General features: G+C 32.3%; 1 pseudogene; it reads right to left on the reverse strand.

The window, feature by feature from the left end:
• Positions 1-3373: 3373 nt before the first annotated feature.
• Positions 3374-118047, reverse strand: LOC149544145 (pentatricopeptide repeat-containing protein At5g25630-like; annotated as a pseudogene).
• Between the last annotated feature and the right edge of the window lie 26132 nt (positions 118048-144179).

Below are 144179 nucleotides of genomic sequence, written 5' to 3' on the forward strand. Positions count from 1 at the left end.
AGCAACCTATCTCAACAATTTTCTTAAATTTTACATCTAACTTCTTCTAATAGCACAGATGCATTTATTCCAAGTTGGGAAATATAATGTATTTGGGAGGTGAAATGTGGGGGAGAGGCCGAAGAAATTTTGGAAAAAAATAGAGTGCACACACTAAAATTGGAGCAACGGGAAATCAAAGAATTGGGAACAACAATTCAGAAATTGCATTATCCAATATTTAGTCCCTAAACTAATTTTCTCGGTAGATCCAAAACAATTAATTTTTATAATCAAAACTAGTACAATTTTAAAGTTTAAATATGATTTTATTTTTTTATTAATTTTCAATCACAAATTCGGCTAATACTAATTTTACTAGGGGATAAATTTTTTTTTTTAACACAAAAATCAAGAAAATGAATTTCTGGAATGTTCTTAGTTCTATATTTCTCCACGCATGTGTTCAATCAATGATGCAAGACAAATCTTGCTGATAAGATTAACATTGTATTGTGATGGAATGACAACCATCATTTCAGATTCCAAATTTTATAAAATTTGGCAAATCAATCCATTAACAAGGTAAAGTACTTTGAAAAGATTTTTCTCATAGTTGTCATTCTCTAATGTGTCCATGTGAGAGAAGAGAAAAGTAGTGGGGATCATTGGCTTTGAGGAATGAACTCTTTAGAGCCATCTCTAGCTCTAGTTTCTTCATAGAGAAAGTCAGGATATGAATTTTCTGGTTGGGCTGAATAGTGCCTTCCTCTCTTCCACTAGGGAATCTATAAAGTCCTAGACAACAATCTCGTGGCCATTGTTATGGTCAATAAAATAAATTAATAGCTAGGTAATTCATGATGGGTGTAGAGGACATTGTTCTTATGAGCGCCTGTAGAAGTGGGAAAACCCGAATGAAACATAGAAGAAATTGAACACATCTTGACAAAATTGAGCACTGCTAGTGAAGAGCACTATTGTCAAGATGCCTTCACTTTTCACTCCCACTACTAGTCTGCTCCCTGTGCTAATGAGTAGGCAACTATAGTATTCAATAAAGAATAGGTAAAGTAATATTGTTGGAAGAAATGAATATTATGCGTTTAAAAGAAATTCAAATTTAATGTTAGAGTGGATAACTATCATCTGTAAACTAGGCAAAGGGCCACTACATTGAGTGCATTGAACTCATTAATGTTCTTTTATATGTAGTAAACTAGCAATTGCACCTTTGAAGGGTGCAAGGGTTATGTCGATAGTGTTATATATATGAAATGATTTCACTATATTGATGGTGTAGAAGGATTTCTCGTAATAAAATATTTGATGGGATAATTTCATCTTTTTTATCTATACATTCAAGATAATTACATTTTATTTCATTTCTCATTTGATTTTGTTAGTTTCTATATAATTGTATATGGATTAATTTTTAGTTTAGAGTACTTGTGAAAAATATAAGTAGTTTGAATATAGAGACCATCTAGAAATTTTATTCTAGACACAATTTAGATGTTAGTCCATATATATTTTCTTACTCACACATACACACTTCTTCTGTCTCCCTACCTACCTTTCTCTTATGTTTCCCCTCTCTCTCTACATCTCTGCATTTCTCCTCACTCCTATTTCTATTTCTTTTCCCCTACTTCTTCCTCTTTATCCATCCCTTCACAACTATCCCCCACTTTGATATTTGATTTTGATCCATATATCACCAATCTTTTCCTATTTTCCCCTCATTTCTTCTTCCATATATCCCTTTTATATCCATCTCATTATTCTTGTCTCACTCCACTCTTATATAATTTCTGTTGTCTACCCATCACTATAGTTATATTGTATTTTTTTTTGTTTAAACAACAATAAGTATTAATCCATGAACTCCTAATAAAATTCTTACTTACATTGCTAGACTATAAGAATTGAAGATGTAAAAAAACCTTACATAAAATTTAGAAACAACAATTGTTAGAATGTTTTTATTATGTAAAATAATTTATTTTTTTGAATATTTAATAAGTCTAATTTTATTTTTCTAAATTACTATATAAATATTATATTTAAACATAGATTAATATTTAATATTTTCTAATATTTTGAGAATATAATAACATTTCATCTTTTATTTTAACCCAAACCTTATTTCTCAATCTAATTTTAATTCAAATTATAGCTCTAATCCTAATCCCTATGTATTTATATGTGAAATAAAATATGGAAATTGTAGTTGCTAAAACACAAAAATGAATAAGAAAACAACATAAAATTGAAAGAATAGTAGAGGTATTGTGTTTGAAACCACTCTATTATTAAATAATTTTAATGGGAAAAAGAAACTTTATTTGAAAAAATTGATTAATTTTAAATAATATATCATACCAACGAGATAATTAATAATTTTACAATATATTTATTATGAAATTTATTAATCAAATTATTAAGTTTTTCATAGGTTTAAAAATATGTACTGCATGGAGAGAGCAGGAGATGAGATGATGATCTTTCAAGTAAAGTGCATTAATATTGTCATCTAATGATGATCAAAATAAATACCCAATTTCTTAATTTTAATATTAAAATTATTTTTTAACTCCAATTATTATTAAACCCTAACCCTAATTCTATAATCAATTCAACTCTACTTCAACTCTACCCTAAGTTTAACCATGACTCAAATTGTGAAATTTTTTTGATCTAAATGAAAAATATATTAATATATATTATAAAATTTCATTTTATATCTTTCAGTTTATCCACAAGATAAATAAATTTCATTATCCTAGTAATATATATCCCTACCTTCCTTCAACATACTTATCAATATGTATCTCTTCAGTTATACTCGACAACTTTGTTTTTTCTTGAATATATGGTATAGATCACCATCCATATTTTATATTAAATAATCGTTTCCATGCAAAACCCAACCTTCTATAATTCCCTTTGATTATAAAATAAATCTTTACACAAGCAATCTTCTTATTTTAGATACACAGTCTTTGCAATTTTCTTACCTTAGCTATCACAACACACACTCAAATAGTGAGAATTCCAATCTTTTAACTCTTTATCTAATATTTAGATAAGTTTATCTAACCACTCTTGATTCTAACAATTTAAATTATCACATTCTATTGATATAATAAATCCTAACACCCACTTCCAAAACTTAAGAAAGCAAAATATAGTAGAAAACATTTGCAGACAAATTTACAATACATACATAATGTTTGTGTTCATCAACCTATCAAGACTACAAGAAAATTCCTTACAAAGATATGGAACAAAGAAATAACACATTCAGCAAATATGTGGATCCACCAAAACAAAAATATGTTATTATTCTTACTAATTTTTTTAATATGATTTTTTTAAGAAAAATGATTAACTAAACTATTGATTTTAAGAAAAATATAGCTTCATCTACCCTCTCCACTCTGTAAAATCCATTAATTAGGGTAGTGAATCTAATTATATTAGGAGAACAATGAGCCTACAATATTTTAGCAACTAATCAAAGAGCCTCATCTACTCGGTTAACCTTACAGAGACTAGCAATCAGAGTAGTAAATGTAAGTTCATCTGGGGTACAATTAGCATCACCCATCTTAGCCACCAATCTAAGATCTTCATTTACTTTGCTTACTCTATAGAGGCCACCAATCAAGACAGCAAATTTAATTTTGTCCGGACAACAGTGACCATGCCTCATTCTATTTAACAATTCCAATGCTTCATCAATATAACCCCACTCACAATATGCTCCTAATAGAGTATTGCAAGTTACAATATTTGATTTGATTCCCATCTCTTCTATCTCAAAGAAAAGAAAATCAATTCTAGAGAAATTGCCACAATGGCCAAGACTATACAATATCACATTGAAGGGTACTACACTGAGGGACATCCCCTAAGTTTTTGGTAAATGGACAATCTCCCAGGCCTTGTCTGCCTTCCCTACTTTATACATTGCATTAGTGAACTGAGTAAATTTAAGGGTATCTAGGAAACACTTGCAACATTTCTCACTGATGTGAACTATAGTCATCTCTACCTCTTGTAATTTGTTTTCCTTTAACAATGTCAAAAATGCTTCTCTCAAAATGATCTTATTTGACACATAGTTGTCCAAGAAACATTGCATGCAATAGAGTGAGAGCCTCGTTTATCTTTCCTGATTTTACAAAAAACATCAAAAAGATGATTGTAAAGAAGATTATTCAACTTTGGATATGTTTTTATTACCTCAATGAAGACATGTAAAGATTTGTGCAGCATCTTAGCCCTTTCAAAGTGGTAAATGAGGCACTTAGCCAAGAAAAAATTAATTCAATGCCCCTATTTTTAAATCTCATTCAGTAGATCTTTAATTTGATGAATGTAAAAATTTTCTAGTCCTGCTATTGATCTTTCCCATGCCACCTTTACCTCGACAAAAATCCATTTTACCTCATCTTGTTTGTTTATATTACACATGCTTGGCTTTGGTGATTCTGATCTTCCATCAAGCTCACTGGCTATTAGGAGAATGCTCAATCAAAATGGGGGAGCTAGTGGTGATTTTCATCACAATTTGATTTCTGTAGTAAATGTGATCTCAACAAAACCCCAAACGTGTCATGCCCATTTTTTTCTACCAAAAACTTATTTAAACTTATCAAATAACTATCAAGATTTAGAGTCAATATTTAAATCCACAATAGATATTTTGATAAAATGATCTTGAGCATTAGCCACTTTTTTCTAATGAAATAACTCACAAATTTAACATCCAAAATAATTTCTCTTAACTAACAATACCATAAATAACAATAGCTTTTAGAACAAATTTACAATATCTCAAATAAAAATAGCATCATTTCTATAATCTTTATCACAACTTCTTCTCTCATACACAAGTTTAAATATATTATCAAAAACTTAAGATCTAAAATTTCATTCATATTCATTTGCAAGATTACAACAATAATTATCAAAACCATTCACACAAGTGCCCTTTTCCATCCTACCATAATGGCATCATGAGGCCGCATGTGACCTAGCCATACCCCCGGGCAAGAGAACTCATTTCAACTAAGAGATCATGGATGCAATCCTAAGAGTTCTCTCTAAAACATCATGGAATAATTTTTCTAACAATATTTCATCTCAATAAGTAAGAACTACTCTAAATGCATATAAGTTACTTATCTTTTCAAGAGCTCTCCCTTTAGATAGATCTTCATCTTCAACCCAGAATCCTTCCTCCTCTTCCTCCATCTCCTCCTCACTCCATCAAGCAAAATTTATCTTCAAAATGTAGAGTGGTTCCATCCTGTCAATGTTTTTCCCCCTACTCTTCTTAAAACCCTCTCCTTCTTCTACATCTCCCAAGCCTTCTTGGGAAGGGTGTGGGTGACATTGGTTCTCCTCCTTACCTATCTTATTCACATTAATTGTCCTTGGTTGGTGTTCCTCCTTTTACAATCTTCAAGAGAAGCTTTTGTCCTTCCAAGTCTTCACATTCTTCAAGAGTTGTCCTTCATTTTCGGCCACCTTGGTAAAAGCAACTTTTGGGTGGTCCCCCAAGTCCATAATAAGAGTATAAATGAGTAAAAATGCCCAAAACCCCTAGGTCTACCATGTGGGCATTCAAAACAAGTACTAAACTGACACTAGGAGTCATCCTAACCCTTTGAAAGCTCACTTAAAGTTTGCATACGAATTTTACTTATGTTTGACCCTATTCAAAGCTACATAACCAAGGTTTCACATAAGGACCTACATGACCCAACCTAAAACATAGTTTACAACCTATACATCTTCCATAGGACTTCTCACTCAAATGTCACATCTCCTAAAAAGGGGAGAAGGCATGGAGTGTCTCCTACTTTATGATTTTCGTCACTCTTGGGAAGTGGTACCTTTGAGGTGTCATCATGAAAGCTTTAACCATGATTTGACATAAAACTAGCCCCCAACCCCAGGTAGTATAAGTGGGTTAGGTTATTTTAACCCAAAATGTACTTTAGGGTCCATTTTAACCCCTCCAAAGTCCAACTTTAGTTTACATCCGATTTTACAACAATTTGCATTGTGGCAACTTTGACTATTATAAAGAGTTGGCATGGATTCCTCGAAGATCTTCATAATCATCCTCTCCACAATTCAATTTAAACATCAGTGAACCAAACATATATATAACTATATGACTGTAAACATTAATACATATCCTAATCAACCATAGATGAACACATTAGATTGATATCATATTCCAACATCATTTTTCTATGAATCATTTGCGTATGAAAATCGTTTACAAATATGTATCATTCATTTTATTATAACCACTTCTCTAAGTACAATATTTTCAAGAATAGTAGCCATATTAGTAATTCATAACGTATGTATGATAACACCTTATATCTTACATGTACATTAATCAAATTCTTACAATTGAGTCTAAGTCTATAATGAGATGGGGTATTACATTACTTGCTCTCACTAATTATAGGATTCAAATCATAACATCCCTTAAAATAACATAACGAGTACCACTAGTATTCATTGTGTTATCTATATTCTATTCATTTCCATACTTCTTTATTTAGAATTAAATGATACATAATTTACTTCAAAACAATAATCACATAACCCAAACTTGATTTCCATTTTCACAGTCACCTTATGTGAAATGTATTCACCACAACACAATATCTATTCAATTCAATTGGCCATAATTTTAATTACTAAAACTATCTAATTATCATGACGAGATAAGATGAACAATATAAGGTATTTATCCATAAGGTAACTCACATTAGCTAATGAAGTTGTTAACTTATATTAGATAATCCATCCTAGTGTGAATTAGGTCTAATGCTACTAGTCTCATAACTATCTAAACTATCGTGTCATATGTAACGAGGCCCAACCATTTCTATTTGTAATCATTGTCAAGTGTATGAGCAAAATCCATAGTTGATCATAAGTTGAGTCTAACTTGCACATTAATTAAATAAGCATAATTCTACTATATGAAGTATCACATACACATTTGCACCTAATAATCGGATGGTTACAATTGATAAGTCAATCTTATTTAAACAATACTAATCATTGCAAGTCACACAAGAATTTTCCCCAATCATGTTATTGAATAAGTCATATAATGTTCTTCTAATGACAAAATTAATATTTACTACTAATCAAATTATATTATAGACAAATTAACAATTGATCTAGTCCTTACTTGGACAGGACCTTACAAAATGTTTGAGGCTACTATAATCGATAATGCAGATCTGTCAGTGTTGGTTAGCTAAAGACGAGAGTTTATCTTGCAAATGGATTTTGTCACACGCTTAAGTTGGTGAGTGGTTGGTTTCCTCCATCCATTTAGATGTGGTCTCATGCTAACACTTGACGATGGAAATTTTTCCTGAATGTTTTAGCATAAGACCGTTGAAAAATCTGAACAAACCGGTCATTATTTTCCAAGGGGTGAAGCCTATCGTCTTAACAAGGAGGCTGAGAATTGTTAATTTTTGTAGGTAATCTTTAAGCCCATCAATCTTTTTTTTAATATAGATTTTGTTGAAACTCTCATAACCCTAGATCTATAGCAGGAGTTCGATTAGCTTTAACATATTTTCAAAAAGCACTCTGCGAACACATACTTTGCTTAGAATAGGAGAAAGAATTGACCACCAATAGATTAAATTCCTCTAGACATTGCAAATCCTTTGAGGAATTTGGATGGTGCATGGAACTATTGGTACAAACACAAGGGGGTTCCTTGAATGAGAGATTAAAACTCCCCCAACCCTCTCCTTCATCTTCCTACATGTTAAGGACCACTTTGGTAATCACAAGACTGGCATAAACATGCATTAATTTTCTAGACAACATGACCAGCCCTAACAGGGGGAGGAGAATCCCTATGGATAACACGAACCTAGGGTCCACCTCTCTTTTGACACTAGAATCGTTAGCATTTTGCAATGAACAAATCTTTGTGGCAATGTAAAATGACACAGTTACAAGCAGGGGAACTATATTTCTCCATCTCCCTTAGGTGCCCGTAAAACTCACCTTGCTATCTGAAAATAGATGTGGTCAAGCGGTGGGTGTGGAGCCTTCCTTGCCTCAGTCCTTGGCCTGGCCTTCTGCTCACACCTGTCTCCAAAGTCCCCACTGACTGTGCACTGTACCATTAGATAGACATCACTGATGATTTCTCACTTGTGAGGGGATTGGAAGTATCTATTACTCTCTAGTATCTTCCCCTTTGAAACATTTAATAAAGAAAACTCTATGTTTGGTTTCTTATCACTTTTTTTTTTAATTCAAATATTTTTGCACACATTACAAGAAGCCGTCATTCATCTTTATGTGATATTCAACACTATCATTCATCTTTTGGGGAGTATGCCTTATTCATTTTCAAAATTAATTGTATTTTATGGACTACTGATTAGCACTTCCACCAATAGAAGGTGCAAGGGATGTGGTCATATGTATTTAGTTGAAATTTTAAACAGACAAAGGTAGGGTAAGAAACATAGTTAGGAACATAAAGTATCAAATGTAGTTAGGAACACAAAGTAATGAAAGAAACTTTTTGTTTACAAGTCAAAATAGTAGATGATAAATAGTTTTTTTAATTCTCATTTTCAAAACATTTATAATGCTTGAAAGAGCATTCTATGCAATAAAAGTAAGTGTGAAATTTGATCGTACAATATTGTATGATATAACTTGTTGATTTCCCCAACAAATTTTAGCAATACAATTCTTTGGAGTTCTTAAGTAAATGTTGTATATGTGGAAATCAAAATGACTTCCCAAAGAGCCTCAAAGCAAAAGATTGGATTCTATGACTACTAGTGAATTACCAATATGCCCCCACCTGACAAATTAATTTTACAAACTTTTTGAGCTGACAAATGAGAAACCAAAAAAATCATTCTTTCAAAAAAAAATTAATTTTAAAAAAATAATTGATTTATTATTTTTCTCTATACTTCATTTCCTCCCTATTTCTAGGGTTTCAAGTGTCATTCTTGAATGCCACTCTGTTGGTGCATTAAGAGTAGATGATAGGTGACTTTTCTCGTAAACATTAAACCAGTTTCAGGAAAAAAAAACTATTTGAATATATAATTTACTTTTCCAAAAAATCTATTTGAATTTATAATTATCTTTTCCAATTCCAATCAGAGAATTAAAAGAAACACCCAAGTTGAAGGCACCGCAAAATAAATCAATGAAGAACGTACACCTTATCATGGGTATCCTACATTAGTTTTTTTATTTTAAAAAAAAATTAATTAAAAGCTTAAAAATTAATTAGAAAAAAATATTTTTAATTTGTTCAAAAATAAAAGTAAATGTGATATTCATTGCTAGTTCTTTGATTGTAAATCAAGACATTACTAAAAATCTAAATAATTTTTCTTGTAATAATAACTTTCTTTTTACCTATTTTCATTTTAATGTTAATTTGGATGACTAACATTTAATATATCAATCAATAATTATCCTTTCAGTAGAAAAACCTAAATTTGAATCATTTTAATTGATTCAAAGTTGTAGGTTATTTTTAGTCAATCTCCTATTCTTCTTATCATAGTAGGTAGGGACTCTTGCTCCCACACTTGTTTTGGTCTTGATTTAATACTTTAATGAAATGTTAAGTTGCATGGAGAAATTGTGTAATAGGGTTTCCATTCAATCTTTGATAGTGCTCTCAGAGATTCACTCGTTCTATGAAAACTATTTCCATGTTTTCGATTTTCTTAATGTGTTAGTTGCCTAACCAATCCCCGAGCCTTGACGTATGAGGTCTGCATTTAGTTTAATTTTATTTATATGTTTTTTCTAAGTTTGCTTTGTGGCTGCTAAACTACCCTTCTTCCATCTTGGCAGCAAGCACTATAGCCATGTGCCATTCTATTATATTTTCTTATCCCAATTTTCTAAGTTTGTATGGTGCCTATCACTGAGTTAAATCTGAACTTGCAGATTTATTTATTTTGTTTTCCAACTTTAAAATCTTTCTTCTGCTACTCATGGATGCTCAGGAAGTGTCGGTGTTAACTAATTTTAACTCCAATTTCACTGTTGTTTTTATGCAATAATTCCACTTAAATAGTGGATGTTCATGCATACATAATTCATGTTGTTATTTCACAGTTCTTCACTGTGATTTCTTAATTGGTATGATGGTGTAATTGTATAAATCATGCATATGAATGTAGATTATAAAAATTAATGAGAAATAGATTTCTTTTTCATTTTTAGTAGCTTTGTTTTCTCTGCTTTCTTATCTAAAATTTGTGCCTCTTTCTTTCAGCAACATTTTAATAAATTTCACATAATATTTGTGAAACTCTACATGGTATCAGAGCAACATTTTAATAAATTTCACATAATATTTGTGAAACTCTACATGGTATCAGAACATAGGGAGCTATGAGAAGAAGTACTATTTTTGTTGCAGGTATTATAGATTAGAGCTTATTTAGAATGAAAAAATTTCATTAGATTGGAGGTTGTTAATATTTTTCTTTTTGTAATCGCCAACTAAGATAAAGTCCCATTTTTGGGGGAGATCAATGATGCCTAGTATTTATTTTCATCCTTATGTTGTCAAGCTAACCTTGGAGAATTATCTGTCTTGGAAAAAGGGGATAGAAAATCACTATCTTAAGTGAGACAGATAATTCTCCAAGGTTAGCTTGATAACATAAGGATGAAAATAAATACTAGGCGTCATTGATCTCCTCCAAAAATGGAACTTCATCTATTTCTTTTTGTAATCACAAACTGAGATAAAGTTCTATTTTTGGGGGATATCAATGATGCCTAATATTTATTTTCATCCTTTCGTTCTCAAGCTAACCTCAAAGAATTATTTGTCTTGCTCAAGGTAGTGATTCTCTATCCCCTTTTTCCAAGATAGATAATTCTAATTCTTTGAGGTTAGCTTGATAGCAGAAGGATGAAAATTAATATTAAGTATCATTGATCTCCCCCAAAAATGGAACTTTATCTCAATTCATTTACAAAAAGAAAAACATTAACAACCCCCAATCTAATGAAAAAATTCCATTCTAAACAAGCTTTGGTTTGAAATACCTACAAATAACATCGGCACTTCTTCTAGCTCCCTATGCTCTGATACCATGTAAGATTTTGCAACCTAAAGTTGCAAAATAAATTAGGAATTTTCTTATTTTAATTTGCAATTTGGCTTCATTCTTTTAGAAAATTCTTAATTTATTTTACAACTTTAGGTTGCAAAATCTTACATGAAGGAGCATATTTAAAAAAAAAAAAAAAAAAAGACAGGTTGAAGTGATAGTCATTTCCTGCATCTTGGTAATCATGTAGTTGAATTAGGAATCCATTCCAATAAATGAAGCAATAGGGTTGCCTACTAGAGGCACCACCAATTGCTCTTTTTCCCTCCTATATATCCTCATTTTTCTTTTCTTCATCAAATTGCACAAGCTGGATTGGCTTGCTTTTTTCTACCCATGAAATTGAAACTATTTTTCCATATGAGATGATTTCTTTCATCTATCGCTGCTGGTAAGCAGGCAGTTGTTTGAATGCCCAAATTCAATTCTATTTTCTCCCTCTAATCCATGTTTTGGGAGTTGTTATTAGCCTATTGGGCAGACATGTATTTTCTTTCTAAATTGTCTTCTTATCTTGTTATTTTTCTTTTTCTTCATAATATATGTATATCTATTACATACTCTTATATCAAAAGCTTTTTTCTTTAATAAAAAACAAAACAAAACTTGAAATGCATATCTTGATGTACACTAAATCCTTAGTGGATGCCATTTATTAAATCTAGTACTATGAATAGGGAAATTGGTAAGGAAAGATTATTTAAAGATCTCCATGGGACCATAGCCTAAGAGAATTGAAATATATCTTCTCAATGTTAACTATCTTTTTATTAGAGCAATAAAAAATATTCTAGAAAAAGGTTTATTTTATAGCTCGAGTACCCCAAATGATATGTTTATTTTTTCAAAAATAATAGGACCACTTAGTGTGCTCCTTTGTGAGACCCTTAATCTCAACATGTTTTTTTTCTCAATAGTTGTTAAACTACATTTGGAGCACTAAACTTTGTTTTTTTCACATCTTCAAATTTTGAAGGTTTATCTTCATTTTCTTGTAAGGCTCATTATACCAACTTTTTGGTTCCCCATCTTTTTGTACTTGCCCCTTTTTTTCTATCTCTCCATCTCCTCCTGTCTCATTATCTTTCTTATTCTACCTTCATGTACCCACATCTCTCTTTCTCTCTCATCCATCTCTCCATCTCAATATACTTATTTTATAAAAATCCCCTGTATTTTCCTCAAGTTATATCTTTATCTCAATCTCTCCTTTCTACCCCTATCTCTTGCACCCCTTCCCTCTGTCTCTCCGTCCCTCCATCCCTCCTCTATGTGTGTGTGTGTGTATGTCTATATATATCTCTATATTTCTCTTCTCATCTATCTATATTTATCTCCCCCTCTTTATCTCTTCCTCTCTCTGTTTATATTTGTTTATGTCTTCTCTTCTCCATCTTCCTCTCTCTCTCTCTCTCTCTCTCTCTCTCTCTCTCTCTCTCTCTCTCTCTCTCTCACACACACACACACACACACACACACACACTCACACACACACACACACACACACACACACACACACACACACACACACACACACACACAAACACACACACACACACACACACACACACACACACACACACACACACACACACACACACACACACACACACACACACACACACACACACACACACACACACACACACACACACACTTTACATCTTGTTGCCCGGTTATAAAATTCTTTCAATTTTATAAGCCTTGGTTAATTTTTGAAAATTACCCGATTTTAAGCTTTCAATTGGCCATTTTATCTCTAAATCTTTGTGAATTTTTGAATCTTCATGTCTTCGGCTTGTTCCCAACTCCGTGCAGCACTTGAAATTTTTGAAAACAGACTTCTGAGTCTCAGGTTATTGCAGGTTAATAGAGAGACCCAAAATATGCATTTTCAAGTTTATCATTAATCATTAACCTCTCAAAAAGGTTAATGATAACTTTTCAATCACGCATTTTGGAGTAGGTTAATTAACCTCTCCAAAAATGCGTATTTGTTAACCTCTGAAATAGGTTAATGTTAATTTCCAAAATGCGCATTTTGGAGTAGGTTAATTAACCTCTCCAAAAACGTGCATTTCTTAACCTCTTTGAGACGGTTATTAACCTGTTTGAAAATTTCCAAATTGTATAAACCATGTGTAAATTCCTTTGGCTCGAATATAGTGGGATAATGTTATTGAAGCACCTATTAAAGTTGATATTTTACGTTTGCTGGAGTTTCAACCTATGGCTGTATGCATCCACAGAACTTGGTTTTTCAGAATATTGCTACATATACAAATCAATGCATATTATTGTCCACGTGAGCAAGGGAAAGTCTTGTGGTTTATTTAACATATACATCACCTTGCTCACCTTATTTCCAACTCAAACACATGGTCTTCCCAGGTGAATAGTGGGTGTGATACTGAGGTTTGAATACCTGCCGTCAATTATGGGAGTCCAGATTTATGAAGGAATTAAATTGGAACATAAAAGAATCTGATCGTGTGTAGACCACCCTCTTCACCAAGTGCAGGATAAGGACATTTTTAAAGAAGAAATTAAAGCATGCCACCTCATACCATACTTTCCAATTAATTTATCCTCAACTTGCAGCTTTCCTTTACAATAGAAACATTTCAAATTTCAAGAGTTGGGAGACATAAAGCCACCAACCTTTGTTGTGGGTAAAATGCGATATATTTATATCAACTTGCTAACATTAAAATAAATATTGCTGTATTCATGAGTAGAGCAGTGTCATTCCTATCCATGCAAGCAAATGAAGGATGCTTTAAAGAAGCAATTGCGCTCGTAGTTCATTCAATAGGCACGCCACCTTGAAGACCTCATTGCCGACCCTGATATCACCCTAGTCTTTAAACACTTTCTTGCAACCCGCAATTTTCCTGTTATCTTCAGGGCATGCTCAAAGGAATATTGATGATGCCATGAAAATCTTCGCTTAAATATTTGATCTTCGGGTTATGGTGCTGCACTATGGTTGGATGACACCACTACAATAACGAGAGAGAAGATTACAGATTTCCATAACAAAATTGTGCAGAGATTTTTAAATCGATATATCAACTTTGGAATCTTTCACCATCCATATCTTAATGACAAATGATTTTACTCAGAACTTGAGCATCTAAATTATACTAGCAAATGAAGGAATGTTAATTACATGGAGACGCTTGATATGCAAAGGATTAATGCCAAAGAACATCTGCTGAACAAATTCTTCATCTTTTCTCCATGTGAATTCGTTAGAAGTATCAAACAAATTCAGCTCCTGACTTGTTTGACATAATGCCAAAATAAAAAAAAGGGTAGTGAGCATGAACAGAACATATAGAATGCTAGGAAAGTGTTCGACAAAATGAAATATTCATTCCTGACCTGTAGCTCTGAAAACCTCAGATCAGCATCCCTATTTTCTTAGGCAATCGACACTCTGCAGATAAGTTGGAGCATCATTAACATCATGCAGATTTATGAGTGAATTATAAGTCTGGGCAAGATCCAATTCTTATGAATGTTTGTTACAAGACATGGCAATTCTCAGTCCGATGTATTGCTGATAGATCTTTTTGGTTGGGTGGTTGATTTGTTACTTTGAAGTTAGAAGTAAAGAGTGTAGCACAAGGTTGAAGGCATCTAACAAATTTGACAAAGAAAGATTGATAATCTATCATGAAGTACATGTATCAAAGGCCAGATTATGCTCCTATTTTAAGAAGTATGCTTCCAAATATCGGCGATACCATTTTAGGAAGTGTCTACCTTCAAGACTTCTGGTCATCTCTTGTGAATGAAGAAAAGACACCATTAGCTGGAAAGATATTAGAAAGTGGCTTGGCTCAAGCAAGTGGACACCCCATTTCAGCACAGTGCCCAGACTTGGTATTGGAATGCATGAAAGATTACCATCCGGATACTAGAAAAGTTATTTCATCGAACAATAAAGTAATTGTCTATCTAGATCCTGCCTCTATTGCTAGTTTTTTCCGATTGCCTACCCAGATGCAATATGCTAACATCAATCTGAGAACTGCCAAAGAGTATTTTACTGCAAAACAGACTCAATGTCTAAACACCATTGCCAGGTCATGGTTCTCGCAACCAAGAAAAGGGAAATCTCAATTAGGAAAATCTATTCACACGTCACTATTAAAAGAAGATGTGGCAAACATGGTGACCCTACTAAGAAGGATCGTTGCTCTTCGGGACTCACACGAGTTTGAAGGTTGGATGTTCCTATTTATCAACATGATCTGTGAAGGAAAACAACATATTGATTGGGCTGAAATTATTAGTGATTGACTACATAGACAGCTCATGGGACTTCAAGAAAATGACTACTTTTATATGACTTCATATCTTTTCTATGCTATCGCAAGCACCAAGAGTTGGTCAGGACTTAACCAGTAGGACGTTTATGATGACACCTCCATCATTTATAATCATCTTCCTCAAATTTAGTATAATAATAGCCTACACCATTTTAGAAGAGTGAATGGCACATTCACCATGCTAACTGTAAGGGAAATTCAAGGGAACATCAGACTCAAAATTTCACTAGAAGCAGCGATTAAAGTACAAAAATATGCAAGCATTTTCATACAATTCTCGAAGTTTACTTATATCAGGTTAGCTACCTATGATGGCTGTCCACCAATGCTACCTAGATTTGTTGATGATAAACTGGTCTTAATTGAAATGTGCAGGCAAATTAGCCAAATCAATAAACTTTGAAAGAACAGGAGGATAGATGAAATAGCTTTTCCTATTGGCATCGAATATTATAGTTGTGATAGTGCATCAGATGCCAGGAACATTGAAAGATCTATTGCCGCAATAAATTTGCATCCTTACACAATAAGTTTCCCTTATGACAGTAAGGGCTATGCAGTGAATGGATTAAAGTTAAATCCCAATCTTGGTCACTTATCGACTCTAGAAGACTTTTGGGAGGATTGTGAAATGACTTCGAAGTCAGGAAGAGAGATTGGATGCGGCTTACAGTACGACAGGTGATAGACTTCAAGTTGGACATTGATGTGACAGGTGTAGATGAAAATGAGGTTTCTTTGGTTGATCCTTACTATTATGAGAAAATTGAATTGCTAGATCTCCCTCCTATTGATTGGTCAATTCCAGAGTTAAAAAGCTTGAAGGAAAGGACTGCCTTTGTTCTTAAAAGGACAAGAGACTAGATCAGTAAAGTCAAAGCTGAAAAAGCAACTGGTGAATTTCAAGGTAAAGAGAGGAGAAATAATAAAGGAGAATCATCTCAGATGGCGATAGAGGCAACTTCTAGTGAGAAGATGCAACAACTGGATATCGGTGCTCAAGATCGGGATGAAGATCTGAATCAACTAGATAAGATTATAGTCAAAAGAAAAAGGACAAGAATGAAAGGTAAAATGAATCAGGAAGGGAATGAATCCAGTGAAAAAGATCAAAGAACTCCTAAAATTGCCTAATCACATGTCCCTGTTACATCCCCTCATGATGCAGTGATTCCTCATTTGAGTCTCTCTCCTCCTAATATGCCATTAATAGAAATCACACAATTAGATAACCCGTTATCTAATTCAGAAGACTTAATGATGATTGCTGAAAATGTGACAAGTGATGTACAATCTTCAAAAATTACACATTCATGGTTCCAGAACAGTCTTCAGAAGAGGAAGAAAGTTGTTCAAATGATCCCACCTCTGTTTGATGTGATCTCTAGTATTCTTCAGAAGTCTCCTAAGGTGAAAAAGACCAAGGTGATGTCCAGGTTAGCTATTGATGAAACTTTAGGCAACTTGTGTGTGGAATTGGCCAAACCTATAATTGAAAAGAATGTTGGTGAAGCATCTGAATCAGATTTCATTCTAGAAAAGGTTGACCTTGGTCCTTCTAATGCAGAAAGAGAGTTTCAAAATTTTGAAGTGATTGCTGCTCAGATGTTGCAAAGGGCTAAGGAAGAGAAAAGAGCCAAGGAGCAACTCAAAGAACAAGTTGAGATGATGGTAGCTTATATTAATTCAATTAGCAATCCTTCTAATGCCCAAGCCGTGGTCACTCCGTCGCAGGTCCTGATGGTATTTTGGATCATAATGTTGTTGAAAGAATCAACAAACACAAGTCGCATAGTATGATGATCGAAGCTTGGATAAACAAGATGATAGAGGATGCTTCAAAACTTATAACTGGGGTAAAAGAGATATATGGGAAAGCCATAGCACAGATACAAAAAATTTATAAGGAGTTGGAAAGTAGCAAGGAACATAAATCCAACTAGGAAAAAGTAGTTGATGAATTAAAAGAAATGGCCAAGTTAGATATGAGCACCCTACTTCTTGAGAAAATTATTGCTGATCCAAGTGACAACCAAACACATATCTGGAGTAAAAGTGTTGGTTGGAAGGTGATAAACATCAGCAAAGGGATCACTGAGTTCGAAAAGCTAATAGCCTCTTTGGAGCAACTGAAAACAAAAAGTATAGATGAATTAATCTCTACTATCATAGGTGGGGTGCCAGTAAGTGATCTTCAGCATGTTGATTGTCAGTTTCTCCTTGATTCCTTCAGTGTTCAGATTCATTTAGAAATAGAGAACCGTGTATCAGATGCTGAAACTATGATGAAGCTTAGCCTGGTTGCAGTCACGCTAGGAGATTGTAACATTTCAGCCTATCGACAAGAGTCAGAAGAAATTCAAGATAGATACTTCACAGCCAAACTCAAGATGGAAAATGTGTTCATTTCGAACTATGAATCAATGATGATTATCCTAGATGCTTACAGGGCTTCTTGGGATAGATCAATTGTGTTCGGGTAGATAGAGTTAGTAGCTAGGAGAATCCGTGATTGTATATGTAAATATCTTTAGGAACTCTAGCTAAAGTTTTGTTTTTGCAAGTTTCCTTGTATAGGTTAATTTTCTTGAGGTTAATTAACCTTCCAAAATTACGTATTTTGGAGGTGGTTATTAACCACCAAGAGGTAGTTATTAACCTCTATGTCTATATAAGGATGCCTTTTGGCTTTTTAAAAGGGACTTTTTGGTTGGAAAAATAAGGGAACACTATGCTGAAATTTTGATCTAGGGATAAATTCTAGAAAGTATGTACACTTTTTATCTCTGAATTGAAAAATCTCTACTGCTTTCTTGGTACAAGGGAATGAAATGAGATATGCTTTGGGTTTCTTATTTTAAAATCCAAATTGTTATACGCTGTAGTAGACATTCTCATGGTGCTATGCGAGTGTTTACGAATGATAATGAATGTGCTTAATAATACTGGTTGCTTTCAAGCGTAGCTCTTGAGCACCTCTGTTATTGATTTTGTTTACCGAAGAAGGTTGTGAGGGCGTGTGGTGCATTTGTCCTGAATGAATTTCTCCTGAACTTTGAAGTTTTAGATTCTTTAATCAAAAAAATCTTTAAAAAAATTATATCATACGAGGGAGCTGCCCCTCAAAATGCAGAGGAAGGCTGCATACTAAGGGCCTATCCAACTTTTGTGAACGGTTTGCCACACACTCTGTTGGGCAATTCTACTGTGACAAATCTGTTTACCAACACATCTCCATCTAGTATCTTTTTTCTATTTTCTTTACTCCTCTCTCCCTCCTAAAATCTCTCTGTCCTCCCTCCATATTGAAAACACAACATGGACATATTGGTAATTGAGCATGATTACCTTCGTATTTCTAAAGTTTTGTTTGAGCAATGCTTAGAACCCAAGAAGTTAATTTGAAGCTACCTCATCTCCAATATGATATTTTTTGTTAAAAATAAATATCATTTGCTAAATGACCTATCAATTCAATTAATGTATTACACAAATGTATAAAACGATACACAAATTTAGTTTGGTCAATTTTTCACAATACTTCGCCATAACTATTACATACCAATGCACACTTGGTAGTAAAAAAATAAGAAACAATTTTTAAAAAAATTAATAAATTAATTATCACTATATAATCATATTAAGAGAACGTAAATACATTGGCCCATATGCAACTTTCACTATGACATCTTGTAAATGAGTTGGAAGGCATTAAGAAGGGAAAAAAGCAACAAATTTGTGAATTATTGTCTTTATTTGATTAGACTAGACTAAGAATTATCTATAATATCAAGTTTTACAGTATTCCTTGCTTGTAGTGCATGCTTTACCTTTTTAAAATGGAAGTGTACTCTTTTTTTATCAAACTATGGACATTGGGATCCCCTTAAAAATGTATACGACAAATCTAAGTTCAACACACTATAATTTTCAATCTTCTATTCTCATACTTTTTGGTCTTTTGCTTCTTATTCCACAAAATTTTGTTGTAGTAAAAGTTGGCATGCGTGTTGTGCTAATCAAGTTAAAGTATATTGTTGTCTCTCCAACCAACTATGAAATTGATTATATGAATAGGAATATATTAGTTACAATTTTCTTGAGATTCCTTTTCTATGTCAGTTGAAAAGCTAGCACACCTGTCATGCTAGTTCAGTTATAACAATATGTTTGAAACTAGAAATTGACTATAATTGTTTGAGAATTTTATGATAGTTACAAATCTTTTCTCATGGTGCATGTTTTACCCTGATTTTTCTTAAATACTCTAAAAAAATTTTGTATGCCTCTACTCTTTGGATAATCAAATTTATAAATGGTTGTTTTATTAGGAAGATTGGTGATGAAATAGATCATTAGGATCACATCTTGTAGATTTACGACCAATGCTACTATTGCAATGAAAATCAAATATACGTTTCAAGTGAATGAATGAATTTAATAACATTTTTGAGGTCAAAGAAGTCTATGGTACCCATTAGAAAAAAGACAAGAATCCCTTTAAGATAAAGCATGCAAGAATATTAAGTCTTTCGAAGTTGCTTCTTTAAGACCGGCCTTTGATAATGAATGTTGACCACTAACTTTGTTGTCATGTCCAACTCTGTTTCCTCAAAAAGAGTACCTAAATTGCCAATTTCTAGCATATCCTAATAGTTGAAGTGGATGGTGTTGTATGATGGGCATTCCATGAGAAAGTGTTGCTTGGTTTCGACCACTCCTATATTGCAGAAAATACATACTCTCTCTTCACATTCTTCCTTAGGTATCCTCCATCTACCTGTTCCACATCTCAAATGATGAGAGCTTGTCCTAAGCTACGCTATGAGCATTTTAGCTCTACATTTGATATTTTCTCTTATATATGCTTTCTTCTCATGGGCTCACATTGGGTTAAATTCTTTATATAGTAGTCTCTTTTCCAAACATTTTGTTGTGATCATGTGACACCTATATTTTTCCTTCATGAATTTTTAATTCCAACATTGTTATTTTGGGTATTCATGCATACTAAGATTCCATTTTTATGTCCATTTAACTTTTTTCTTCATCCACATGTTATTTCTTCTATCCAACCTTTATTTTGTGATGAACTTATCCCAACAACAATTTTCCATTCTTTGGGCCTTCTTTAAATAGGATAGTAATCAAATCATTTGCGAGGCCTCTATAGGGAAAGTGCCCATTTTCGCAAATAGGATCTCATAAAGAACCATTGTTTTAATTTTGAGACTATTGAAGATTAAGGATTTTTGAATTCTTTTTGCTTGTCTCTATTTTTTATTAGACATGTTGCTGCCCCAAATCTCACAACCATAAAGGCTTGCCCAGGTAACTAACAAACCAAAGAACACCTTTTTAATTTTCAAATCACATAATTTCACATTGCTATACATTTATTTTATAAAGTACAATACTTTCAATCCTCCTTGAATTCTTTTTGCAAGCTACATGTTTCCCAACTTATTTTGTTGTTGAAGTCAATTCCAAGGTACTTGTACTCATCCACAATCTCTAATGGGTTGCCATTGAAAATGAAAGCATTTTCCCTACCTCTTGTTTCTTTTCAAAGAGAAAATCATCACCTTGGTTTTGCTATTGTTCACTTGCATCTTGACCACTTGATAGAAGGCCTCAAGTGCCTTCAAGTGTTTTCTTAGACCATCTATTGTTTTAGCAATTAAAATGAGGTCATCCACATATAAAAACAAGTTATTCACATAATTAGCTAGTTGAACCCCATCACCATTGTCCTTATCTAAACATTCTTCTAATTTATCAATATATAACACAAACAAGGTTGGTAAAAGGGGGCACCCCTGTTTGACCCCTACATCACTACCAAGGCTCTCTAACATTCCTGTCATAGTTCTGATTTTAGCAATGACCTAGTCATATAGTTTATGTGTCACAACTCTAAGCTCGGTAGGAATTTTCAACTATTCCATTGTAAGCCAAGTTTATGCTATAGGAATTCTCAATATAAAAACAGAGCACATGGGCTCATTAAAAAAACACACCAAACATGACTTGTGGCCAAATTAAAGGAAGTGACGAAACACATAAAGCTACCTTTAGAGAGTTGAAAAAGTTAAGATGGGCCCTTTTATTGCCCACCGACATTTAATTCATCCCATTTCTTTTTATATCCAAGTAAAAAGAGAAGAAAAAAATTGATTATTTTGCCATATGCCCACCTCCCAAGTGCTGTCACCACTGACATCTATAACTGCCCAATCCACCACTAAGTTTTATAAAATTCACTCATAAAATTATATTTCTCACCGACCATTCATCACATGCATGCTTTCTACACCATCAACTTTTCGCATTAATTATATCATTCCATAACTTTATGTCAGCCGTTGCCTTGGAATGCAAGCCATGCTTGCTTCAAACAAAACAAATAAAAATAAAAATAAAGAAGGGACTTTTGAAATGTCTATTCTGCTCCAAAGCTGTGTTTGTACATGCCTCCCAATAATAACTCACGCAGAGCCAAAGGAAAACCACAACAACATGCTATTCATTAATATGTGCTGATTAGTTTTAGTTTACATATGGTGTTTAAAAGTCAATGAGTTCTAGGCGAAGCTGAGTTCACAGCAAAAGCTACATCGTATAACATGTTGTATCCACTAATTTTCTATTTGATATAGTTTTAGCTAATATGATTGAATTAAAAAAAAAGGCTACGAAAGAGGTGAAGTGGAGGTAGTTATAGTTTGTGTCATCTTTTAACTATTAATAAATGTACATGCATTATTAGTTCCTGCTATGGCACATTCATATCATGTTAATATCATATTAACACTGACCAATCAAATCAAAGAATTTAAAAGATTATAGGAAACTTTAAATGTTTATATCTTTTTTTAATTTTCCATTATTTGATAAATCACATTTTCCATTCATTCTTTTGGTTCATACTATTTTCGGTGGGGGAGAAAATTAATTTTCTTGAACAAAAATATAAATATTTTCTAACAACTTCATCTTGCATTAATGAATGTATTAATTACAACTTTATTTTTATGACAAGTAGATATGATTTTTTTTTTTTCAATCATTTTATCTTCCACCTCACACAACATGTCTAATCAATATTAATTCTTTTTAATATGTTATATCTTTGTATTTGAATTTCTAATTTTTTTTAAATTTTAATTTTTTAATAAAAATAGTTAAATTATACTATTATTTTACTTTTGTAAAAATAAATTAAATAATATTAATTTTTTAATTATATTTTATAATAGTGTTTGTAATATGTATAATTGATAAGTGTTACAATTTGTAAATTATATCATTTATTATTATTAATATTTTATATTTAAACAAATTATCATTTAGTTTAAATATATTTAAAACTTAAATATATATTTTAATATTAAATTAATAATTATATTTTACATAAAAAAACATACTAAAGGAAATAACCACAAGAAAGAAATAATTCAATTCTAAAAGATATGTAAATTATTATTGAGTTTTTATAAACTATGTATTAAAATTAAATAGTTATATTTTATTTCTTATTTATTACATAATATTTATTCATCAACATCAAATTTATATGTATTACATCTATTTATTATTTACAAATGTACTTATTAAATTATATAGATATTATTTCATAATTAAAAATTACTTACTTTTATGAAAAAATTGGAAATACAAAACATTAAATAGTAAATCTTCTCTAACTATGTAAAATTAAACAATTAGTTTTACTTATAAAATATTTTTATATTTCAATACATTTCATTTTTGACAAATGTGAGTTTTAATATAAAAATTAAATTCTTAGTTTCATTAATTATAATATAATATATTTTAATTTTTCATTATAACCATGATTTTATTTTGACTATTTGTTTTATTAAGAAAAATAATTATATTTAATACTCTCTCTCTCTCTCTCTCTCTCTCTCTCTCTCTCTCTCTCTCTCTCTCTCTCTCTCTCTCAAACTCTCAAACACACACACACAGACACACACACACACAACTTATGTTTGTATCGCTCTATCTTACTATTTTATCTCTCTTCCTCTTCCTCCTATATATTCTCTATCGGTTTTTCCTTTACATATATGTTTATGTTGTTATTGTTCTATACTACTATTTATTTCTATCTAATGATTAAAAATAGTGTGACATCCTTTTGATAATTAAGATGAGAATAATACATAGTTGGGGACTTTGGCCTCTTATTATTAGGCTTAAATGCCCAAACATACAATAATATAACACGCGAACTTAACAACAAAATATGAGTCATCCTTTCAGATCACAACTGCACTTCTAAGACGAGAATTTAATAACAAAATATGAGCCATCCTATCAGATCACAAGTGCATTTCTAGGCAAAAATTAATGCATTCACAATGTTAATTTAGAACTATTTAACCTTATTCTCACTCATCTACACCTCTACAACCATTATGCGTTAGGTAGGAACTATGACGCATTGCGTCTCTTGTCTACATCTCTTTTTTTGAACTCTTTAAAAACAATAATTAAAAATTATCTATCACAAAACTAGTAATAGGAGGTCTCTTCTACCATGATGTCTATGTCATCATCAAAACATATTTTTTAGTTAAATTTAAATTTTAAATTTTATTGTTAAAAAATAAATTTGATGGAAGGTTCAGACTTGCGAGGCAACCTAGTGAGGCATGAGGCTTGCAAACTACCAACCAGCGAAGGCTACCACTTGAAGATTTAGGAACATGATACGGACCCACACGTGCCTGAAACATCTTTGGCTTAGAGGCAAGGACTGAGGGGCATCCACCCTTTCAAAATCACCAGGGCATAATCTCGGCCTCGTTCCTTATAGTGTTGGAGCCTTGCACTCAGCAAGATTTGATCCCTGGTGGACTTTTTGTGAGCCATTCAACATTCAACTTCACCAGTCGACTTAAAATTTGAAATTAAGATATAATTCTAAATTGATTTTTAATTAAATTAGTAAAAACAGGAAATTGCCGCCCTCATGCCAGCATAGACATTGGCCTATTGTCTTACTCAAGGTGCTCGCTTCGAGGTTGCTTAGGAAAAGGAAGGTTTGGGAATTACGCAATAGCAGAGGCTCTAAGAAGTCCTTCAGCTGTCCTCAACTAGTCACTCTAACTCTCTTAGTAAGACTCTGTGATGCTTCTTCGTTTCTTCCGCGGGGTTACCTCAGCAATACACGCAGTCTACGCGTTTAGTCCCACTTTTATTTCTCATTACTTATCCCTCTCCTGATCTTTTATATGCACCCACTCCTTTTCACCTCATCAACGAAAACTATTTTCCCGTAGGACAGCCCCTTTTTTCAACCTTAGTTGTGTCCGCTTGCATCTAATATCATGGCATCTGCTTCTAACCCACACAAGCCCCAACTGGATGAGAAATTTTGACCATCTTCATCTACTTCCAGTGGATCCAGAATACTTTATTGCCTTGTCGATCTTCTATCTTTCTTTTGTGGCGGTGTTCGGTTAAATTACCAACACTTTGAAGAATTTCCACCATCTACATCTGCTTCTTGTGCATCCACGATGCCTGTGAAAGATTTCCCGCGCTATGATGTATTTATCAATCATTTTAAACATCGTCTGGGCGGAGCAATTTATAAAGAGCTTGATGCGTTGGGACTGAAGGTATTTTTGAATTCGGAAGAGCTCGATTTGGGGGATGAACAAGTAGAAGCAGCTTTTAAGAGTGCGTGGCTTTATATTCCAATATTTTCAGAGGGCTATGCACAATCCGACCGGTGCTTAGAAGAGCTGTCGTCCATGCACAACAGGGGTAAATTAGGCACTAAAATTGTTCCCATTTTCTGTCGTGTTAAGACTGATGATGTACGGTATGTAAAAGGAGGCTATCCATTTGACCCAAACAAGGTTGGACGCAACTCTGAGAAACTGGAGGAGTGGAGAAAAGCTCTTTACAGCGTTTCACATTATGTAGGTCCGGTCATTGAGAGCAAGGAGTAAGTACTAAGTACGCATCTCTCCACCAGATGCACTAAGCGTTTACTAATCGATGCATTCTTTTATCTTGAGGCTCATAGACTTCAGTTATCCATATAACTTGTGACGTTTACTCTGTTTTATTCGTTGTCGAATGTGTCCAGGGATGAAGACATGCTGCTGAAGGCAATTACAGAGTGGGTAGCGAAAGAGAGAAACACGTGTCAAGAATTTGTAGGACCGGCTAAGACTAGTTCAAGCATCCAACAACAGGGTGAAGAATTTGCAGCCACTACATCTTCTTCGGGTGGATCTATAATGCTTGTGAAAAAGCTTGACTATGATGTATTTATTAACCATCGGGGTCCTGATGTCAAAAGTACACTCGCCACAGCTATCTATAAAATGCTCACAGGAATGGGACCGAAGGTTTTTCTGGATTCAGAAGAGCTTACGTGGGGGGGCCACTTTCCTAGTGTACTAGAACAAGTAATAAAGAGTACTTGGCTTAACATAGCTATATTCTCAGAGGACTATGCAACGTCCAAGTGGTGTTTGCGAGAGCTTTCGTTGATTAGCGGAAAAGAAGGCAGTAAGTTTGTTCCCATTTTTTACCATGTCTGGCCAGATGATATAAGAAATGGAAAGGGAAGCTACGGTGAGGCATTTGGCCGGCACCAAGACAAGGGTAGACATAACTCAGAGAAGCTGGAGGAGTGGAAGAAAGCACTTCTCCATGCTTCGTACTATGTGGGTCATATCGTCAATAGCAAGGAGTAAGTTAACACAAGTTCTTGTTGATACATTCTTTGCATGTTTCCTTCCTCATTTTCAGGCTCACAGACCTTTTTTTTCGATATCTTAAACTCTGAAGTTTATTATGTTTCCTTTGTTGTTGAATATGTTAGCGACGAGGACATGCTCATGAGGATGATGGCGGATTTGGTAACGAAAGAAGGTAAAGAGGCTCAAGAATTCAAATTAGGTAACACTCGTCCTACCATTCACCCACGGGGTAAATTGGCATTTCTTTCTGGTGGAATATACGCAAGGCCTACGAGAGATGTCCGTTATGATGTACACATTAATCATCGCGGACATGATGTTAAGCGTTCACTGGCCGTACCTATCTATAACAAGCTTAAGGACATGGGACTGAAGGTCTTTCTGGATACAAAGAGCTTAGATTGGGGGATCACATATCTAGTGTAATAGAAGAAGCACTAAGCAGTGCTAAGATTCATATAGCTATATTTTCCAAGAGATATGCACAATCCCCCTAGTGTTTGTCAGAGCTGACACTTATGCTCGAGACAGGCGCTAGAATTGTTCCTATTTTCTATTATATTGAGCCAGGGGATGTCCGGTATGCTAAAGGAGCCTGTGCTCATGCAATTGATCGACATATAAAGAATAAAAAATATGCCTCGAAAAAGATTTTGGAGTGGAAGGAGGCGCTTCACTGTGTTTCATTTAATGTTGGCCACATCGTTGAGAGCAAGGAGTGAGTACTACTTACTACCTTCAATTTATCAATGCATCCTCTGCAATTTTTTAAAAATATTTTATCAGAATAAGGTGAACTGTTACAGCCTAATTTTTATTCAATGTTATGTTTGCATGTGTAGAGACGTGGACAAGCAGCTCGAGCATATCGCTCATCGTGTGGGGACAGAGGTTAGAGAGGTACCGCCGGTGGCCGCAGAACATCCGGTGAGACTGAGCGTAGATGGAGTTGTATATGACTCTAAAATGAGCACACTTCAAATATGCTAGAAGCCTTCAAAATGTACCAAATGAAGCTAAAAAGTTATAAATAAGAGAAATGTAGCTTTCTTATTCGATGTTAGAGATGTTGCTGCCAGACATCTTGGCTTTCTCTATTACTCTATGTTATATTTGATTTGTAAAGTATTAATAATTATTATAGACTAACAAGACATCACTATTTAACTAACATAATATACATGATAAACTCTAATAGTTTAACTAGTTTTTAAAATAATTGAATTAAATGAAATTAACTCTTCTAAAATAAGATTACTAATAAAATAATAATATAACAATTAGACTAGTGTACGTCTTAACTAATCTAATTAAAATAGTTAATGAGTAATCTATGAAGTCACTTGTCATCACATGTAAGTATCAAACTATAATATTTTAAAAATATATATTAGAAATTGATATATCTCTAGACTTGATTTAGATGGGCATAGAGAATGACAAAGCATAAACACAATATGCCTTACATCTTAAACAAAATTCTAAATGTAAATAATTGTAAAATAAAAATTTAAGAAGGAAAAATACTAGAAAACTAAAAAAGAACTTTTCAATGATCAATAAAAAAGAAAAACAATAGAAAAGTAAAGAAATAACTTCCTTCCTAAACTTCGAATATTCTAGTGCGAATATGAATATCTCCAAACTTCATCAATTACATTTTTGATGAAAAGAAGGTTGTACAAAACCTATTTAAACATAATGAAGAATCTTGAGATTGTTGTGGAATGTACAGTTTGTTGACTTAATTCAAACATGATGATAGCTTGAATGCCTTCTTCCTTCATTTGATATTGTTGATGAAAATAAGTATTTACTATTTACACTTACTTAAGTTTACTAAGGTTAATACATTTATTTATTAGTCACCTAGGAGTATGTGCACTCTTGTGAGTTGTCATGTTGACAACACAGGAGTTTGCACCTCTTTTATGCACATGTTGTCTACAACACAAGAGTTAGCACCTAATTAAGTACATGGTGTCTACAACCTTCTCATTCTTATCCACTCATCTAGAATGTTGGATAAGGTGTGTGCTTAGTTGTCATGATGCTTATCTTATCTCTTGGTTGTTTCTAGAGAGATTCAGGTGCTTCCTGAGAGGCCTTTATATATAGGCACTCCTAGTGTGTTTGTACATAGCAAATAGAGAAATGTATTAGGACATATTTTCATTAACTGATCATATCCATTTTTGGTCTATAGTTGTGCTTGTGTTGAGTTCTACGATCTTGGGTGAATCTTGCTCTAAGGCAAATTCTTACAATGTATCAGAGCTCTTTGAGAATTCCTCTTCACAAAGTTGTTCAAGACCATCATCTTGCTTCAGGACCATAGCCCAACTCTAGAGTATTGCAGAAATTGGGGGTGTCTAGAGCCAGATCTGAGCTCGCCATTGTGTCCAGAATGCTGATTCAGTAAAAATTGGTTATAAACTCAGCTACCCTAGCCCAAAGTCAACTGTGAGGCAATTTTTTTTGCAAATTGGCACTCATAGGCCCCGATTTGCAGTTTGAGTATGGTCTTTTTTTGTAGATTTAACGAATTTATTTGAGTCTACAATTTTATTTCTTTGCAATTATTTTCATTTGTATTAGTTTGAATTTTTTTTTGCCCATCGGGCAGATAGTAGAAATTTTTTTTTAGCAGAACTGGGCTGTGAGCTCTTGGCCCTGCACATGGAATATTCCATTTGTTTACAAGGTATATTCCATTTTTTTGGCAGACAAATCTGACCACACATCACATTACCGACCAGCACCTAAGTCCATACTCCTATTGTGCCTCAAGTTTTGGCTAGCGAGTTCCACATCAACTGGCGAGATTTCTTTTGTATGCACGGGCTTTACAATATATATTGCCTTGGTCCATCCCCATGCTCAATGTGGGATCAATAATCCAAAATCCAGCCATCACACAAGTTCATAACTTCGGCAAGTTAAGGTTCCTCGTGCACTCTCTGACGTCGTAAACCCTGACCTTGGTTGCACTTAGGAATTTGGCAATGCACATTACAACTTGGTGTATCAAGGATTTCCAATGTATTTTTAGAATTCTGCTTAGTGGACTTTCGGTGATTGCACTTTTTAATTTTTGGCACGTGTACTAGTTCTCCAACCACCGCTCTTTACAACTTCTGATGAGTATCAATTTTGCAACCGCATCCTTGCTTTGCCATGCTTCACTTTTACATTGGACACACATCAGACAAGTCTCCATGTCACCAAGCACATGCTGTAAGTGCCACGTAGACCCAACATACAACCCTGTCGTACAACCACATGAGCTATCTATACCGCTACGTGTACAGTCCGTACCATACAGATGGCCTAGTCATCTGACACATCAGTAGGTGGCCCATTTTTTTGCTGATGTCAGCATTTACCTATGTTAAATTTGATGATCGTCTGACCATAAAATCCATGGAATTTTCAACTACGGTGATGGTCGTTTGACCGTTAAATTTAGACACAATTTTTCTTCCAGACTCCTTTTCAAATTGCTTTTCAATTTGGTAGCCTGACTTTGCGAGCCCATAACTCGGACATCCAAACTCTGATTCAGGTGTATTTTTTTTTAAATTGGGTAGAATTTCCTAAATTTTCTAGTGGTGGTGTTATTTTCTAGTTTTGGTACAAGGATTTGTCAAAAATTTCATCTTTTGGTGACTATACCTATTTAATCTTGCATTTTACAACTTGAAACGCTCTGTACAGGCTCATCTAGACTCCTTTTCAAGTTTTATTTTCTTTGAAAGTGCATTTTTTTTTGTCTACTTTCCAAATCTATAGTTAGATTCTAGGGTTGTGTGGACAATAATCTCACTTTAAGAACTAGGGCCTTTTTTGCATTGTATTGCTTTCATTTCTTTTCAAAATTGTTGTATCTTTGAGCTACAATGCTTAGTTCTAGATTTAGGCCTCAAAAGGTAGTTGCAACAGTCAAAATCAGAAGTCTACATTGTTCATTTTGACAAGTAGCCTATTGTAGATGCACTACTTCTAAAGTGCCAAAGCATCTTTTTCAGGGTGGGGGAGGGGGGGGGTGTTTCTTTGATTCTTTGGGGGTTCATTAATTGATCTCATAGAGGAGTAGTGTTTCACATTTCAGAATGGCATTAGACCTAGGTTGACAAAATGAAACTATCACACATAGAGTGATACACTTCTTGATCATCTTAGAAGAGAGCATAAGGAAGTATTTCCTTATTTATGTTCCAATTAACTAATCTCTAATGAAGAACAACCATCAGTTGGCTGAGTGATTGTTATCATTCTTACCAATCTCTCTTCTTCTGATTATTCTAAGCTAGTTTCCAAGATATGGCCTCCACATGATTATTGGATGTATCTTTGGGAGAAGTATGGAGATCCAAACATTCCTCCTTTCCTAGAAGATATCTTACCTCTAGTTGTAGCTGTATCCTCTTTAGATGAGATCACACCTCCAGCTCCTATTGCTCCTACTGATCCTATTCTAGCCATAGATGCTTCGAATTCAGTGCGGTAGGACCCTTTATGTCTTCCTACTCTACCTTCATGTGATGAATTCTTTCCAGTCCTTGTAGGCTTGTTCATGGAGTCTCAAATTGAAGATATGGGAGACATCTTAGATGATATTTGTCTTCTTTTTCAGGTGAATAATTCATTCATTGCCACAGTGACACATTCATGTACTTCAACACAACAGGGTACACATGGTCTTCCAGGTGATGATTTTTTACCAAAAATTTTAGCTTTGTTCTTGGAGTCACACACAATAGATTTGTAAGACTTCTTTGATGATCTATTGCTTCTCTTTGCTGAGGAAGATCCTTCTATAGTTGTTGCGAGGGCCCACTCTGACCCTTATGCCCATTCTGTGCATGATCAATCTTCATAGGTTGGTGTGATTGTTGATACTTATGTACATCAATTGTCGAAGGTCTCTTTATCAATTGAGAAGACTATTGGTTCCTTGAAAATGGTTCTACATCACTCCTTGTTCGATCTACACTTCTTCTCAATAGTTTTGGAGGAAGCCATCATCAACATCGACATAGGGACACTTGAAAAGGTTTCAAAGACATCGTTCATCATAGAGATTCCTTCTCCATACAGGGGACACATTTCCTTTGTACCCTTGCCTTTGTTTCTTCCAAAGGGGAGAAACATCATTCCATGGTCATGGATCAACTTCTACATTGGAGCATTTCTCACTGGTTGGCACACTACTTTTGGGGGGGGGACTACCTCGTCTCCTTCTTCTCCTTTTTGGGGGGACTTTTTCCTCTTAGGGGGTTTTGTCCTTCTCCATTTTCCTCTTGTGTATACTCCATTTTCATCTCTCTTTTTGGGGGAGCATTTTTCCCACAAGGTTTTCCCTCTTTCTTCACTTTATGAGAGATTGCATCTTCATTATGTACATGGGTACCTAACATGGCCTAGTAGCTGTTAGAGTAAATAATTAAGTATTAATTATTTATTCTATTTACTTAAGCTTACTTAGGTAAATGCAATTATTTAATACTTTTGTATTTAATGCATGTTGTGGTTAGTTGATGACAACATGGGAGTTTGTTCCCTTCTAGTTGTCATCCTTATCTTCTACCACCTTTCAGCTTGTTCTACAAGCTTCCATGAGGTATTTATAAGCGACCTCTCTCTCTTTGTATTTTCATAACATCACATATCATATTGCATTTTGTAAATACATTTCTTATTGTGTTTGCATAATTTTCTCTCATGTCCGTTTAGGGTTTTCCCTTGCTCCATGCTCTTCCCCTTCTTGGCTTCTCTTTGATAGGTCTTGCATGCAGGTGATCTTGGGCATCGTCGAAGTTGGCTTTTCTCAACTCCAACATGGTATCAGAGCCTTCCTACTGCTACTTGGTTGAAGAAATTTTGAAGCCGTGATTTGAAGTCACAAACCCTAGTTTGTTTGTGCAATTTTTCTTCAAATCAAGGGATCAGAAAATTTTTGGAGCACTTTCAGCCCAAACGGACATCACCATTGGATTCGAAAGGCCGTTTGCAGTTAGGATTCATATAAAGCTTGTCGTTTTTGGAGACAGAGCTCTGGGAGGCAAAAATATTTTTTTGTTGCAGGTCATTTCCATACGGATCGTACAGATTTCTGAGCGAATAAAATTTTAAAAATAGTTATAAGGGCCAGCCACCGAGCGGCCACCACCGTGCTGTCGCGGCCCAACCCTCGCACCGTCCACCGCCGCCATCTGCAGCCGTTGCAGTGCATCGCCGCGGGTTCTGCAACCTCGGCCTCAGTTCGGCCGCCCTTCAGCAATCTCCGCCGGTGCTATTTTTCGTCTCGCCGCCCTTGCAGCCACCTCCGTCGGCTCCTTTACTCGTGTCCCAGTCACCAGCCCACGTCAGCGCCCGCGGTAACAACACAGTCAGCAGTCAGCAACATTTTGCTGAGTCAGCGCCAACAGGGGTGACACGTGGCCTGGGCACCACGTGGCACACTGCCACGTGGACCAGCCACATCATCATCCGTACCTGCCATGTGGTGATGCCACCTAGCATCCTTTTTGTGGTGAAGGCCTCCAAGCTATCAAATTTAATCACGGGTTTTGCTGAAATCAGCATGATGTCATCGCTGTGTCATCATCCTTGCTTGCACTCTCCTTCAAATTCTCTTGTAGACCTACTTGTGATTTTTTGGCCATAACTTTTGCATACGAAGGTATTTTTCTGATCCGAAAGAAGCGCCAGAAAGATGGTTCCAAGACAGAGACTTTGGCGTAGGTATTTTTAGGTTTTGATGCTTTTTTATTGCTCATTTTTTCTATTGAAGTCTGAAGTCCTCTTTTTGACTCCGGCATGCATATCTTTTTCGTCCCATGTCAGTTTTTTGAAAACTTTATATTTTTGGAAAGCTAGTTCTGTCACCTTTTCAGAAATGCAATCCTTGTCCTTAGTTTTTGGCCTCTACTCTTTCTATCATAGTTTTGGCAGTTTTGCTCTATGGTTGATATTTTGAGTGTTTTAGGCCCGAGGATCGTTTTCTTGGCATGGTTTGTTTTTTTTCGGCTGTACTTTCCTTTGTTGCAGCTCTTTTTTAGTTTTGATCATTGTAGCTATCATTTTGAAGCACTTTTTTATTTCGCACTGAGATAAAGTGTCACTTTTGCATTCCGGGAATCATGAATGTTGTTTTGAGTCAGTTGTACTTGCACTATTTTCATAAAGCACCATGGGGGGATTATTGTTTGCTATTTTAGGCATTCTCCCTTTGTCAAGTGAGTGTCCCTTCCACGACATTAGCCCCATGCAGAGTCAGTTTGACCGTGTCTTTATCGGTGTCTGTACCTCTTTTCCTCTCTCCTCATTCTTGGTTCGTTTGCAGGAGACTTTGGCCCACCTTCTCAGTTGACTGTCATCACACCCCATCTACATTAAGGGGGGGTTATGCTATTTTTCTAATGCATTCGTGTTTCAATGGTTCGATAGTGTGAACTATGTATTCAGTGGTTGATTATATATACAAGGCGATTGCAGTGGCTGGCTACCTATGCATTTCGGTGAGATGTATCATCTACCATATAGACATGCTTGGTTCGTGCCTTCTTCTTCCATGGAGGTTCTTTTAATCAGCAGTTTGGCAGATTTGCGGCTTCTTCATGCTTCAGTGATGCTGCTTCTTCATGATCAATCCTTGTTCCTGTTTTAGGGGACAATTTCCCTAGTTGGAGACTTCTTCAGTTCTTCACTAGGTTCTTACCTCTTTTTGGGGGATGGTTTCTCTCACGAGGTTTTCTCTCTTTCCCTATTTACAGAGGTTGCATCTTCTTGCATTGTACTTGGGCACCTAACATGGCCTCGTTGCCGGGACTCATTATGCATTCATCTTAGTTTTGTGAGCTTAAGGCATTTCCCTAAGTTGCACTTAAGGGGGGGTGTTAGAGTAAATAATTAATTATTAATTATATATTCTATTTACTTAAGCTTACTTAGGTAAATGCAATTATTTAATACTTTTGTATTTAATGCATGTTGTGGTTAGTTGATGACAACATGGGAGTTTGTTCCCTTCTAGTTGTCATCCTTATCTTCTACCACCTTCCAGCTTGTTCTACAAGCTTCCATGAGGTCTTTATAATCAACCTCTCTCTCTTTGTATTTTCATAACATCACATATCATATTGCATATTGTAAATACATTTCTTATTGTGTTTGCATAATTTTCTCTCATGTCCATTAGGGTTTTCCCTTGCTCCATGCTCTTCCCCTTCTTGGCTTCTTTTTGACAGGTCTCGCATGCAGGTGATCTTGGGCGTCTTCGAAGTTGGCTTTTCTCAACTCCAATAGTAGCTGGGACCCATTATGCATTTCATCCTAGTTTTCATAAGCTTAAGGGAATTTCCCTAAGTTGCACTTAAGGGGGGGTGTTGGTGAAAATAAGTATTTACTATTTACACTTACTTAAGTTTACTTAGGTTAATGCATATTTTTTATTTATTTATTAATCACCTAGGAGTATGTGCACTCTTGTGAGTTGTCATGTTGACAACATAGGAGTTTGTACCTCTTTTATGCACATGTTATCTACCACATAGGAGTTAGCACCTAATTATGCACATGGTGTCTACAACCTTCTCATTATCATCCACTCATCTAGAATGTTGGATAAGGTGTGTGCTTAGTTGTCATGATGCTTATCTTATCTCCTGGTTGTTTCTAGAAACATTCTAGGTGCTTCCTAAGAGGCCTTTATATATAGGCACTCCTAGTGTGTTTGTACATACTAAACAGAACAATGTATTAGGACATACTCTGATTAATTGATCATATCCATTTTTGGTCTATAGTTGTTCTTGTGTTGAGTTCTATTATCTTGGGTGAATCTTGTCCTAAGGCAAATTCTTACAGATATCAATGTGGTAAGAGTTTTCAATGTTGCATGGGAAGTTGTCGACTATCTTTTCACATTAACTATTTGTAATTGGGGAATACAAACTTCATATACTCAAATTTATGTAAACCCATTATGTTTTCTCTTTTGGTAAGTTTTGGCCTTCTACTTGTTATCCTTCAATTTCCTTGGTGTGGGACTATATATATTAACATTGTGCTCTTTGGAAATTTCCTATTTCTTAAAAAACATTGTGTATTAAATGTTAGGCAGAAGTGTGAAACGTGGGTGTAAAAATTTGAGAAAATTAGGGAAGGAAGGGTGAGATAGACCACACATAGAGATATAAAATATGACAAGAAGATAATGGTTTAACACACAAACATATTTATTGATATTGCAAATCCATTAGATATTGCATGTTGTTTTTGAGGTTACATTGGGTAGTTTTTAGAGGTTACAACCTCTAAAATTATATATATAGTCTATAATTTTTTTGATCGGTAAAAGTATATTGCCAATTTTATTCATCATTTCAAAATAATACAAATTATTTATGCCTTGTTCAAAGTATGGGCATTGGGGAAAATATAACCGAGAAGAAAAATCCCTATATAACTTGGGATGTAATGTCTTGACTACTACAATGGCCTCTTTTCTATCTGAGGTCTTTAGGAAGACATACCTTCCTTTACATATTATATAAAATTAAAATTACAATGGATTTTGTTTATAATTTCCCCTAAATTCATTTGGGGTCTATAAGAAGGTATACCTTCCTTGTATAGATTGTTTGAATTATAAAATAGTGTGGAACTATGAGATACTTTCTTTAAAGTTCTGCATATCTTATTTTGCCAAGATGATTGCTAATTCATAAGAAAATAATTATTTTTGATTAAGGGTTAAAATGAGTTTTTTCCACAAGGCCCAAAATCCCAATAGTTCTAATAAAAGAATTAGCAATGAAGTGCCAAAATGAAATTATGTTGAAGAGAACATCACACCCATTACAACATCTAAAACAATAGACACTTGAACCAACTTTAACAATTACTTGAGCCCGTTTAGTTATTAGAATACAACTGGAATAGGAATAAGAAATTATAATATATTTTTTATTCATTGTTTGGTGCACCAAATTATAATTGGGAATAGGAATACATATTCCCATTTTGCCCCTAAAATGAGCATATGTCCATTCCAAAAACTACTTGTTATTGGAATAGCTATTCCTATTCCCATTTTTACATTTTCTTATTTGATAATATTTTTAGATCCACTTCAAACTTATGATACTAAAAAAATATTTTCAAGATCTATAAGCATAGATTAAATTACTTGGAAATCACCCATGAGACATTCTTCACAACATCCAACTGATAAATCCATAGCTCGTGGCATCGTAGTTTAGAATTCTGGAAATCTTGCTCAAAGTCCATGTTGAGCAAAATGTTGGAGGGTTTCAAATCGTAGTGGAAAATTGGCTACAAACATTCATGATGAGGGTACTTCATCCTTGCTGCCATGCCCCACAATCCTCAAGAAAATAAATTCTCAGTTTGTAGAAGAGAGACGAAGAAACCCTAATGCAGAAAAAATACAAATTATAATAAAAAATAAAATCAAAATTTGATTGCTATGACATTTGAAACTTATTGATCTGAAGTTAACTATTTCTTTTCTCGATGTGCTCAGTCAAGGTTTGATTCAACATAAACTCCATAACCAATGTCGTGATCCTTAATGATGGAGAGGGCCTAGGATTCTATCTAATAACCACTTCTAATTAAGGTGCTAATCTTGAATTATCCAATGATTCTTGTTTCTTGTATTTTCCACCAATCCAAGCCCCCATGACTCTTCCTCCAACTTGCCTCCTAGATGTAGTTGGTCTGGTGTAGACATAATCCCCCTTCTAAGGCACTAGTCCTACTAGCCCTTCTTTCCCTTAGAACCCTAACCCTCACTTAGGATCTTTTTCTTCCACTTCATTGGAGTCAATTGTTTTTGTAGATACCCTCCATAACCTTCCTAACCTCATTCAACACTTCCAGTCACAACAACAACCAAAGAAAACTCAATTTCTTCACATAGCCTAATTAGGCCTCTTATCTTCTAGGTCTAGTAACCCCGTTTTACACCGTTACTTCAGATTCTTCCAAACAATCCAAAAAAAAACCTTAGGAATCTAGAAGCCATCTCCTAGCACTCAAAGATTCCAAAATTTTAGAGCTTCAAAACAAAAACAACCCTATGCTTCCTTAAGCCGAAGTTTTTAGCTTAACTTTTAGGCCTCCAGATCAGTCAGCACTAAAAAGCTTCTAACTTCTTTCAAACTACTAATCAGTCTTCCATTCCATTAGCACATTCGAGGTAGCATACTAGGGCTTCTAGGAACACCATTTGTTAGAACAACCTTGATCATGGGTGTGCTCTACAACAACTTCCATAAACTCTCCAAGCTCACACACTCGTAGCAGTTAGCCTAGGGCATCAAACCATAGTTTGGAAACCAACCTTAAATATGCAAATTAAAAAAAAAAAATACTATGTACAATTTCTAACCTAACATCCCACCAGGTTTCATGTATTTTCCACTGTGGATGATTAGGTTAGAGCCATTGTTGTGAAAAAAACCTTGTGAAGGAAGTTCTTAGACTAGACGGCAAGAAAATGCTACAACTTGCGAACTTGATAACTTAAATCCAAACTTGAGTATATAATAGAACAAGGAAAAGCTAAAATACAAAAAACTTAAGCCTGATCTCTTGTGTCAATCTGTACATAGTAGTACTACAACATTAAACAATGTAAAACTTAAGAAATTGTCTGTACAATAGGTCCACACATGCATAATCTGATGGTAAACCTTCCAACCTTTGAAAATATGATCTTCCATTCTCATATACCTGAGTATGGATAGTTACAAGCTCCAAAACTGTTATTTGCAACTTTTTGCAAAAATTGTAAGAGTTTCTCAAGCAACTTTGCACCTTTTGAGCAATTTTGGCTCCTTAGAACCTTTGGTCAAATGGGTTCACCTAGGACCATTCTAGGACCCTAGATAAGATACATAGGACCTATTTAGATAATCAAAGACCTTAGTTACTAATCCCTAATCATATTTGACCTATTGAGCAACTTTTTGACTCAATGAGAAACTTTTGAGCAACCTAGGACCTAGTGAGCAACTTGACTCTTACATTTGGACTAGTTGCACTCCAAGTGCTCTTGGAGATTATTAAGAACACACACACACACACACACACACACACACACACACACACACACACACACACACACACAAAACTAACCTCTAAAAAACCCAAACACCAAAATTAGAGAGGTTCCCTACACCACTTAAGCCCAAATGTAACCCAACAGACAAACCAAGTTATCTTATCACTGCTAGTGCAAATCTCGAGCGACCAAATTCTTTGGAAACTGGAGCATGGGATTGATACGGCCTATGCAATTCTCATTTTTTTTTTTTCTAACCAAGAATAGAGAGAAAAATCCAATTCCAAAAAAGCAATTCCTATCCCCGCAACCAAACAAACTCTAAATTTAAAAATCAATATACTTAAATGTTGATCATGAGAAATTAGGAGCATTAGATTAGTACTAAATATTTAAAAGAGAAGTTGACCGCATCGTAGTGGAAATTATGTTGAATAGCAGGTCGAAAGAAGCCATAATGTAGCAAACAAAAATGGCAATGTTGAATTTCATAATAAGAAAGGATGTGTGCCACATACAGTCTTGCTGAATAGTGGACTTGATGAAGCCATGCATCACTTGCCATAATGTTGTTTATTGAAGTGACATGATGAAATGGCTTGTCAAGAAACTTCATAACATGGAGAAAACTTTGTAACATGGATAATTCTCACATTGATATATTCCCCACAGATATTAAAGTAGTGAGTGATGTGACACGAGGACTTCCGCATCACCCATCAGATGCTATTTTGAAAGGTGCATAAAAATTGACATTGTTATTTGACTTTATGTTAGTGAAAGTGTTCATATATCATGACATCCATTAGCCTTCATTATAACTACCATATATTCTAGTAGAAAGGAGAATGGTCTTGGTGGAAATATTACTTATTTTTATTAATGTTTAATAACCATCAATATTGAACTTGAGTGTTATGTATATTCTAAATAGGCTATGTTATATAGTTCAACTTATTCTTGGAAGATCATAATTTTACATGGACATGCACTAGAATTTTTTAGTATAATTAAATATTTTAAATACTTCAACTTCTAGAAAAAATAAACCTTCCAATAAAACAATTTTATTTCATTCAAATAATTTCTTTCTTAGATATTATCACTCTTTTAATTTTAAAGGGTCCAACACATTATGCAAACTCTTTTATGTAATTCACAAGAAGTTAAATTAGTAAATATCAATATATTTATGGAGTCAATTGTGTTTTTTTTTAGCATCTAGAAAACACACAATCAAATTTAAAAATATATTGATATTTACTAATAGCATGTGGAAATATGATATTGTTAAGTTAAATTAGAAGATCCGTATTATGATCCATGATTTTAAGTTATGCAAGTTTATCCCCCCATTTTCTCCAAACTCACTTGACCTTAGCAACAAAAAAAATTTGTAACACCCTTCATCCTCAATCATATGAAATCTACTTTTTCTTTATTCGTATCATACAAGCCGAGTTTCTCTATTTTCTAATTTCAACCTAGAAAATATGTATGACATATATGTCATATATTTACATGATGACAAATTGTAGGTTACATTAAATTTATACATGTACGCAATGATGATACCCTTTAATATTTAAAATCTTATGTTATGCATACAGTAAGTGTCAATGCTACATTTTTTAGACGTATAACCAATCTAGGATTCACACAAATCTCAAAGGTAGGATAATAAAATTATAAATTTTGTATACCAATCATAATTTCAATTTATTTTTATGTTTATTCTAAGGAAAATTTCTTGAAAAATAGATATATTGACAAATGAAATATTTATTCAAACATTACACATATTTCCTATTCAATTATCCCCTAACATTTTCTTTATGGACACACATCTCAATAAAGTAGCCCTAATTGTAAATTTACCAAATGATTATATGCATACATATAATTTAGATTAATCCATTTTTTATGTTGTGATTTGAGGGACTGGCCTTACATTTATAGACGTGACCTAAGAATATTGAAAATAAAACATGGAAAATTATGTCCACTCATGCTAATTGTTTTCCGTAGAGAGTGTGATGAACTAATTTAAAAAACAACATCATAAAGAGTAAGAACAGAGTTAAATAAAACAAAGTAGCAAAACAAGATTCAATATATCAAATATGCACACTTTATCATTAAAGCACTATAATTTTTCTTCATGCTTTTACAGATGAGAGGAATGCTCTATTTATAGAGCTTATACATATTTCTAGAGACTTTTTGAGAAGCTTCAAGAAAAGAAGCATTCTAGAGATTTCTATATATTTTTAAATTTACATATTGCTCAAAGAAGGAAGCTTCATGAGGTTGAAGTAGAAAGTTCTGGAATATGCATTAAATACATTCCTATGAATAAATAAAAATTATTCTAACACTCCCCCATAATGTTTATTTGGAGAGAATAGAAACATCTTTGAGTTGCAATAGATCTCTAAATTTCATAAATTTGGCTATGGATGATGCTTTTGTAAATACATTAGCAACTTGATCTTCTAAATTCCACAAAATTGTAGCTCCACCTCTTGACTTTCAATTAAATCTCAAACAAAATGATGATGCATTTCTATATGCTTGGACCTTGCATGATATATTAGATTTTTTGGTAGCTTGATAGCACTTTGATTATCACAAAATATTGTTGTTAGAGAGTCTTTTGGATGATGCAATTCTTCGAGTAACCTCCTAAGCCACAATGCTTCTTGAGATGCCTTTGATGAACCAATATATTTAGTTTTTGTAAATGATAGTGACACTATTGATTTCTTCTTGCTGCTCCATGAGATTGGTCCCAATCCAAGATGGAAGATATATCCTAAAGTTGACTTTCTATCATCAATGTCACCTGCACAATCAAAATCTATATATCCAACTAAGTAGGCTCTCCTTCATATATGTATTAGATGCCAAGCTGGTAAGTACCCTTAATATATCTTAATATTCTTTTAGCCACTTTCCAATGTTCAATGTGTGGATCTTCCATGTACCTGGATACAATACTGACAACATATGAAATATTTGGTCTAGTTATAGTAAGATACAAAAGATTTCCCACAACCTACCTATACAATTTTTCATCCACTTTCTTTTGAGTAGAGTTAGTACTCAACTTCAGTCCTACTTAACATGGTGTATTACATGGTTTACAATCACTCATATTGAATTTTTTAAGTACATCAAGAGCATACTTAGTTTGAGAAAGCATGATCCTTCCTTCTTCTTGCCATACTTGCATACCCAAAAAGTAGTGCATTAGTCCAAAATCAATTATTTCAAAAACTTGTTTGAGTTGATCTTTAGTTTTCTCAATGTCATGTGTGCGATCGCCTATAATAATCAAGTCATCCACATACAATACAATTATAACAACTTTATCATCACTATATTTTACATACACATCTGGATCAACTTTACTTCTTTTAAATCCAACATCTAGAAAGTACTTATTTATTTTTGAGTACCATGCCCTTGGTGCTTGCTTAAGACCATAGAGTGATTTTTTTAATCTAGGCACCAAATTTTCTTCACCATATTTAATAAATCCTGGTGGTTGTATGTAAATTTCCTTCCTTTAAATCGCCATGTAAAAATGCACTTTTTACATTAATTTGAAAGATTTTCCAACCAAACTTTGTAGCTAAAAAAACTATTCTACAAATGGCAGTCATCTTAGCTATTGGAGCAAAGGTTTTAGTATAGTCTATACCTTCTTCTTGTGAGAAACCTTTAGCCACTAACCTTGCTTTGCATTTTTCAATAGCTCTATCTGATGTGAACTTGGTTAGATATAGGTCCACTTTCAATTAACCACATTTTTGCCTTCTGGAAGTGTTGTTAGTTCCCATGTTCCATTCTTTATCAAAGAATTATATTCTTCTTGCATCGCTGCTTCACATTCATCATTTCCTTTTGCTTCTTCATACATGCTTGGAGTGTCAACCTGCATCACCTTAGTCATAACAACATAGTTAGCAAATGTATTTCTAGGACCTTCTGGATAAATCTCTTGGATGCATCTAAATTTCCTTGGATTTTCATTATCGCTTTCACTTGATTCTTCAACTGGAGTCTCTTCCCATGTATTAGTTTGCACACTTTGACTTTGACTATTGGTAGAAGTAGAATTTTCTTCATCAATCAAAATTAAAAAGAAGATAATGTTGGAGAGTTATCATTCTTAACATCTTCATCAAACCATACTTTTCTTTTAATATAGATTTCATTAGTTCTAGGATTGTATAACCTATATCCTTTTGATTCCTCACTATATCCAACCATTATGCACTTCTCACTCTTCCTTTCAAGTTTGCTCCTTCTTTCATCAGGAATGTGAGCATATTCTTTACAATAAAAAATTCTAAAATGAGATCTTGTAGGCTTTCTTCCACTCCATGCCTCTTCTGGTGTTATTTTCAAAACAGCCTTAGTAGGTGTTCTATTCAAGATATATACAATAGTATGAACTGCTTCAACCCAAAATTTAGCTTCTAGATTTCTAAAATGAATCATACACCTAGCCATTTCTATTATAGTTCTATTTTTCCTTTCACCAACCCCATTTTTTTGGGATGAATAATAGATAGTTGATTCCTTCTTTATGCCATGTTATTTAAAAAAATCTAAAAAGGTCTTATTCATGTATTTAGTCCCTTTATCAGTTCTTGTTATCTTTAAACACTTTCCACTTTGTTTTTCAGTCAAAGCTTTAAACTCCTTAAACTCTTAAAACACTTCATCTTTCTTTTGTAGAAAATACACCCAAATTCTTCTACTATAATCATCTATAAAGGTGAGAGCATACCTTGATCCTCCAATTGAAGGTGTTTTAAAAGGACCCGTTACATCACTATGGACTAAATGTAGAGGAGTTTTTACTCTCCATGATTTACCTTGAGGGAAACTTTCCACATATTGTTTTCCCATTGCACATTTTTCACATACCTTAGGACGAAATGATATCTTTGGAAGCCCATGCACCATTTGTAATCTCTCCATAAGCTTAAGACTTTGAAAATTGACATGTCCCAAGTGCTCATTCCATAACCTGCTTATATCATCATGTTGGGCAATAACACACATATGTTTTTCTCCACATTTAGAAGTAAATTATTGAAACTTATATAATCCATTCTCCATTTTACCAATTGCAATAACTCTATAATTATCATTGACATCCTTGATTAAGCACTTATCATTGTAGAACTCTATTTTATGCCCTTGACTTGCAATTTGAGATACTGAAAGTAGATTTGTTTTTAATTCAAGGACTAACTTCACATTTTTAAACAAATCATTATCAACTTTGACATCACCAGTCCCTTTAGCTTTTAAAGCACTAATATCCCCCAAATATATTTTCTCCATATTATTTTCACTTATTGATTCAAATTGATTCTTAGTATGAGACATGTGTTGTGTAGCACCATAATCAATAACCCACTCATCTTTGAAAGTATTATTTTCTTTAAGTGCAACACAAAATGCATTTCTTTTAGAATCACCAAAATTTGGAGAATTATTTATCTTTTTCACTACATCTTTCTTCTTTTTGAAACATTCATTTTCCTTATGACCCATTTTACCACAATAATGACATTTTCATTTACTTCTATTATGATCTATAGATGAAACACTCTTATTTTCATACTTCAAATTTCTTTTTTTAAATTGATTATCTTGTGACTTCTTATAATATTGTTTTCCTTTCATTACAAATGCTTGAGATTCACCATCAAATGATTCTTTTTCTTTAACTTGTCTTTTCTCTTCTTGAACTAACTTAGCACACAATTCTTCGGATTTAATACTTTTTAATTTATTCACGGCATCTAAACCCCTTATAAATGATTGATAATATCTCGGAAGACTTTGTAATATAATTTATACAAAATCTCTATCATCTATATCTTTTCGAAGAGAAGCAAGCTCATTCTTCTTTTCCTTTAACTTACTTAAATGTGGGACTATCTCTTGTAAGCTTGATAATTTCATATTATATAACTCAATAGTGAGAGATAAAATCCATACATCACCTGAATTTTGATATAGATCCTTCAAAATCTCCCATACTTTGACTCCTCTTCTTTCATTATAAACTTTCAAAAAAACCTCTTTTGAAAGTGTAAGCTTGATTAGTGTTGCTGCCCTCTTGTCCCTTTTATCCCAATTATCTTGATCATTTCCTAGATTTGTGGGTCTATGTTCAATACCAGTCACAATATCATAACAATTTTGAAGAGTTAGAGTGATTTCAACATGAGATACCCAATCATAATAATTTTTCCATTTAATTTAATTGTGGGCAGAGTAACACCAAGTGATTCCATTGTTAAATTCTCTCTTTTTTGGATGAGAATGAAAGATATTTAAAAAAATTGAGCACACAGACTTAAAATTGAAAAACTCTCACCAATTTGTTGAAGAAAAACCCTTTTCTCTTGTTGTAATATTCTTTCTTTGTCACAAGAAATGTTGGTGCTGCTCACTCCCAAATTTTACACCTGCAAGTATTCACTCATACCAAAAACACCATATATACATAGCCCAAAGAACTAAAACAATTTAGATACCATGATGAACTAATTAAAAAAATAGTAGCATAAAGAGTAAGAACAAAGTTAAATAAAACAAAGCAACAAAACAAGATTCCATATATCAAATATGCACACTTTATCATTAAAGCACTACAATTTTTCTTCATGCTTTTACAGCTAAGAGGAATGCTCTATTTATAGAGCTTATACATATTTCTAGAGACTTTTTGAGAAGCTTCAAGAAAAGAAGCATTCTAGAGATTTCTATGTATTTTTAAATTTACATATTGCTCAAAGAAGGAAGCTTCATGAGGTAAGTAAAAAGTTCTGAAATATGCATTAAATACATTCCTACCACTGAATAAATAAACATTATTCTAACATGGTGACTAATATAAATACAATTCATTTTCTCATTTGATAACATTATGCACTCAAAAACAATCATTCACATTTAGCATTCAAATTGAGATAATAGAATGAATCTGAATTTGAATAATCATCCTAGAAACATTTTCCATAAGATTGATGTTCTTGATGTTCATCAAGAAAACATTCCTTCATATGAGGAAAAATAATATTATAATATACCTGAATACAATTTAAAGTACATGATAAAAGCAATTTGAAAATACAACTCCCTTTATGCTGAGTATTTTGCAGCATTTCATTTAGAACCTATTCGGCAATGAGAATACAAGTAGAATAGGCATATGTAAATTCTTAAAATTTTGAATTATTCATTTGGATGTGCCAAATCAAAATTGAAATACAAAATAAAATAGGAATACATATTCTAATTTTGGCCCAAAATTGAGGTTTTGCAATTCCACCTAAATAGGTGGAATTGGAATACGTATTCCTATTCCAATTTTTATTTATTTTAGAAAACATAAATTTTTGGGTCCGTGAATTCCCCATCAAATTTTGGGTGAACCAAATAGAGAATAGGAATATGTACCCCCATTTTTTATTCTACAATAAGTATTCCAGAATAGCTATTCCTATTCTTGCAATCAAATAAGCCCTTAGCTTTACAAATCCCTGACATACAGATGGAATATTTTTGAACAACAAATCCCCATGTCTTGTGCTATATATAAAACCAAAATAGAAAAAATAAACATTAGCTTCAAGAGTTGCGATTATACTTAATACGAAATACAAGAAAAAAAAAATCAAATAAGTATAACAAATAAACATTAACTTTTCAGAGTTTGAGTTTGTAATTGATAAGAAAAGAATAAGGGATTTGATGCTCACTCCTCGCTAAGGATTGGACCGAGATGCCATGAAGGCCTGAATAGCATCCCCTTGCACTTTTGAAGCTGCTTTGAGGTGAATCTAGCCTTCTCTTTCAGTCGGTGAAAAGCATCCCCAAAAACTCTTCTTGTATATCGAACTAGTTCAGATTCAGCATGATATAAATGGGAACTCTCGCAAACACCATTTTGACTCTGCATAGTTCATTGAGAATATAACAACATGAAACTTTGCTCTCTCCATCACTTTTTCTAGTACACTAGGCACGTGATTGCCCCATGTAAGCTCTTTCGAAAGGGCAGAGACAGATCCATTATAATGAAAAGCTTTCTCGGATTTTTCTCTTTTTCCATACTTCCCATATAGGCCTCTCTCAATATTCTTCCCATTCTTGCTAGAAAAACCCCTCTTTATCAATTATTTCCACAGTATATAACCTTTTCATCTCTTTCCAGGGAACAATTCTACTGCCTTTCCTTCTTCTGTGTATAAAAGTAAGCTCCTCCAAACAGCGGCTGGATTGAGCATGCTCCTTCGAAAATATGAATCACGCTCGATTGTTGTTTGTACTTGTTGATCCGCCAATTGAAGCTCTTCTAAATTCAGAAAAACCTTGAGTCCCAAGACATTAAGCTTTTCAGAGATAAGTTCAGCCATCGGATGTTTGGTGTGACTAGTAAATACATCAGACGGAGGAGATTCTACAATATGCGGAAAACTGCTGCTCATGTTGGAAGATGATGCCATGAAATTGGATTCGACGGAACACAACAATGAAGGGGAAAAAAATGGAAGCGTCAAAGAAGAAAGGGATTCTTGTTTTTGACCACCAGAGAGAATTGCTGACCGCGTATGTTAACACAAGAAGCCTGGCAGAACAAACAGAGATGATTGACAGGATACAATGTAATTAAGCAAAAAGTGGCTCGTTGTGGAGAGAAGAATAAGAAGGAAGCACACTAGAACTTTCTAAAATTGTCCCATTTTTCCGTTTGACTTTTTGTGAGGCGAAATGCAAAGCATATAGCAGAGGAGACGATACGGATAAAGACATAAAGAAGATGAAAGCATGCTGATGTGGCATCATAACGGGTGACATGGATTTTCAACCTTAGTTGTAAGTAGATGACTCGCCAAGTAAGCTGCTGTAAAAAATTGGGAGCAATTTGAAATTTTCACGTAAGGTTTCGATAAGCACAAAGTCAGGGTGTTCAAGTACTAGGTCCTCTCCCCTAGTAGAGGAGACGATAGCGATAAAGACAAAAAGAAGATGAAAGCATTGATTGCTAACAAAGGCGTTTGCATCGTGGAAGAAGTGTGAAAGACATTAGGGAGGCACATGTTGGTATACATCAATTTCTCTACCAAATTTCACCTGTGTCAACCTGTACATTAATGTTGGCTATCTAATTATGAATTTGGTCATTGAGCATTTTATAAATTTGGAAAAGAACATTGTTATTTGACTAGATGGCTCACACTAAGCTTCATTCTAAGAGTAAAAGTCTTAAATAGTCAAAGTTGACTTATATTTCCAAAGCTTAATTTTAATGGTGGCCTTATTTGACTAATCCTTCTATGCTTCTTTCAACCATTTTCTAACATGTTTATTACTTCTATCCAACAAGGATAAGTATTGTATTTTTTTCTTTTCATTTTTCATTATTTTATAAATCACATTTATGATTAATTCTATTGGACCATTTTTTTGGTAGGGAGAAAATTCAAAAATTTTCAACCAAATTACAAATATTTTTCCAACATGAAAAGATGTAAATCCATAAAATATATCATCTATTAATGACAACTTTATCTATTTGGGTATGGATTTGACATTGGAATAATGCATGTTTATGTAAAGTCTAAGGCATGTGACAAAATCTCATACAATCTCAATAGTGCAGTTTTTTTGGTTATTGATATTCCTTTACTATATGCATTCTCAGTAGAAACATTACTAACATTCTAAGTCCCTATAGTTTCAAAAATAGAATCAATGACATTTACACTAGTATATGTGACATTGCCACCAATTTTTGTTTTTGTTTTTCTTCTCCTCTTTGTTACATTATCAACAATAGCACTACCAACATTGTCTACAAGTTCATTAATGTTCTCACCAACAAAATCACTAACATTTACACAATCATCTATAACATTATCACCAACATCATGACAATGAGAGAAGAAGTGATGTTGTCACAAGAACATCACCCACACTGGAAAAAAATTTAAAATTGATAGTTTTAATCTAGCTACATTGGATACCCATTGGAACATTCTATGTGACATATGCATCAAGTGAAGGCAATGATGTTCTAGATCCATCTAATAGACTGTGAAAATATGGCATTATATTATTATTTTTGCATTTGATGGCCTCCCTTTGTGATGCAATGCAAGGTAGGAGAATCCACAAAAGAGATGTCCTAACTCCCAACAAACAACCTTACAATGAAAACACAATAATAATGCAAGATCTGATATTAAATCACAACTCTTTATTCATAAAATAACTAATTACATGCAATGTCATGGGCTGTAAGGCCTTCCTGGTTATGGCCAAATCCAAAGCAAGTAATAGCTCTACAAGATCCCTCAAGATCCAATCCAACCCTAGCTAGTCTAGATCCACACTTTGGTAGAAACCTTCACGGAAGATCCAACTTGTGCTCACAAGCCCACCAAGAAATCTCCTTGTTTTCCAAGCTGTAGCTGCTAGCTCTTCTCAAATTTTTCTCCTCTACCACCTCCTCTTCTCCAAGATGGATGAATAATCACAATCTTGATGTAAATTACCTTAGATTTGATGCTTTGTCCATAGACTCAGGAAAAAAGTTGCTACCCAACTACTCTCCACACTCACTCCTCCTCCTCTGAATGAATAATGGAAAAAGACTTCACAATACCCCCTACTTATACCCAACTAAGCCACAAGTCAGCCCAATAAGCTAAAAATTAAATATCCCTTAAATTAAATACTTGAAGAGCCACAAGTCAACTTCCAGCAGAATAAATAACAAATTCCTTTAAAGGCTTAGAATACTTATTAAATACATGAAAATTAATTACCCAAGACTAAAATAAGTCCACTCAACTCTACTAAAATCCCTTAATCATGCATGATAGCCAACTACCCCCAGATGCTCCTGCATCAAACTCCCCAGGTGCAAAAGAAAAGTGTGTCCCACACTTTGATGCCCAATTAAAAAGTTTTAAAATGTCTTCATCTTCACCAAAGACTTCCATTTCAACGAGGACAAGAAAACATGTAAATCATCCACATCTGCATCACTCCATCAAACACCAGAATCTCAACCATCCAATCAACATGCTCACTCTCAAGAACAAACTGAACATAATGCTTCATCAACAAAACTTCATCCACATCAACAACTAGTAAATCCACACCAGCAACAACAAACTCCATAATAACAGCAATATGTAACCCCTCAACAACATATGACAAAATCTCAACACCAACCATCTCATTGCTCACAAGATGCTCTACAACATACAAGTCACCACCAACATCAACTAGAACATCCACAAATGAGTGCTCTTCAATCTCCATGTTAGACTCAACCAACTGATCATGAAAACCAATCTCCATCCCAGCATCAACAAGATTAGGAATATCCTTAGCAACAACCTCTAGTTGGTCTACAGGTTTTGTATCAGGCTCCACAAACTGATCAACAAAGGCAATCTCCTCCACCCCGATCTTACGATACCATGTTCTCTCTCGAACAAGTCTTCTAACAAGTTAGAAAACTCTCTTTTGGATCAATAGACTCCAATAGCATACAACTTCCTTCTTTTGTTTCTCAACTCTTTTAGAAAAAGTAGCATCCACAATAGCATCCACCCGAGCTACTGTCTCATTAATCCTCCTCTCCACTATATCACAAAGATTCACAATCACCATAGGGTCTAATCCTCTCAGAGCCATCTTCCAAGATCTTTACAAACCCTCTACAAAAAATTAGTAATAGATCAATCACTACTAAATACAAGAGTGTTTTAAGATGTCTCTTTTAGCCAAAATTAGTATTTTTTCTTGAAAGTATAAAATCTTAATTTAATTAATTTAAGTTAAATTTTTGTTTTTTTTCATTACCTTAGTTTTATGACTATGAAAAAATAGAATATGCATTTCCCCCAAATGTGAAAAAGACATGCATTTGCACTTTCATGAGCAGGGTAGACGAATAGCGAGGAAGCAAAATGTTAACACGTTTTAGGAGTAATAAATCGATCCAAATTGTATTGCATTTTTTTTCTTCCAAAATGCAAAAGAATATACAAAAAGCTCTCATTGCAGACAAGTATAGTTTGAGGATATATTAGTTTATGCAGTGAAATCTTTTCTGGTTTGTGAAAGGAGTTTTTACCAGGTACCAAGAAAATATATCTATTTTAGTTTTTTTATAAAATTTCATTACCCAGTACTTATTTTTTAATTTGTTTGGTATTATTTATCTACAGGGTAATAGTGATGTTCTCCTCTATTGTTTCTTACAACACATCTTCTTCAAAAGTGATCTTCTCCTCTGTTCTTTCTTAGGGCATCTCTTCTTCAAAACAACGGTTTTGGTGAAAAAATACTAAAGATTTATATCCAATCATACATTTTTAGGTATCTAATGTATTACTATTCTTTAAATGATTTTTTTTTTATTTGGGTTTCACAAAAATAAAATAAACATCCAAAAAATTTACAGGCTACAAATGTTGTGATATAAATTCTCCTAAAAAAATCTACAGACTAAGAGTGATCTTATCCTGTATTCTTTCTCAAGGCATGTATTCTTCAAAACAAGGGTTTTGATGAGAAAAGTCTGAAGATTTACATCAAATCATACATTTCTAGGTATCTCATGTATTACTATTCTTTAAATGGATTTTTGTAATTTATGTTTCTGAAAAATAAAATAAACATCAAATAAATCTATAGGTTGTAAATGTTGTGATATAAATTACCTTGAAAAATTATGTAGGGTAAGAGTGATCTTCTCCTCTATTCTTTCTCAGGGCACGTCCTCTTCAAAATAAGGGTTTTGATGGAAAAGCACTAAAGATTTACAAGGAATCATAAATTTCTAGGTATCTTATGTATTACTATTCTTTAAATGGATTTTTCTTATTTGGGTTTCAGAAAAATAAAATAAAAATCAAAAAAATCTAGAGGCTATAACTTTTGTGATATAAACCCCCCTATAGAAATCTAAAATTTGTTAGTATAGACTACATTTGGACCGATGAAGTGAGAGAACTAAACTTTCTTGGTTTTCATAAATATTTTAGGCATTATTGCATTTTGGTTGTATAAATTATGATTCTATGGTTCTCTCATATTATTTGGTTATTACATTAAGGCTATCTGGTTTTGTTAGATCATTGTGGTTTTGTAGTTTAAGATGTAAAAGACTAGTTGAATGTTCCCATGGCCTCTCATGCGTACTCTTCTGACATTGCAAGTAGCTCTTCCTAATAACTTAAAAGCAACTAGTATTTTTTGACTTAGATATCAAACTTGGGTACTCTTCAGAAATTTGTATTGTTTTGAAAGCTAGGTTAATTGTGTAATTTTATTTCATATCCTAGGAAAACCATTGAGAAAACAAATCACCAAGAAAATTATTATCATCTATAAGACATTTGGACATAGGATTAGGCTTTCCATCTTTGAACACATTATTTGATTGTATCATTGAACCTTTAGTAGATAATGGTGTTGGAAGACATGTTAGGAAGTCTAGATCTTGATTTTTATAAATTAACATCATCTTCTCCATTAGGGGAACACATTTGGAAGTCATTTGTTTCTATAGTTGGGCTTTTGCTGCTACACACCAAATCCTTGCGAATAATTTTGTGGGCATTGCTACCACTCTTCATAATTTTCATTTTGAGCTTCTTCCTTAAATGGGTATGCTAGAAATTATTTATCTCATTATCAATTCTCCCAGGTAGTATCAAAGAAATTTCAGACCACCTATAACTCATCACAATTTCATAAGATATTAGTAATTCATTACTATTTTGTATAGATCTTAGTTCTTTTTATTGACCATTTTGATGGAAAGTATTTACTCTAATAAAGAAATGACAACAAAATGACATATTTGAAATATTTTTTCCATTACTATTCCTTATTCTTTCATACTCTTTCATGTGCATCAACGATAATTATTTTCCTGGTCTCAAGTAATGATACATCTAAGCCTGCAACATTTTTGGTACTTATATAGGCCTGGATTAAAAAAATAAAAGCATTCATTGAATCCATCATTGATAAAAAAAAATATAGAGCAACTTTGATTTTATTTTCAAGGTTATGTTTAGTGCTTTTACCCTATTTTCCCTTTTCCCGCTTTTGTTGTTAAAATGTCTTATCTATTCACTACTGTTAATAAAATTTATAATAACAACCGCTTATTCACTTATGATTTTTTCATAAAATCCAATTGTATTACTATGATGATGATTTTTCTTTTAACAATGCTTTATTTTATCAATATAAGATGATTAATAAAAAAGGCTATTCGATTCTTATGTGGCAAAAAGAAAAAACATGAAGAACAAGATGAATTACCAGGGCCGTCTCATGGTAAAAGAAGATGTGTTGATTGAGAGGAGCTTCATTAGTAGAAAAATATTTTTTTTGGAGCAAGGCCTTTGTAGGGTTGTTCTTCTCATCCAAGAGTTTCAACAAAGTCATTGAAATCCATTGCAGACTCTAAGCCAATTTTTTTGAAGGGAATAGCTCTAGAATCATGCATTTCTCTTTCAATCTATGCTCAATTCTCTTCTAATGCCATGAATTTCAAAATTGCTCCAATTTCTTCCTTATGAAAAGGCCTTAAAACTTTGGGAAATAAGTGACCATCTTGGATTTTTTATCCTCAACTCTACCCTCAATCAAATTCTCCATATTTCTAGATTTAATATCACACACATATTCAAGTCAAAGAAGCCACACAAGTACATATATATTTTCCCATCTGAGATAGGTTAAATAGGACAAGGCAATGCATTAAATTTGGTAGGTCAAAGAGAAAACAATAGTTCATGACAACTACAATTTCTATGACATGTCTTGTGGGTTATCTGTGAAGAAATTGTCTTTGACTCATGTTTCAATTGAAATCAATGACATTTTCTATTATGTTGGTTTTGATTCTTCACGTTGGTGGACTTTTCAGCATTCTTATGTTACACGACATTGCAACTTGTGTTGATTCCTTTCATATAATATGTTAATACCTTGTAATAATTATTCATCACATGGAACAAACTATTCATATTTATAGTGGGTGGTGGGGGATTCAGAAGTAGAGTCAATTTGACCATAAGTAAATCATTGGGATCATTGATAAACATGGTGTTTAAAGAATTTTACAATATGGGTCAATTTGACCTTAAAAACTAATTTTGTGAAGTATAATTTCTGCTTTACACTGTGAAATAAAGTATCTAATTTGTCTTAGAAAATCCCAAATACCAACGGATAACAAGGTATATACATTTGGTCTTTTTCAGCCAAGACAACTCTCACAATATGTGGTTTGAATTAAATTTTAAAAATGTTTTGGAGTGTGGGTAATAGATTGTGTTGAGTAGTGGGATGAAAGTAAAATGACAAGATGATAAAAATATTTGAAGACAAATACTTTGGTTCCCTATATAGGTGACCGGTTTAGACATCTCAAAAGAAAACATTTCTCTCAATTCGACAATCAAGGTTATGTTCAACTTGATTATGATCATTTAGAAACTTATGCCCTTTTGGATTATTGAATGACCTCTGCAATCAGCTTTCTTCTCCCTCTACCCATGGAAAAATAGATAAAACTACCATCACGAGAAACAACTCTTATTATTATTATTATTATTATTATAAATTTAGGCTTTAGAATAGTGATATAATTTTTAAAAAATGGTGGCTAGTAAGTTAGTATATTCTCAATGTCTATGTTAGACCAATTCTGAAATGAATATAAGATTTCAAATGAGCCACTCCATATTTAACATTAAAATAATGAGAGGAGAAAACAACATAAGTAATAGATCATTTCCTTTCTTCTTAATATTAAAATAAGTGAGTAGAGAAAGCAACATAAGTAATAGATTATCCCCTTTCTTCTTAATATTAGAGGTAGGATTGTTATCAATATACTTTTAGCTAATAAGAGTACCACCTTTAAGGTTGAATGTAATGTGAAGAATTTACTAATTCTATCTAGGGACACTAGTTAGAATCTAATTAATGATAAAAAAATGTTCGCGAGAAGTGGTACAAGTTGGTGGTGACAATTGAGACCAATTATGAGAAATGCTCTCTATTTCTTAGGAGTTGAGAATCATCAGGGGGACACAACAATCATTCCATAATATGGTTACAACCTCTACCAGCTCAAGTTCTTTTGATTTAAATTTTATATAAATCAACATACATACTAGATAGGAAAATCCTAGTATAGAAAGAGAAACAAATATGAATTGAACTTCCTAAAAATAAGCAATAATTCAATTTTTTGAAATATTAAACATAGTTTTTACCTTGAAAACATATTAAATTTTAGTATACTTGAAAGGGAGATAAGGATAGCCTCATAAGTAATCCATGTGCCATAAAAAGGAGCAGGCCTAATTCAAGTTCAAGAATTATTGATGGTTCAACTAATCAACCTTAAAAGGATAAAAATATAGCTAGAAATGTTTTTTTTACCAAACTTATACTAATGAAATGGTACATCAATATATTTTTCCAATTCCTTCCACTAAGATTTGAAATATTTAACACCAATTTCAAGCTTCATAAGATTTTCTACAAAATCACTAAAGATACTTGAGAATCCCAAAATATGATCCACAAAATAGATAATGAGATGAAGAAATCAGTAATGTGTTAAAAAGGAACCAAAAGGAAGAATGAATGAACCTAGAAAAATGGGGTAAGTTATAACTCAAAAACTAATGATGGTTTAGCTAATCAATAATGTAAAGTTAAGAAACAGAAAAACATACTCTTTGCAAGGCTTGTAATTATGAAGTGTTATATATGTCAAGATACCATTCTAGTCCTTACACCATGGTTTGAAAGATTCAACCCCAACACCAAGCTTTTGGAGCTTTTATACAAAACTACTAAAGATACTTTAAATTCTCAAACAACCAAATAAGAAAAACATGGGGATTATGAATTCATAATTTTTTTAACACATAATAAAGTGGAAAGCCTTGATAAAATAATGCACTAAAAAATGCAATTTAAGCTCAAGAATCTAAGATGGTTCACCTAATCAACCATAGAAAGATTAGGAGAAAGACACAAATATCCTTAAAAACCCTTATAAGTATAAAATGACATGTCAAGTTACCATCTTCAATCCTTCTGAAATATTCAACCTTAGTTTTATCAATACTATAGACAAGAATAACATTGATAGTAGTTTGAAAACTCTCTTAGAGTCTTGACTAAATAATTTAATCTCATTTTAACATTTTAACAAAAAAATATTGGTGGAAATTGATGAGATTTAATAATTTCAAGGCATGGTCCCATGATATCTTATCTATTGGGTGACCTTCACAAGATAAAATAGAATCTCACAAAATACACTCTTGGTTGATTGAAAGGTCATTATAGTAATTATTCCTTCTAAAGAAGTCAAACTCAATAGCCTCCTAGAATTTTTAATTGATTTTGATGACAAAAGTATCTTGTTAATAATCTTTCTACAACATGGTGAGAAGAGTATTTGACTCTTACACTTTCCAATAGAGAACTTGAAAGGGACACTTGAAATACCACACGAGGGGGTTCATGTGTCTTGGTATTTGTATATAGTTTTGTATCTTTTGTTAACAACATCACCACCTCTTCAAATAAGGAATGGACTAATAAAAATTCAATTGCAAACTGATGTACCAATATATGGTATATTGTTGTGTCCATTTCTTTGTCTATGTGAAAGTTTTTGCATCACCATATTAGATCAAACTATATGACTAAAAGGAAATAAAGAACAAAGAGAATGATCCATCATGTTTTGGTTTCTCTCACTTGGCTATATTTTTATCTGTGATAGGGTACTATATAATTAGAACTAATAGCTATAAATCTGAATGTTGTTCAAATTTCTTTGATGAGTGTTTAACATCTTTGAGTAGTTAAGTATATTGAATGAAGCTCTAATAGTGGATGCATCTTTCCATAGTAGCTTGATTTTTATGTGAGAAATGATAAGTGACCTCTAAAGTCATATATTTCTGCCTTGCTAACATGTTTAAATACAAGTTCATGTTATCTTTTTTTATTGCAAAATAATTAAATATTTTGAATACAATAGTTTTTGTTTAGATAATACTTTTAAATATAGTATTATTAAACACTATTTAATTGAAAATATTAACAACTCTAACTAAAAGTAAATCTAGCTATTAATAAATCGAACTATTAATAAATTTAACTTAACCAAAATTGAATCAAACATAAAAACAAGCACTATGAATAAATAAATAAATGTTTGTGCTTCCAATGCAAATGCACTTGGACGACGGGGCTGACAGTTGCCATGCCATGCCATGGATGAGTGACGTCATCTATCCAGCCCCACGGTTATGGATAGAGCGGCATCATCTATTACTCTATTATCGCTTCATTATATTACTTCATTTATATCACTTCATTTAAAAAATCTTTGTTAAAGGAAAATAAATGATAAATTTTATGATTAACACTAAAAAAATTATTTTAGGTCCATTTAGTTTTTTTTAAATTAGATTTCTCACCATTGACACTTAGTTATATTTTTATTTAAGTTATGATATTTTTTTTCGAATTTTAACAAGTGCGAACTTTTATTTTTAACTAGATTCATTTGAAAACTTATTATCCAATTAATATTTTATATTATACTTATGTCAAATTATATTAAACTAATACGTATTCACTTAAATTTACTAGCATTAATGAAAATTAAATCTAATTAACATGAAAATTAAAATATAGATTTATTATGTAAATGATAATATGTATTAAACAAATAAATCTACTTATATATTGAATATCTTAATGATATATATTAAACTTAAACAATATAAAATAATAATAAATATACATAATAAACATTATTAGTTCAATAAAATAATAAAATAATAAATATTAAAACTAAACATTTAAAATTTATAACTAATCACATGCACATATACAAAATATTCACTATTTTGAACATTTATTTCAAAAATCATCCCACACATCTCTTCATGCCTTTACTGTCTAATAGCCACTCGCTTAGAGAAAGTGCAACAGGGGCCCACAGATGCAATTGCATGGCATGGCATGGGGGGGACACATCCAACCCATCCTGAACAATGGGGCTGGGTAGACGACACTGTTCCATAATTCCTAAGCAACCTTGAAGTGGGCACCTTAAGTAGGAGAAGAGAGGAGACCCCCTACTACTAGTTTTGTCATAGATACTTTTTAATTATTATTTCTAAAAATTGAAGAAAATGATGACGTGTAGATAATGCATGTTCATTTACTAATAGTTGATCATTTTTTAGCTTTCTTGGTTGCTGATTATTTTATTTTTTAATTGAGTTGGACATGTTAATAATTGTTGAGTTCTAAGCCTAGATTATTTATTATTTATTTACTATTATTTATTATTCAATTACTATTATCTACAAAGTTAGCCCGAAAGGTTATACGAATCTAAGCTTTGACCTTGGCATCAAATGATACATCTTCCTAAACTTGAGTCGGTGTTGACAAAAACAACAATATTGCCAAAGGGGCCAAAGGGATGATGATCGAGAGGAGGAGAGATGCTAAGATAAAGAAGAGGGACATGGAGAGGATAGGAGAGGGAGGGGAATTTAGAGAAAGAGGAATGGAAGATATAAATATATAAAGAAGGCACATTGAGATAGGGAGTGATGTAAAGATAAAGATAGAAAGTGATATTTAAGGAGGTCGAGATGAAGAGGTAAGGGATGGATAGTTATGGAGAGTTAATGAGATAGAGGAAGATGTAGGAGAAAGAAATATGAAAATGTACAAATTTAAATATAGTGCATGTATATATACAAAAGTAAGGTCAAAATTTTGTTTAATTGAGCTCTCGTATCTACACATGTACCCATTGCACACTAAGGTACATTGGTTAAAGTTTCATGTACAAAATATGACAGTTGAATATATGAAACAATACAACCACTCAAAAAAATGAATTATATATATAAAGAGTTCTAGATGGTCTGCAACTCTACAGTTGGAAGTCTTCCAATTAAAAACCCTTTCTAGACAATAATATATATATATATCTATATCTATATATATGTATATGAGGAAAGTGGATTTGGCACAGAGTTCTAGATTGTCAGCAATTCTAGATTATCGGCTGGAAGTCTATGAATTTAGAAGTGCTTACCAGGTGATACTTCAGCGGGTCTTCCGCGCTATTACTTATGCAAAGACCGGTCAGCAATGAATGGTTTCAGCCACTCTTTGTCTTGGATCACTATCATTTCTTCGCTTCACAGAAAGTGATACAAAAAGAGACAATTTCAAAAATATTGATTGAAAGTTCCTGTGTGCTAACTTCCTTTCTCCTTTGTCTGCAATGAGCCACTTTTATTATTCTTATTTAATTACATCGTATCCTTTCACACTTCTCTGTTAGTTCTGCCTGGCTTCCTTCACATTTCTCTATTGTGCTACCTGCACCTCTAAGCTTTTTGTATGTTTTGGATTTCTCTTCGCCTGATGAATAAAAAGAACCCCTTTATTCTTTTAGATTTACATCTTTTTCCCTTTTTTTGTTTTGTACCGTCGAATCCAATTTCATGGCATCATCTTCCAACACTAGCAACAGTTTTCCGCATGTTGCAGAATCTGCACCATCCGATGTATTTATTAGTAACGCCAAACATATGCTAGCTGGACTCATGATCTCTGAAAAGATTAAATATGCAGCCATGCAACTGAAGTTTTTTCTGAATTCAGAAGAGCGTCAATTGGTGGATCAACAAGTAAAAACAACAATCGATTGTGCTTCCTTGCATGTTGTGATATTTTCAAAGGAGCATGCTCAATCCAACCGCTGTTTGGAAGAGCTGGCACTCATACACAGAAGAAGGAAAATCAGTAGAATTGTTCCCATCTTCTACCAAGTTAAGCCTGAAGATGTACGATATTTGAAGGGAGACTATTTTGACGCATTTGAGCGATACAAAAGAGAAGGCAAATACAACACAAAAAAGCTTTGGAAGTGGAAGAAAGTAAATTTCAGAGTTTCACATTATATGGGGATATAATGTGCCCGATGTACTAGAAACAGTAATGAAAAGAGGAAAGGTTCATATAGCCATATTCTCAATGAACTATGCAGAATCAAAGTGGTGCTTGCGAGAGCTGGCATTAATGAAATCTGAAACTTGTGCTCAGATTATTCCCATTTTCTCTTGTGTACAAACTAAACATTTTCGATATACGAAAGGAGTTTTTGGGGATGCCTTTCAACGACTTAAAGAGAAGGGTAGATTCACCTCAAAGCAACTTCAGAAGTCGAAGGAAACACTCTTTGGTGCTTCATGGCATCTCAGTCCAATCCTTCATAGCAAGGATTGAGCATCAGTCCCTAATTATTCATTTCTTATCAATTACATAGTTAAACTCTTATAAGATAATGCTTAGTTGTTTGATTTTTTTCTTGTATTTCGTATTAAGTTTAATCAAAACTCTTAAAGTCTAATGTTTATTTTCTCGCATCTTTTTGTTATATATGTTGAGAGATGAGGATATGCTGCTCAAGAATATTCCATCTGTATGTACAGGATTTGTAAAACTAAATGAAAGGCTGCAGAATACTCAACATAAAGGGAGCTCTATTTTCAAACTACTTTCATCATTATTCAATTTTTAAATGTATGTACTTTAAATTGTATTCAGTATATTATATTATTATACGATAGGTTAATCTCTAGAAAAAATTTATTAAAGAAAAAATAAAGCCAAAGTTTTCCTTTCCAGATTCACAAATTTATAGTAATTTTTGCTCAAATTTTTTGTTGTTTTCAGCTACAAACTATGCAGATCATGAAGATCAAATGCTGAATTTTTTGAAAAATCCATGATGTTTTCAATTTTTCAAAAACTTGGTCAACTATACAGTTTGTAAGGAGGATAGTCGCGGCCTATTATTATTTTCCTCAATACAAATGCATGTTCTCTTGATGAACAATCAAGAACTTCATTCTTATGGAAATGTTTCTAGAATGATTATTCAATTTTAGATTTACTCTATTATATCAATTCAAATGCTAAATGTAAATGATGGTTTTTGAGTGCATAATGATATCAAATGAGAAAATGAATTGCATTAAATGTATTTATATTTGTCATCCTCTAAAGAAAACAATTGGCATGAGTGGACATTATTTTGAACATTTAATTTTCAATATTTGTGGATCAATTCTATAAATCTAACATCGGTCCCTTAATGACAACACCGAAAATGGATTGATTTAAATTATAATCATGCATATAATCATTTGATAAATGTATAATTAATGCTACTTTATTGAGATATGAGTGCATAAAGAAAATGTTGGGGGTTAATTAAATATGAAATATGCGTGACATTTGGGTAGATATTCCATTTGTCAATATATCTATTTATCAAGGGATTCTCCTTAGAACAAACACAGAAATAAATTGAAAATATAATTGGTATACGAAATTTATAATTTTTCTATCTTACCTTTGAGATGCATGTGAATCCTAGAATGATTATATGTCTAAAAATTTGTAGCATTGACACAAAATGTATGCATAACACAAGAATTTGGATATGAAGGGATATAATTATTGCGTACATATAAATTTAACGTAACCTACAATGTGTCATCATGTAAATATACAACATATGTCATACATATTCTCCAAGTTGAACTTAGAAAATAAAGAGAAAGTTAGCTTGTATGATAGGAACAAAACAAAAGTAGATTCCATATAATTGAGGATGGAGGGTGTTGAGAAGAAAAAAAATGTTCATAAGGTCGAGTGAATTTGGAGAAAATGGATGGATCAATCGCCATAACATACAATCATGGATCATAATAAGGATATTCTAATTTAACTTAATAGTATCAAATTTTCACAAGCTATTAGTAAATATCAATAAATTTTTGCATTCAATTGTATGTGTTTATTGGATTCTAACAGAACACCCAATCGAATCTAGAAATATATTGATATTTAATAATTTAATCTGTTATGAATTACATAAAAGAGAGTGCATAATGTGTTGGACCCTGATAATTAAAAGAGTGATAGTATCTAAAACGAACTTATTTTAATTAAGTAAAAAAAATTTATTGTGAGGTTTAAGTTTTCCAGAAGTTGAAGCACCAAAAAATTTTAATTATACTAAAAAAATTATAGTACATGTGCATGTAAATTTTGACAAACAAGTTGAAGTATATAATATAGCCTACTTAGAATGTACACAACACTCAAGTTCAATATTGATGGTTATTAAACATTAATAAAAATAAGTAGTATCCGCATCAACACCATCCTTTATGCTAGAATATGATAGTTATAATGAAGGATTATGAATGATGTAATATATGAGCACTTTCACTAATATAAAGTCATCTCTCTTCCTTCTCTTTCTCCCCACACATCTATTAACATGATAAGAAATTAACCATAATTATATTTATTCGAAAATAAAATTTAACTAACATTGTCTAGATCATTCAATAAGAAGAGCTCTTGGCGAGATGGAGTTCGTGCCTTTGAGCTTGTCAATGATAAAATATTATATTTTTTGAAAATATATATTTTCCAATTAGATTGTCAATTGTTATTAATCTATTATTTATTTAGTTATTAATTAATTTTTATTTAAATAAAGTTGATATTTCTTGTGAAATTAAAAAATTTATAAATTTATAAAATAATTTTTTAACAAAATATTAGAATGAAAATGATTTTTTAAAATGAAATAGTAGATGTTTAAAAAATATACTAAAAAATTCCCATTTGTGTGCTCTTGTGAGAAAATTTGACTTGTGAATTTGGAATGGCTAAATAAGCAAGTCATATATCTATTTAACTATTGGTCCCTAAAATTGAATTTCCTTAAGCTCCCATGAATGAATAATAATTTACACCCATTTAACAAACATAAACACAAAATAGAAACGATGTACAAAATAGTTAAAATAAAATTCATAAAGGAAGACTTAGAATTTACTTATATTTTATGTATATTTCAGATAATTCTCTTATTTTGAAAATTAAAAATTAAATTTATCACATACTAATTGAATGAGAATATAAAATTTGAACATTTATAACAAGGTCAATGCATGCTTTCAATTTATTTAAAATAAATTTGAGCTTTTATTTCTTAATTAAAACTACACAGATGTATTCATTAGATTATATATCATCAATTAATTCAAAATATTTATAATTAACATCGTATGCATTTCCTTATTTGAAGGGTGAGGGGCTAAAATTGTCATCCAATGGTTGGAAATAATGTAGGAGTAATGACTACCATTGAAGTCATCTCACCCGTTCATTAATTCTTACCTTCTTTCTTTATCATTTTGGAATGTGTATTTTCACCACTTTATAGGTGATCATGCTTCAAGCTCATACTTACTCTTTGCTATTGACGATATGACCCGCACAAAGCGAAGCATGGCGAAGTGCTTCCGTCCACTCCTCCAGCGTCTCTGGGTTATATCTACCCTTGTCTTGGTGCCGCCCAAATGCCTTACCATAGCTTCCCTTTCCAATATATCTTAATTCATACGAAAAGACATGGTAATAAATGGGAACAAACTTACTGCCTTCTCTTCCGCTAATCAACGAAAGCTCTCGCAAACACCACTTGGACGTTGCATAGTCCTCTGAAAATATAGCTACGTTAAGCCAGGTACTCTTTATTACTTGTTCCAGTACACTACGAAAGTGACCCCCTCACTTAAGCTCTTCTGAATCCAGAAAAACCTTCAGTCCCATTCGTGTGAGCATTTTATACATAGCTGTGGCGAGTGTACGTTTGACATCAGGACCCCGATGGTTAATAAATACATCATACTTAACCTTTCTCACAAGCATTATCGATCCACCTGAAGTAGATGTAGTTGCTGCAAATTCTTCTCCCTGTTGTTGGGTGCTTGAACTAGTCTTAGCTGGTCCTACAAATTCTTGACACATTTTTCCCTCTTTCGCTACCCACTCTGTAATTGTCTTCAGCAGCATGTCTTCGTCCCTGGACACATTCGACAACGAAGAAACCAAAGTAAACGTCACAAGTTATATGGATAACTGAAGTCTATGAGCCTCAAGATAAGAGAATGAATCGATAAGTAAACGCTGAGTGCATCTGGTGGAGAGATGCGTACTCAGTACTTACTCCGTGCTCTCAACGACCGGACCTACATAATGTGAAACGCTGTAAAGCGCTTTCCTCCACTCCTCCAGTTTCTCAGAGTCGCGTTCAAGCTTGTTTGGGTCAAACGCGTAGCCTCCTTTTACATAGCGTACATCATCAGTCTTACCACGGCAAAAAATAGGAACAATTTTAGCGCCTAATTTACCCCTGTTGTGCATGGATGACAGCTCTTCTAAGCACCGGTCGGATTGTGCATAGCCCTCTGAAAATATTGGAATGTAAAGCCAGGCACTCTTAAAAGCTGTTTCTACTTCTTCATCCCCCAAATCGAGCTCTTCCGAATTCAGAAAAACCTTCAGTCCCAACGCGTCAAGCCCTTTATAAATTGCTACGCCCAGAGGATGTTTAAAATGATTGATAAATACATCATAATGCGGGAAATCTTTCACAGGCATCGTGGATGCACAAGAAGCAGATGTGGATGATGGAAATTCTTCAACGTGTTGGCAATTTAACAGAACACCACTGTGCGGGTTAGAAGAAGATGCCATGAAATTAGATTTAAGCGAACATGACAAAGGTTGAAAAAAGGGGCGTTCAAAGAGAAAAGGAGCGGGGATAAGTAATGAGAAATAAATGTTGGACTAGACGCGTAGACTGCGTGTACTCGCTGAGGTAACCCCGCAGAAGAAACGAAGAAACGAAGAAGCATGACAGAGTCTGACTAAAAGAGTTAGAGTGACTAGTTGAGGACAGCTGAAGTTTTATTTGACTTTTCATACTCCTTTGGCCTTCTTCCAACTTTGATATTGTGGATCCACCAGAATTAAATGTAGATGGGGCAATTTCTTCGAGCTCTTGGCCACTGCTAGTGTTGGAAGTAGATGCCATGAAATCAGATTTGATGAAACAAGACAACAGAAGCAGAATTGAAGGACAAAACTAGAAGGACCCAGCTCGATCGTTCAGGATGGGCTGGATGCGCCCCCCTCCATGCAATGCCATGGCATCATCCGCGGGCCCCAGTTGCACTTTGTCCAAGCGAGTGGCCGTCACACGGTAAAGGCATGAAGAGATGTGGGCAAGTGGGATGCTTTTTCAAATAAAGGTTCAGAATTTTTTTCTCTTTTTAGTCTCAAAATAGTGAATAATATTTTGTATATATGTATGTGATTAGTTATAAATTTTAAATGTCTACCTTTAATATTTTTATTTTATTATTATATTGAACTGATAATGTTTATTATGTATATTTTTATTATTGTGTATTGATTAAGTTTAATATATATCATTAAAATATTCAATATATATGTAGATTTATTTGTTTAATACATATTATTTACATAATAAATCTATATTTTAATTTTCATGTTAATTAAATTTAATTCTCATTAATGTTAGTAAATTTAAATGAATAAGTATTAGTTTAATATAATTCAACATAACTATGATACACAATATTAATTAGATAATAAGTTTTCAGATTAATCTACTTAAAAATAATAGTTCGCACTTAGTAAAAATTTTAAAAAATTATCATAACTTAAGTAAAAATATAGTTAATTGTCAATGGTGAAAAATATAATTTAAAAAAAAAAAAACTAAATGGACCTAAAATAATTTTTTTAGTGTTAATCATAAAATTTATCATTTATTTTCCTTTAACAAAGATTTTTTAAATGAAGTAATACAATAGAGTTAGTAATATAATGAAACAATTATAGAGTGATATTAACTCGATTAATTAATTAATTTTAAAATTCTAATTCAATAGAGTCATTATTAAAATCTAAGAAATAAAATAAATATTTAATATTTCAAAAGAAAATATTATTTTGTTACAAATTTAATAAGGAAAATAATATTTAACATAAAAATTGAAGGAAATATCATTTGACAAAATTTAATATTTAACATTCAATTCTAAACAACACTTTAAGTTATAAATAATAATACATATATAAAAAACAATAAGATAATAAGATTTTGAATTAATTTAGTTAGAAATGAAAGTCTACATACATCTAATTAGATAAATATTTTATTATGATATATTTTTTAAATTTTTATTAATATAAGCATTTTATTTTTTACTAAATTAATTTATATATTAATATTTTAATCTTTTATACTTTTAATAATTTTAAAAATATTAATTAGTAAAAAATGTCACTTTTAAATATAATATTATTAAAATCTATTTAATTTAAAATCTACTTGCAGGTGCAAGCTACCATTTTGATTGAGCAGGAGAAATTGAGAAGGTTCCTGCATGATGGGTACCAATGGCATAGAACTTTGGATGACTTGCAAGTTTTCGTGCATGATTATAATAGGCTGACCAAGGAGATCAAAGAGAAAGGGCATGCCAAAAAAGAGGAATTATTCATGCCAATTCAGATTCAAGAGCACAAAAGAATTGTTTGACTGGAGGGCCCCTTAGGTTGGACAACGTGGGTGGATACGCCCTATGATGTTCTTAGCTAGACTATTCCTCTTCTCTTCTGTTGTTTTTCTGACTTGATGTACAGCGGTCTCTGATTCTCTATGGTGAGGCTTGGCCTCCTTATTTTCTCTCATGGTGACCTTTTTGGTTCTCCTCCTTTTTGTAACTCTTATATCTAATAGAAAAAATATTAATAACTCTAACTATTTTTATTATGATATACTAAACAAAATCTTATTTATAGTAACTAAAAATATAATATATTTGTGTAGAGTTAAAATGTAAATGTAACTTTTAAATATAGTATTATTAAACACTATTTAATTGAAAATATTAACAACTCTAACTAAAAGTAAATCTAGCTATTAATAAATCGAACTATTAATAAATTTAACTTAACCAAAATTGAATCAAACATAAAAACAAGCACTATGAATAAATAAATAAATGTTTGTGCTTCCAATGCAAATGCACTTGGACGACGGGGCTGACAGTTGCCATGCCATGCCATGGATGAGTGACGTCATCTATCCAGCCCCACGGTTATGGATAGAGCGGCATCATCTATTACTCTATTATCGCTTCATTATATTACTTCATTTATATCACTTCATTTAAAAAATCTTTGTTAAAGGAAAATAAATGATAAATTTTATGATTAACACTAAAAAAATTATTTTAGGTCCATTTAGTTTTTTTTAAATTAGATTTCTCACCATTGACACTTAGTTATATTTTTATTTAAGTTATGATATTTTTTTTCGAATTTTACCAAGTGCGAACTTTTATTTTTAACTAGATTCATTTGAAAACTTATTATCTAATTAATATTGTATATTATACTTATGTCAAATTATATTAAACTAATACGTATTCACTTAAATTTACTAGCATTAATGAAAATTAAATCTAATTAACATGAAAATTAAAATATAGATTTATTATGTAAATGATAATATGTATTAAACAAATAAATCTACTTATATATTGAATATCTTAATGATATATATTAAACTTAAACAATATAAAATAATAATAAATATACATAATAAACATTATTAGTTCAATAAAATAATAAAATAATAAATATTAAAACTAAACATTTAAAATTTATAACTAATCACATGCACATATACAAAATATTCACTATTTTGAACATTTATTTCAAAAATCATCCCACACATCTCTTCATGCCTTTACTGTCTAATAGCCACTCGCTTAGAGAAAGTGCAACAGGGGCCCGCAGATGCAATTGCATGGCATGGCATGGGGGGGACACATCCAACCCATCCTGAACAATGGGGCTGGGTAGACGACACTGTTCCATAATTCCTAAGCAACCTTGAAGTGGGCACCTTAAGTAGGAGAAGAGAGGAGACCCCCTACTACTAGTTTTGTCATAGATACTTTCTAATTATTATTTTTAAAAATTGAAGAAAATGATGACGTGTAGATAATGCATGTTCATTTACTAATAGTTGATCATTTTTTAGCTTTCTTGGTTGCTGATTGTTTTATTTTTTAATTGAGTTGGACATGTTAATAATTGTTGAGTTCTAAGCCTAGATTATTTTTTATTTATTTACTATTATTTATTATTCAATTACTATTATCTACAAAGTTAGCCCGAAAGGTTATACGAATCTAAGCTTTGACCTTGGCATCAAATGATACATCTTCCTAAACTTGAGTTGGTGTTGACAAAAACAACAATATTGCCAAAGGGGCCAAAGGGATGATGATCGAGAGGAGGAGAGATGCTAAGATAAAGAAGAGGGACATGGAGAGGATAGGAGAGGGAGGGGAATTTAGAGAAAGAGGAATGGAAGATATAAATATATAAAGAAGGCACATTGAGATAGGGAGTGATGTAAAGATAAAGATAGAAAGTGATATTTAAGGAGGTCGAGATGAAGAGATAAGGGATGGATAGTGATGGAGAGTTAATGAGATAGAGGAAGATGTAGGAGAAAGAAATATGAAAATGTACAAATTTAAATATAGTGCATGTATATATACAAAAGTAAGGTCAAAATTTTGTTTAATTGAGCTCTCGTATCTACACATGTACCCATTGCACACTAAGGTACATTGGTTAAAGTTTCATGTACAAAATATGACAGTTGAATATATGAAACAATACAACCACTCAAAAAAATGAATTATATATATAAAGAGTTCTAGATGGTCTGCAACTCTACAGTTGGAAGTCTTCCAATTAAAAACCCTTTCTAGACAATAATATATATATATATATCTATATCTATATATATATATATATATATATATATATATATATATATATATGAGGAAAGTGGATTTGGCACAGAGTTCTAGATTGTCAGCAATTCTAGATTATCGGCTGGAAGTCTATGAATTTAGAAGTGCTTACCAGGTGATACTTCAGCGGGTCTTCCGCGCTATTACTTATGCAAAGACCGGTCAGCAATGAATGGTTTCAGCCACTCTTTGTCTTGGATCACTATCATTTCTTCGCTTCACGGAAAGTGATACAAAAAGAGACAATTTCAAAAAGATTGATTGAAAGTTCCTGTGTGCTAACTTCCTTTCTCCTTTGTCTGCAATGAGCCACTTTTATTATTCTTATTTAATTACATCGTATCCTTTCACACTTCTCTGTTAGTTCTGCCTGGCTTCCTTCACATTTCTCTATTGTGCTACCTGCACCTCTAAGCTTTTTGTATGTTTTGGATTTCTCTTCGCCTGATGAATAAAAAGAACCCCTTTATTCTTTTAGATTTACATCTTTTTCCCTTTTTTTGTTTTGTACCGTCGAATCCAATTTCATGGCATCATCTTCCAACACTAGCAACAGTTTTCCGCATGTTGCAGAATCTGCACCATCCGATGTATTTATTAGTAACGCCAAACATATGCTAGCTGGACTCATGATCTCTGAAAAGATTAAATATGCAGCCATGCAACTGAAGTTTTTTCTGAATTCAGAAGAGCGTCAATTGGTGGATCAACAAGTAAAAACAACAATCGATTGTGCTTCCTTGCATGTTGTGATATTTTCAAAGGAGCATGCTCAATCCAACCGCTGTTTGGAAGAGCTGGCACTCATACACAGAAGAAGGAAAATCAGTAGAATTGTTCCCATCTTCTACCAAGTTAAGCCTGAAGATGTACGATATTTGAAGGGAGACTATTTTGACGCATTTGAGCGATACAAAAGAGAAGGCAAATACAACTCAAAAAAGCTTTGGAAGTGGAAGAAAGTAAATTTCAGAGTTTCACATTATATGGGGATATAATGTGCCCGATGTACTAGAAACAGTAATGAAAAGAGGAAAGGTTCATATAGCCATATTCTCAATGAACTATGCAGAATCAAAGTGGTGCTTGCGAGAGCTGGCATTAATGAAATCTGAAACTTGTGCTCAGATTATTCCCATTTTCTCTTGTGTACAAACTAAACATTTTCGATATACGAAAGGAGTTTTTGGGGATGCCTTTCAACGACTTAAAGAGAAGGGTAGATTCACCTCAAAGCAACTTCAGAAGTCGAAGGAAACACTCTTTGGTGCTTCATGGCATCTCAGTCCAATCCTTCATAGCAAGGATTGAGCATCAGTCCCTAATTATTCATTTCTTATCAATTACATAGTTAAACTCTTATAAGATAATGCTTAGTTGTTTGATTTTTTTCTTGTATTTCGTATTAAGTTTAATCAAAACTCTTAAAGTCTAATGTTTATTTTCTCGCATCTTTTTGTTATATATGTTGAGAGATGAGGATATGCTGCTCAAGAATATTCCATCTGTATGTACAGGATTTGTAAAACTAAATGAAAGGCTGCAGAATACTCAACATAAAGGGAGCTCTATTTTCAAACTACTTTCATCATTATTCAATTTTTAAATGTATGTACTTTAAATTGTATTCAGTATATTATATTATTATACGATAGGTTAATCTCTAGACAAAATTTATTAAAGAAAAAATAAAGCCAAACTTTTCCTTTCCAGATTCACAAATTTATAGTAATTTTTGCTCAAATTTTTTGTTGTTTTCAGCTACAAACTATGCAGATCATGAAGATCAAATGCTGAATTTTTTGAAAAATCCATGATGTTTTCAATTTTTCAAAAACTTGGTCAACTATACAGTTTGTAAGGAGGATAGTCGCGGCCTATTATTATTTTCCTCAATACAAATGCATGTTCTCTTGATGAACAATCAAGAACTTCATTCTTATGGAAATGTTTCTAGAATGATTATTCAATTTTAGATTTACTCTATTATATCAATTCAAATGCTAAATGTAAATGATGGTTTTTGAGTGCATAATGATATCAAATGAGAAAATGAATTGCATTAAATGTATTTATATTTGTCATCCTCTAAAGAAAACAATTGGCATGAGTGGACATTATTTTGAACATTTAATTTTCAATATTTGTGGATCAATTCTATAAATCTAACATCGGTCCCTTAATGACAACACCGAAAATGGATTGATTTAAATTATAATCATGCATATAATCATTTGATAAATGTATAATTAATGCTACTTTATTGAGATATGAGTGCATAAAGAAAATGTTGGGGGTTAATTAAATATGAAATATGCATGACATTTGGGTAGATATTCCATTTGTCAATATATCTATTTATCAAGGGATTCTCCTTAGAACAAACACAGAAATAAATTGAAAATATAATTGGTATACGAAATTTATAATTTTTCTATCTTACCTTTGAGATGCATGTGAATCCTAGAATGATTATATGTCTAAAAATTTGTAGCATTGACACAAAATGTATGCATAACACAAGAATTTGGATATGAAGGGATATAATTATTGCGTACATATAAATTTAACGTAACCTACAATGTGTCATCATGTAAATATACAACATATGTCATACATATTCTCCAAGTTGAACTTAGAAAATAAAGAGAAAGTTAGCTTGTATGATAGGAACAAAACAAAAGTAGATTCCATATAATTGAGGATGGAGGGTGTTGAGAAGAAAAAAATGTTCATAAGGTCGAGTGAATTTGGAGAAAGTGGATGGATCAATCGCCATAACATACAATCATGGATCATAATAAGGATATTCTAATTTAACTTAATAGTATCAAATTTTCACAAGCTATTAGTAAATATCAATAAATTTTTGCATTCAATTGTATGTGTTTATTGGATTCTAACAGAACACCCAATCGAATCTAGAAATATATTGATATTTACTAATTTAATCTGTTATGAATTACATAAAAGAGAGTGCATAATGTGTTGGACCCTGATAATTAAAAGAGTGATAGTATCTAAAACGAACTTATTTTAATTAAGTAAAAAAAATTTATTGTGAGGTTTAAGTTTTCCAGAAGTTGAAGCACCAAAAAATTTTAATTATACTAAAAAAATTATAGTACATGTGCATGTAAATTTTGACAAACAAGTTGAAGTATATAATATAGCCTACTTAGAATGTACACAACACTCAAGTTCAATATTGATGGTTATTAAACATTAATAAAAATAAGTAGTATCCGCATCAACACCATCCTTTATGCTAGAATATGATAGTTATAATGAAGGATTATGAATGATGTAATATATGAGCACTTTCACTAATATAAAGTCATCTCTCTTCCTTCTCTTTCTCCCCACACATCTATTAACATGATAAGAAATTAACCATAATTATATTTATTCGAAAATAAAATTTAACTAACATTGTCTAGATCATTCAATAAGAAGAGCTCTTGGCGAGATGGAGTTCGTGCCTTTGAGCTTGTCAATGATAAAATATTATATTTTTTGAAAATATATATTTTCCAATTAGATTGTCAATTGTTATTAATCTATTATTTATTTAGTTATTAATTAATTTTTATTTAAATAAAGTTGATATTTCTTGTGAAATTAAAAAATTTATAAATTTATAAAATAATTTTTTAACAAAATATTAGAATGAAAATGATTTTTTAAAATGAAATAGTAGATGTTTAAAAAATATACTAAAAAATTCCCATTTGTGTGCTCTTGTGAGAAAATTTGACTTGTGAATTTGGAATGGCTAAATAAGCAAGTCATATATCTATTTAACTATTGGTCCCTAAAATTGAATTTCCTTAAGCTCCCATGAATGAATAATAATTTACACCCATTTAACAAACATAAACACAAAATAGAAACGATGTACAAAATAGTTAAAATAAAATTCATAAAGGAAGACTTAGAATTTACTTATATTTTATGTATATTTCAGATAATTCTCTTATTTTGAAAATTAAAAATTAAATTTATCACATACTAATTGAATGAGAATATAAAATTTGAACATTTATAACAAGGTCAATGCATGCTTTCAATTTATTTAAAATAAATTTGAGCTTTTATTTCTTAATTAAAACTACACAGATGTATTCATTAGATTATATATCATCAATTAATTCAAAATATTTATAATTAACATCGTATGCATTTCCTTATTTGAAGGGTGAGGGGCTAAAATTGTCATCCAATGGTTGGAAATAATGTAGGAGTAATGACTACCATTGAAGTCATCTCACCCGTTCATTAATTCTTACCTTCTTTCTTTATCATTTTGGAATGTGTATTTTCACCACTTTATAGGTGATCATGCTTCAAGCTCATACTTACTCTTTGCTATTGACGATATGACCCGCACAAAGCGAAGCATGGCGAAGTGCTTCCGTCCACTCCTCCAGCGTCTCTGGGTTATATCTACCCTTGTCTTGGTGCCGCCCAAATGCCTTACCATAGCTTCCCTTTCCAATATATCTTAATTCATACGAAAAGACATGGTAATAAATGGGAACAAACTTACTGCCTTCTCTTCCGCTAATCAACGAAAGCTCTCGCAAACACCACTTGGACGTTGCATAGTCCTCTGAAAATATAGCTACGTTAAGCCAGGTACTCTTTATTACTTGTTCCAGTACACTACGAAAGTGACCCCCTCACTTAAGCTCTTCTGAATCCAGAAAAACCTTCAGTCCCATTCGTGTGAGCATTTTATACATAGCTGTGGCGAGTGTACGTTTGACATCAGGACCCCGATGGTTAATAAATACATCATACTTAACCTTTCTCACAAGCATTATCGATCCACCTGAAGTAGATGTAGTTGCTGCAAATTCTTCTCCCTGTTGTTGGGTGCTTGAACTAGTCTTAGCTGGTCCTACAAATTCTTGACACATTTTTCCCTCTTTCGCTACCCACTCTGTAATTGTCTTCAGCAGCATGTCTTCGTCCCTGGACACATTCGACAACGAAGAAACCAAAGTAAACGTCACAAGTTATATGGATAACTGAAGTCTATGAGCCTCAAGATAAGAGAATGAATCGATAAGTAAACGCTGAGTGCATCTGGTGGAGAGATGCGTACTCAGTACTTACTCCGTGCTCTCAACGACCGGACCTACATAATGTGAAACGCTGTAAAGCGCTTTCCTCCACTCCTCCAGTTTCTCAGAGTCGCGTTCAAGCTTGTTTGGGTCAAACGCGTAGCCTCCTTTTACATAGCGTACATCATCAGTCTTACCACGGCAAAAAATAGGAACAATTTTAGCGCCTAATTTACCCCTGTTGTGCATGGATGACAGCTCTTCTAAGCACCGGTCGGATTGTGCATAGCCCTCTGAAAATATTGGAATGTAAAGCCAGGCACTCTTAAAAGCTGTTTCTACTTCTTCATCCCCCAAATCGAGCTCTTCCGAATTCAGAAAAACCTTCAGTCCCAACGCGTCAAGCCCTTTATAAATTGCTACGCCCAGAGGATGTTTAAAATGATTGATAAATACATCATAATGCGGGAAATCTTTCACAGGCATCGTGGATGCACAAGAAGCAGATGTGGATGATGGAAATTCTTCAACGTGTTGGCAATTTAACAGAACACCACTGTGCGGGTTAGAAGAAGATGCCATGAAATTAGATTTAAGCGAACATGACAAAGGTTGAAAAAAGGGGCGTTCAAAGAGAAAAGGAGCGGGGATAAGTAATGAGAAATAAATGTTGGACTAGACGCGTAGACTGCGTGTACTCGCTGAGGTAACCCCGCAGAAGAAACGAAGAAACGAAGAAGCATGACAGAGTCTGACTAAAAGAGTTAGAGTGACTAGTTGAGGACAGCTGAAGTTTTATTTGACTTTTCATACTCCTTTGGCCTTCTTCCAACTTTGATATTGTGGATCCACCAGAATTAAATGTAGATGGGGCAATTTCTTCGAGCTCTTGGCCACTGCTAGTGTTGGAAGTAGATGCCATGAAATCAGATTTGATGAAACAAGACAACAGAAGCAGAATTGAAGGACAAAACTAGAAGGACCCAGCTCGATCGTTCAGGATGGGCTGGATGCGCCCCCCTCCATGCAATGCCATGGCATCATCTGCGGGCCCCAGTTGCACTTTGTCCAAGCGAGTGGCCGTCACACGGTAAAGGCATGAAGAGATGTGGGCAAGTGGGATGCTTTTTCAAATAAAGGTTCAGAATTTTTTTCTCTTTTTAGTCTCAAAATAGTGAATAATATTTTGTATATATGTATGTGATTAGTTATAAATTTTAAATGTCTACCTTTAATATTTTTATTTTATTATTATATTGAACTGATAATGTTTATTATGTATATTTTTATTATTGTGTATTGATTAAGTTTAATATATATCATTAAAATATTCAATATATATGTAGATTTATTTGTTTAATACATATTATTTACATAATAAATCTATATTTTAATTTTCATGTTAATTAAATTTAATTCTCATTAATGTTAGTAAATTTAAATGAATAAGTATTAGTTTAATATAATTCAACATAACTATGATACACAATATTAATTAGATAATAAGTTTTCAGATTAATCTACTTAAAAATAATAGTTCGCACTTAGTAAAAATTTTAAAAAATTATCATAACTTAAGTAAAAATATAGTTAATTGTCAATGGTGAAAAATATAATTTAAAAAAAAAAAAACTAAATGGACCTAAAATAATTTTTTTAGTGTTAATCATAAAATTTATCATTTATTTTCCTTTAACAAAGATTTTTTAAATGAAGTAATACAATAGAGTTAGTAATATAATGAAACAATTATAGAGTGATATTAACTCGATTAATTAATTAATTTTAAAATTCTAATTCAATAGAGTCATTATTAAAATCTAAGAAATAAAATAAATATTTAATATTTCAAAAGAAAATATTATTTTGTTACAAATTTAATAAGGAAAATAATATTTAACATAAAAATTGAAGGAAATATCATTTGACAAAATTTAATATTTAACATTCAATTCTAAACAACACTTTAAGTTATAAATAATAATACATATATAAAAAACAATAAGATAATAAGATTTTGAATTAATTTAGTTAGAAATGAAAGTCTACATACATCTAATTAGATAAATATTTTATTATGATATATTTTTTAAATTTTTATTAATATAAGCATTTTATTTTTTACTAAATTAATTTATATATTAATATTTTAATCTTTTATACTTTTAATAATTTTAAAAATATTAATTAGTAAAAAATGTCACTTTTAAATATAATATTATTAAAATCTATTTAATTTAAAATCTACTTGCAGGTGCAAGCTACCATTTTGATTGAGCAGGAGAAATTGAGAAGGTTCCTGCATGATGGGTACCAATGGCATAGAACTTTGGATGACTTGCAAGTTTTCGTGCATGATTATAATAGGCTGACCAAGGAGATCAAAGAGAAAGGGCATGCCAAAAAAGAGGAATTATTCATGCCAATTCAGATTCAAGAGCACAAAAGAATTGTTTGACTGGAGGGCCCCTTAGGTTGGACAACGTGGGTGGATATGCCCTATGATGTTCTTAGCTAGACTATTCCTCTTCTCTTCTGTTGTTTTTCTGACTTGATGTACAGCGGTCTCTGATTCTCTGTGGTGAGGCTTGGCCTCCTTATTTTCTCTCATGGTGACCTTTTTGGTTCTCCTCCTTTTTGTAACTCTTATATCTAATAGAAAAAATATTAATAACTCTAACTATTTTTATTATGATATACTAAACAAAATCTTATTTATAGTAACTAAAAATATAATATATTTGTGTAGAGTTAAAATGTAAATGTAACTTTTAAATATAGTATTATTAAACACTATTTAATTGAAAATATTAACAACTCTAACTAAAAGTAAATCTAGCTATTAATAAATCGAACTATTAATAAATTTAACTTAACCAAAATTGAATCAAACATAAAAACAAGCACTATGAATAAATAAATAAATGTTTGTGCTTCCAATGCAAATGCACTTGGACGACGGGGCTGACAGTTGCCATGCCATGCCATGGATGAGTGACGTCATCTATCCAGCCCCACGGTTATGGATAGAGCGGCATCATCTATTACTCTATTATCGCTTCATTATATTACTTCATTTATATCACTTCATTTAAAAAATCTTTGTTAAAGGAAAATAAATGATAAATTTTATGATTAACACTAAAAAAATTATTTTAGGTCCATTTAGTTTTTTTTAAATTAGATTTCTCACCATTGACACTTAGTTATATTTTTATTTAAGTTATGTTATTTTTTTTCGAATTTTACCAAGTGTGAACTTTTATTTTTAACTAGATTCATTTGAAAACTTATTATCTAATTAATATTGTATATTATACTTATGTCAAATTATATTAAACTAATACGTATTCACTTAAATTTACTAGCATTAATGAAAATTAAATCTAATTAACATGAAAATTAAAATATAGATTTATTATGTAAATGATAATATGTATTAAACAAATAAATCTACTTATATATTGAATATCTTAATGATATATATTAAACTTAAACAATATAAAATAATAATAAATATACATAATAAACATTATTAGTTCAATAAAATAATAAAATAATAAATATTAAAACTAAACATTTAAAATTTATAACTAATCACATGCACATATACAAAATATTCACTATTTTGAACATTTATTTCAAAAATCATCCCACACATCTCTTCATGCCTTTACTGTCTAATAGCCACTCGCTTAGAGAAAGTGCAACAGGGGCCCGCAGATGCAATTGCATGGCATGGCATGGGGGGGACACATCCAACCCATCCTGAACAATGGGGCTGGGTAGACGACACTGTTCCATAATTCCTAAGCAACCTTGAAGTGGGCACCTTAAGTAGGAGAAGAGAGGAGACCCCCTACTACTAGTTTTGTCATAGATACTTTCTAATTATTATTTTTAAAAATTGAAGAAAATGATGACGTGTAGATAATGCATGTTCATTTACTAATAGTTGATCATTTTTTAGCTTTCTTGGTTGCTGATTGTTTTATTTTTTAATTGAGTTGGACATGTTAATAATTGTTGAGTTCTAAGCCTAGATTATTTATTATTTATTTACTATTATTTATTATTCAATTACTATTATCTACAAAGTTAGCCCGAAAGGTTATACGAATCTAAGCTTTGACCTTGGCATCAAATGATACATCTTCCTAAACTTGAGTCGGTGTTGACAAAAACAACAATATTGCCAAAGGGGCCAAAGGGATGATGATCGAGAGGAGGAGAGATGCTAAGATAAAGAAGAGGGACATGGAGAGGATAGGAGAGGGAGGGGAATTTAGAGAAAGAGGAATGGAAGATATAAATATATAAAGAAGGCACATTGAGATAGGGAGTGATGTAAAGATAAAGATAGAAAGTGATATTTAAGGAGGTCGAGATGAAGAGATAAGGGATGGATAGTGATGGAGAGTTAATGAGATAGAGGAAGATGTAGGAGAAAGAAATATGAAAATGTACAAATTTAAATATAGTGCATGTATATATACAAAAGTAAGGTCAAAATTTTGTTTAATTGAGCTCTCGTATCTACACATGTACCCATTGCACACTAAGGTACATTGGTTAAAGTTTCATGTACAAAATATGACAGTTGAATATATGAAACAATACAACCACTCAAAAAAATGAATTATATATATAAAGAGTTCTAGATGGTCTGCAACTCTACAGTTGGAAGTCTTCCAATTAAAAACCCTTTCTAGACAATAATATATATATATATATATATCTATATCTATATATATATATATATATATATATATATATATATATGAGGAAAGTGGATTTGGCACAGAGTTCTAGATTGTCAGCAATTCTAGATTATCGGCTGGAAGTCTATGAATTTAGAAGTGCTTACCAGGTGATACTTCAGCGGGTCTTCCGCGCTATTACTTATGCAAAGACCGGTCAGCAATGAATGGTTTCAGCCACTCTTTGTCTTGGATCACTATCATTTCTTCGCTTCACGGAAAGTGATACAAAAAGAGACAATTTCAAAAAGATTGATTGAAAGTTCCTGTGTGCTAACTTCCTTTCTCCTTTGTCTGCAATGAGCCACTTTTATTATTCTTATTTAATTACATCGTATCCTTTCACACTTCTCTGTTAGTTCTGCCTGGCTTCCTTCACATTTCTCTATTGTGCTACCTGCACCTCTAAGCTTTTTGTATGTTTTGGATTTCTCTTCGCCTGATGAATAAAAAGAACCCCTTTATTCTTTTAGATTTACATCTTTTTCCCTTTTTTTGTTTTGTACCGTCGAATCCAATTTCATGGCATCATCTTCCAACACTAGCAACAGTTTTCCGCATGTTGCAGAATCTGCACCATCCGATATATTTATTAGTAACGCCAAACATATGCTAGCTGGACTCATGATCTCTGAAAAGTTTAAATATGCAGCCATGCAACTGAAGTTTTTTCTGAATTCAGAAGAGCGTCAATTGGTGGATCAACAAGTAGAAACAACAATCGATTGTGCTTCCTTGCATGTTGTGATATTTTCAAAGGAGCATGCTCAATCCAACCGCTGTTTGGAAGAGCTGGCACTCATACACAGAAGAAGGAAAATCAGTAGAATTGTTCCCATCTTCTACCAAGTTAAGCCTGAAGATGTACGATATTTGAAGGGAGACTATTTTGACGCATTTGAGCGATACAAAAGAGAAGGCAAATACAACTCAAAAAAGCTTTGGAAGTGGAAGAAAGTAAATTTCAGAGTTTCACATTATATGGGGATATAATGTGCCCGATGTACTAGAAACAGTAATGAAAAGAGGAAAGGTTCATATAGCCATATTCTCAATGAACTATGCAGAATCAAAGTGGTGCTTGCGAGAGCTGGCATTAATGAAATCTGAAACTTGTGCTCAGATTATTCCCATTTTCTCTTGTGTACAAACTAAACATTTTCGATATACGAAAGGAGTTTTTGGGGATGCCTTTCAACGACTTAAAGAGAAGGGTAGATTCACCTCAAAGCAACTTCAGAAGTCGAAGGAAACACTCTTTGGTGCTTCATGGCATCTCAGTCCAATCCTTCATAGCAAGGATTGAGCATCAGTCCCTAATTATTCATTTCTTATCAATTACATAGTTAAACTCTTATAAGATAATGCTTAGTTGTTTGATTTTTTTCTTGTATTTCGTATTAAGTTTAATCAAAACTCTTAAAGTCTAATGTTTATTTTCTCGCATCTTTTTGTTATATATGTTGAGAGATGAGGATATGCTGCTCAAGAATATTCCATCTGTATGTACAGGATTTGTAAAACTAAATGAAAGGCTGCAGAATACTCAACATAAAGGGAGCTCTATTTTCAAACTACTTTCATCATTATTCAATTTTTAAATGTATGTACTTTAAATTGTATTCAGTATATTATATTATTATACGATAGGTTAATCTCTAGACAAAATTTATTAAAGAAAAAATAAAGCCAAACTTTTCCTTTCCAGATTCACAAATTTATAGTAATTTTTGCTCAAATTTTTTGTTGTTTTCAGCTACAAACTATGCAGATCATGAAGATCAAATGCTGAATTTTTTGAAAAATCCATGATGTTTTCAATTTTTCAAAAACTTGGTCAACTATACAGTTTGTAAGGAGGATAGTCGCGGCCTATTATTATTTTCCTCAATACAAATGCATGTTCTCTTGATGAACAATCAAGAACTTCATTCTTATGGAAATGTTTCTAGAATGATTATTCAATTTTAGATTTACTCTATTATATCAATTCAAATGCTAAATGTAAATGATGGTTTTTGAGTGCATAATGATATCAAATGAGAAAATGAATTGCATTAAATGTATTTATATTTGTCATCCTCTAAAGAAAACAATTGGCATGAGTGGACATTATTTTGAACATTTAATTTTCAATATTTGTGGATCAATTCTATAAATCTAACATCGGTCCCTTAATGACAACACCGAAAATGGATTGATTTAAATTATAATCATGCATATAATCATTTGATAAATGTATAATTAATGCTACTTTATTGAGATATGAGTGCATAAAGAAAATGTTGGGGGTTAATTAAATATGAAATATGCGTGACATTTGGGTAGATATTCCATTTGTCAATATATCTATTTATCAAGGGATTCTCCTTAGAACAAACACAGAAATAAATTGAAAATATAATTGGTATACGAAATTTATAATTTTTCTATCTTACCTTTGAGATGCATGTGAATCCTAGAATGATTATATGTCTAAAAATTTGTAGCATTGACACAAAATGTATGCATAACACAAGAATTTGGATATGAAGGGATATAATTATTGCGTACATATAAATTTAACGTAACCTACAATGTGTCATCATGTAAATATACAACATATGTCATACATATTCTCCAAGTTGAACTTAGAAAATAAAGAGAAAGTTAGCTTGTATGATAGGAACAAAACAAAAGTAGATTCCATATAATTGAGGATGGAGGGTGTTGAGAAGAAAAAAATGTTCATAAGGTCGAGTGAATTTGGAGAAAGTGGATGGATCAATCGCCATAACATACAATCATGGATCATAATAAGGATATTCTAATTTAACTTAATAGTATCAAATTTTCACAAGCTATTAGTAAATATCAATAAATTTTTGCATTCAATTGTATGTGTTTATTGGATTCTAACAGAACACCCAATCGAATCTAGAAATATATTGATATTTACTAATTTAATCTGTTATGAATTACATAAAAGAGAGTGCATAATGTGTTGGACCCTGATAATTAAAAGAGTGATAGTATCTAAAACGAACTTATTTTAACTAAGTAAAAAAAATTTATTGTGAGGTTTAAGTTTTCCAGAAGTTGAAGCACCAAAAAATTTTAATTATACTAAAAAAATTATAGTACATGTGCATGTAAATTTTGACAAACAAGTTGAAGTATATAATATAGCCTACTTAGAATGTACACAACACTCAAGTTCAATATTGATGGTTATTAAACATTAATAAAAATAAGTAGTATCCGCATCAACACCATCCTTTATGCTAGAATATGATAGTTATAATGAAGGATTATGAATGATGTAATATATGAGCACTTTCACTAATATAAAGTCATCTCTCTTCCTTCTCTTTCTCCCCACACATCTATTAACATGATAAGAAATTAACCATAATTATATTTATTCGAAAATAAAATTTAACTAACATTGTCTAGATCATTCAATAAGAAGAGCTCTTGGCGAGATGGAGTTCGTGCCTTTGAGCTTGTCAATGATAAAATATTATATTTTTTGAAAATATATATTTTCCAATTAGATTGTCAATTGTTATTAATCTATTATTTATTTAGTTATTAATTAATTTTTATTTAAATAAAGTTGATATTTCTTGTGAAATTAAAAAATTTATAAATTTATAAAATAATTTTTTAACAAAATATTAGAATGAAAATGATTTTTTAAAATGAAATAGTAGATGTTTAAAAAATATACTAAAAAATTCCCATTTGTGTGCTCTTGTGAGAAAATTTGACTTGTGAATTTGGAATGGCTAAATAAGCAAGTCATATATCTATTTAACTATTGGTCCCTAAAATTGAATTTCCTTAAGCTCCCATGAATGAATAATAATTTACACCCATTTAACAAACATAAACACAAAATAGAAACGATGTACAAAATAGTTAAAATAAAATTCATAAAGGAAGACTTAGAATTTACTTATATTTTATGTATATTTCAGATAATTCTCTTATTTTGAAAATTAAAAATTAAATTTATCACATACTAATTGAATGAGAATATAAAATTTGAACATTTATAACAAGGTCAATGCATGCTTTCAATTTATTTAAAATAAATTTGAGCTTTTATTTCTTAATTAAAACTACACAGATGTATTCATTAGATTATATATCATCAATTAATTCAAAATATTTATAATTAACATCGTATGCATTTCCTTATTTGAAGGGTGAGGGGCTAAAATTGTCATCCAATGGTTGGAAATAATGTAGGAGTAATGACTACCATTGAAGTCATCTCACCCGTTCATTAATTCTTACCTTCTTTCTTTATCATTTTGGAATGTGTATTTTCACCACTTTATAGGTGATCATGCTTCAAGCTCATACTTACTCTTTGCTATTGACGATATGACCCGCACAAAGCGAAGCATTGCGAAGTGCTTCCGTCCACTCCTCCAGCGTCTCTGGGTTATATCTACCCTTGTCTTGGTGCCGCCCAAATGCCTTACCATAGCTTCCCTTTCCAATATATCTTAATTCATACGAAAAGACATGGTAATAAATGGGAACAAACTTACTGCCTTCTCTTCCGCTAATCAACGAAAGCTCTCGCAAACACCACTTGGACGTTGCATAGTCCTCTGAAAATATAGCTACGTTAAGCCAGGTACTCTTTATTACTTGTTCCAGTACACTACGAAAGTGACCCCCTCACTTAAGCTCTTCTGAATCCAGAAAAACCTTCAGTCCCATTCGTGTGAGCATTTTATACATAGCTGTGGCGAGTGTACGTTTGACATCAGGACCCCGATGGTTAATAAATACATCATACTTAACCTTTCTCACAAGCATTATCGATCCACCTGAAGTAGATGTAGTTGCTGCAAATTCTTCTCCCTGTTGTTGGGTGCTTGAACTAGTCTTAGCTGGTCCTACAAATTCTTGACACATTTTTCCCTCTTTCGCTACCCACTCTGTAATTGTCTTCAGCAGCATGTCTTCGTCCCTGGACACATTCGACAACGAAGAAACCAAAGTAAACGTCACAAGTTATATGGATAACTGAAGTCTATGAGCCTCAAGATAAGAGAATGAATCGATAAGTAAACGCTGAGTGCATCTGGTGGAGAGATGCGTACTCAGTACTTACTCCGTGCTCTCAACGACCGGACCTACATAATGTGAAACGCTGTAAAGCGCTTTCCTCCACTCCTCCAGTTTCTCAGAGTCGCGTTCAAGCTTGTTTGGGTCAAACGCGTAGCCTCCTTTTACATAGCGTACATCATCAGTCTTACCACGGCAGAAAATAGGAACAATTTTAGCGCCTAATTTACCCCTGTTGTGCATGGATGACAGCTCTTCTAAGCACCGGTCGGATTGTGCATAGCCCTCTGAAAATATTGGAATGTAAAGCCAGGCACTCTTAAAAGCTGTTTCTACTTCTTCATCCCCCAAATCGAGCTCTTCCGAATTCAGAAAAACCTTCAGTCCCAACGCGTCAAGCCCTTTATAAATTGCTACGCCCAGAGGATGTTTAAAATGATTGATAAATACATCATAATGCGGGAAATCTTTCACAGGCATCGTGGATGCACAAGAAGCAGATGTGGATGATGGAAATTCTTCAACGTGTTGGCAATTTAACAGAACACCACTGTGCGGGTTAGAAGAAGATGCCATGAAATTAGATTTAAGCGAACATGACAAAGGTTGAAAAAAGGGGCGTTCAAAGAGAAAAGGAGCGGGGATAAGTAATGAGAAATAAATGTTGGACTAGACGCGTAGACTGCGTGTACTCGCTGAGGTAACCCCGCAGAAGAAACGAAGAAACAAAGAAGCATGACAGAGTCTGACTAAAAGAGTTAGAGTGACTAGTTGAGGACAGCTGAAGTTTTATTTGACTTTTCATACTCCTTTGGCCTTCTTCCAACTTTGATATTGTGGATCCACCAGAATTAAATGTAGATGGGGCAATTTCTTCGAGCTCTTGGCCACTGCTAGTGTTGGAAGTAGATGCCATGAAATCAGATTTGATGAAACAAGACAACAGAAGCAGAATTGAAGGACAAAACTAGAAGGACCCAGCTCGATCGTTCAGGATGGGCTGGATGCGCCCCCCTCCATGCAATGCCATGGCATCATCCGCGGGCCCCAGTTGCACTTTGTCCAAGCGAGTGGCCGTCACACGGTAAAGGCATGAAGAGATGTGGGCAAGTGGGATGCTTTTTCAAATAAAGGTTCAGAATTTTTTTCTCTTTTTAGTCTCAAAATAGTGAATAATATTTTGTATATATGTATGTGATTAGTTATAAATTTTAAATGTCTACCTTTAATATTTTTATTTTATTATTATATTGAACTGATAATGTTTATTATGTATATTTTTATTATTGTGTATTGATTAAGTTTAATATATATCATTAAAATATTCAATATATATGTAGATTTATTTGTTTAATACATATTATTTACATAATAAATCTATATTTTAATTTTCATGTTAATTAAATTTAATTCTCATTAATGTTAGTAAATTTAAATGAATAAGTATTAGTTTAATATAATTCAACATAACTATGATACACAATATTAATTAGATAATAAGTTTTCAGATTAATCTACTTAAAAATAATAGTTCGCACTTAGTAAAAATTTTAAAAAATTATCATAACTTAAGTAAAAATATAGTTAATTGTCAATGGTGAAAAATATAATTTAAAAAAAAAAAAACTAAATGGACCTAAAATAATTTTTTTAGTGTTAATCATAAAATTTATCATTTATTTTCCTTTAACAAAGATTTTTTAAATGAAGTAATACAATAGAGTTAGTAATATAATGAAACAATTATAGAGTGATATTAACTCGATTAATTAATTAATTTTAAAATTCTAATTCAATAGAGTCATTATTAAAATCTAAGAAATAAAATAAATATTTAATATTTCAAAAGAAAATATTATTTTGTTACAAATTTAATAAGGAAAATAATATTTAACATAAAAATTGAAGGAAATATCATTTGACAAAATTTAATATTTAACATTCAATTCTAAACAACACTTTAAGTTATAAATAATAATACATATATAAAAAACAATAAGATAATAAGATTTTGAATTAATTTAGTTAGAAATGAAAGTCTACATACATCTAATTAGATAAATATTTTATTATGATATATTTTTTAAATTTTTATTAATATAAGCATTTTATTTTTTACTAAATTAATTTATATATTAATATTTTAATCTTTTATACTTTTAATAATTTTAAAAATATTAATTAGTAAAAAATGTCACTTTTAAATATAATATTATTAAAATCTATTTAATTTAAAATCTACTTGCAGGTGCAAGCTACCATTTTGATTGAGCAGGAGAAATTGAGAAGGTTCCTGCATGATGGGTACCAATGGCATAGAACTTTGGATGACTTGCAAGTTTTCGTGCATGATTATAATAGGCTGACCAAGGAGATCAAAGAGAAAGGGCATGCCAAAAAAGAGGAATTATTCATGCCAATTCAGATTCAAGAGCACAAAAGAATTGTTTGACTGGAGGGCCCCTTAGGTTGGACAACGTGGGTGGATACGCCCTATGATGTTCTTAGCTAGACTATTCCTCTTCTCTTCTGTTGTTTTTCTGACTTGATGTACAGCGGTCTCTGATTCTCTGTGGTGAGGCTTGGCCTCCTTATTTTCTCTCATGGTGACCTTTTTGGTTCTCCTCCTTTTTGTAACTCTTATATCTAATAGAAAAAATATTAATAACTCTAACTATTTTTATTATGATATACTAAACAAAATCTTATTTATAGTAACTAAAAATATAATATATTTGTGTAGAGTTAAAATGTAAATGTAACTTTTAAATATAGTATTATTAAACACTATTTAATTGAAAATATTAACAACTCTAACTAAAAGTAAATCTAGCTATTAATAAATCGAACTATTAATAAATTTAACTTAACCAAAATTGAATCAAACATAAAAACAAGCACTATGAATAAATAAATAAATGTTTGTGCTTCCAATGCAAATGCACTTGGACGACGGGGCTGACAGTTGCCATGCCATGCCATGGATGAGTGACGTCATCTATCCAGCCCCACGGTTATGGATAGAGCGGCATCATCTATTACTCTATTATCGCTTCATTATATTACTTCATTTATATCACTTCATTTAAAAAATCTTTGTTAAAGGAAAATAAATGATAAATTTTATGATTAACACTAAAAAAATTATTTTAGGTCCATTTAGTTTTTTTTAAATTAGATTTCTCACCATTGACACTTAGTTATATTTTTATTTAAGTTATGATATTTTTTTTCGAATTTTACCAAGTGCGAACTTTTATTTTTAACTAGATTCATTTGAAAACTTATTATCTAATTAATATTGTATATTATACTTATGTCAAATTATATTAAACTAATACGTATTCACTTAAATTTACTAGCATTAATGAAAATTAAATCTAATTAACATGAAAATTAAAATATAGATTTATTATGTAAATGATAATATGTATTAAACAAATAAATCTACTTATATATTGAATATCTTAATGATATATATTAAACTTAAACAATATAAAATAATAATAAATATACATAATAAACATTATTAGTTCAATAAAATAATAAAATAATAAATATTAAAACTAAACATTTAAAATTTATAACTAATCACATGCACATATACAAAATATTCACTATTTTGAACATTTATTTCAAAAATCATCCCACACATCTCTTCATGCCTTTACTGTCTAATAGCCACTCGCTTAGAGAAAGTGCAACAGGGGCCCGCAGATGCAATTGCATGGCATGGCATGGGGGGGACACATCCAACCCATCCTGAACAATGGGGCTGGGTAGACGACACTGTTCCATAATTCCTAAGCAACCTTGAAGTGGGCACCTTAAGTAGGAGAAGAGAGGAGACCCCCTACTACTAGTTTTGTCATAGATACTTTCTAATTATTATTTTTAAAAATTGAAGAAAATGATGACGTGTAGATAATGCATGTTCATTTACTAATAGTTGATCATTTTTTAGCTTTCTTGGTTGCTGATTGTTTTATTTTTTAATTGAGTTGGACATGTTAATAATTGTTGAGTTCTAAGCCTAGATTATTTATTATTTATTTACTATTATTTATTATTCAATTACTATTATCTACAAAGTTAGCCCGAAAGGTTATACGAATCTAAGCTTTGACCTTGGCATCAAATGATACATCTTCCTAAACTTGAGTCGGTGTTGACAAAAACAACAATATTGCCAAAGGGGCCAAAGGGATGATGATCGAGAGGAGGAGAGATGCTAAGATAAAGAAGAGGGACATGGAGAGGATAGGAGAGGGAGGGGAATTTAGAGAAAGAGGAATGGAAGATATAAATATATAAAGAAGGCACATTGAGATAGGGAGTGATGTAAAGATAAAGATAGAAAGTGATATTTAAGGAGGTCGAGATGAAGAGATAAGGGATGGATAGTGATGGAGAGTTAATGAGATAGAGGAAGATGTAGGAGAAAGAAATATGAAAATGTACAAATTTAAATATAGTGCATGTATATATACAAAAGTAAGGTCAAAATTTTGTTTAATTGAGCTCTCGTATCTACACATGTACCCATTGCACACTAAGGTACATTGCTTAAAGTTTCATGTACAAAATATGACAGTTGAATATATGAAACAATACAACCACTCAAAAAAATGAATTATATATATAAAGAGTTCTAGATGGTCTGCAACTCTACAGTTGGAAGTCTTCCAATTAAAAACCCTTTCTAGACAATAATATATATATATATATATATCTATATCTATATATATATATATATATATATATATATATATATATATATATATATATGAGGAAAGTGGATTTGGCACAGAGTTCTAGATTGTCAGCAATTCTAGATTATCGGCTGGAAGTCTATGAATTTAGAAGTGCTTACCAGGTGATACTTCAGCGGGTCTTCCGCGCTATTACTTATGCAAAGACCGGTCAGCAATGAATGGTTTCAGCCACTCTTTGTCTTGGATCACTATCATTTCTTCGCTTCACGGAAAGTGATACAAAAAGAGACAATTTCAAAAAGATTGATTGAAAGTTCCTGTGTGCTAACTTCCTTTCTCCTTTGTCTGCAATGAGCCACTTTTATTATTCTTATTTAATTACATCGTATCCTTTCACACTTCTCTGTTAGTTCTGCCTGGCTTCCTTCACATTTCTCTATTGTGCTACCTGCACCTCTAAGCTTTTTGTATGTTTTGGATTTCTCTTCGCCTGATGAATAAAAAGAACCCCTTTATTCTTTTAGATTTACATCTTTTTCCCTTTTTTTGTTTTGTACCGTCGAATCCAATTTCATGGCATCATCTTCCAACACTAGCAACAGTTTTCCGCATGTTGCAGAATCTGCACCATCCGATGTATTTATTAGTAACGCCAAACATATGCTAGCTGGACTCATGATCTCTGAAAAGATTAAATATGCAGCCATGCAACTGAAGTTTTTTCTGAATTCAGAAGAGCGTCAATTGGTGGATCAACAAGTAAAAACAACAATCGATTGTGCTTCCTTGCATGTTGTGATATTTTCAAAGGAGCATGCTCAATCCAACCGCTGTTTGGAAGAGCTGGCACTCATACACAGAAGAAGGAAAATCAGTAGAATTGTTCCCATCTTCTACCAAGTTAAGCCTGAAGATGTACGATATTTGAAGGGAGACTATTTTGACGCATTTGAGCGATACAAAAGAGAAGGCAAATACAACTCAAAAAAGCTTTGGAAGTGGAAGAAAGTAAATTTCAGAGTTTCACATTATATGGGGATATAATGTGCCCGATGTACTAGAAACAGTAATGAAAAGAGGAAAGGTTCATATAGCCATATTCTCAATGAACTATGCAGAATCAAAGTGGTGCTTGCGAGAGCTGGCATTAATGAAATCTGAAACTTGTGCTCAGATTATTCCCATTTTCTCTTGTGTACAAACTAAACATTTTCGATATACGAAAGGAGTTTTTGGGGATGCCTTTCAACGACTTAAAGAGAAGGGTAGATTCACCTCAAAGCAACTTCAGAAGTCGAAGGAAACACTCTTTGGTGCTTCATGGCATCTCAGTCCAATCCTTCATAGCAAGGATTGAGCATCAGTCCCTAATTATTCATTTCTTATCAATTACATAGTTAAACTCTTATAAGATAATGCTTAGTTGTTTGATTTTTTTCTTGTATTTCGTATTAAGTTTAATCAAAACTCTTAAAGTCTAATGTTTATTTTCTCGCATCTTTTTGTTATATATGTTGAGAGATGAGGATATGCTGCTCAAGAATATTCCATCTGTATGTACAGGATTTGTAAAACTAAATGAAAGGCTGCAGAATACTCAACATAAAGGGAGCTCTATTTTCAAACTACTTTCATCATTATTCAATTTTTAAATGTATGTACTTTAAATTGTATTCAGTATATTATATTATTATACGATAGGTTAATCTCTAGACAAAATTTATTAAAGAAAAAATAAAGCCAAACTTTTCCTTTCCAGATTCACAAATTTATAGTAATTTTTGCTCAAATTTTTTGTTGTTTTCAGCTACAAACTATGCAGATCATGAAGATCAAATGCTGAATTTTTTGAAAAATCCATGATGTTTTCAATTTTTCAAAAACTTGGTCAACTATACAGTTTGTAAGGAGGATAGTCGCGGCCTATTATTATTTTCCTCAATACAAATGCATGTTCTCTTGATGAACAATCAAGAACTTCATTCTTATGGAAATGTTTCTAGAATGATTATTCAATTTTAGATTTACTCTATTATATCAATTCAAATGCTAAATGTAAATGATGGTTTTTGAGTGCATAATGATATCAAATGAGAAAATGAATTGCATTAAATGTATTTATATTTGTCATCCTCTAAAGAAAACAATTGGCATGAGTGGACATTATTTTGAACATTTAATTTTCAATATTTGTGGATCAATTCTATAAATCTAACATCGGTCCCTTAATGACAACACCGAAAATGGATTGATTTAAATTATAATCATGCATATAATCATTTGATAAATGTATAATTAATGCTACTTTATTGAGATATGAGTGCATAAAGAAAATGTTGGGGGTTAATTAAATATGAAATATGCGTGACATTTGGGTAGATATTCCATTTGTCAATATATCTATTTATCAAGGGATTCTCCTTAGAACAAACACAGAAATAAATTGAAAATATAATTGGTATACGAAATTTATAATTTTTCTATCTTACCTTTGAGATGCATGTGAATCCTAGAATGATTATATGTCTAAAAATTTGTAGCATTGACACAAAATGTATGCATAACACAAGAATTTGGATATGAAGGGATATAATTATTGCGTACATATAAATTTAACGTAACCTACAATGTGTCATCATGTAAATATACAACATATGTCATACATATTCTCCAAGTTGAACTTAGAAAATAAAGAGAAAGTTAGCTTGTATGATAGGAACAAAACAAAAGTAGATTCCATATAATTGAGGATGGAGGGTGTTGAGAAGAAAAAAATGTTCATAAGGTCGAGTGAATTTGGAGAAAGTGGATGGATCAATCGCCATAACATACAATCATGGATCATAATAAGGATATTCTAATTTAACTTAATAGTATCAAATTTTCACAAGCTATTAGTAAATATCAATAAATTTTTGCATTCAATTGTATGTGTTTATTGGATTCTAACAGAACACCCAATCGAATCTAGAAATATATTGATATTTACTAATTTAATCTGTTATGAATTACATAAAAGAGAGTGCATAATGTGTTGGACCCTGATAATTAAAAGAGTGATAGTATCTAAAACGAACTTATTTTAACTAAGTAAAAAAAATTTATTGTGAGGTTTAAGTTTTCCAGAAGTTGAAGCACCAAAAAATTTTAATTATACTAAAAAAATTATAGTACATGTGCATGTAAATTTTGACAAACAAGTTGAAGTATATAATATAGCCTACTTAGAATGTACACAACACTCAAGTTCAATATTGATGGTTATTAAACATTAATAAAAATAAGTAGTATCCGCATCAACACCATCCTTTATGCTAGAATATGATAGTTATAATGAAGGATTATGAATGATGTAATATATGAGCACTTTCACTAATATAAAGTCATCTCTCTTCCTTCTCTTTCTCCCCACACATCTATTAACATGATAAGAAATTAACCATAATTATATTTATTCGAAAATAAAATTTAACTAACATTGTCTAGATCATTCAATAAGAAGAGCTCTTGGCGAGATGGAGTTCGTGCCTTTGAGCTTGTCAATGATAAAATATTATATTTTTTGAAAATATATATTTTCCAATTAGATTGTCAATTGTTATTAATCTATTATTTATTTAGTTATTAATTAATTTTTATTTAAATAAAGTTGATATTTCTTGTGAAATTAAAAAATTTATAAATTTATAAAATAATTTTTTAACAAAATATTAGAATGAAAATGATTTTTTAAAATGAAATAGTAGATGTTTAAAAAATATACTAAAAAATTCCCATTTGTGTGCTCTTGTGAGAAAATTTGACTTGTGAATTTGGAATGGCTAAATAAGCAAGTCATATATCTATTTAACTATTGGTCCCTAAAATTGAATTTCCTTAAGCTCCCATGAATGAATAATAATTTACACCCATTTAACAAACATAAACACAAAATAGAAACGATGTACAAAATAGTTAAAATAAAATTCATAAAGGAAGACTTAGAATTTACTTATATTTTATGTATATTTCAGATAATTCTCTTATTTTGAAAATTAAAAATTAAATTTATCACATACTAATTGAATGAGAATATAAAATTTGAACATTTATAACAAGGTCAATGCATGCTTTCAATTTATTTAAAATAAATTTGAGCTTTTATTTCTTAATTAAAACTACACAGATGTATTCATTAGATTATATATCATCAATTAATTCAAAATATTTATAATTAACATCGTATGCATTTCCTTATTTGAAGGGTGAGGGGCTAAAATTGTCATCCAATGGTTGGAAATAATGTAGGAGTAATGACTACCATTGAAGTCATCTCACCCGTTCATTAATTCTTACCTTCTTTCTTTATCATTTTGGAATGTGTATTTTCACCACTTTATAGGTGATCATGCTTCAAGCTCATACTTACTCTTTGCTATTGACGATATGACCCGCACAAAGCGAAGCATGGCGAAGTGCTTCCGTCCACTCCTCCAGCGTCTCTGGGTTATATCTACCCTTGTCTTGGTGCCGCCCAAATGCCTTACCATAGCTTCCCTTTCCAATATATCTTAATTCATACGAAAAGACATGGTAATAAATGGGAACAAACTTACTGCCTTCTCTTCCGCTAATCAACGAAAGCTCTCGCAAACACCACTTGGACGTTGCATAGTCCTCTGAAAATATAGCTACGTTAAGCCAGGTACTCTTTATTACTTGTTCCAGTACACTACGAAAGTGACCCCCTCACTTAAGCTCTTCTGAATCCAGAAAAACCTTCAGTCCCATTCGTGTGAGCATTTTATACATAGCTGTGGCGAGTGTACGTTTGACATCAGGACCCCGATGGTTAATAAATACATCATACTTAACCTTTCTCACAAGCATTATCGATCCACCTGAAGTAGATGTAGTTGCTGCAAATTCTTCTCCCTGTTGTTGGGTGCTTGAACTAGTCTTAGCTGGTCCTACAAATTCTTGACACATTTTTCCCTCTTTCGCTACCCACTCTGTAATTGTCTTCAGCAGCATGTCTTCGTCCCTGGACACATTCGACAACGAAGAAACCAAAGTAAACGTCACAAGTTATATGGATAACTGAAGTCTATGAGCCTCAAGATAAGAGAATGAATCGATAAGTAAACGCTGAGTGCATCTGGTGGAGAGATGCGTACTCAGTACTTACTCCGTGCTCTCAACGACCGGACCTACATAATGTGAAACGCTGTAAAGCGCTTTCCTCCACTCCTCCAGTTTCTCAGAGTCGCGTTCAAGCTTGTTTGGGTCAAACGCGTAGCCTCCTTTTACATAGCGTACATCATCAGTCTTACCACGGCAGAAAATAGGAACAATTTTAGCGCCTAATTTACCCCTGTTGTGCATGGATGACAGCTCTTCTAAGCACCGGTCGGATTGTGCATAGCCCTCTGAAAATATTGGAATGTAAAGCCAGGCACTCTTAAAAGCTGTTTCTACTTCTTCATCCCCCAAATCGAGCTCTTCCGAATTCAGAAAAACCTTCAGTCCCAACGCGTCAAGCCCTTTATAAATTGCTACGCCCAGAGGATGTTTAAAATGATTGATAAATACATCATAATGCGGGAAATCTTTCACAGGCATCGTGGATGCACAAGAAGCAGATGTGGATGATGGAAATTCTTCAACGTGTTGGCAATTTAACAGAACACCACTGTGCGGGTTAGAAGAAGATGCCATGAAATTAGATTTAAGCGAACATGACAAAGGTTGAAAAAAGGGGCGTTCAAAGAGAAAAGGAGCGGGGATAAGTAATGAGAAATAAATGTTGGACTAGACGCGTAGACTGCGTGTACTCGCTGAGGTAACCCCGCAGAAGAAACGAAGAAACGAAGAAGCATGACAGAGTCTGACTAAAAGAGTTAGAGTGACTAGTTGAGGACAGCTGAAGTTTTATTTGACTTTTCATACTCCTTTGGCCTTCTTCCAACTTTGATATTGTGGATCCACCAGAATTAAATGTAGATGGGGCAATTTCTTCGAGCTCTTGGCCACTGCTAGTGTTGGAAGTAGATGCCATGAAATCAGATTTGATGAAACAAGACAACAGAAGCAGAATTGAAGGACAAAACTAGAAGGACCCAGCTCGATCGTTCAGGATGGGCTGGATGCGCCCCCCTCCATGCAATGCCATGGCATCATCCGCGGGCCCCAGTTGCACTTTGTCCAAGCGAGTGGCCGTCACACGGTAAAGGCATGAAGAGATGTGGGCAAGTGGGATGCTTTTTCAAATAAAGGTTCAGAATTTTTTTCTCTTTTTAGTCTCAAAATAGTGAATAATATTTTGTATATATGTATGTGATTAGTTATAAATTTTAAATGTCTACCTTTAATATTTTTATTTTATTATTATATTGAACTGATAATGTTTATTATGTATATTTTTATTATTGTGTATTGATTAAGTTTAATATATATCATTAAAATATTCAATATATATGTAGATTTATTTGTTTAATACATATTATTTACATAATAAATCTATATTTTAATTTTCATGTTAATTAAATTTAATTCTCATTAATGTTAGTAAATTTAAATGAATAAGTATTAGTTTAATATAATTCAACATAACTATGATACACAATATTAATTAGATAATAAGTTTTCAGATTAATCTACTTAAAAATAATAGTTCGCACTTAGTAAAAATTTTAAAAAATTATCATAACTTAAGTAAAAATATAGTTAATTGTCAATGGTGAAAAATATAATTTAAAAAAAAAAAAACTAAATGGACCTAAAATAATTTTTTTAGCGTTAGTCATAAAATTTATCATTTATTTTCCTTTAACAAAGATTTTTTAAATGAAGTAATACAATAGAGTTAGTAATATAATGAAACAATTATAGAGTGATATTAACTCGATTAATTAATTAATTTTAAAATTCTAATTCAATAGAGTCATTATTAAAATCTAAGAAATAAAATAAATATTTAATATTTCAAAAGAAAATATTATTTTGTTACAAATTTAATAAGGAAAATAATATTTAACATAAAAATTGAAGGAAATATCATTTGACAAAATTTAATATTTAACATTCAATTCTAAACAACACTTTAAGTTATAAATAATAATACATATATAAAAAACAATAAGATAATAAGATTTTGAATTAATTTAGTTAGAAATGAAAGTCTACATACATCTAATTAGATAAATATTTTATTATGATATATTTTTTAAATTTTTATTAATATAAGCATTTTATTTTTTACTAAATTAATTTATATATTAATATTTTAATCTTTTATACTTTTAATAATTTTAAAAATATTAATTAGTAAAAAATGTCACTTTTAAATATAATATTATTAAAATCTATTTAATTTAAAATCTACTTGCAGGTGCAAGCTACCATTTTGATTGAGCAGGAGAAATTGAGAAGGTTCCTGCATGATGGGTACCAATGGCATAGAACTTTGGATGACTTGCAAGTTTTCGTGCATGATTATAATAGGCTGACCAAGGAGATCAAAGAGAAAGGGCATGCCAAAAAAGAGGAATTATTCATGCCAATTCAGATTCAAGAGCACAAAAGAATTGTTTGACTGGAGGGCCCCTTAGGTTGGACAACGTGGGTGGATACGCCCTATGATGTTCTTAGCTAGACTATTCCTCTTCTCTTCTGTTGTTTTTCTGACTTGATGTACAGCGGTCTCTGATTCTCTGTGGTGAGGCTTGGCCTCCTTATTTTCTCTCATGGTGACCTTTTTGGTTCTCCTCCTTTTTGTAACTCTTATATCTAATAGAAAAAATATTAATAACTCTAACTATTTTTATTATGATATACTAAACAAAATCTTATTTATAGTAACTAAAAATATAATATATTTGTGTAGAGTTAAAATGTAAATGTAACTTTTAAATATAGTATTATTAAACACTATTTAATTGAAAATATTAACAACTCTAACTAAAAGTAAATCTAGCTATTAATAAATCGAACTATTAATAAATTTAACTTAACCAAAATTGAATCAAACATAAAAACAAGCACTATGAATAAATAAATAAATGTTTGTGCTTCCAATGCAAATGCACTTGGACGACGGGGCTGACAGTTGCCATGCCATGCCATGGATGAGTGACGTCATCTATCCAGCCCCACGGTTATGGATAGAGCGGCATCATCTATTACTCTATTATCGCTTCATTATATTACTTCATTTATATCACTTCATTTAAAAAATCTTTGTTAAAGGAAAATAAATGATAAATTTTATGATTAACACTAAAAAAATTATTTTAGGTCCATTTAGTTTTTTTTAAATTAGATTTCTCACCATTGACACTTAGTTATATTTTTATTTAAGTTATGATATTTTTTTTCGAATTTTACCAAGTGCGAACTTTTATTTTTAACTAGATTCATTTGAAAACTTATTATCTAATTAATATTGTATATTATACTTATGTCAAATTATATTAAACTAATACGTATTCACTTAAATTTACTAGCATTAATGAAAATTAAATCTAATTAACATGAAAATTAAAATATAGATTTATTATGTAAATGATAATATGTATTAAACAAATAAATCTACTTATATATTGAATATCTTAATGATATATATTAAACTTAAACAATATAAAATAATAATAAATATACATAATAAACATTATTAGTTCAATAAAATAATAAAATAATAAATATTAAAACTAAACATTTAAAATTTATAACTAATCACATGCACATATACAAAATATTCACTATTTTGAACATTTATTTCAAAAATCATCCCACACATCTCTTCATGCCTTTACTGTCTAATAGCCACTCGCTTAGAGAAAGTGCAACAGGGGCCCGCAGATGCAATTGCATGGCATGGCATGGGGGGGACACATCCAACCCATCCTGAACAATGGGGCTGGGTAGACGACACTGTTCCATAATTCCTAAGCAACCTTGAAGTGGGCACCTTAAGTAGGAGAAGAGAGGAGACCCCCTACTACTAGTTTTGTCATAGATACTTTCTAATTATTATTTTTAAAAATTGAAGAAAATGATGACGTGTAGATAATGCATGTTCATTTACTAATAGTTGATCATTTTTTAGCTTTCTTGGTTGCTGATTGTTTTATTTTTTAATTGAGTTGGACATGTTAATAATTGTTGAGTTCTAAGCCTAGATTATTTATTATTTATTTACTATTATTTATTATTCAATTACTATTATCTACAAAGTTAGCCCGAAAGGTTATACGAATCTAAGCTTTGACCTTGGCATCAAATGATACATCTTCCTAAACTTGAGTCGGTGTTGACAAAAACAACAATATTGCCAAAGGGGCCAAAGGGATGATGATCGAGAGGAGGAGAGATGCTAAGATAAAGAAGAGGGACATGGAGAGGATAGGAGAGGGAGGGGAATTTAGAGAAAGAGGAATGGAAGATATAAATATATAAAGAAGGCACATTGAGATAGGGAGTGATGTAAAGATAAAGATAGAAAGTGATATTTAAGGAGGTCGAGATGAAGAGATAAGGGATGGATAGTGATGGAGAGTTAATGAGATAGAGGAAGATGTAGGAGAAAGAAATATGAAAATGTACAAATTTAAATATAGTGCATGTATATATACAAAAGTAAGGTCAAAATTTTGTTTAATTGAGCTCTCGTATCTACACATGTACCCATTGCACACTAAGGTACATTGCTTAAAGTTTCATGTACAAAATATGACAGTTGAATATATGAAACAATACAACCACTCAAAAAAATGAATTATATATATAAAGAGTTCTAGATGGTCTGCAACTCTACAGTTGGAAGTCTTCCAATTAAAAACCCTTTCTAGACAATAATATATATATATATATATATCTATATCTATATATATATATATATATATATATATATATATATGAGGAAAGTGGATTTGGCACAGAGTTCTAGATTGTCAGCAATTCTAGATTATCGGCTGGAAGTCTATGAATTTAGAAGTGCTTACCAGGTGATACTTCAGCGGGTCTTCCGCGCTATTACTTATGCAAAGACCGGTCAGCAATGAATGGTTTCAGCCACTCTTTGTCTTGGATCACTATCATTTCTTCGCTTCACGGAAAGTGATACAAAAAGAGACAATTTCAAAAAGATTGATTGAAAGTTCCTGTGTGCTAACTTCCTTTCTCCTTTGTCTGCAATGAGCCACTTTTATTATTCTTATTTAATTACATCGTATCCTTTCACACTTCTCTGTTAGTTCTGCCTGGCTTCCTTCACATTTCTCTATTGTGCTACCTGCACCTCTAAGCTTTTTGTATGTTTTGGATTTCTCTTCGCCTGATGAATAAAAAGAACCCCTTTATTCTTTTAGATTTACATCTTTTTCCCTTTTTTTGTTTTGTACCGTCGAATCCAATTTCATGGCATCATCTTCCAACACTAGCAACAGTTTTCCGCATGTTGCAGAATCTGCACCATCCGATGTATTTATTAGTAACGCCAAACATATGCTAGCTGGACTCATGATCTCTGAAAAGATTAAATATGCAGCCATGCAACTGAAGTTTTTTCTGAATTCAGAAGAGCGTCAATTGGTGGATCAACAAGTAAAAACAACAATCGATTGTGCTTCCTTGCATGTTGTGATATTTTCAAAGGAGCATGCTCAATCCAACCGCTGTTTGGAAGAGCTGGCACTCATACACAAAAGAAGGAAAATCAGTAGAATTGTTCCCATCTTCTACCAAGTTAAGCCTGAAGATGTACGATATTTGAAGGGAGACTATTTTGACGCATTTGAGCGATACAAAAGAGAAGGCAAATACAACTCAAAAAAGCTTTGGAAGTGGAAGAAAGTAAATTTCAGAGTTTCACATTATATGGGGATATAATGTGCCCGATGTACTAGAAACAGTAATGAAAAGAGGAAAGGTTCATATAGCCATATTCTCAATGAACTATGCAGAATCAAAGTGGTGCTTGCGAGAGCTGGCATTAATGAAATCTGAAACTTGTGCTCAGATTATTCCCATTTTCTCTTGTGTACAAACTAAACATTTTCGATATACGAAAGGAGTTTTTGGGGATGCCTTTCAACGACTTAAAGAGAAGGGTAGATTCACCTCAAAGCAACTTCAGAAGTCGAAGGAAACACTCTTTGGTGCTTCATGGCATCTCAGTCCAATCCTTCATAGCAAGGATTGAGCATCAGTCCCTAATTATTCATTTCTTATCAATTACATAGTTAAACTCTTATAAGATAATGCTTAGTTGTTTGATTTTTTTCTTGTATTTCGTATTAAGTTTAATCAAAACTCTTAAAGTCTAATGTTTATTTTCTCGCATCTTTTTGTTATATATGTTGAGAGATGAGGATATGCTGCTCAAGAATATTCCATCTGTATGTACAGGATTTGTAAAACTAAATGAAAGGCTGCAGAATACTCAACATAAAGGGAGCTCTATTTTCAAACTACTTTCATCATTATTCAATTTTTAAATGTATGTACTTTAAATTGTATTCAGTATATTATATTATTATACGATAGGTTAATCTCTAGACAAAATTTATTAAAGAAAAAATAAAGCCAAACTTTTCCTTTCCAGATTCACAAATTTATAGTAATTTTTGCTCAAATTTTTTGTTGTTTTCAGCTACAAACTATGCAGATCATGAAGATCAAATGCTGAATTTTTTGAAAAATCCATGATGTTTTCAATTTTTCAAAAACTTGGTCAACTATACAGTTTGTAAGGAGGATAGTCGCGGCCTATTATTATTTTCCTCAATACAAATGCATGTTCTCTTGATGAACAATCAAGAACTTCATTCTTATGGAAATGTTTCTAGAATGATTATTCAATTTTAGATTTACTCTATTATATCAATTCAAATGCTAAATGTAAATGATGGTTTTTGAGTGCATAATGATATCAAATGAGAAAATGAATTGCATTAAATGTATTTATATTTGTCATCCTCTAAAGAAAACAATTGGCATGAGTGGACATTATTTTGAACATTTAATTTTCAATATTTGTGGATCAATTCTATAAATCTAACATCGGTCCCTTAATGACAACACCGAAAATGGATTGATTTAAATTATAATCATGCATATAATCATTTGATAAATGTATAATTAATGCTACTTTATTGAGATATGAGTGCATAAAGAAAATGTTGGGGGTTAATTAAATATGAAATATGCGTGACATTTGGGTAGATATTCCATTTGTCAATATATCTATTTATCAAGGGATTCTCCTTAGAACAAACACATAAATAAATTGAAAATATAATTGGTATACGAAATTTATAATTTTTCTATCTTACCTTTGAGATGCATGTGAATCCTAGAATGATTATATGTCTAAAAATTTGTAGCATTGACACAAAATGTATGCATAACACAAGAATTTGGATATGAAGGGATATAATTATTGCGTACATATAAATTTAACGTAACCTACAATGTGTCATCATGTAAATATACAACATATGTCATACATATTCTCCAAGTTGAACTTAGAAAATAAAGAGAAAGTTAGCTTGTATGATAGGAACAAAACAAAAGTAGATTCCATATAATTGAGGATGGAGGGTGTTGAGAAGAAAAAAATGTTCATAAGGTCGAGTGAATTTGGAGAAAGTGGATGGATCAATCGCCATAACATACAATCATGGATCATAATAAGGATATTCTAATTTAACTTAATAGTATCAAATTTTCACAAGCTATTAGTAAATATCAATAAATTTTTGCATTCAATTGTATGTGTTTATTGGATTCTAACAGAACACCCAATCGAATCTAGAAATATATTGATATTTACTAATTTAATCTGTTATGAATTACATAAAAGAGAGTGCATAATGTGTTGGACCCTGATAATTAAAAGAGTGATAGTATCTAAAACGAACTTATTTTAACTAAGTAAAAAAAATTTATTGTGAGGTTTAAGTTTTCCAGAAGTTGAAGCACCAAAAAATTTTAATTATACTAAAAAAATTATAGTACATGTGCATGTAAATTTTGACAAACAAGTTGAAGTATATAATATAGCCTACTTAGAATGTACACAACACTCAAGTTCAATATTGATGGTTATTAAACATTAATAAAAATAAGTAGTATCCGCATCAACACCATCCTTTATGCTAGAATATGATAGTTATAATGAAGGATTATGAATGATGTAATATATGAGCACTTTCACTAATATAAAGTCATCTCTCTTCCTTCTCTTTCTCCCCACACATCTATTAACATGATAAGAAATTAACCATAATTATATTTATTCGAAAATAAAATTTAACTAACATTGTCTAGATCATTCAATAAGAAGAGCTCTTGGCGAGATGGAGTTCGTGCCTTTGAGCTTGTCAATGATAAAATATTATATTTTTTGAAAATATATATTTTCCAATTAGATTGTCAATTGTTATTAATCTATTATTTATTTAGTTATTAATTAATTTTTATTTAAATAAAGTTGATATTTCTTGTGAAATTAAAAAATTTATAAATTTATAAAATAATTTTTTAACAAAATATTAGAATGAAAATGATTTTTTAAAATGAAATAGTAGATGTTTAAAAAATATACTAAAAAATTCCCATTTGTGTGCTCTTGTGAGAAAATTTGACTTGTGAATTTGGAATGGCTAAATAAGCAAGTCATATATCTATTTAACTATTGGTCCCTAAAATTGAATTTCCTTAAGCTCCCATGAATGAATAATAATTTACACCCATTTAACAAACATAAACACAAAATAGAAACGATGTACAAAATAGTTAAAATAAAATTCATAAAGGAAGACTTAGAATTTACTTATATTTTATGTATATTTCAGATAATTCTCTTATTTTGAAAATTAAAAATTAAATTTATCACATACTAATTGAATGAGAATATAAAATTTGAACATTTATAACAAGGTCAATGCATGCTTTCAATTTATTTAAAATAAATTTGAGCTTTTATTTCTTAATTAAAACTACACAGATGTATTCATTAGATTATATATCATCAATTAATTCAAAATATTTATAATTAACATCGTATGCATTTCCTTATTTGAAGGGTGAGGGGCTAAAATTGTCATCCAATGGTTGGAAATAATGTAGGAGTAATGACTACCATTGAAGTCATCTCACCCGTTCATTAATTCTTACCTTCTTTCTTTATCATTTTGGAATGTGTATTTTCACCACTTTATAGGTGATCATGCTTCAAGCTCATACTTACTCTTTGCTATTGACGATATGACCCGCACAAAGCGAAGCATGGCGAAGTGCTTCCGTCCACTCCTCCAGCGTCTCTGGGTTATATCTACCCTTGTCTTGGTGCCGCCCAAATGCCTTACCATAGCTTCCCTTTCCAATATATCTTAATTCATACGAAAAGACATGGTAATAAATGGGAACAAACTTACTGCCTTCTCTTCCGCTAATCAACGAAAGCTCTCGCAAACACCACTTGGACGTTGCATAGTCCTCTGAAAATATAGCTACGTTAAGCCAGGTACTCTTTATTACTTGTTCCAGTACACTACGAAAGTGACCCCCTCACTTAAGCTCTTCTGAATCCAGAAAAACCTTCAGTCCCATTCGTGTGAGCATTTTATACATAGCTGTGGCGAGTGTACGTTTGACATCAGGACCCCGATGGTTAATAAATACATCATACTTAACCTTTCTCACAAGCATTATCGATCCACCTGAAGTAGATGTAGTTGCTGCAAATTCTTCTCCCTGTTGTTGGGTGCTTGAACTAGTCTTAGCTGGTCCTACAAATTCTTGACACATTTTTCCCTCTTTCGCTACCCACTCTGTAATTGTCTTCAGCAGCATGTCTTCGTCCCTGGACACATTCGACAACGAAGAAACCAAAGTAAACGTCACAAGTTATATGGATAACTGAAGTCTATGAGCCTCAAGATAAGAGAATGAATCGATAAGTAAACGCTGAGTGCATCTGGTGGAGAGATGCGTACTCAGTACTTACTCCGTGCTCTCAACGACCGGACCTACATAATGTGAAACGCTGTAAAGCGCTTTCCTCCACTCCTCCAGTTTCTCAGAGTCGCGTTCAAGCTTGTTTGGGTCAAACGCGTAGCCTCCTTTTACATAGCGTACATCATCAGTCTTACCACGGCAAAAAATAGGAACAATTTTAGCGCCTAATTTACCCCTGTTGTGCATGGATGACAGCTCTTCTAAGCACCGGTCGGATTGTGCATAGCCCTCTGAAAATATTGGAATGTAAAGCCAGGCACTCTTAAAAGCTGTTTCTACTTCTTCATCCCCCAAATCGAGCTCTTCCGAATTCAGAAAAACCTTCAGTCCCAACGCGTCAAGCCCTTTATAAATTGCTACGCCCAGAGGATGTTTAAAATGATTGATAAATACATCATAATGCGGGAAATCTTTCACAGGCATCGTGGATGCACAAGAAGCAGATGTGGATGATGGAAATTCTTCAACGTGTTGGCAATTTAACAGAACACCACTGTGCGGGTTAGAAGAAGATGCCATGAAATTAGATTTAAGCGAACATGACAAAGGTTGAAAAAAGGGGCGTTCAAAGAGAAAAGGAGCGGGGATAAGTAATGAGAAATAAATGTTGGACTAGACGCGTAGACTGCGTGTACTCGCTGAGGTAACCCCGCAGAAGAAACGAAGAAACGAAGAAGCATGACAGAGTCTGACTAAAAGAGTTAGAGTGACTAGTTGAGGACAGCTGAAGTTTTATTTGACTTTTCATACTCCTTTGGCCTTCTTCCAACTTTGATATTGTGGATCCACCAGAATTAAATGTAGATGGGGCAATTTCTTCGAGCTCTTGGCCACTGCTAGTGTTGGAAGTAGATGCCATGAAATCAGATTTGATGAAACAAGACAACAGAAGCAGAATTGAAGGACAAAACTAGAAGGACCCAGCTCGATCGTTCAGGATGGGCTGGATGCGCCCCCCTCCATGCAATGCCATGGCATCATCCGCGGGCCCCAGTTGCACTTTGTCCAAGCGAGTGGCCGTCACACGGTAAAGGCATGAAGAGATGTGGGCAAGTGGGATGCTTTTTCAAATAAAGGTTCAGAATTTTTTTCTCTTTTTAGTCTCAAAATAGTGAATAATATTTTGTATATATGTATGTGATTAGTTATAAATTTTAAATGTCTACCTTTAATATTTTTATTTTATTATTATATTGAACTGATAATGTTTATTATGTATATTTTTATTATTGTGTATTGATTAAGTTTAATATATATCATTAAAATATTCAATATATATGTAGATTTATTTGTTTAATACATATTATTTACATAATAAATCTATATTTTAATTTTCATGTTAATTAAATTTAATTCTCATTAATGTTAGTAAATTTAAATGAATAAGTATTAGTTTAATATAATTCAACATAACTATGATACACAATATTAATTAGATAATAAGTTTTCAGATTAATCTACTTAAAAATAATAGTTCGCACTTAGTAAAAATTTTAAAAAATTATCATAACTTAAGTAAAAATATAGTTAATTGTCAATGGTGAAAAATATAATTTAAAAAAAAAAAAACTAAATGGACCTAAAATAATTTTTTTAGTGTTAATCATAAAATTTATCATTTATTTTCCTTTAACAAAGATTTTTTAAATGAAGTAATACAATAGAGTTAGTAATATAATGAAACAATTATAGAGTGATATTAACTCGATTAATTAATTAATTTTAAAATTCTAATTCAATAGAGTCATTATTAAAATCTAAGAAATAAAATAAATATTTAATATTTCAAAAGAAAATATTATTTTGTTACAAATTTAATAAGGAAAATAATATTTAACATAAAAATTGAAGGAAATATCATTTGACAAAATTTAATATTTAACATTCAATTCTAAACAACACTTTAAGTTATAAATAATAATACATATATAAAAAACAATAAGATAATAAGATTTTGAATTAATTTAGTTAGAAATGAAAGTCTACATACATCTAATTAGATAAATATTTTATTATGATATATTTTTTAAATTTTTATTAATATAAGCATTTTATTTTTTACTAAATTAATTTATATATTAATATTTTAATCTTTTATACTTTTAATAATTTTAAAAATATTAATTAGTAAAAAATGTCACTTTTAAATATAATATTATTAAAATCTATTTAATTTAAAATCTACTTGCAGGTGCAAGCTACCATTTTGATTGAGCAGGAGAAATTGAGAAGGTTCCTGCATGATGGGTACCAATGGCATAGAACTTTGGATGACTTGCAAGTTTTCGTGCATGATTATAATAGGCTGACCAAGGAGATCAAAGAGAAAGGGCATGCCAAAAAAGAGGAATTATTCATGCCAATTCAGATTCAAGAGCACAAAAGAATTGTTTGACTGGAGGGCCCCTTAGGTTGGACAACGTGGGTGGATACGCCCTATGATGTTCTTAGCTAGACTATTCCTCTTCTCTTCTGTTGTTTTTCTGACTTGATGTACAGCAGTCTCTGATTCTCTGTGGTGAGGCTTGGCCTCCTTATTTTCTCTCATGGTGACCTTTTTGGTTCTCCTCCTTTTTGTAACTCTTATATCTAATAGAAAAAATATTAATAACTCTAACTATTTTTATTATGATATACTAAACAAAATCTTATTTATAGTAACTAAAAATATAATATATTTGTGTAGAGTTAAAATGTAAATGTAACTTTTAAATATAGTATTATTAAACACTATTTAATTGAAAATATTAACAACTCTAACTAAAAGTAAATCTAGCTATTAATAAATCGAACTATTAATAAATTTAACTTAACCAAAATTGAATCAAACATAAAAACAAGCACTATGAATAAATAAATAAATGTTTGTGCTTCCAATGCAAATGCACTTGGACGACGGGGCTGACAGTTGCCATGCCATGCCATGGATGAGTGACGTCATCTATCCAGCCCCACGGTTATGGATAGAGCGGCATCATCTATTACTCTATTATCGCTTCATTATATTACTTCATTTATATCACTTCATTTAAAAAATCTTTGTTAAAGGAAAATAAATGATAAATTTTATGATTAACACTAAAAAAATTATTTTAGGTCCATTTAGTTTTTTTTAAATTAGATTTCTCACCATTGACACTTAGTTATATTTTTATTTAAGTTATGATATTTTTTTTCGAATTTTACCAAGTGCGAACTTTTATTTTTAACTAGATTCATTTGAAAACTTATTATCTAATTAATATTGTATATTATACTTATGTCAAATTATATTAAACTAATACGTATTCACTTAAATTTACTAGCATTAATGAAAATTAAATCTAATTAACATGAAAATTAAAATATAGATTTATTATGTAAATGATAATATGTATTAAACAAATAAATCTACTTATATATTGAATATCTTAATGATATATATTAAACTTAAACAATATAAAATAATAATAAATATACATAATAAACATTATTAGTTCAATAAAATAATAAAATAATAAATATTAAAACTAAACATTTAAAATTTATAACTAATCACATGCACATATACAAAATATTCACTATTTTGAACATTTATTTCAAAAATCATCCCACACATCTCTTCATGCCTTTACTGTCTAATAGCCACTCGCTTAGAGAAAGTGCAACAGGGGCCCGCAGATGCAATTGCATGGCATGGCATGGGGGGGACACATCCAACCCATCCTGAACAATGGGGCTGGGTAGACGACACTGTTCCATAATTCCTAAGCAACCTTGAAGTGGGCACCTTAAGTAGGAGAAGAGAGGAGACCCCCTACTACTAGTTTTGTCATAGATACTTTCTAATTATTATTTTTAAAAATTGAAGAAAATGATGACGTGTAGATAATGCATGTTCATTTACTAATAGTTGATCATTTTTTAGCTTTCTTGGTTGCTGATTGTTTTATTTTTTAATTGAGTTGGACATGTTAATAATTGTTGAGTTCTAAGCCTAGATTATTTATTATTTATTTACTATTATTTATTATTCAATTACTATTATCTACAAAGTTAGCCCGAAAGGTTATACGAATCTAAGCTTTGACCTTGGCATCAAATGATACATCTTCCTAAACTTGAGTCGGTGTTGACAAAAACAACAATATTGCCAAAGGGGCCAAAGGGATGATGATCGAGAGGAGGAGAGATGCTAAGATAAAGAAGAGGGACATGGAGAGGATAGGAGAGGGAGGGGAATTTAGAGAAAGAGGAATGGAAGATATAAATATATAAAGAAGGCACATTGAGATAGGGAGTGATGTAAAGATAAAGATAGAAAGTGATATTTAAGGAGGTCGAGATGAAGAGATAAGGGATGGATAGTGATGGAGAGTTAATGAGATAGAGGAAGATGTAGGAGAAAGAAATATGAAAATGTACAAATTTAAATATAGTGCATGTATATATACAAAAGTAAGGTCAAAATTTTGTTTAATTGAGCTCTCGTATCTACACATGTACCCATTGCACACTAAGGTACATTGCTTAAAGTTTCATGTACAAAATATGACAGTTGAATATATGAAACAATACAACCACTCAAAAAAATGAATTATATATATAAAGAGTTCTAGATGGTCTGCAACTCTACAGTTGGAAGTCTTCCAATTAAAAACCCTTTCTAGACAATAATATATATATATATATATCTATATCTATATATATATATATATATATATATATATATATATATATATATATATATATATATATATATATATGAGGAAAGTGGATTTGGCACAGAGTTCTAGATTGTCAGCAATTCTAGATTATCGGCTGGAAGTCTATGAATTTAGAAGTGCTTACCAGGTGATACTTCAGCGGGTCTTCCGCGCTATTACTTATGCAAAGACCGGTCAGCAATGAATGGTTTCAGCCACTCTTTGTCTTGGATCACTATCATTTCTTCGCTTCACGGAAAGTGATACAAAAAGAGACAATTTCAAAAAGATTGATTGAAAGTTCCTGTGTGCTAACTTCCTTTCTCCTTTGTCTGCAATGAGCCACTTTTATTATTCTTATTTAATTACATCGTATCCTTTCACACTTCTCTGTTAGTTCTGCCTGGCTTCCTTCACATTTCTCTATTGTGCTACCTGCACCTCTAAGCTTTTTGTATGTTTTGGATTTCTCTTCGCCTGATGAATAAAAAGAACCCCTTTATTCTTTTAGATTTACATCTTTTTCCCTTTTTTTGTTTTGTACCGTCGAATCCAATTTCATGGCATCATCTTCCAACACTAGCAACAGTTTTCCGCATGTTGCAGAATCTGCACCATCCGATGTATTTATTAGTAACGCCAAACATATGCTAGCTGGACTCATGATCTCTGAAAAGATTAAATATGCAGCCATGCAACTGAAGTTTTTTCTGAATTCAGAAGAGCGTCAATTGGTGGATCAACAAGTAAAAACAACAATCGATTGTGCTTCCTTGCATGTTGTGATATTTTCAAAGGAGCATGCTCAATCCAACCGCTGTTTGGAAGAGCTGGCACTCATACACAGAAGAAGGAAAATCAGTAGAATTGTTCCCATCTTCTACCAAGTTAAGCCTGAAGATGTACGATATTTGAAGGGAGACTATTTTGACGCATTTGAGCGATACAAAAGAGAAGGCAAATACAACTCAAAAAAGCTTTGGAAGTGGAAGAAAGTAAATTTCAGAGTTTCACATTATATGGGGATATAATGTGCCCGATGTACTAGAAACAGTAATGAAAAGAGGAAAGGTTCATATAGCCATATTCTCAATGAACTATGCAGAATCAAAGTGGTGCTTGCGAGAGCTGGCATTAATGAAATCTGAAACTTGTGCTCAGATTATTCCCATTTTCTCTTGTGTACAAACTAAACATTTTCGATATACGAAAGGAGTTTTTGGGGATGCCTTTCAACGACTTAAAGAGAAGGGTAGATTCACCTCAAAGCAACTTCAGAAGTCGAAGGAAACACTCTTTGGTGCTTCATGGCATCTCAGTCCAATCCTTCATAGCAAGGATTGAGCATCAGTCCCTAATTATTCATTTCTTATCAATTACATAGTTAAACTCTTATAAGATAATGCTTAGTTGTTTGATTTTTTTCTTGTATTTCGTATTAAGTTTAATCAAAACTCTTAAAGTCTAATGTTTATTTTCTCGCATCTTTTTGTTATATATGTTGAGAGATGAGGATATGCTGCTCAAGAATATTCCATCTGTATGTACAGGATTTGTAAAACTAAATGAAAGGCTGCAGAATACTCAACATAAAGGGAGCTCTATTTTCAAACTACTTTCATCATTATTCAATTTTTAAATGTATGTACTTTAAATTGTATTCAGTATATTATATTATTATACGATAGGTTAATCTCTAGACAAAATTTATTAAAGAAAAAATAAAGCCAAACTTTTCCTTTCCAGATTCACAAATTTATAGTAATTTTTGCTCAAATTTTTTGTTGTTTTCAGCTACAAACTATGCAGATCATGAAGATCAAATGCTGAATTTTTTGAAAAATCCATGATGTTTTCAATTTTTCAAAAACTTGGTCAACTATACAGTTTGTAAGGAGGATAGTCGCGGCCTATTATTATTTTCCTCAATACAAATGCATGTTCTCTTGATGAACAATCAAGAACTTCATTCTTATGGAAATGTTTCTAGAATGATTATTCAATTTTAGATTTACTCTATTATATCAATTCAAATGCTAAATGTAAATGATGGTTTTTGAGTGCATAATGATATCAAATGAGAAAATGAATTGCATTAAATGTATTTATATTTGTCATCCTCTAAAGAAAACAATTGGCATGAGTGGACATTATTTTGAACATTTAATTTTCAATATTTGTGGATCAATTCTATAAATCTAACATCGGTCCCTTAATGACAACACCGAAAATGGATTGATTTAAATTATAATCATGCATATAATCATTTGATAAATGTATAATTAATGCTACTTTATTGAGATATGAGTGCATAAAGAAAATGTTGGGGGTTAATTAAATATGAAATATGTGTGACATTTGGGTAGATATTCCATTTGTCAATATATCTATTTATCAAGGGATTCTCCTTAGAACAAACACAGAAATAAATTGAAAATATAATTGGTATACGAAATTTATAATTTTTCTATCTTACCTTTGAGATGCATGTGAATCCTAGAATGATTATATGTCTAAAAATTTGTAGCATTGACACAAAATGTATGCATAACACAAGAATTTGGATATGAAGGGATATAATTATTGCGTACATATAAATTTAACGTAACCTACAATGTGTCATCATGTAAATATACAACATATGTCATACATATTCTCCAAGTTGAACTTAGAAAATAAAGAGAAAGTTAGCTTGTATGATAGGAACAAAACAAAAGTAGATTCCATATAATTGAGGATGGAGGGTGTTGAGAAGAAAAAAATGTTCATAAGGTCGAGTGAATTTGGAGAAAGTGGATGGATCAATCGCCATAACATACAATCATGGATCATAATAAGGATATTCTAATTTAACTTAATAGTATCAAATTTTCACAAGCTATTAGTAAATATCAATAAATTTTTGCATTCAATTGTATGTGTTTATTGGATTCTAACAGAACACCCAATCGAATCTAGAAATATATTGATATTTACTAATTTAATCTGTTATGAATTACATAAAAGAGAGTGCATAATGTGTTGGACCCTGATAATTAAAAGAGTGATAGTATCTAAAACGAACTTATTTTAATTAAGTAAAAAAAATTTATTGTAAGGTTTAAGTTTTCCAGAAGTTGAAGCACCAAAAAATTTTAATTATACTAAAAAAATTATAGTACATGTGCATGTAAATTTTGACAAACAAGTTGAAGTATATAATATAGCCTACTTAGAATGTACACAACACTCAAGTTCAATATTGATGGTTATTAAACATTAATAAAAATAAGTAGTATCCGCATCAACACCATCCTTTATGCTAGAATATGATAGTTATAATGAAGGATTATGAATGATGTAATATATGAGCACTTTCACTAATATAAAGTCATCTCTCTTCCTTCTCTTTCTCCCCACACATCTATTAACATGATAAGAAATTAACCATAATTATATTTATTCGAAAATAAAATTTAACTAACATTGTCTAGATCATTCAATAAGAAGAGCTCTTGGCGAGATGGAGTTCGTGCCTTTGAGCTTGTCAATGATAAAATATTATATTTTTTGAAAATATATATTTTCCAATTAGATTGTCAATTGTTATTAATCTATTATTTATTTAGTTATTAATTAATTTTTATTTAAATAAAGTTGATATTTCTTGTGAAATTAAAAAATTTATAAATTTATAAAATAATTTTTTAACAAAATATTAGAATGAAAATGATTTTTTAAAATGAAATAGTAGATGTTTAAAAAATATACTAAAAAATTCCCATTTGTGTGCTCTTGTGAGAAAATTTGACTTGTGAATTTGGAATGGCTAAATAAGCAAGTCATATATCTATTTAACTATTGGTCCCTAAAATTGAATTTCCTTAAGCTCCCATGAATGAATAATAATTTACACCCATTTAACAAACATAAACACAAAATAGAAACGATGTACAAAATAGTTAAAATAAAATTCATAAAGGAAGACTTAGAATTTACTTATATTTTATGTATATTTCAGATAATTCTCTTATTTTGAAAATTAAAAATTAAATTTATCACATACTAATTGAATGAGAATATAAAATTTGAACATTTATAACAAGGTCAATGCATGCTTTCAATTTATTTAAAATAAATTTGAGCTTTTATTTCTTAATTAAAACTACACAGATGTATTCATTAGATTATATATCATCAATTAATTCAAAATATTTATAATTAACATCGTATGCATTTCCTTATTTGAAGGGTGAGGGGCTAAAATTGTCATCCAATGGTTGGAAATAATGTAGGAGTAATGACTACCATTGAAGTCATCTCACCCGTTCATTAATTCTTACCTTCTTTCTTTATCATTTTGGAATGTGTATTTTCACCACTTTATAGGTGATCATGCTTCAAGCTCATACTTACTCTTTGCTATTGACGATATGACCCGCACAAAGCGAAGCATGGCGAAGCGCTTCCGTCCACTCCTCCAGCGTCTCTGGGTTATATCTACCCTTGTCTTGGTGCCGCCCAAATGCCTTACCATAGCTTCCCTTTCCAATATATCTTAATTCATACGAAAAGACATGGTAATAAATGGGAACAAACTTACTGCCTTCTCTTCCGCTAATCAACGAAAGCTCTCGCAAACACCACTTGGACGTTGCATAGTCCTCTGAAAATATAGCTACGTTAAGCCAGGTACTCTTTATTACTTGTTCCAGTACACTACGAAAGTGACCCCCTCACTTAAGCTCTTTTGAATCCAGAAAAACCTTCAGTCCCATTCGTGTGAGCATTTTATACATAGCTGTGGCGAGTGTACGTTTGACATCAGGACCCCGATGGTTAATAAATACATCATACTTAACCTTTCTCACAAGCATTATCGATCCACCTAAAGTAGATGTAGTTGCTGCAAATTCTTCTCCCTGTTGTTGGGTGCTTGAACTAGTCTTAGCTGGTCCTACAAATTCTTGACACATTTTTCCCTCTTTCGCTACCCACTCTGTAATTGTCTTCAGCAGCATGTCTTCGTCCCTGGACACATTCGACAACGAAGAAACCAAAGTAAACGTCACAAGTTATATGGATAACTGAAGTCTATGAGCCTCAAGATAAGAGAATGAATCGATAAGTAAACGCTGAGTGCATCTGGTGGAGAGATGCGTACTCAGTACTTACTCCGTGCTCTCAACGACCGGACCTACATAATGTGAAACGCTGTAAAGCGCTTTCCTCCACTCCTCCAGTTTCTCAGAGTCGCGTTCAAGCTTGTTTGGGTCAAACGCGTAGCCTCCTTTTACATAGCGTACATCATCAGTCTTACCACGGCAGAAAATAGGAACAATTTTAGCGCCTAATTTACCCCTGTTGTGCATGGATGACAGCTCTTCTAAGCACCGGTCGGATTGTGCATAGCCCTCTGAAAATATTGGAATGTAAAGCCAGGCACTCTTAAAAGCTGTTTCTACTTCTTCATCCCCCAAATCGAGCTCTTCCGAATTCAGAAAAACCTTCAGTCCCAACGCGTCAAGCTCTTTATAAATTGCTACGCCCAGAGGATGTTTAAAATGATTGATAAATACATCATAATGCGGGAAATCTTTCACAGGCATCGTGGATGCACAAGAAGCAGATGTGGATGATGGAAATTCTTCAACGTGTTGGCAATTTAACAGAACACCACTGTGCGGGTTAGAAGAAGATGCCATGAAATTAGATTTAAGCGAACATGACAAAGGTTGAAAAAAGGGGCGTTCAAAGAGAAAAGGAGCGGGGATAAGTAATGAGAAATAAATGTTGGACTAGACGCGTAGACTGCGTGTACTCGCTGAGGTAACCCCGCAGAAGAAACGAAGAAACGAAGAAGCATGACAGAGTCTGACTAAAAGAGTTAGAGTGACTAGTTGAGGACAGCTGAAGTTTTATTTGACTTTTCATACTCCTTTGGCCTTCTTCCAACTTTGATATTGTGGATCCACCAGAATTAAATGTAGATGGGGCAATTTCTTCGAGCTCTTGGCCACTGCTAGTGTTGGAAGTAGATGCCATGAAATCAGATTTGATGAAACAAGACAACAGAAGCAGAATTGAAGGACAAAACTAGAAGGACCCAGCTCGATCGTTCACGATGGGCTGGATGCGCCCCCCTCCATGCAATGCCATGGCATCATCCGCGGGCCCCAGTTGCACTTTGTCCAAGCGAGTGGCCGTCACACGGTAAAGGCATGAAGAGATGTGGGCAAGTGGGATGCTTTTTCAAATAAAGGTTCAGAATTTTTTTCTCTTTTTAGTCTCAAAATAGTGAATAATATTTTGTATATATGTATGTGATTAGTTATAAATTTTAAATGTCTACCTTTAATATTTTTATTTTATTATTATATTGAACTGATAATGTTTATTATGTATATTTTTATTATTGTGTATTGATTAAGTTTAATATATATCATTAAAATATTCAATATATATGTAGATTTATTTGTTTAATACATATTATTTACATAATAAATCTATATTTTAATTTTCATGTTAATTAAATTTAATTCTCATTAATGTTAGTAAATTTAAATGAATAAGTATTAGTTTAATATAATTCAACATAACTATGATACACAATATTAATTAGATAATAAGTTTTCAGATTAATCTACTTAAAAATAATAGTTCGCACTTAGTAAAATTTTTTTAAAATTATCATAACTTAAGTAAAAATATAGTTAATTGTCAATGGTGAAAAATATAATTTAAAAAAAAAAAAACTAAATGGACCTAAAATAATTTTTTTAGTGTTAATCATAAAATTTATCATTTATTTTCCTTTAACAAAGATTTTTTAAATGAAGTAATACAATAGAGTTAGTAATATAATGAAACAATTATAGAGTGATATTAACTCGATTAATTAATTAATTTTAAAATTCTAATTCAATAGAGTCATTATTAAAATCTAAGAAATAAAATAAATATTTAATATTTCAAAAGAAAATATTATTTTGTTACAAATTTAATAAGGAAAATAATATTTAACATAAAAATTGAAGGAAATATCATTTGACAAAATTTAATATTTAACATTCAATTCTAAACAACACTTTAAGTTATAAATAATAATACATATATAAAAAACAATAAGATAATAAGATTTTGAATTAATTTAGTTAGAAATGAAAGTCTACATACATCTAATTAGATAAATATTTTATTATGATATATTTTTTAAATTTTTATTAATATAAGCATTTTATTTTTTACTAAATTAATTTATATATTAATATTTTAATCTTTTATACTTTTAATAATTTTAAAAATATTAATTAGTAAAAAATGTCACTTTTAAATATAATATTATTAAAATCTATTTAATTTAAAATCTACTTGCAGGTGCAAGCTACCATTTTGATTGAGCAGGAGAAATTGAGAAGGTTCCTGCATGATGGGTACCAATGGCATAGAACTTTGGATGACTTGCAAGTTTTCGTGCATGATTATAATAGGCTGACCAAGGAGATCAAAGAGAAAGGGCATGCCAAAAAAGAGGAATTATTCATGCCAATTCAGATTCAAGAGCACAAAAGAATTGTTTGACTGGAGGGCCCCTTAGGTTGGACAACGTGGGTGGATACGCCCTATGATGTTCTTAGCTAGACTATTCCTCTTCTCTTCTGTTGTTTTTCTGACTTGATGTACAGCGGTCTCTGATTCTCTGTGGTATTCCCCTCATTTCTTCTTCCATATATCCCTTTTATATCCATCTCATTATTCTTGTCTCACTCCACTCTTATATAATTTCTGTTGTCTACCCATCACTATAGTTATATTGTATTTTTTTTTGTTTAAACAACAATAAGTATTAATCCATGAACTCCTAATAAAATTCTTACTTACATTGCTAGACTATAAGAATTGAAGATGTAAAAAAACCTTACATAAAATTTAGAAACAACAATTGTTAGAATGTTTTTATTATGTAAAATAATTTATTTTTTTGAATATTTAATAAGTCTAATTTTATTTTTCTAAATTACTATATAAATATTATATTTAAACATAGATTAATATTTAATATTTTCTAATATTTTGAGAATATAATAATATTTCATCTTTTATTTTAACCCAAACCTTATTTCTCAATCTAATTTTAATTCAAATTATAGCTCTAATCCTAATCCCTATGTATTTATATGTGAAATAAAATATGGAAATTGTAGTTGCTAAAACACAAAAATGAATAAGAAAACAACATAAAATTGAAAGAATAGTAGAGGTATTGTGTTTGAAACCACTCTATTATTAAATAATTTTAATGGGAAAAAGAAACTTTATTTGAAAAAATTGATTAATTTTAAATAATATATCATACCAACGAGATAATTAATAATTTTACAATATATTTATTATGAAATTTATTAATCAAATTATTAAGTTTTTCATAGGTTTAAAAATATGTACTGCATGGAGAGAGCAGGAGATGAGATGATGATCTTTCAAGTAAAGTGCATTAATATTGTCATCTAATGATGATCAAAATAAATACCCAATTTCTTAATTTTAATATTAAAATTATTTTTTAACTCCAATTATTATTAAACCCTAACCCTAATTCTATAATCAATTCAACTCTACTTCAACTCTACCCTAAGTTTAACCATGACTCAAATTGTGAAATTTTTTTGATCTAGATGAAAAATATATTAATATATATTATAAAATTGCATTTTATATCTTTCAGTTTATCCACAAGATAAATAAATTTCATTATCCTAGTAATATATATCCCTACCTTCCTTCAACATACTTATCAATATGTATCTCTTCAGTTATACTCGACAACTTTGTTTTTTCTTGAATATATGGTATAGATCACCACCCATATTTTATATTAAATAATCGTTTCCATGCAAAACCCAACCTTCTATAATTCCCTTTGATTATAAAATAAATCTTTACACAAGCAATCTTCTTATTTTAGATACACAGTCTTTGCAATTTTCTTACCTTAGCTATCACAACACACACTCAAATAGTGAGAATTCCAATCTTTTAACTCTTTATCTAATATTTAGATAAGTTTATCTAACCACTCTTGATTCTAACAATTTAAATTATCACATTCTATTGATATAATAAATCCTAACACCCACTTCCAAAACTTAAGAAAGCAAAATATAGTAGAAAACATTTGCAGACAAATTTACAATACATACATAATGTTTGTGTTCATCAACCTATCAAGACTACAAGAAAATTCCTTACAAAGATATGGAACAAAGAAATAACACATTCAGCAAATATGTGGATCCACCAAAACAAAAATATGTTATTATTCTTACTAATTTTTTTAATATGATTTTTTTAAGAAAAATGATTAACTAAACTATTGATTTTAAGAAAAATATAGCTTCATCTACCCTCTCCACTCTGTAAAATCCATTAATTAGGGTAGTGAATCTAATTATATTAGGAGAACAATGAGCCTACAATATTTTAGCAACTAATCAAAGAGCCTCATCTACTCGGTTAACCTTACAGAGACTAGCAATTAGAGTAGTAAATGTAAGTTCATCTGGGGTACAATTAGCATCACCCATCTTAGCCACCAATCTAAGATCTTCATTTACTTTGCTTACTCTATAGAGGCCACCAATCAAGACAGCAAATTTAATTTTGTCCGGACAACAGTGACCATGCCTCATTCTATTTAACAATTCCAATGGTTCATCAATATAACCCCACTCACAATATGCTCCTAATAGAGTATTGCAAGTTACAATATTTGATTTGATTCCCATCTCTTCTATCTCAAAGAAAAGAAAATCAATTCTAGAGAAATTGCCACAATGGCCAAGACTATACAATATCACATTGAAGGGTACTACACTGAGGGACATCCCCTAAGTTTTTGGTAAATGGACAATCTCCCAGGCCTTGTCTGCCTTCCCTACTTTATACATTGCATTAGTGAACTGAGTAAATTTAAGGGTATCTAGGAAAAACTTGCAACATTTCTCACTGATGTGAACTATAGTCATCTCTACCTCTTGTAATTTGTTTTCCTTTAACAATGTCAAAAATGCTTCTCTCAAAATGATCTTATTTGACACATAGTTGTCCAAGAAACATTGCATGCAATAGAGTGAGAGCCTCGTTTATCTTTCCTGATTTTACAAAAAACATCAAAAAGATGATTGTAAAGAAGATTATTCAACTTTGGATATGTTTTTATTACCTCAATGAAGACATGTAAAGATTTGTGCAGCATCTTAGCCCTTTCAAAGTGGTAAATGAGGCACTTAGCCAAGAAAAAATTAATTCAATGCCCCTATTTTTAAATCTCATTCAGTAGATCTTTAATTTGATGAATGTAAAAATTTTCTAGTCCTGCTATTGATCTTTCCCATGCCACCTTTACCTCGACAAAAATCCATTTTACCTCATCTTGTTTGTTTATATTACACATGCTTGGCTTTGGTGATTCTGATCTTCCATCAAGCTCACTGGCTATTAGGAGAATGCTCAATCAAAATGGGGGAGCTAGTGGTGATTTTCATCACAATTTGATTTCTGTAGTAAATGTGATCTCAACAAAACCCCAAACGTGTCATGCCCATTTTTTTCTACCAAAAACTTATTTAAACTTATCAAATAACTATCAAGATTTAGAGTCAATATTTAAATCCACAATAGATATTTTGATAAAATGATCTTGAGCATTAGCCACTTTTTTCTAATGAAATAACTCACAAATTTAACATCCAAAATAATTTCTTTTAACTAACAATACCATAAATAACAATAGCTTTTAGAACAAATTTACAATATCTCAAATAACAATAGCATCATTTCTATAATCTTTATCACAACTTCTTCTCTCATACACAAGTTTAAATATATTATCAAAAACTTAAGATCTAAAATTTCATTCATATTCATTTGCAAGATTACAACAATAATTATCAAAACCATTCACACAAGTGCCCTTTTCCATCCTACCATAATGGCATCATGAGGCCGCATGTGACCTAGCCATACCCCCGGGCAAGAGAACTCATTTCAACTAAGAGATCATGGATGCAATCCTAAGAGTTCTCTCTAAAACATCATGGAATAATTTTTCTAACAATATTTCATCTCAATAAGTAAGAACTACTCTAAATGCATATAAGTTACTTATCTTTTCAAGAGCTCTCCCTTTAGATAGATCTTCATCTTCAACCCAGAATCCTTCCTCCTCTTCCTCCATCTCCTCCTCACTCCATCAAGCAAAATTTATCTTCAAAATGTAGAGTGGTTCCATCCTATCAATGTTTTCCCCCCTACTCTTCTTAAAACCCTCTCCTTCTTCTACATCTCCCAAGCCTTCTTGGGAAGGGTGTGGGTGACATTGGTTCTCCTCCTTACCTATCTTATTCACATTAATTGTCCTTGGTTGGTGTTCCTCCTTTTACAATCTTCAAGAGAAGCTTTTGTCCTTCCAAGTCTTCACATTCTTCAAGAGTTGTCCTTCATTTTCGGCCACCTTGGTAAAAGCAACTTTTGGGTGGTCCCCCAAGTCCATAATAAGAGTATAAATGAGTAAAAATGCCCAAAACCCCTAGGTCTACCATGTGGGCATTCAAAACAAGCACTAAACTGACACTAGGAGTCATCCTAACCCTTTGAAAGCTCACTTAAAGTTTGCATACGAATTTTACTTATGTTTGACCCTATTCAAAGCTACATAACCAAGGTTTCACATAAGGACCTACATGACCCAACCTAAAACATAGTTTCCAACCTATACATCTTCCATAGGACTTCTCACTCAAATGTCACATCTCCTAAAAAGGGGAGAAGGCATGGAGTGTCTCCTACTTTATGATTTTCGTCACTCTTGGGAAGTGGTACCTTTGAGGTGTCATCATGAAAGCTTTAACCATGATTTGACCTAAAACTAGCCCCCAACCCCAGGTAGTATAAGTGGGTTAGGTTATTTTAACCCAAAATGTACTTTAGGGTCCATTTTAACCCCTCCAAAGTCCAACTTTAGTTTACATCCGATTTTACAACAATTTGCATTGTGGCAACTTTGACTATTATAAAGAGTTGGCATGGATTCCTCGAAGATCTTCATAATCATCCTCTCCACAATTCAATTTAAACATCAGTGAACCAAACATATATATAACTATATGACTGTAAACATTAATACATATCCTAATCAACCATAGATGAACACATTAGATTGATATCATATTCCAACATCATTTTTCTATGAATCATTTGCGTATGAAAATCGTTTACAAATATGTATCATTCATTTTATTATAACCACTTCTCTAAGTACAATATTTTCAAGAATAGTAGCCATATTAGTAATTCATAATGTATGTATGATAACACCTTATATCTTACATGTACATTAATCAAATTCTTACAATTGAGTCTAAGTCTATAATGAGATGGGGTATTACATTACTTGCTCTCACTAATTATAGGATTCAAATCATAACATCCCTTAAAATAACATAACGAGTACCACTAGTATTCATTGTGTTATCTATATTATATTCATTTCCATACTTCTTTATTTAGAATTAAATGATACATAATTTACTTCAAAACAATAATCACATAACCCAAACTTGATTTCCATTTTCACAGTCACCTTATGTGAAATGTATTCACCACAACACAATATCTATTCAATTCAATTGGCCATAATTTTAATTACTAAAACTATCTAATTATCATGACGAGATAAGATGAACAATATAAGGTATTTATCCATAAGGTAACTCACATTAGCTAATCAAGTTGTTAACTTATATTAGATAATCCATCCTAGTGTGAATTAGGTCTAATGCTACTAGTCTCATAACTATCTAAACTATCGTGTCATATGTAACGAGGCCCAACCATTTCTATTTGTAATCATTGTCAAGTGTATGAGCAAAATCCATAGTTGATCATAAGTTGAGTCTAACTTGCACATTAATTAAATAAGCATAATTCTACTATATGAAGTATCACATACACATTTGCACCTAATAATCGGATGGTTACAATTGATAAGTCAATCTTATTTAAACAATACTAATCATTGCAAGTCACACAAGAATTTTCCCCAATCATGTTATTGAATAAGTCATATAATGTTCTTCTAATGACAAAATTAATATTTACTACTAATCAAATTATATTATAGACAAATTAACAATTGATCTAGTCCTTACTTGGACAGGACCTTACAAAATGTTTGAGGCTACTGTAATCGATAATGCAGATCTGTCAGTGTTGGTTAGCTAAAGATGAGAGTTTATCTTGCAAATGGATTTTGTCACACGCTTAAGTTGGTGAGTGGTTGGTTTCCTCCATCCATTTAGATGTGGTCTCATGCTAACACTTGACGATGGAAATTTTTCCCGAATGTTTTAGCATAAGACCGTTGAAAAATCTGAACAAACCGGTCATTATTTTCCAAGGGGTGAAGCCTATCGTCTTAACAAGGAGGCTGAGAATTGTTAATTTTTGTAGGTAATCTTTAAGCCCATCAATCTTTTTTTTAATATAGATTTTGTTGAAACTCTCATAACCCTAGATCTATAGCAGGAGTTCGATTAGCTTTAACATATTTTCAAAAAGCACTCTGCGAACACATACTTTGCTTAGAATAGGAGAAAGAATTGACCACCAATAGATTAAATTCCTCTAGACATTGCAAATCCTTTGAGGAATTTGGATGGTGCATGGAACTATTGGTACAAACACAAGGGGGTTCCTTGAATGAGAGATTAAAACTCCCCCAACCCTCTCCTTCATCTTCCTACATGTTAAGGACCACTTTGGTAATCACACGACTGGCATAAACATGCATTAATTTTCTAGACAACATGACCAGCCCTAACAGGGGGAGGAGAATCCCTATGGATAACACGAACCTAGGGTCCACCTCTCTTTTGACACTAGAATCGTTAGCATTTTGCAATGAACAAATCTTTGTGGCAATGTAAAATGACACAGTTACAAGCAGGGGAACTATATTTCTCCATCTCCCTTAGGTGCCCGTAAAACTCACCTTGCTATCTGAAAATAGATGTGGTCAAGCGGTGGGTGTGGAGCCTTCCTTGCCTCAGTCCTTGGCCTGGCCTTCTGCTCACACCTGTCTCCAAAGTCCCCACTGACTGTGCACTGTACCATTAGATAGACATCACTGATGATTTCTCACTTGTGAGGGGATTGGAAGTATCTATTACTCTCTAGTATCTTCCCCTTTGAAACATTTAATAAAGAAAACTCTATGTTTGGTTTCTTATCACTTTTTTTTTTAATTCAAATATTTTTGCACACATTACAAGAAGCCGTCATTCATCTTTATGTGATATTCAACACTATCATTCATCTTTTGGGGATTATGCCTTATTCATTTTCAAAATTAATTGTATTTTATGGACTACTGATTAGCACTTCCACCAATAGAAGGTGCAAGGGATGTGGTCATATGTATTTAGTTGAAATTTTAAACAGACAAAGGTAGGGTAAGAAACATAGTTAGGAACATAAAGTATCAAATGTAGTTAGGAACACAAAGTAATGAAAGAAACTTTTTGTTTACAAGTCAAAATAGTAGATGATAAATAGTTTTTTTAATTCTCATTTTCAAAACATTTATAATGCTTGAAAGAGCATTCTATGCAATAAAAGTAAGTGTGAAATTTGATCGTACAATATTGTATGATATAACTTGTTGATTTCCCCAACAAATTTTAGCAATACAATTCTTTGGAGTTCTTAAGTAAATGTTGTATATGTGGAAATCAAAATGACTTCCCAAAGAGCCTCAAAGCAAAAGATTGGATTCTATGACTACTAGTGAATTACCAATATGCCCCCACCTGACAAATTAATTTTACAAACTTTTTGAGCTGACAAATGAGAAACCAAAAAAATCATTCTTTCAAAAAAAAATTAATTTTAAAAAAATAATTGATTTATTATTTTTCTCTATACTTCATTTCCTCCCTATTTCTAGGGTTTCAAGTGTCATTCTTGAATGCCACTCTGTTGGTGCATTAAGAGTAGATGATAGGTGACTTTTCTCGTAAACATTAAACCAGTTTCAGGAAAAAAAAACTATTTGAATATATAATTTACTTTTCCAAAAAATCTATTTGAATTTATAATTATCTTTTCCAATTCCAATCAGAGAATTAAAAGAAACACCCAAGTTGAAGGCACCGCAAAATAAATCAATGAAGAACGTACACCTTATCATGGGTATCCTACATTAGTTTTTTTATTTTAAAAAAAAATTAATTAAAAGCTTAAAAATTAATTAGAAAAAAATATTTTTAATTTGTTCAAAAATAAAAGTAAATGTGATATTCATTGCTAGTTCTTTGATTGTAAATCAAGACATTACTAAAAATCTAAATAATTTTTCTTGTAATAATAACTTTCTTTTTACCTATTTTCATTTTAATGTTAATTTGGATGACTAACATTTAATATATCAATCAATAATTATCCTTTCAGTAGAAAAACCTAAATTTGAATCATTTTAATTGATTCAAAGTTGTAGGTTATTTTTAGTCAATCTCCTATTCTTCTTATCATAGTAGGTAGGGACTCTTGCTCCCACACTTGTTTTGGTCTTGATTTAATACTTTAATGAAATGTTAAGTTGCATGGAGAAATTGTGTAATAGGGTTTCCATTCAATCTTTGATAGTGCTCTCAGAGATTCACTCGTTCTATGAAAACTATTTCCATGTTTTCGATTTTCTTAATGTGTTAGTTGCCTAACCAATCCCCGAGCCTTGACGTATGAGGTCTGCATTTAGTTTAATTTTATTTATATGTTTTTTCTAAGTTTGCTTTGTGGCTGCTAAACTACCCTTCTTCCATCTTGGCAGCAATCACTATAGCCATGTGCCATTCTATTATATTTTCTTATCCCAATTTTCTAAGTTTGTATGGTGCCTATCACTGAGTTAAATCTGAACTTGCAGATTTATTTATTTTGTTTTCCAACTTTAAAATCTTTCTTCTGCTACTCATGGATGCTCAGGAAGTGTCGGTGTTAACTAATTTTAACTCCAATTTCACTGTTGTTTTTATGCAATAATTCCACTTAAATAGTGGATGTTCATGCATACATAATTCATGTTGTTATTTCACAGTTCTTCACTGTGATTTCTTAATTGGTACGATGGTGTAATTGTATAAATCATGCATATGAATGTAGATTATAAAAATTAATGAGAAATAGATTTCTTTTTCATTTTTAGTAGCTTTGTTTTCTCTGCTTTCTTATCTAAAATTTGTGCCTCTTTCTTTCAGCAACATTTTAATAAATTTCACATAATATTTGTGAAACTCTACATGGTATCAGAGCAACATTTTAATAAATTTCACATAATATTTGTGAAACTCTACATGGTATCAGAACATAGGGAGCTATGAGAAGAAGTACTATTTTTGTTGCAGGTATTATAGATTAGAGCTTATTTAGAATGAAAAAATTTCATTAGATTGGAGGTTGTTAATATTTTTCTTTTTGTAATCGCCAACTAAGATAAAGTCCCATTTTTGGGGGAGATCAATGATGCCTAGTATTTATTTTCATCCTTATGTTGTCAAGCTAACCTTGGAGAATTATCTGTCTTGGAAAAAGGGGATAGAAAATCACTATCTTAAGTGAGACAAATAATTCTCCAAGGTTAGCTTGATAGCATAAGGATGAAAATAAATACTAGGCGTCATTGATCTCCTCCAAAAATGGAACTTCATCTATTTCTTTTTGTAATCACAAACTGAGATAAAGTTCTATTTTTGGGGGATATCAATGATGCCTAATATTTATTTTCATCCTTTCGTTCTCAAGCTAACCTCAAAGAATTATTTGTCTTGCTCAAGGTAGTGATTCTCTATCCCCTTTTTCCAAGATAGATAATTCTAATTCTTTGAGGTTAGCTTGATAGCAGAAGGATGAAAATTAATATTAAGTATCATTGATCTCCCCCAAAAATGGAACTTTATCTCAATTCATTTACAAAAAGAAAAACATTAACAACCCCCAATCTAATGAAAAAATTCCATTCTAAACAAGCTTTGGTTTGAAATACCTACAAATAACATCGGCACTTCTTCTAGCTCCCTATGCTCTGATACCATGTAAGATTTTGCAACCTAAAGTTGCAAAATAAATTAGGAATTTTCTTATTTTAATTTGCAATTTGGCTTCATTCTTTTAGAAAATTCTTAATTTATTTTACAACTTTAGGTTGCAAAATCTTACATGAAGGAGCATATTTAAAAAAAAAAAAAAAAAAAGACAGGTTGAAGTGATAGTCATTTCCTGCATCTTGGTAATCATGTAGTTGAATTAGGAATCCATTCCAATAAATGAAGCAATAGGGTTGCCTACTAGAGGCACCACCAATTGCTCTTTTTCCCTCCTATATATCCTCATTTTTCTTTTCTTCATCAAATTGCACAAGCTGGATTGGCTTGCTTTTTTCTACCCATGAAATTGAGACTATTTTTCCATATGAGATGATTTCTTTCATCTATCGCTGCTGGTAAGCAGGCAGTTGTTTGAATGCCCAAATTCAATTCTATTTTCTCCCTCTAATCCATGTTTTGGGAGTTGTTATTAGCCTATTAGGCAGACATGTATTTTCTTTCTAAATTGTCTTCTTATCTTGTTATTTTTCTTTTTCTTCATAATATATGTATATCTATTACATACTCTTATATCAAAAGCTTTTTTCTTTAATAAAAAACAAAACAAAACTTGAAATGCATATCTTGATGTACACTAAATCCTTAGTGGATGCCATTTATTAAATCTAGTACTATGAATAGGGAAATTGGTAAGGAAAGATTATTTAAAGATCTCCATGGGACCATAGCCTAAGAGAATTGAAATATATCTTCTCAATGTTAACTATCTTTTTATTAGAGCAATAAAAAATATTCTAGAAAAAGGTTTATTTTATAGCTCGAGTACCCCAAATGATATGTTTATTTTTTCAAAAATAATAGGACCACTTAGTGTGCTCCTTTGTGAGACCCTTAATCTCAACATGTTTTTTTTCTCAATAGTTGTTAAACTACATTTGGAGCACTAAACTTTGTTTTTTTCACATCTTCAAATTTTGAAGGTTTATCTTCATTTTCTTGTAAGGCTCATTATACCAACTTTTTGGTTCCCCATCTTTTTGTACTTGCCCCTTTTTTTCTATCTCTCCATCTCCTCCTGTCTCATTATCTTTCTTATTCTACCTTCATGTACCCACATCTCTCTTTCTCTCTCATCCATCTCTCCATCTCAATATACTTATTTTATAAAAATCCCCTGTATTTTCCTCAAGTTATATCTTTATCTCAATCTCTCCTTTCTACCCCTATCTCTTGCACCCCTTCCCTCTGTCTCTCCGTCCCTCCATCCCTCCTCTATGTGTGTGTGTGTGTATGTCTATATATATCTCTATAGTTCTCTTCTCATCTATCTATATTTATCTCCCCCTCTTTATCTCTTCCTCTCTCTGTTTATATTTGTTTATGTCTTCTCTTCTCCATCTCTCTCTCTCTCTCTCTCTCTCTCTCTCTCTCTCTCTCTCTCTCTCTCTCTCTCTCTCTCTCTCACACACACACACACACACTCACACACACACACACACACACACACACACACACACACACACACACACACACACACACACACACACACACACACACAACACACACACACACACACACACACACACACACACACACACACACACACACACACACACACACACACACACACACACACACACACACACACTTTACATCTTGTTGCCCGGTTATAAAATTCTTTCAATTTTATAAGCCTTGGTTAATTTTTGAAAATTGCCCGATTTTAAGCTTTCAATTGGCCATTTTATCTCTAAATCTTTGTGAATTTTTGAATCTTCATGTCTTCGGCTTGTTCCCAACTCCGTGCAGCACTTGAAATTTTTGAAAACTGACTTCTGAGTCTCAGGTTATTGCAGGTTAATAGAGAGACCCAAAATATGCATTTTCAAGTTTATCATTAATCATTAACCTCTCAAAAAGGTTAATGATAACTTTTCAATCACGCATTTTGGAGTAGGTTAATTAACCTCTCCAAAAATGCGTATTTGTTAACCTCTGAAATAGGTTAATGTTAATTTCCAAAATGCGCATTTTGGAGTAGGTTAATTAACCTCTCCAAAAACGTGCATTTCTTAACCTCTTTGAGACGGTTATTAACCTGTTTGAAAATTTCCAAATTGTATAAACCATGTGTAAATTCCTTTGGCTCGAATATAGTGGGATAATGTTATTGAAGCACCTATTAAAGTTGATATTTTACGTTTGCTGGAGTTTCAACCTATGGCTGTATGCATCCACAGAACTTGGTTTTTCAGAATATTGCTACATATACAAATCAATACATATTATTGTCCACGTGAGCAAGGGAAAGTCTTGTGGTTTATTTAACATATACATCACCTTGCTCACCTTATTTCCAACTCAAACACATGGTCTTCCCAGGTGAATAGTGGGTGTGATACTGAGGTTTGAATACCTGCCGTCAATTATGGGAGTCCAGATTTATGAAGGAATTAAATTGGAACATAAAAGAATCTGATCGTGTGTAGACCACCCTCTTCACCAAGTGCAGGATAAGGACATTTTTAAAGAAGAAATTAAAGCATGCCACCTCATACCATACTTTCCAATTAATTTATCCTCAACTTGCAGCTTTCCTTTACAATAGAAACATTTCAAATTTCAAGAGTTGGGAGACATAAAGCCACCAACCTTTGTTGTGGGTAAAATGCGATATATTTATATCAACTTGCTAACATTAAAATAAATATTGCTGTATTCATGAGTAGAGCAGTGTCATTCCTATCCATGCAAGCAAATGAAGGATGCTTTAAAGAAGCAATTGCGCTCGTAGTTCATTCAACAGGCACGCCACCTTGAAGACCTCATTGCCGACCCTAATATCACCCTAGTCTTTAAACACTTTCTTGCAACCCGCAATTTTCCTGTTATCTTCAGGGCATGCTCAAAGGAATATTGATGATGCCATGAAAATCTTCGCTTAAATATTTGATCTTCGGGTTATGGTGCTGCACTATGGTTGGATGACACCACTACAATAACGAGAGAGAAGATTACAGATTTCCATAACAAAATTGTGCAGAGATTTTTAAATCGATATATCAACTTTGGAATCTATCACCATCCATATCTTAATGACAAATGATTTTACTCAGAACTCGAGCATCTAAATTATACTAGCAAATGAAGGAATGTTAATTACATGGAGACGCTTGATATGCAAAGGATTAATGCCAAAGAACATCTGCTGAACAAATTCTTCATCTTTTCTCCATGTTATTCGTTAGATGTATCAAACAAATTCAGCTCCTGACTTGTTTGACATAATGCCAAAATAAAAAAAAGGGTAGTGAGCATGAACAGAACATATAGAATGCTAGGAAAGTGTTCGACAAAATGAAATATTCATTCCTGACCTGTAGCTCTGAAAACCTCAGATCAGCATCCCTATTTTCTTAGGCAATCGACACTCTGCAGATAAGTTGGAGCATCATTAACATCATGCAGATTTATGAGTGAATTATAAGTCTGGGCAAGATCCAATTCTTATGAATGTTTGTTACAAGACATGGCAATTCTCAGTCCGATGTATTGCTGATAGATCTTTTTGGTTGGGTGGTTGATTTGTTACTTTGAAGTTAGAAGTAAAGAGTGTAGCACAAGGTTGAAGGCATCTAACAAATTTGACAAAGAAAGATTGATAATCTATCATGAAGTACATGTATCAAAGGCCAGATTATGCTCCTATTTTAAGAAGTATGCTTCCAAATATCGGCGATACCATTTTAGGAAGTGTCTACCTTCAAGACTTCTGGTCATCTCTTGTGAATGAAGAAAAGACACCATTAGCTGGAAAGATATTAGAAAGTGGCTTGGCTCAAGCAAGTGGACACCCCATTTCAGCACAGTGCCCAGACTTGGTATTGGAATGCATGAAAGATTACCATCCGGATACTAGAAAAGTTATTTCATCGAACAATACAGTAATTGTCTATCTAGATCCTGCCTCTATTGCTAGTTTTTTCCGATTGCCTACCCAGATGCAATATGCTAACATCAATCTGAGAACTGCCAAAGAGTATTTTACTGCAAAACAGACTCAATGTCTAAACACCATTGCCAGGTCATGGTTCTCGCAACCAAGAAAAGGGAAATCTCAATTAGGAAAATCTATTCACACGTCACTATTAAAAGAAGATGTGGCAAACATGGTGACCCTACTAAGAAGGATCGTTGGTCTTCGGGACTCACACGAGTTTGAAGGTTGGATGTTCCTATTTATCAACATGATCTGTGAAGGAAAACAACATATTGATTGGGCTGAAATTATTAGTGATTGACTACATAGACAGCTCATGGGACTTCAAGAAAATGACTACTTTTATATGACTTCATATCTTTTCTATGCTATCGCAAGCACCAAGAGTTGGTCAGGACTTAACCAGTAGGACGTTTATGATGACACCTCCATCATTTATAATCATCTTCCTCAAATTTAGTATAATAATAGCCTACACCATTTTAGAAGAGTGAATGGCACATTCACCATGCTAACTGTAAGGGAAATTCAAGGGAACATCAGACTCAAAATTTCACTAGAAGCAGCGATTAAAGTACAAAAATATGCAAGCATTTTCATACAATTCTCGAAGTTTACTTATATCAGGTTAGCTACGTATGATGGCTGTCCACCAATGCTACCTAGATTTGTTGATGATAAACTGGTCTTAATTGAAATGTGCAGGCAAATTAGCCAAATCAATAAACTTTGAAAGAACAGGAGGATAGATGAAATAGCTTTTCCTATTGGCATCGAATATTATAGTTGTGATAGTGCATCAGATGCCAGGAACATTGAAAGATCTATTGCCGCAATAAATTTGCATCCTTACACAATAAGTTTCCCTTATGACAGTAAGGGCTATGCAGTGAATGGATTAAAGTTAAATCCCAATCTTGGTCACTTCTCGACTCTAGAAGACTTTTGGGAGGATTGTGAAATGACTTCGAAGTCAGGAAGAGAGATTGGATGCGGCTTACAGTACGACAGGTGATAGACTTCAAGTTGGACATTGATGTGACAGGTGTAGATGAAAATGAGGTTTCTTTGGTTGATCCTTACTATTATGAGAAAATTGAATTGCTAGATCTCCCTCCTATTGATTGGTCAATTCCAGAGTTAAAAAGCTTGAAGGAAAGGACTGCCTTTGTTCTTAAAAGGACAAGAGACTAGATCAGTAAAGTCAAAGCTGAAAAAGCAACTGGTGAATTTCAAGGTAAAGAGAGGAGAAATAATAAAGGAGAATCATCTCAGATGGCGATAGAGGCAACTTCTAGTGAGAAGATGCAACAACTGGATATTGGTGCTCAAGATCGGGATGAAGATCTGAATCAACTAGATAAGATTATAGTCAAAAGAAAAAGGACAAGAATGAAAGGTAAAATGAATCAGGAAGGGAATGAATCCAGTGAAAAAGATCAAAGAACTCCTAAAATTGCCTAATCACATGTCCCTGTTACATCCCCTCATGATGCAGTGATTCCTCATTTGAGTCTCTCTCCTCCTAATATGCCATTAATAGAAATCACACAATTAGATAACCCGTTATCTAATTCAGAAGACTTAATGATGATTGCTGAAAATGTGACAAGTGATGTACAATCTTCAAAAATTACACATTCATGGTTCCAGAACAGTCTTCAGAAGAGGAAGAAAGTTGTTCAAATGATCCCACCTCCGTTTGATGTGATCTCTAGTATTCTTCAGAAGCCTCCTAAGGTGAAAAAGACCAAGGTGATGTCCAGGTTAGCTATTGATGAAACTTTAGGCAACTTGTGTGTGGAATTGGCCAAACCTATAATTGAAAAGAATGTTGGTGAAGCATCTGAATCAGATTTCATTCTAGAAAAGGTTGACCTTGGTCCTTCTAATGCAGAAAGAGAGTTTCAAAATTTTGAAGTGATTGCTGCTCAGATGTTGCAAAGGGCTAAGGAAGAGAAAAGAGCCAAGGAGCAACTCAAAGAACAAGTTGAGATGATGGTAGCTTATATTAATTCAATTAGCAATCCTTCTAATGCCCAAGCCGTGGTCACTCCGTCGCAGGTCCTGATGGTATTTTGGATCATAATGTTGTTGAAAGAATCAACAAACACAAGTCGCATAGTATGATGATCGAAGCTTGGATAAACAAGATGATAGAGGATGCTTCAAAACTTATAACTGGGGTAAAAGAGATATATGGGAAAGCCATAGCACAGATACAAAAAATTTATAAGGAGTTGGAAAGTAGCAAGGAACATAAATCCAACTAGGAAAAAGTAGTTGATGAATTAAAAGAAATGGCCAAGTTAGATATGAGCACCCTACTTCTTGAGAAAATTATTGCTGATCCAAGTGACAACCAAACACATATCTGGAGTAAAAGTGTTGGTTGGAAGGTGATAAACATCAGCAAAGGGATCACTGAGTTCGAAAAGCTAATAGCCTCTTTGGAGCAACTGAAAACAAAAAGTATAGATGAATTAATCTCTACTATCATAGGTGGGGTGCCAGTAAGTGATCTTCAGCATGTTGATTGTCAGTTTCTCCTTGATTCCTTCAGTGTTCAGATTCATTTAGAAATAGAGAACCGTGTATCAGATGCTGAAACTATGATGAAGCTTAGCCTGGTTGCAGTCACGCTAGGAGATTGTAACATTTCAGCCTATCGACAAGAGTCAGAAGAAATTCAAGATAGATAATTCACAGCCAAACTCAAGATGGAAAATGTGTTCATTTCAAACTATGAATCAATGATGATTATCCTAGATGCTTACAGGGCTTCTTGGGATAGATCAATTGTGTTCAGGTAGATAGAGTTAGTAGCTAGGAGAATCCGTGATTGTATATGTAAATATCTTTAGGAACTCTAGCTAAAGTTTTGTTTTTGCAAGTTTCCTTGTATAGGTTAATTTTCTTGAGGTTAATTAACCTTCCAAAATTACGTATTTTGGAGGTGGTTATTAACCACCAAGAGGTAGTTATTAACCTCTATGTCTATATAAGGATGCCTTTTGGCTTTTTAAAAGGGACTTTTTGGTTGGAAAAATAAGGGAACACTATGCTGAAATTTTGATCTAGGGATAAATTCTAGAAAGTATGTACACTTTTTATCTCTGAATTGAAAAATCTCTATTGCTTTCTTGGTACAAGGGAATGAAATGAGATATGCTTTGGGTTTCTTATTTTAAAATCCAAATTGTTATACGCTGTAGTAGACATTCTCATGGTGCTATGCGAGTGTTTACAAATGATAATGAATGTGCTTAATAATACTGGTTGCTTTCAAGCGTAGCTCTTGAGCACCTCTGTTATTGATTTTGTTTACCGAAGAAGGTTGTGAGGGCGTGTGGTGCATTTGTCCTGAATGAATTTCTCCTGAACTTTGAAGTTTTAGATTCTTTAATCAAAAAAATCTTTAAAAAAATTATATCATACGAGGGAGCTGCCCCTCAAAATGCAGAGGAAGGCTGCATACTAAGGGCCTATCCAACTTTTGTGAACGGTTTGCCACACACTCTGTTGGGCAATTCTACTGTGACAAATCTGTTTACCAACACATCTCCATCTAGTATCTTTTTTCTATTTTCTTTACTCCTCTCTCCCTCCTGAAATCTCTCTGTCCTCCCTCCATATTGAAAACACAACATGGACATATTGGTAATTGAGCATGATTACCTTCGTATTTCTAAAGTTTTGTTTGAGCAATGCTTAGAACCCAAGAAGTTAATTTGAAGCTACCTCATCTCCAATATGATATTTTTTGTTAAAAATAAATATCATTTGCTAAATGACCTATCAATTCAATTAATGTATTACACAAATGTATAAAACGATACACAAATTTAGTTTGGTCAATTTTTCACAATACTTCGCCATAACTATTACATACCAATGCACACTTGGTAGTAAAAAAATAAGAAACATTTTTTTTAAAAATTAATAAATTAATTATCACTATATAATCATATTAAGAGAACGTAAATACATTGGCCCATATGCAACTTTCACTATGACATCTTGTAAATGAGTTGGAAGGCATTAAGAAGGGAAAAAAGCAACAAATTTGTGAATTATTTTCTTTATTTCATTAGACTAGACTAAGAATTATCTATAATATCAAGTTTTACAGTATTCCTTGCTTGTAGTGCATGCTTTACCTTTTTAAAATGGAAGTGTACTCTTTTTTTATCAAACTATGGACATTGGGATCCCCTTAAAAATGTATACGAAAAATCTAAGTTCAACACACTATAATTTTCAATCTTCTATTCTCATACTTTTTGGTCTTTTGCTTCTTATTCCACAAAATTTTGTTGTAGTAAAAGTTGGCATGCGTGTTGTGCTAATCAAGTTAAAGTATATTGTTGTCTCTCCAACCAACTATGAAATTGATTATATGAATAGGAATATATTAGTTACAATTTTCTTGAGATTCCTTTTCTATGTCAGTTGAAAAGCTAGCACACCTGTCATGCTAGTTCAGTTATAACAATATGTTTGAAACTAGAAATTGACAATAATTGTTTGAGAATTTTATGATAGTTACAAATCTTTTCTCATGGTGCATGTTTTACCCTGATTTTTCTTAAATACTCTAAAAAAATTTTGTATGCCTCTACTCTTTGGATAATCAAATTTATAAATGGTTGTTTTATTAGGAAGATTGGTGATGAAATAGATCATTAGGATCACATCTTGTAGATTTACGACCAATGCTACTATTGCAATGAAAATCAAATATACGTTTCAAGTGAATGAATGAATTTAATAACATTTTTGAGGTCAAAGAAGTCTATGGTACCCATTAGAAAAAAGACAAGAATCCCTTTAAGATAAAGCATGCAAGAATATTAAGTCTTTCGAAGTTGCTTCTTTAAGACCGGCCTTTGATAATGAATGTTGACCACTAACTTTGTTGTCATGTCCAACTCTGTTTCCTCAAAAAGAGTACCTAAATTGCCAATTTCTAGCATATCCTAATAGTTGAAGTGGATGGTGTTGTATGATGGGCATTCCATGAGAAAGTGTTGCTTGGTTTCGACCACTCCTATATTGCAGAAAATACATACTCTCTCTTCACATTCTTCCTTAGGTATCCTCCATCTACCTGTTCCACATCTCAAATGATGAGAGCTTGTCCTAAGCTACGCTATGAGCATTTTAGCTCTACATTTGATATTTTCTCTTATATATGCTTTCTTCTCATGGGCTCACATTGGGTTAAATTCTTTATATAGTAGTCTCTTTTCCAAACATTTTGTTGTGATCATGTGACACCTATATTTTTCCTTCATGAATTTTTAATTCCAACATTGTTATTTTGGGTATTCATGCATACTAAGATTCCATTTTTATGTCCATTTAACTTTTTTCTTCATCCACATGTTATTTCTTCTATCCAACCTTTCTTTTGTGATGAACTTATCCCAACAACAATTTTCCATTCTTTGGGCCTTCTTTAAATAGGATAGTAATCAAATCATTTGCGAGGCCTCTATAGGGAAAGTGCCCATTTTCGCAAATAGGATCTCATAAAGAACCATTGTTTTAATTTTGAGACTATTGAAGATTAAGGATTTTTGAATTCTTTTTGCTTGTCTCCATTTTTTATTAGACATGTTGCTGCCCCAAATCTCACAACCATAAAGGCTTGCCCAGGTAACTAACAAACCAAAGAACACCTTTTTAATTTTCAAATCACATAATTTCACATTGCTATACATTTATTTTATAAAGTACAATACTTTCAATCCTCCTTGAATTCTTTTTGCAAGCTACATGTTTCCCAACTTATTTTGTTGTTGAAGTCAATTCCAAGGTACTTGTACTCATCCACAATCTCTAATGGGTTGCCATTGAAAATGAAAGCATTTTCCCTACCTCTTGTTTCTTTTCAAAGAGAAAATCATCACCTTGGTTTTGCTATTGTTCACTTGCATCTTGACCACTTGATAGAAGGCCTCAAGTGCCTTCAAGTGTTTTCTTAGACCATCTATTGTTTTAGCAATTAAAATGAGGTCATCCACATATAAAAACAAGTTATTCACATAATTAGCTAGTTGAACCCCATCACCATTGTCCTTATCTAAACATTCTTCTAATTTATCAATATATAACACAAACAAGGTTGGTAAAAGGGGGCACCCCTGTTTGACCCCTACATCACTACCAAGGCTCTCTAACATTCCTGTCATAGTTCTGATTTTAGCAATGACCTAGTCATATAGTTTATGTGTCACAACTCTAAGCTCGGTAGGAATTTTCAACTATTCCATTGTAAGCCAAGTTTATGCTATAGGAATTCTCAATATAAAAACAGAGCACATGGGCTCATTAAAAAAACACACCAAACATGACTTGTGGCCAAATTAAAGGAAGTGACGAAACACATAAAGCTACCTTTAGAGAGTTGAAAAAGTTAAGATGGGCCCTTTTATTGCCCACCGACATTTAATTCATCCCATTTCTTTTTATATCCAAGTAAAAAGAGAAGAAAAAAATTGATTATTTTGCCATATGCCCACCTCCCAAGTGCTGTCACCACCGACATCTATAACTGCCCAATCCACCACTAAGTTTTATAAAATTCACTCATAAAATTATATTTCTCACCGACCATTCATCACATGCATGCTTTCTACACCATCAACTTTTCGCATTAATTATATCATTCCATAACTTTATGTCAGCCGTTGCCTTGGAATGCAAGCCATGCTTGCTTCAAACAAAACAAATAAAAATAAAAATAAAGAAGGGACTTTTGAAATGTCTATTCTGCTCCAAAGCTGTGTTTGTACATGCCTCCCAATAATAACTCACGCAGAGCCAAAGGAAAACCACAACAACATGCTATTCATTAATATGTGCTGATTAGTTTTAGTTTACATATGGTGTTTAAAAGTCAATGAGTTCTAGGCGAAGCTGAGTTCACAGCAAAAGCTACATCGTATAACATGTTGTATCCACTAATTTTCTATTTGATATAGTTTTAGCTAATATGATTGAATTAAAAAAAAAGGCTACGAAAGAGGTGAAGTGGAGGTAGTTATAGTTTGTGTCATCTTTTAACTATTAATAAATGTACATGCATTATTAGTTCCTGCTATGGCACATTCATATCATGTTAATATCATATTAACACTGACCAATCAAATCAAAGAATTTACAAGATTATAGGAAACTTTAAATGTTTATATCTTTTTTTAATTTTCCATTATTTGATAAATCACATTTTCCATTCATTCTTTTGGTTCATACTATTTTCGGTGGGGGAGAAAATTAATTTTCTTGAACAAAAATATAAATATTTTCTAACAACTTCATCTTGCATTAATGAATGTATTAATTACAACTTTATTTTTATGACAAGTAGATATGATTTTTTTTTTTCAATCATTTTATCTTCCACCTCACACAACATGTCTAATCAATATTAATTCTTTTTAATATGTTATATCTTTGTATTTGAATTTCTAATTTTTTTTAAATTTTAATTTTTTAATAAAAATAGTTAAATTATACTATTATTTTACTTTTGTAAAAATAAATTAAATAATATTAATTTTTTAATTATATTTTATAATAGTGTTTGTAATATGTATAATTGATAAGTGTTACAATTTGTAAATTATATCATTTATTATTATTAATATTTTATATTTAAACAAATTATCATTTAGTTTAAATATATTTAAAACTTAAATATATATTTTAATATTAAATTAATAATTATATTTTACATAAAAAAACATACTAAAGGAAATAACCACAAGAAAGAAATAATTCAATTCTAAAAGATATGTAAATTATTATTGAGTTTTTATAAACTATGTATTAAAATTAAATAGTTATATTTTATTTCTTATTTATTACATAATATTTATTCATCAACATCAAATTTATATGTATTACATCTATTTATTATTTACAAATGTACTTATTAAATTATATAGATATTATTTCATAATTAAAAATTACTTACTTTTATGAAAAAATTGGAAATACAAAACATTAAATAGTAAATCTTCTCTAACTATGTAAAATTAAACAATTAGTTTTACTTATAAAATATTTTTATATTTCAATACATTTCATTTTTGACAAATGTGAGTTTTAATATAAAAATTAAATTCTTAGTTTCATTAATTATAATATAATATATTTTAATTTTTCATTATAACCATGATTTTATTTTGACTATTTGTTTTATTAAGAAAAATAATTATATTTAATACTCTCTCTCTCTCTCTCTCTCTCTCTCTCTCTCTCTCTCTCTCTCTCTCTCTCTCTCTCTCTCAAACTCTCAAACACACACACACAGACACACACACACACAACTTATGTTTGTATCGCTCTATCTTACTATTTTATCTCTCTTCCTCTTCCTCCTATATATTCTCTATCGGTTTTTCCTTTACATATATGTTTATGTTGTTATTGTTCTATACTACTATTTATTTCTATCTAATGATTAAAAATAGTGTGACATCCTTTTGATAATTAAGATGAGAATAATACATAGTTGGGGACTTTGGCCTCTTATTATTAGGCTTAAATGCCCAAACATACAATAATATAACACGCGAACTTAACAACAAAATATGAGTCATCCTTTCAGATCACAACTGCACTTCTAAGACGAGAATTTAATAACAAAATATGAGCCATCCTATCAGATCACAAGTGCATTTCTAGGCAAAAATTAATGCATTCACAATGTTAATTTAGAACTATTTAACCTTATTCTCACTCATCTACACCTCTACAACCATTATGCGTTAGGTAGGAACTATGACGCATTGCGTCTCTTGTCTACATCTCTTTTTTTGAACTCTTTAAAAACAATAATTAAAAATTATCTATCACAAAACTAGTAATAGGAGGTCTCTTCTACCATGATGTCTATGTCATCATCAAAACATAGTTTTTAGTTAAATTTAAATTTTAAATTTTATTGTTAAAAAATAAATTTGATGGAAGGTTCAGACTTGCGAGGCAACCTAGTGAGGCATGAGGCTTGCAAACTACCAACCAGCGAAGGCTACCACTTGAAGATTTAGGAACATGATACGGACCCACACGTGCCTGAAACATCTTTGGCTTAGAGGCAAGGACTGAGGGGCATCCACCCTTTCAAAATCACCAGGGCATAATCTCGGCCTCGTTCCTTATAGTGTTGGAGCCTTGCACTCAGCAAGATTTGATCCCTGGTGGACTTTTTGTGAGCCATTCAACATTCAACTTCACCAGTCGACTTAAAATTTGAAATTAAGATATAATTCTAAATTGATTTTTAATTAAATTAGTAAAAGCAGGAAATTGCCGCCCTCATGCCAGCATAGACATTGGCCTATTGTCTTACTCAAGGTGCTCGCTTCGAGGTTGCTTAGGAAAAGGAAGGTTTGGGAATTACGCAATAGCAGAGGCTCTAAGAAGTCCTTCAGCTGTCCTCAACTAGTCACTCTAACTCTCTTAGTAAGACTCTGTGATGCTTCTTCGTTTCTTCCGCGGGGTTACCTCAGCAATACACGCAGTCTACGCGTTTAGTCCCACTTTTATTTCTCATTACTTATCCCTCTCCTGATCTTTTATATGCACCCACTCCTTTTCACCTCATCAACGAAAACTATTTTCCCGTAGGACAGCCCCTTTTTTCAACCTTAGTTGTGTCCGCTTGCATCTAATATCATGGCATCTACTTCTAACCCACACAAGCCCCAACTGGATGAGAAATTTTGACCATCTTCATCTACTTCCAGTGGATCCAGAATACTTTATTGCCTTGTCGATCTTCTATCTTTCTTTTGTGGCGGTGTTCGGTTAAATTACCAACACTTTGAAGAATTTCCACCATCTACATCTGCTTCTTGTGCATCCACGATGCCTGTGAAAGATTTCCCGCGCTATGATGTATTTATCAATCATTTTAAACATCGTCTGGGCGGAGCAATTTATAAAGAGCTTGATGCGTTGGGACTGAAGGTATTTTTGAATTCGGAAGAGCTCGATTTGGGGGATGAACAAGTAGAAGCAGCTTTTAAGAGTGCGTGGCTTTATATTCCAATATTTTCAGAGGGCTATGCACAATCCGACCGGTGCTTAGAAGAGCTGTCGTCCATGCACAACAGGGGTAAATTAGGCACTAAAATTGTTCCCATTTTCTGTCGTGTTAAGACTGATGATGTACGGTATGTAAAAGGAGGCTATGCATTTGACCCAAACAAGGTTGGACGCAACTCTGAGAAACTGGAGGAGTGGAGAAAAGCTCTTTACAGCGTTTCACATTATGTAGGTCCGGTCATTGAGAGCAAGGAGTGAGTACTAAGTACGCATCTCTCCACCAGATGCACTAAGCGTTTACTAATCGATGCATTCTTTTATCTTGAGGCTCATAGACTTCAGTTATCCATATAACTTGTGACGTTTACTCTGTTTTATTCGTTGTCGAATGTGTCCAGGGATGAAGACATGCTGCTGAAGGCAATTACAGAGTGGGTAGCGAAAGAGAGAAACACGTGTCAAGAATTTGTAGGACCGGCTAAGACTAGTTCAAGCATCCAACAACAGGGTGAAGAATTTGCAGCCACTACATCTTCTTCGGGTGGATCTATAATGCTTGTGAAAAAGCTTGACTATGATGTATTTATTAACCATCGGGGTCCTGATGTCAAAAGTACACTCGCCACAGCTATCTATAAAATGCTCACAGGAATGGGACCGAAGGTTTTTCTGGATTCAGAAGAGCTTACGTGGGGGGGCCACTTTCCTAGTGTACTAGAACAAGTAATAAAGAGTACTTGGCTTAACATAGCTATATTCTCAGAGGACTATGCAACGTCCAAGTGGTGTTTGCGAGAGCTTTCGTTGATTAGCGGAAAAGAAGGCAGTAAGTTTGTTCCCATTTTTTACCATGTCTGGCCAGATGATATAAGAAATGGAAAGGGAAGCTACGGTGAGGCATTTGGCCGGCACCAAGACAAGGGTAGACATAACTCAGAGAAGCTGGAGGAGTGGAAGAAAGCACTTCTCCATGCTTCGTACTATGTGGGTCATATCGTCAATAGCAAGGAGTAAGTTAACACAAGTTCTTGTTGATACATTCTTTGCATGTTTCCTTCCTCATTTTCAGGCTCACAGACCTTTTTTTTCGATATCTTAAACTCTGAAGTTTATTATGTTTCCTTTGTTGTTGAATATGTTAGCGACGAGGACATGCTCATGAGGATGATGGCGGATTTGGTAACGAAAGAAGGTAAAGAGGCTCAAGAATTCAAATTAGGTAACACTCGTCCTACCATTCACCCACGGGGTAAATTGGCATTTCTTTCTGGTGGAATATACGCAAGGCCTACGAGAGATGTCCGTTATGATGTACACATTAATCATCGCGGACATGATGTTAAGCGTTCACTGGCCGTACCTATCTATAACAAGCTTAAGGACATGGGACTGAAGGTCTTTCTGGATACAAAGAGCTTAGATTGGGGGATCACATATCTAGTGTAATAGAAGAAGCACTAAGCAGTGCTAAGATTCATATAGCTATATTTTCCAAGAGATATGCACAATCCCCCTAGTGTTTGTCAGAGCTGACACTTATGCTCGAGACAGGCGCTAGAATTGTTCCTATTTTCTATTATATTGAGCCAGGGGATGTCCGGTATGCTAAAGGAGCCTGTGCTCATGCAATTGATCGACATGTAAAGAATAAAAAATATGCCTCGAAAAAGATTTTGGAGTGGAAGGAGGCGCTTCACTGTGTTTCATTTAATGTTGGCCACATCGTTGAGAGCAAGGAGTGAGTACTACTTACTACCTTCAATTTATCAATGCATCCTCTGCAATTTTTTAAAAATATTTTATCAGAATAAGGTGAACTATTACAGCCTAATTTTTATTCAATGTTATGTTTGCATGTGTAGAGACGTGGACAAGCAGCTCGAGCATATCGCTCATCGTGTGGGGACAGAGGTTAGAGAGGTACCGCCGGTGGCCGCAGAACATCCGGTGAGACTGAGCGTAGATGGAGTTGTATATGACTCTAAAATGAGCACACTTCAAATATGCTAGAAGCCTTCAAAATGTACCAAATGAAGCTAAAAAGTTATAAATAAGAGAAATGTAGCTTTCTTATTCGATGTTAGAGATGCTGCTGCCAGACATCTTGGCTTTCTCTATTACTCTATGTTATATTTGATTTGTAAAGTATTAATAATTATTATAGACTAACAAGACATCACTATTTAACTAACATAATATACATGATAAACTCTAATAGTTTAACTAGTTTTTAAAATAATTGAATTAAATGAAATTAACTCTTCTAAAATAAGATTACTAATAAAATAATAATATAACAATTAGACTAGTGTACGTCTTAACTAATCTAATTAAAATAGTTAATGAGTAATCTATGAAGTCACTTGTCATCACATGTAAGTATCAAACTATAATATTTGAAAAATATATATTAGAAATTGATATATCTCTAGACTTGATTTAGATGGGCATAGAGAATGACAAAGCATAAACACAATATGCCTTACATCTTAAATAAAATTCTAAATGTAAATAATTGTAAAATAAAAATTTAAGAAGGAAAAATACTAGAAAACTAAAAAAGAACTTTTCAATGATCAATAAAAAAGAAAAACAATAGAAAAGTAAAGAAATAACTTCCTTCCTAAACTTCGAATATTCTAGTGCGAATATGAATATCTCCAAACTTCATCAATTACATTTTTGATGAAAAGAAGGTTGTACAAAACCTATTTAAACATAATGAAGAATCTTGAGATTGTTGTGGAATGTACAGTTTGTTGACTTAATTCAAACATGATGATAGCTTGAATGCCTTCTTCCTTCATTTGATATTGTTGATGAAAATAAGTATTTACTATTTACACTTACTTAAGTTTACTAAGGTTAATACATTTATTTATTAGTCACCTAGGAGTATGTGCACTCTTGTGAGTTGTCATGTTGACAACACAGGAGTTTGCACCTCTTTTATGCACATGTTGTCTACAACACAAGAGTTAGCACCTAATTAAGTACATGGTGTCTACAACCTTCTCATTCTTATCCACTCATCTAGAATGTTGGATAAGGTGTGTGCTTAGTTGTCATGATGCTTATCTTATCTCTTGGTTGTTTCTAGAGAGATTCAGGTGCTTCCTGAGAGGCCTTTATATATAGGCACTCCTAGTGTGTTTGTACATAGCAAATAGAGAAATGTATTAGGACATATTTTCATTAACTGATCATATCCATTTTTGGTCTATAGTTGTGCTTGTGTTGAGTTCTACGATCTTGGGTGAATCTTGCTCTAAGGCAAATTCTTACAATGTATCAGAGCTCTTGGAGAATTCCTCTTCACAAAGTTGTTCAAGACCATCATCTTGCTTCAGGACCATAGCCCAACTCTAGAGTATTGCAGAAATTGGGGGTGTCTAGAGCCAGATCTGAGCTCGCCATTGTGTCCAGAATGCTGATTCAGTAAAAATTGGTTATAAACTCAGCTACCCTAGCCCAAAGTCAACTGTGAGGCAATTTTTTTTGCAAATTGGCACTCATAGGCCCCGATTTGCAGTTTGAGTATGGTCTTTTTTTGTAGATTTAACGAATTTATTTGAGTCTACAATTTTATTTCTTTGCAATTATTTTCATTTGTATTAGTTTGAATTTTTTTTTGCCCATCGGGCAGATAGTAGAAATTTTTTTTTAGCAGAACTGGGCTGTGAGCTCTTGGCCCTGCACATGGAATATTCCATTTGTTTACAAGGTATATTCCATTTTTTTGGCAGACAAATCTGACCACACATCACATTACCGACCAGCACCTAAGTTCATACTCCTATTGTGCCTCAAGTTTTGGCTAGCGAGTTCCACATCAACTGGCGAGATTTCTTTTGTATGCACGGGCTTTACAATATATATTGCCTTGGTCCATCCCCATGCTCAATGTGGGATCAATAATCCAAAATCCAGCCATCACACAAGTTCATAACTTCGGCAAGTTAAGGTTCCTCGTGCACTGTCTGACGTCGTAAACCCTGACCTTGGTTGCACTTAGGAATTTGGCAATGCACATTACAACTTGGTGTATCAAGGATTTCCAATGTATTTTTAGAATTCTGCTTAGTGGACTTTCGGTGATTGCACTTTTTAATTTTTGGCACGTGTACTAGTTCTCCAACCACCGCTCTTTACAACTTCTGATGAGTATCAATTTTGCAACCGCATCCTTGCTTTGCCATGCTTCACTTTTACATTGGACACACATCAGACAAGTCTCCATGTCACCAAGCACATGCTGTAAGTGCCACGTAGACCCAACATACAACCCTGTCGTACAACCACATGAGCTATCTATACCGCTACGTGTACAGTCCGTACCATACAGATGGCCTAGTCATCTGACACATCAGTAGGTGGCCCATTTTTTTGCTGATGTCAGCATTTACCTATGTTAAATTTGATGATCGTCTGACCATCAAATCCATGGAATTTTCAACTACGGTGATGGTCGTTTGACCGTTAAATTTAGACACAATTTTTCTTCCAGACTCCTTTTCAAATTGCTTTTCAATTTGGTAGCCTGACTTTGCGAGCCCATAACTCGGACATCCAAACTCTGATTCAGGTGTATTTTTTTTTAAATTGGGTAGAATTTCCTAAATTTTCTAGTGGTGGTGTTATTTTCTAGTTTTGGTACAAGGATTTGTCAAAAATTTCATCTTTTGGTGACTATACCTATTTAATCTTGCATTTTACAACTTGAAACGCTCTGTACAGGCTCATCTAGACTCCTTTTCAAGTTTTATTTTCTTTGAAAGTGCATTTTTTTTTGTCTACTTTCCAAATCTATAGTTAGATTCTAGGGTTGTGTGGACAATAATCTCACTTTAAGAACTAGGGCCTTTTTTGCATTGTATTGCTTTCATTTCTTTTCAAAATTGTTGTATCTTTGAGCTACAATGCTTAGTTCTAGATTTAGGCCTCAAAAGGTAGTTGCAACAGTCAAAATCAGAAGTCTACATTGTTCATTTTGACAAGTAGCCTATTGTAGATGCACTACTTCTAAAGTGCCAAAGCATCTTTTTCAGGGTGGGGGGGGTGTGTTTCTTTGATTCTTTGGGGGTTCATTAATTGATCTCATAGAGGAGTAGTGTTTCACATTTCAGAATGGCATTAGACCTAGGTTGACAAAATGAAACTATCACACATAGAGTGATACACTTCTTGATCATCTTAGAAGAGAGCATAAGGAAGTATTTCCTTATTTATGTTCCAATTAACTAATCTCTAATGAAGAACAACCATCAGTTGGCTGAGTGATTGTTATCATTCTTACCAATCTCTCTTCTTCTGATTATTCTAAGCTAGTTTCCAAGATATGGCCTCCACATGATTATTGGATGT

The sequence above is a fragment of the Cupressus sempervirens genome, chromosome 8 (genome assembly GCF_028749045.1).
Source record: "Cupressus sempervirens isolate cs-2001-9-10 chromosome 8, ASM2874904v1, whole genome shotgun sequence".
Classification (NCBI taxonomy): Eukaryota; Viridiplantae; Streptophyta; class Pinopsida; order Cupressales; family Cupressaceae; genus Cupressus; species Cupressus sempervirens.